The sequence below is a fragment of the Zingiber officinale genome, chromosome 9A, assembly GCF_018446385.1.
Source record: "Zingiber officinale cultivar Zhangliang chromosome 9A, Zo_v1.1, whole genome shotgun sequence".
Taxonomy (NCBI): domain Eukaryota; kingdom Viridiplantae; phylum Streptophyta; class Magnoliopsida; order Zingiberales; family Zingiberaceae; genus Zingiber; species Zingiber officinale.
Window position 1 is genome coordinate 100,726,613 of NC_056002.1, and position 144,179 is coordinate 100,870,791.

The following is a 144,179-nucleotide window of genomic DNA, read 5'->3' on the forward strand; positions in this document are numbered from 1 at the left end:
ATAATATTGATTAAGTCCTACTTGCGTGGTCAGACACGCTTTCGGAACCCAAGCTAGATTGGTTGATTTGTATTGGGTTATTAATGATTTGAAGGTTTTATTTGAATTCGACTTATATCCTAGTCCGGTTTTATTATAACATGCTTTTTGATTATTCAGGATTAAGTCTAAATTTTTTGATCTTGTTGTGAATTTTTCTAACATTTCTTTTAAATTGTTAATCTCATTTTTTAATGATAAGTTCTCCTCCTCAAGTATTAGATCTTGAGTTGGATTTGAATTTTTGATTTGTTCCTTGAGGTTTTGATTTTCCTCAAGAAGTGATTTGTTTTCATTTTCTGTTTTAATTAATTTATTGTTTAAACAGGAAATAATTCTAAAAAATTTTTTGTTTAAATTAAAGTATACCTCATTCGGGCCTTCGGAAACGAGTACGGACTCGTGGCTTGTTTCGGGTTCAGACCCGTCTTCATCTTCCGACTCGTCTTCTGTTTCAGCTTCGTGGGCCATCAGTGCGAGGTGGCTCTGATGTTTCTGTTCTTCTTCCTCCGATTCGTCCGAGGAGTCGTCCCACGTTGCTTTGAGTGCCTTCTTTTTGGTTGGCTTCGGTTTGTCGAACTTCAGTTTTGGGCATTCGTTCTTGTAGTGTCCCTTTTTATTGCAGCCGAAGCAAGTAACGTTCCTTTGTTCTGTGGGAGAGCTGATCTTTTGAAGGTCCTTTTTACTGAAGCTCCTCTTTCTCCTGGTGAACATTTTTCTTACCAAGTTCACCAGGTGTTCTTCGTCTTCGGAGTCTTGGTCGGAATCTTCTTCAAATTCAGGCTTGCTTTTCTTTTCTTTGGTGGAACCTGCAAATAAAGCTATACCTTTCTCGACTCCAGCATTAGTTTGTTCATGTAGTTCTAATTCACAGAAAAGCTCATCTAATTTTAACTTAGAAAGATTTTTTGAAATATTGTAGGCATCCACTATTGATGCCCACAAACTATTACGTGGAAAGACGTTTAATGCGTACCTTATTAAGTCTCTATTTTCCATCTGGTGACCTATCGCATGAAGCCCGTTGAGGATGTCCTTGATCCTCGCGTGGAGCTGATTCGCCGTTTCACCTTCCTGCATTTTTATATTAAAAATTTTATTTAAAAGCAGGTCTCGTTTTGTTACCTTGGCGTCGCTCGTTCCCTCGTGCAACTCGATCAATTTGTCCCACAATTCTTTAGCGTTTTTGTGTGGACCGACTCTGTTTAGTTCTTCTCTTGTTAATCCGCACTGTAGAGTGTTGATCGCTTTATTTTCTGTTGATGCCTTTTTCTTTAAGTCTACTGTCCAGTCTTCAGGATCCAGTAAATTCCCGGAGTTGTCTACTGGAATTTTGTAGGGTCTCGTAATGCTCATCCACTGGTCGAAGTCTATCTTGAGGTAAACCTCCATCCGCTTTTTCCAGTACGGAAAATCGTCCCCGTTGAAGAGTGGAGGGCGTACTGTGCTGAATCCTTCTGTCTGAGACATTTTAGTCCTGCGCACAGACGAAAGAAAAGAGACAAAAAAAAATCCCAAGACTTGGTCTTGGATTAGTAGTCGAAGACGAAAAATAGTAGACAAATCTAGATTGGTGTTGCACCAATTTAGATTTAATTGCAACGAAAAAAAATACCGTAGAATTGAAAATTGGAAAAAAAACAAAGAAAGGTTTCACCCCCTGTTTGATTGGTGGTTGCACCAAATCAGAGCGGTACCTGCTCTGATACCACTTGTAGGACCGTGATCGTTCGATAGAGGGGGGGGGGTGAATATCGATTCGAAAAGTCGAGTGTAAAATACGCAGCGGAAAAGTAAATGAACACAGTTGTTCGTTCGGAGCCTGTGACGACTCCTACTCGAAGGCCCGTGGTCCTTGACCACTTTCGTTGGGCAATCACTATCAATTCGAATATAGTTACAAAATAAGTACAGGAAATGCTAGTGAAAAAATACCGACAAGGAAATTAACTAAAACCCGAAGGAGCACTTTGTCACAGCTTGTTCGCGTCGCAAGAACGTAGAGCAGCAGGACCAGCAGTAGAGGAGTTCTCAGATTGATGATTGATTCTCTGAAGCTCCTGCCTGGGGCTTCTTTTATATGTTGCTCCGGGCGCCTGGATTCCTTCCGGGCGCTTAGAATGTGACGTAGCTGCTCAAACCGAGATGCTCCACGTGGCGACGACTTGGCTGGATATAATTTGCCTTCCGAGCGCCCGGATCCTTTCCGGGCGCCCGGACCACCTTGTTCCAGAAAACTCCCTTTTCCTGCAAAACAAAGTTAGTCCGAGGCAATATGTATCCTGCAAAATAGATTGTTAGCACATTTTATAATAGTATGAATTAGCACAAATAGTATGACTTAGATTCCGTCTTTCCGAAACCGGAATCTAGTCACGATCTCGACTTAGACATCCGAAATGGATCTAAGCCGGATCGACGCCTAATGTTCCCTTCCCGGGAACGCGTCCTCGCAGTCACTCCCCTCCAGTGACTTACCTCACTTACCTGCCAGACGTCCGGTCAGCCCTTCGACCCGTCTGGACTTCTCGCCAGCTATCTAGTCAGCCCGTCGACCTAGCTGGACTCCTTGCCAAGCGTCCGGTTAGCCCATCGACCCGCTTGGACTTCTCGCCAGCTATCCCGGTCAGCCCGTCGACCTAGCTGGGCTTCATGCCAGACATCCGGTCAGCCCGTCGACCTGTCTGGACTTCTCTTGCACACTTGATCAAAGTGTCAGACAACAACAAAACTAACTTAACCTATTTGTCATTCATCAAAACCCAGGTTAGACCGTTAGTGCTACCTGCACCAACAAACATGTCCTAGTCTACCATGCCACAAACACAAAGACTCAAGCATATAAGTGGAAGAGCTTTCGTTTTATTTATCTTAGGCCTAATGGCCATTACATTGAGCTTAAATAGCCCATCAGATACATAGCCTCTTCCTACAAACATTCCATTTTTGGACAATACAACTCTGTCCGACTCAAAAACAATGCGAAAGTCATGCTTGCTTAACATTGATCCTGACACTAGATTCTTCCGAATCTTCGGAACATACAGCACATTGTTCAGAGTGAGGTCCTTGCCCAAGGTCATCTTCAGCACCACCTTTCCTTGGCCCATGATGTCCGAGGTTGCTGAGTTTCCCATGAACAGTTTGTCTCCAGTGACTTCCTCGAAGTTATGGAGCAGCTCCTTGTTGCAGCACACATGTCTGGTGGCTCCAGTATCGATCCACCATTGTCGCGTGTTTGAACCGATCAGGTTCAACTCAGAGACCACAACGCAGAGGTTGTCCATTTCTAGTCCCTCGTTCAGGTTGGCCTCTTGCTTCTTCTTCGGCTTTCTACACTCCGAAAATTTGTGACCCACTTTGTCACAGTTGAAGCACTTCCCAGAGAACTTCTTCTTGCTGATGCCTCCTCTGGGTCCCATCTTGGAAGACTTGGGGTTCTTCCGCTTCGAGCTTTGACCGAGCTCGACCACGTTGGCTTTCACAGTAGCCTGAGAGAACAGTTCCCTCTCTGAACTCTTGTTGTCTTCTTCGATGCGAAGTCGAACAATGAGTTCCTCCACATTCATCTCCTTCCGCTTGTGCTTCAGGTAGTTCTTGAAGTCCTTCCAGCCGGGAAGTAGTTTCTCAATGATAGCAGCCACCTGGAAGGTTTCACTCAGAACCATCTCTTCTGAGTAGATCTCGTGCAAGATCACCTAAAGCTCTTGGACTTGGCTGATCACCATCTTGGAGTCAACCATCTTGTAGTCCAGGAATCGGCCCACGATGAACTTCTTTGCCCCTGCATCCTCTATCTTGTATTTCTTGTCCAGGGACTCCCACAGCTCCTTAGCCGTTCTCTTCATGCTATACACAGTGTACAGCGAGTCGGCAAGGTAGTTGAGGATGTAGTTTCGGCAAAGGAACTCAGAATGAGTCCATGCCTCCACTGTACTGATGGTTTGCGCATCAACATCCTCAGTGAGCTTGGGAGGGTCCTCGGTCAAGAACCGAGCAAGATTGAGCATGGTCAGGTAGAAGAGCATCTTCTGCTGCCACCTCTTGAAGTTCAGTCCACTGAACTTCTCTGGCTTTTCCCCATGATTGATTGACATAGTTCCAATCGGGGCGAAGGGGGCCTGCACGTGTTGAGTCTGTTGTACCTCAACATTTCGTTCCATGGTCATCTCAACAGAATCGAATCTGTTTCAAGATTTTTGGAAACGAAACAATCTATAGCCGGAGATTTACAGGAAATTAGCTGAATCTAAATACTCGAATTAAATTCAACTCACAGTTAAGATGACCTGAGCAGATAATCTCAGGCTGCCAGCAAGGGCTGGTTTTCTGACCTCAGAGTCTGAGCAATCAAAGCGTCCGAGCAGACTGAAGAATAGACAGGCAGAGCGGGAGATTGGTTGGGCAGATCAGAAGGGCGAGTGGCCGACCCAGCAGATGAAGAGTCCAACCGAGCGAACAAACAGAGCAGCGGATCGAGGCCTGCGATCGATGCAGTTTCCTTGAAAAAGATTCATCCCACCTTCGGCTGTGCTTCGAGGTTTTCTCGGATTGTATGTTTCCCAGGATACAACGACAAAACCACGAACGCAACCAAGCACTGGTTGTTCATGCCGAACTGAGAATGCACCTGAGTGCTATTACAAGTAGTTTAGCCGAGCGGATGCACGACTGAGAGAAAAGAATCGGGGAACGAAGGTGGAGGAATTCTCTTGCTTTTGCTTCGCTTTCGCTTTACTCAAGATCTAGCCTCCTTATATAGAATCTCTCATCTTGCCTGCAATAAATGATCAAATTATGATCATTTAATGCTGAGTTTAATTTCGTCATTAATGGGTTTAATGTCTTCATTAATGTCGAGATATTATAGAATCATTATTAATGAGATTAATGTCGCCATTAATACTGAGACACTATGAAATCACCATTAATGAGTTTAATGCCGCCATTAATGTCGAGACGTTACAGAATCAATATTAATTTCACATTAATGTTTCCATTACACCCTTGAGCAAGATTCAAGTGGCAATATGTTGGTTCATTCTTTTGGGTAAATTTTACCTCAACCGGTCCGACATTCGACATGCGCAAGTCGTGCTCGCACACGAGTCAACCTTGGTTCAGTACAATTCGGGGCCTGGATTTGCACCCACCCCTGCGCACACACGCGTGAGAGAGTCTCTCCCCATGCATATGTTTACAATGCATGTGTCATAATTTAAACCAACAATAAAGCCAAGAGACTTCTAATGTGGGACTAAACTCATGCACAATAGAGTCTCTTCGTCTCCACCTTTTTATTCCATTCACATTTTCAACAGAAACTACATCCTGTCCTAGCCGCGAAGTAAAAGATCCCAAGTTTTGCCTGCCTGAGGTAAAAAAAAGGTAGTGGAAGATGATAAAGTCTAGTGAAATTTGATATAGTCGAAAGATGATGTCTGCACTGCAAATCAAATGGTAAGAGTTGAGTACTAATTGGGACAAAGAAAGTTTGAAATAGTTGGCTAAGTCTTGAAGAAAGGGATGGAGGGGAAACCTAAGTCCACCTACTAATTAACCGAAAAAGCATGTAATATATCCTAAAAGTAGTTCGAGTGGTCGTTGCTCTGACATCATAATCATAATCTTATGATCAGAAGGAATACCCAAGGTCTGCCAAAGCTATTGATATGCACCCTTGGTATATATGGTTCGATGGGACTCGTACTACTTATCTGAGGGGTCATTACTAGCCATGGGCTTGGGAAATAAGAAGAAAGGAAGGTGAAAAGGTTCAGAAAGTAGAAGAAAAAGAACAACGAACTTATTGTATTGCTAGACATAGAGAAGGAGACGAAGACAAAGACATTAAAGACAAAAGGAAGCGAATGAACATAGCATCACTTTTGTCAAACCTAATATACCTTGGCGGCAACATAGTAGAGTTATTGCGTTGATTCATCAAACCGTTAAATGGAAAGATTTCTTCCTCACCGTTAGATCACTTGGTTGGATGATCATGATCACAACCCAATCATCACCATTAAAGCAAAAATAATGTGATAAGTTATGAGGCAATGTATTGATCTCTGAGATAGTTTAAATGTTATCATCAGATGGAAAGATTAAATAAGTGCTAGTGCACCCCCGCCGTCGAATCTAGGTTTTTATCAACAATAATGTTGTTGCACACCATTCCATTTAATGGGGTAAGGGGCTCCTGTCACCTGAGGAGGATACCATACTCTACCCTTTAATATAGTAGTATAGAGCATCATTCAACAGCATGATATACAATCTCATGTATCATGTCCATTGAATGCAAAGTTTTCTCTTCCTAATGACCGACATTCAGCCAACTATCCCTGTAAGATGTAGTCGCCTTAGCTCAACATTCTGAGAAGATAATCTTAGAGAGTGAATGACATCTCAATACAGTTTAGTTAGTCCAGTATGCCTCCTTCAATTAGACTTGAAGGAGAAACTTGTGATACGGTAGAACTTTGCAATCCTACATGTTCCATAGGAGAGAAAATCATGTTAAGCTATCAATCAAAGTTAAAATGAGGTGGATGCTGGGGGGGGGGGGTCACTGGTTACTCTGACTCCCTCTTAGTCTCAACGACAGACTCCCGCTCAATGTCAACGATAGAATCTCTCTCTCTCTATCTCAGTCTCAGCAATAGACTCTCTCTAAGTCTCAATGACATACTTGCTCTCAGTGTCGGCGACATGCTCCTTCTCAATCTTAGTAACAAACTTCCTCTCTCAGCATGGGATCCCAACATCGTGTTGGCCCTCGGTCGACAGGCAAGAGGGGGTGAATTGCCCTAAAAAAGCAAACAGACCTTTCTCAAAATTTATAGCTTGATTAAAACAATCACTTTATTAGAGTATACTAAAATGCATAAATTAAAAGGCACTATCGATTTTTTACTTGGTTATAACTGAGGAGACTGTTAATTCAAGATGTTAAAAGCACTAATCAAATTCTCCTTTTGTCGTAAGCAGAGAAGCCTCTTATAAGTGTTGGAAGTACAGAACTTGGAAATAAAGATGTAGTTCAAAGTACAGAAAGTATTGTCTGGAACTACTGCGACCAGGGCTCTATTTATTAGTTGCTGGTTGAATCTGACTGTTTACTAACGTGGCAGCTTCGGGTGCTTGGAAGGGCTCTGGGCACCTGGATGTGAATAAAACTTTATCCACATCGCAACAGCTTGCAACGACTGGCGTTGATAAAACTTATTTGGTCTGGGCGCCTGGAACAGCTTCGGGCGCCGGGCTGCCTTTGACAAGGGCGTGTTGAGGAGCTGCCCGGGTTACCTTGGGCGGTCTGGGCGTTCGGACGCTCTGGGTGCTCAGACCAATCTAGGTGCCAGGATGGTCCAAGCGCCCGGACAGTCAACTTCTTGTTGACTGTCGAGTTTTTCCTCCGTTTGCTTGGGTGATTTTGGTCATCCAAAATATGGCTTACCTGATCTCATTTTCTGGCCTTCTCCTTGAGCAAGCTTCCACTTCAGCTTCTCGTCCCTAAAAAATGTTACGCGTCTCCTTCTCGTCTGCCAACATACTCTTCCACAGCACCTCGTCCCTCGAACGCACCGAGCTCATCGACTCTCTCCTGTGCTATCCTTTTCACTAGCTGCGTCTTTCGCTTGACTTCCTCTGCTCCTAAGTTCCTGTACACTTAGACACAAGACATCAAACACACATAAGACCGAACTCTAACTCGGTTGACCACATTAAAACTATCTCGGGGTACCTACAATATCCCCCTTTTGATATGCATCAATCCGAGTTAGAAATAGGATAAACATAGTTTTATTAAAATGACAATCAAATCTGAAATTTTGTAAACTATAAAATTACAAATATAACCTCTCCCTAGACTTAAGTTCTCATCTCACATTCTCCCCCCTTTGATCACATCAAAAATAAAGTCTGCTAAAAATAAAGTTAAAAAATTTAAACTTTTTTTAAGCATTAAGACAACATAATTCAAAGTAAATAAAAATAAAAATTATTTTTTTTCTACATATCTGAATTCCCGTGATTTAATAATGATAATTGTAAATTTAATTTAAAAATGATTTTAAAATTTCAAAAAACTTAAAAATTTTTTCTTATAGTTCAACAGTAGTGTATGAATATGTAGAAATATTTTCACAAAAAATTTATAAGTATTTTAGAACAAAGAAATTATTTTGCACAAAAATATAGTTTTTGTAAATTAAATTTTAAAAATTTATTTTTATTAAAATAAATCTCCAAATTTTTCTATGTATTGAGAACAGAATATACAACTAATGAAAAATTAAAATTTTCAAGAATAAGTTTTCAAGACTTTTTAGTTTTAAAAATAAAGTTTTCTGTAAATAATTCATAAAAAATTTATTATTTATCAAAAAAATATTTACAAACAGGAATTCAATTATTCTATTGCTATAAAAAAATTTGGATGAAAATTTTGAAAAAAAAGATTGTACAACAAATGCTTTAAATAGACATGATTCTTTACCAACAACAAATTTTTAAAATAATTTTATTAACCTAAAAATTAGGTTAATTTTTTTTTTATTCAAAATATAACGGTAATTCTTCAAAAATTAAGTTTTTCAAAATGCTTATCCAAAGAACTTTAAAATTTAAATTGTGATTTTTTAATTAAAAATAAAAAAAATTAATCAAAATTTTTTAAAAAAATTTAATACTGAGAGAATTTTCATTCAAGCAATAGAAGAAAAAATTTCAACAATAAATATTAAAAATAATCATGCAAACTTAATTTTTCAAGTAAAATTAATATTTCTAAACATAAAATAAAACATGCATAATCATTTATTTATACTAAGCAAGATTTTGGTACCCAAAATAAATTTTTATCTATAGGATTGATAAAAATTTCTTTGGTACATATTTTTATGATATTTTTCTAATTTGTCCCTTATGATATTTAAGATACTAATTCAGACTTCTATAATTTTTTCAGGTATTTTGATTAATATATACAGAATTTCTAGATTTTTCAATTTGGTCTTCAATTTTTTATTTTCATCTTTTAATTTATCATACATTTCTAAAGAACATGTATTTGCTAAAATTATTTTCAATTCTAAAATTTTCTTTTTCAAATTATTGTTTTTAGATTTAAGTTTATATAAGGATCTACTCATAGATTTAATACCTGAATATAATTGGTCAGGAGATAGTAAACATACATCACTTACCAAATATGCTCTGAAGTTTGTTTCTTCCTCCTTGCTGCAACTTTCTTCTAAGGAGACTCCCCCTTCATCTATGCTCTCCTACTGGTGACTTGTCATCAATGCAAGTCCAGCGTACTCCTCCAGATCTGATTCTGATGACAACTCGTCCCAAATTGCCTTCAGGATTTTGTACTTTGTTGTGCTTGGACCTTTCTTATTATCCTTCTTCTTCAGCTTTGGGTAGCCCTCCTTGATGTGCCCCTCTACATTGCAGTTATAACATCCAATCTTCCTTGCTCTTCTTTTCTTTGCCTGCACTTGATTAAATTTATTAGATCGAAAGAATTTCTTAAATTTCCTTACCATATGTGTGTTGGTGCAAGTTGCACTAATAATCTGGTTTTGATGTATGACAAACAGGTTAAAGTTAGATGTGATGTTTGTCTAACCTTTTCTATCAAGTGTGCAGGAGTTGACTGGTCTGAGGGACTTGACACCAGACAGAAATTCAGCTAGGTCTGCGGGCCTGATAGCTGGTGGGAAGTCCAAATATGTCCGCGAGGCTTGATATCTGGCGAAAAGTCCGGTTGGGTCCGCGGGACCTGACAACCAGCCAAAGTCCAATTAGGTCAGTGGATCTAACAACTGGTGGAAAGACTTGGTGGGTCAGAGGTAAGTCAAGTGACTACAGTTGGTAAGTGAAGGTAAGCAACTAGATAAGAGATCCAATGATGACGCATTCTCCGTTGAGAGAACTGTAGGAATAGATCCAACTTAGGTCCATTTGGAAACCCTAAGTTGAGATCTTAACTAGATCCTGGTCTCGAGGAGATAGGATCTAATTACTACTCTATCTGCTATGTTGTACTAACTCTGTTTTGTAGGATAAATATAACCTTTGATTGCCCAAACTAACCTTTTCTTGCAGGGAGAAGGCTACTGAAGAAAAGGACTCCGAGTGCCCGGAGCTGGTCTAGGCGCTCAGAGCAGGCTGGCCCAGGCAGGCCACAGGCGCCTAGGCGATCCAGGTGCCGGGACTCAGTCCAGGTGCCCGGATCCAAAAAATCATCCATAAGCTGACGTGGGGCGCGTCGATTGGCCGAGCCACGTGGTCCATCGCCCAGAGGGGTTCCAAGCGCCCGGAACAGATCTATTTAAAGGTCTTCGATCCAGAGCTTCGAAACAACAATTGTGACAAGTTTCCTTCTTGCTCTGTGCTTCGAAAAAGCTCCTGTGACATTGTGAAGCTTCTCCGACAACCCGTGACTCGGATTTTTCATATTTTTCTTGTTGTTTGTAACCTTGTTTTTTGTTTCTGTACTTATCTTATAACATATTTTGTAAACTATTAGTGGATTGCCCAACGAAAGCACTCGATGAGCGCGGGACTTGGGTGATTTTGCCACCAGGATACTCTTCCATAGCACCTCATCCCTCGGACATACCGAGCCCGTTAACTCTCTCCCGTGTCGTCTTTCTCATTAGCTGTGCCTTTCTCTTAACTTCTTGCGCTCCTAAGTTTCTGTACACTTAGACATAAGAAATCAAACATACACATGACTTAACTCTAACTCGGTTGACTACATCTAAACTACCTCGAGGTACCTACACATCGTATCAATCTCAATCTCAGATCTTAATCCTAACTTTATCTATTCTCAAGGCCACCCTACATCGACCTCACCTTTTTATCCACAAGACAGGCCTATGCCCTATATGGGTTTGCTAATAGTGACTATAAATATTCCAATATGCATGACATCCTGAGAATAGGAGAACGATTATGATGTTATCAGATACATCCTTCTAGATGCTCTCCTACGAACAAGTGGTGCTTGATGAATGAAGAGACAACTAATGACTATAGGATCTAGTCCCCTCATCAGCTCCCACAATGATGATATTTTGACTAACATGGAGATACTCTTCAGATAACCGTATAAACACTCATGAAAGTAATGATAGGGGGATCTGAATTCTCTTCAATTCCACCAGGTTTTCTCCTTCGGATAACCATATAAACGCAGATTGGGTCAGATCTCCTGAAGATAGATGTTTGACTAGTGGATATGTAATATTTCTTAGACTAAATCTTATTTGTTGGCTCTTAAAGAAACAACCTACAGTCTCTTGCTCTAGTACTGAAGCTGAATACAAAGCTATCGCCAATGCGACATCCAAAATTATTTGGCTACAATCTCTTCTTTGATAATTACATTTTTCTCCACCCGCTACACCCAAAATTTGGTGTGATATTATAGGAGTGACTTATCTTGTAGCAAATCCAGTCTTTCATGCTCGTACTAAGCACGTGGAGATTGATTTTCATTTTGTTTGTAAACATGTGGCGACTCGACAACTTTTGGTTTTTACATCTCTACTGAAGATCAAACTACTGATATATTCACCAAGCCCTTATCTAAACAACGTTTTACCAAATTAGCAATCAAACTCAACGTTCATGCACTCCTGTTGAGTTTGTCAGAGGGTAATAACAACAAAGAAAGCAGTTATGAAAAATAATCTCATATTGATTTCAATCAATCGAGATTTATCATATTTGGCATTGTAACCAAAGATTGACAGTAAAAGATAATAATAATATTTCTAAATTTACTATATTCACTATTATTATTATTATTATTATTATTATATGTCATATTTAATATTTCCATTATTAGTTAGACAATTTGTATAAATAAGTCTTTAATTTCATCAATAAGACCATCTAGAAATAATTATTTTCTTTTCTAATAGTTCTTTTCTCTATCGATTTTATCAGTCACCTCTGAGAAGGGAGGTGGTAGGCGCGGGATCCAGTCATGATGTTGGTTCTCGTGGCGGCGCTGACAGTGATGTAGAGGTTTCCCCTTGCCCCTGGGTCATCGTCGATGTCACGCTGAAGGAGACGACGTCTCTAGCGTCGAGGCACTTCTCCTTCACGGAGCGACTCCGGCCCTTGGTTATCACGAAGCTCTGTTTGATGTTCTTGTAAGAGTAGCGGAAGTGCCATCACTTTCCCGTGCGGTCCTCAAAGCTCAGCAACATCCCGTTCTTATTGCTCATCGTGTTAACGGGAAGTACTTCTCCGCGTGCTGCTTCGAGATCACCGGACGGTTCAACTTCACCATGTCGCTCGGCATCACCATCTTGTCAAACAGTTGCTTCTTATTATTCTCCAAGAAGAAGCTATTAGAGCTCCCTGCCTCGTCGGCTGACTGACTGACTGACTGACGTGCCACTGCAGTGGCATAGAGTGATGATGATGATGATGATGATGGAAATTAGGAGCCATTAAGGAAGGATTATGCTTGGGTTCCTGATCATCGCTGACCATGTAAAACTCTTCTGATCTTGCTCTAGAATTGAACTCCATCAACAATTGAGGCCAATTGAACTCCATCAACAATTGAGACCAGTGAGGTGCTGTTCTTGTTATTGAGTACTAGTTGCTAGAACTCACCTGCCATGTGAATAATTTTTTTTGTGAATTTGTCAGCTGCCAATTCCTTCAAATACTTCCAATGGAATAACATTGGTATCATAATACTGATAATACATTTATACTATAAGTACAATCGGTGTAATTTTTTTAAAACGTTAATAAGATAGTACTTTTCAATTAGGGGATACTTGTAAATGAATAAATTATTAAGCACACGTTATATAGTTAGTTAAAAACTTATAGTTAAGGGTGTAAATGAATGAGCTATTCATGTCTTAATTTGAAAAAAAAAATCTATTTTATTAAATGAACGAGTCGAGCTCTAACTTAATTTCAAGATCGAAAATATTATCGAACTCAAATTTAATCATATTTGATCCATGAATTCATGAATATATTTATTTAGAGGTTTATAAATATGTTTGTTAAGAGATTTATGAACATATTAATATTAGTTAAGAGGTTCACAAACATAAAGTGAATTGAATTTGAGTTTTCAAAGTGAATCTAATAATTATCCATCAGTCTAATATGCAAAGCACTATTCATTTTCGGCTAGCACTTAGCGTCTTGCCGTTGTGTCCTACCTTGACCTTGACACTTCTGATCACCGGGTTGACCCAGGACGCGCTGATGGATTTGGAAGTGAGTGGATTACATAAATCAAGTATTCGATTCATGATTAACTTTGACATTTTGCTATGGGGACATTGGCCGTTGATTCGACTTGCCCTAAATGCTATTTATTCATCTACGTTTATTTGACACACAAAATATAAAATAAATTAATTTTAAAAAATAATGAACTCGGATTTGAATAATTTGATGACCAAATTCATTTACTTCCTTGCTTATTGCATAATTGTAAACTTAACATACCGATATATATAATTCATTTCGATCTTAATCGAGATCCAATCCATGAAGAAATCTAATATGATCTTTTTAAATTTTAAAAAAGTATAGTTTTTTATTTAGGACTTAGAATCAAGATCGGTCAGTTGTCATGCGTATAGAATTTAAAAACCTATATTTGTTATTAGTGAAATCGTAACTGTCAAATTTTGACTCCAAATTCCACCGTTTAATCCCTTTTCAAAAACTTTTTGTTATTTTTATTAATTTTCATTTTTAGAGTATTTAGAATAATTTTGGTACTCTTGATATTTATTTGAGATGATTTGTAATTCCATCCTATTTTGAGATAAGATTGTTCAATTATGTATTTTTCTTTTCGGATAAAAAATCTATTTCCTTTCTTTATAAGATCAAAATTAAGATCTATTAATCGTAATTTCTTTTCTTTATTTGGATCTTAGATTATGGTCTATATAAGAGTTTATTTAGATGTTGAGAAATTATCCTTTATTTATAATAAATTTCTTATTGTTTTAGAAGGATTCTCTTCTTATTTTCTCCTTAATCTTTCTTTCATCCCTTATGTGAAGAGGGGTACTCACCCAAGAAGGTACATACTTTGTGGTAAAAAAAAGGGTAATGGAAGATGGTATAGTCAAGTGTTTGATATAGTCGAAAGATGATGTTTGCACTGCAAACCAAATGGTAAGAGTTGAGGACTAATTGGGATAAAGAAAGTTTGAAATACTTGGCTAAGTCTTGAAGAAAGGAATGGAGGGGAAACCTAAGGCCACCGACCAACTAACTGAAAAAGCACTTCATATATCCTAGAGGTAGTTTGTGTGGTCGTTGCTCTGACATCAGAATCATAATCTTATGATTAGAAGGGATACTGAAGGTTTGCTAGAGCTATTGATCTGTACCCTTGGTATATATGGTCTGATGTGACTCGTACTACTTATCTAAGGGGTCATCGGTAGCCATGGGCTCGAGAAAGAAGAAGAAAGGAAGGTGAAAATGATCAAAAAGTAAAAGAAAAAGAACGACAAACTTACTGTATTGCCGGACGTAGAGAAGGAGATGAAGACAAAGACATTAAAGACAAAAGGAAGCAAATGAACATGGTATCACTTTTGGCAAACATAATATACCTTGGCGGCAACACAGTAGAGTTGTCGCGTTGATTCTGTTGGTGCAGCGGGGCCGGCAAGAGGGGGTGAATTGCCTGCAAAATGAGATTATACACTCCTCAATGCTTTCAACTTAAAATAATAGCAACTATAAAAATAATGAAATAACAGAAAAGAGAGGGAGACCAAAAATTGACTTGGTTACAACCAAGACGGTTGTTAATCTAAGGCGGTTGAACAGTTCCACTAGCAGAGTCTCCTTCACTGTAGGCGGAGAAGCCTTTTTACACTTAAAATGCTCACTAATTACTAGGAATTGATTACAAAGTTGATTGCTTGAATGAATGAATATTTCCTAGCTCCAGGGGCTTTTAAATAGCTCTTGAAAATCCTATCTCGAAGGTCCAAGGCACCTCCAACAAGGTCCAAGGCGCCTCTAACCAAGTCAAGCGGATAAAACTCTATCCGCTCTCAAACGGTCGAGTTGACCAGCTTGGAGGCACCTCAAGCTGTGTTGAAGGCGCCTCAAACTGCTTGAGGCGCCTCCAACCAGTATGAGGTGCCTCAGTCCAGTGTGAGGCACCTCAGGACTATTTTCCAGCTCCTTTCCACTTCGCTTTAGCTTCTGATGCTCTGATCTTTTGGGTGATTGCGGCCAACCGAAATAGGGCTCACCCGAACCCAATTCCCGGCCTTCTCCTCAAGCAAGCTTCCATCCTGGCTTTATGTCCCTCGAACGTCGCGCATGTTCTTCTCGCCCACCGGTGTACTCTTCCGCAACTCTCTCGTCCTTCGGACGCACCAAGCCGGTCAGCTCTCTTCCCGTGTCGTCCTTCTCTTTAGCTGCGTCTTCCGCTCGACTTCCTGTGCTCCTAAGTTCCTGCACACTTAGACATAGGGATCAGAAAACAAACAGGACCTAACCTAAACTTGGTTGATCACATCAAAACAACCACAGGGTCCAACAATCTCTCCCTTTTTGATGTGCATCAACTCAAATTTAAGTTAGGGTAAAAACAGACAAGTAGTAATTTAAAGAAATTACAAAACTAACATTTAAACTAAATTGCAACATGCATAAAATTTAGTTTTAATACTAATTGTTGAAAAGCATAGTAATTTTTTTTAATTCCCCCTAACTTAATTTGTACCTATTTCTGCCCCTTTGATCACAACAAAAACAAGATACCAAATATTTCAAAATAAAGATTTTCTAAAAAGTTCTAAGTCTGTTGAAAAAATTCTAAGTCTTTTGAAAAACAATTTCTAAGATTTTCCTTAAGTTTTTGCAAAAAAAAAATTTAAGTTAAACCAAAAAAATTTTAACTTTAGAAGACTTTTTAACTTAGGCAAAAATAGTTCTGAAGATTTTCACAGTAAAAATTCTAAGCAAGAATATTTTCCTAAGTATGGAAAATTTTTTTTAAAGCATTATCTAATTTTAATTTTAATGCTTTAATAAGAAGTTAATTCAACATTTCATTTCAATATCTTGGCTTCCAGGTCGTGATGAGGCACTAGACCTTCTTGGTTATTGGAGCAACAACCACTTCCTTAGACAAAACATTAAAAGAAATTGTCTGTTTCATTTTTTTTCTGAAGGCCTTAATTTAAAGAGAAAAAAAATCAGTCTAAAATGGATTTTGGAACCCAATAAAGATTCCTTCTGTAGGATCGAAAGCGCTAGAGGGGGGAGGGGGTGAATAGCGCTCGTGGCTTTCACAATTTTCGTATTCGGAAATTGTTCAAAAAGTAACGCAGCGGAAATAAGTAAGGAACAACAAAGAGAAGAGGCAAACACAGAAGACACAGTCGTTTACTTGGTTCGGAGCCTTGAGCGGCTCCTACTCCAAGGTTCGCGATCGTAGATCGCTTTTAGTGGGCAACAACTATAATATCGCAAAGTTTACAATTGATTATTACAATAAGTGCACTAATGAAAATATACCAACAATACAAGAGATGTAGACGTAGTCGCTGAATGTCGGAGTAGCAGAGCGTCGCAGAAGCGTTTAGAGTAGCACAAGGAAGAGCGCAGGTTCTTCTGTTCGAATTCTGTGTAAAAGCTGCACCTCGAGGCCTTCTTTTATAGTTTTGCAAAGTCTGATCCAGATCCCCAAGCTTCGGGATCAAGTTTGACCCGAGGCGGATCGGTCGACCGATCCCAAGGTTCGGTCGACCGATCAAGCGATCCCTCCTATATGATCCGTCCAATCTTCTCGCTCCGCTTCGATCCAGTCAAACTCTATTCGAGGTTCGGTCGACCGATAAAAAGGTTTGGTTGACCGATAAGCTGTTCTGACTTAGCCCAGTCAACCTGATCCAGTCGACACCCAACCCAGGTTCGGTCAACCGATCCCAAGGTTCGGTCGACCGATCCCAAGGTTTGGTCGACCGATCCCCTGGTCGAGCCTGGTCCAACCTCTGAAGATTTGATCTGCTGGCTTGGGGGTTCAGTCGACCGATCCCGGTCAGTCCTAACCCTGCATGGAAATATTAGTTTCCTGCAAAACAGAGTTAGAACACAAACGATAATATTTAGAAATAAATTTGACAGTCTCCAAACTGTCCGGTTCTGACTTTGGATTTCCAACCGGAAACCCTAGGTTGAACTGACTCCTACTGTTCCCTCTTCTGGGGAACGCGTCCTCACCTACTCCACTCAGGAGAGTTTACCTTTGCTCAGCGTCTGGTCAGATGCTTTCGGTCTTCATGCTGGACGTCTGGTCCTTGACCCGTCCAGTCTTCCACCCGGTTCGCGACACCAGAATTTCAACCTAGGGTTACCGCCCCCTAGGACTTTTGCCCGAAGCTCTGACCCGCCAAGACTTTCCGCATAGGGTTACCACCCCCTATGACCTAGGGTTACCACCCCCTAGGATTTTCCCTTTGCCTAACCGTAGCTAGGACTTTCCTGAAACACTCAATCATCCACATTAGATAACAATTAAACTTAACTTTGAATCCCTTTACCATTATCAAAACTTGAGTTTGATCGTCGAATGCTTCCCACGCCAACAATCTCTCCCTTTTTGATTATGGCAACCGAAATTCAAAGTTAAGAAAAAAATACAATAAAGATCAACATAAATAGCACAAGCATAAATAAAACATAAGCATATGAAAGCTCCCCCTTAATAGAAGCTCCCCCTTAAAATAATTTCTTTTTATTTTAAGTTTTCTTTAATTTCTTTTGAATTTCCTTTGAATTTTCTTATACTCTCCCCCTTTGCCATATATCAAAATAAATAAGAGAGTAAAATTAGTATAGACATAAACACTTAGCTCTTTTAAAATTAGTTTTCTTGTAAGTGTTTAGCTAAGTTAGAAAATTTGCCATAAGTTTGGAACCACAATTTTTTCAAGGATTTTAAAATTTAAGTTTGAGAAGTAATTTTAAAATTTTCAAATAATTTCCAAGAATGCTTTTAAAAGATTTTTCAAATGATCTTTCAAGGCATTTAAAAAGATTTAAATGTAATTTTTAAATAAGTTTTTGAAATAAATTTTCAAAGGATTTTTAAACAATTTTCAAAGGATTTTGAAAATTATAAGTAATTTTCAAAGGATTTTTAAATAATTTTCAAAGTATTTTTAAATAATTTTCAAAGGATTTTTAAATAATTTTCAAAGTATTTTTAAAATAATTTTCAAAAGATTTTTAAATAATTTTCATAGGATTTTAAAATAATTTTCAAAAGATTTTTAGATAATTTTCAAGGGATTTTTAAAATAATTTTCAAAAGATTTTTAAATAATTTTCAAAAGATTTTTAAATAATTTTCAAAGTATTTTAAAATAATTTTCAAAAGATTTTTAGATAATTTTCAAAGGATTTTTAAATAATTTTCAAAGCATTTTTAAAATAATTTTCAAAATATTTTTAGATAATTTTCAAGGGATTTTTAAAATAATTTTCAAAGGATTTTTAAATAATTTTCAAGGGATTTTTTTAAAATAATTTTCAAAGGATTTTTAAAATAATTTTCAAAGGATTTTTTTAAATAATTTTCAAAGGATTTTTAAATAATTTTCAAAATATTTTAAAATAATTTTCAAAGGATTTTTAAAATAATTTTCAAAAGATTTTTTAAATAATTTTCAAAAGGTTTTTTAAATAATTTTCAAAGGATTTTTAAATATTTTTCAAAGGATTTTTAAAATATTTTTCAAAGTATTTTTAAATAATTTTCAAAAGATTTTTAAATAATTTTCAAAGAATTTTTTAAATTATTTTCAAGGGATTTTTAAATAATTTTCAAAGAATTTTTAAAATAATTTTGAAAGTATTTTTAAATAATTTTCAAAAGATTTTTAAATAATTTTCAAAGAATTTTTTAAATACTTTTCAAGGGATTTTTAAATAATTTTCAAAGGATTTTTAAATAATTTTCAAAGAATTTTTTAAACAATTTTCAAAGTATTTTTAAATAATTTTCAAAATATTTTTAAATAATTTTTAAAGAATTTTTTAAATAATTTTCAAGGTATTTTTAAATAATTTTCAAAGGATTTTTTAAATAATTTTCAAAGATTTTTTTAAAACAATTTTGAAAGTATTTTTAAAATAATTTTCAAAGGATTTTTAAATAATTTTCAAAACTTTTTTTAAACAATTTTCAAAGTATTTTTAAAATAATTTTCAATGGATTTTTAAATAATTTTCAAATGATTTTAAAATAATTTTCAAAGGATTTTTAAAATATTTTTCAAAGAATTTTTTAAACAATTTTCAAAGTATTTTTAAAATAATTTTCAAAGGATTTTTAAATAATTTTCCAATGATTTTTAAATAATTTTCAAAGGATTTTTAAAATAATTTTGAAAAGATTTTTTAAATAAATTTCAAAAGATTATTTAAATAATTTTCAAGGGATTTTTAAAATAATTTTGGTTGATTTGGCTTAGTTGATTTTGATTAAATTTTGAACAATTTGAACTTATTTGAACCTAGATCCATCTCACCCGAGTCTAAATTATCAATCAGGTAATCTTAAGTAATTTTGTGAGATGATTATCTTTAATTTAGGTTATTTCTGAGGATTAATTTACATTTGAGTTAAACTTAAGTTTTCCAATTAGTCAATTAAATATGTCTTTCTATGATTGATTCCCAGGTCAGGGCGAGGCTCTAGGCTTTCTTGGGTTTGGGATCATCCACCCCTTCCTAGACAGAATCGCTCAAAGAAATATATATTTAATTTTTTTTTGAAACTCCTAGATTTAACTAGCAAGTGTAAATTATGCCTAGATCCTTAAGCTATCCTAGTCTAAGCATGTATATTGCAAGGAAAATAAATAAACAAGCATCAATCAGTTCTATCTATTGGTAAAGATGGTCTTTCTATTGGCTCCCCCTGGATCATAGCCTCGATATGGTCTATCAAGGTAATGGATCTGATCCTTGGGGACCCAATAATCTCCAAGTCTAACTTGATTAACCAAGTTTGACTTGGGGACCCATGCTTGAATTATGTTTCTATTATTTCTATTCACTAATGACAAATATGATTTGTTCTTTGTTTTGGTCTTAAATCCAAGTCCGGATTTGTTGTAAATGGCTCGCTGTTTTTCAAGAATCAGATCCAGATTCTTGGAACCTAAGGTGAACCGTTCCAACGTGTCCTTGAGTTCTTCAATTTGAGTTTTCAAATTGGAATTTTCTTCCTCAAGTTGTTGGACTTGAGTTGAACTTCCAATTTGAACTGGCTCAATTAAAGAGCTCGAGTCAGCCGCTTCCTTAAGGGCTATTACCTCCTTTTGGAGTGACTTGACCCGAACATTGGATTTAGCTAATTTCTTAAGCAAGTAAGGAATTAACTTTTACAAATCATCTAATTGAGTTTCGGCAAGTAAGGTACTTACAATAGGGTTTGGTCCTTCGGAAATGAATGCGGATTCGTGGCTTCGCTCGGGCTCGGTTTCTGACTCGCTCTCCATTTCTGATTTGAACTCGGACTCTGTGTCGACAACGTTTGCTTGCACTGGTAACGCAAGGAAGCTCATCGGTTCTTCTTCGTAAGTCTCGGATTCATCTGATGACTCGGACCAAGTTGCCTTCAATACCTTTCTTCTTTTCTTCTTGTTTGGACAATCTGGCTTGTAGTGCCCCTTCTGGTTACAGCCGTAGCAGGTGACTCCAGTCTTGTCCTCCTTGGTTATTTGAGTTGCCTTTTTCAATTTGCATATTTTCCGCACAAGCTTTACCAGTTCGGAAATAACCTCGTCGTCATCTTCTGCGTCTGATTCATCTTTGGACTTGAGTTTGGTTTTACGCCTGGAGGTCGGTTCGTGCGTTCTGTTGGTACCTGCAACCAACGCAACACCTTTCTCGGTCGGACGTGAGTTAACCTGTTCGTGTAACTCAAACTCTGCAAATAATTCATCTAACTTAATCGAAGATAAGTCCTTGGATATCTTGTACGCATCTACCATGGATGCCCATAAGGTATTCCTAGGGAAGGCGTTTAAAGAATACCTCACGATGTCCCGGTTCTCAACTTTTTGTCCGATTGCATGTAGACCGTTGAGTAGGTCTTGTATCTGGGCATGAAGCTGGCTGGCCAACTCACCTTCCTGCATTTTAATATTATATAATTTATTGAAAATTAAGTCCCTCTTACTTACCTTAGCGTCGGAGGTGCCCTCGTGTAGTTCGATCAGCTTCTCCCATAGCTCTTTGGCGCTTGAGAAGGGTCCTACTCTGTTGAGTTCCTCCTTTGTCAGCCCGCATTGTAGCATGCAGGTTGCTTTAGCATCGGCTTCAACCTTCTTCTTTATACTAGCGTCCCAGTTGATGCATGAGACTAGTTCTCCCGCGCCGTCACGTGGAAGTTCGATACCGGTCTGGATGATAATCCACATCTAGACTTGCGTCTTGAGGTGGTATTCCATCCGGTTCTTCCAATAAGCAAAATCCTTGACGGAGAAGAGTGGCGGGCGGACTGTGCTAAAGCCTTCTTGGAGGGCCATTTTAAACCTTGTACACAGAGAATACGAAAACAGACTATCCCAGGACTTGATCTTCGATTAGCAGTGCGGTATGGAATTAAAAAGGAAAGCGAGCTCGAGTGGTGTTGCACCGACTTCGAGCAAAAATCAATTCGAACAAAAAACTAGATCGGAATATAGTAATTATACTAATTCCGATCGACTCTGAAAAATTTGAAAACACCACAAAAACTTTGCTTGACTGGTGGTTGCACCAAATCGAAGCGACCCCGCTCTGATACCAATTGTAGGATCAAAAGCGCTAGAGGGGGGGGGTGAATAGCGCTCGTGGCTTTCACAATTTTCGTATTCGGAAATCGTTCAAAAAGTAACGAAGCGGAAATAAGTAAGGAACAACAAAGAGAAGAGGCAAACACAGAAGACACAGTCGTTTACTTGGTTCGGAGCTTTATGCGACTCCTACTCCAAGGCCCGCGATCGTAGATCACTTTCAGTGGGCAACAACTATAATATCGCAAAGTTTGCAATTGATTATTACAATAAGTGCACTAATGAAAATATACCGACAATACAAGAGATGTAGACGTAGTCGCTGAATGTCGGAATAGCAGAGCGTCGCAGAAGCGTTTGGAGCAGCTCAAGGAAGAGCGCAGGTTCTTCTGTTCGAATTCTATGTAAAAGCTGCACCTCGAGACCTCCTTTTATAGCTCTGCAAAGTCTGATCCAGATCCCCAAGCTTCGGGATCAAGTTTGACACGAGACGGATCGGTCGACCGATCCCAAGGTTTGGTCGACCGATCAGGCGATCCCTCCTATCTGATCCGCCCAATCTTCTCGCTCCACTTCGATCCAGTCAAACTCTATCTGAGATTCGGTCGACCGATAAAAAGGTTCAGTCGACCGATAAGCTGTTCTGACTCAGCCCAGTCAGCCTGATCCAGTCGACACCCAACCCAGGTTCGGTCGATCGATCCCAAGGTTCGGTCGACCGATCCCAAGGTTCGATCGACCGATCCCCTGTTCGAGCCTGGTCCAACCTCTGAAGATCTGATCTACTGGCTTGGGGGTTCGGTCGACAGATCCCGGTCAGTCCTAGCCCTGCATGAAAATATTAGTTTCCTGCAAAACAGAGTTAGAACACAAACGATAATATATAGAAATAAATTTGACAGTCTCCAAACTGTCCGGTTCTGACTTCGGATTTCCAACCGGAAACCCTAGGTCGAACCGACGCCTACTGTTCCCTCTTTCGGGGAACGCGTCCTCACCTACTCCACTCGTGAGAGTTTACCTTTGCTCAGTGTCCGGTCAGATGCTTCCGGTCTTCATGCTGGACGTCCAGTCCTTGACCTGTCCAGTCTTCCACCGGTTCGCGACACCAGGATTTCAACCTAGGGTTACCGTCCCCTAGGTCTTTTGCCCAAAGCTCCGACCCGCCAAGACTTTCCGCATAGGGTTACCACCCCCTATGACCTAGGGTTACCACCCCCTAGGATTTTTCCTTTGCCTAACCGCAGCTAGAACTTTCCTGAAACACTCAATCATCCACATTAGATAACAATTAAACTTAACTTTGAATCCCTTTGCCATTATCAAAACTTGAGTTCGATAGTCGGATGTTTCCCGCACCAACACCTTCCTACTGGGTTATTTAAAAACTTAGGAGGTATATAGTTTCTAGGAATTTTCCTAAGTTGTCCCTGATATTTTCTAATGTACCAATTTAATTTTTCATAAATCCTTAGTTTCGATTTTGTAAATTTATTTAAGCATGCATTATTTTTCAATTTCTCAATTTCAATTTTTAATTTTTCATTTTATAAATTTAAGTTGTCATACATTTCTAGTGGGCATACTTTTGCTAGGTTCAATTTTAATTCAACATTTTTTTTTCTAATTTTGCTAGATCTTTCATAAGCAATTTGATAAATTGAAAGGACTGATTAGGAGTGAGATCATGTACCTTACTTACCTTACACGGTGATGCTCCCCCTTCGTTGCAGCTTTCTTCTTCTTTTGAGGTTCTTCCCCCTTCATCTATGCTCATTTCTGAACTTGACTCTTCTTCTAGCTGGTGCTTCACCATCAGCGCTAGTCCCAAGAAGGCTTCGACTTCAGATTCGAAGGACGTTGACTCATCCCAAGTGGCCTTCAGGTGTTTGACTTGTACTTTACCTTCTCCTTGTCTTTTGTCTTTTCCTTTATTTTTGGCCAATCATCCTTGATGTGCCCTTCTTTGTTACAATTGTAGCACCGGACCGTCCTTCTGTTGCGCTAATGCTTTCTCGACTGTGACCAAAATTTATTAGTTTTAAGGAATTTATTGAAACGTCTTACCAGTAGCGCTGCTTCGGTTTCGTCGATCGAAGCTTCGGAGTCGGAATCGTCTAACTTGGCTTGTAAGGCGATGTCGAGGTTTGACTTCACTATTTCTATAGGCTTTGCAATTCGAGACTCGTGAAGTTTGAAGGCAGAGAATAAACTTTCTAAACTACTTACCTCAAAGTCCTTAGAGATGTAGTAAGCATCTACTAAGGAAGCCCATTCGGGAGTTCTGGGGAAGGCATTGAGCGCATACCGGATGGAATCTCAGTTCGTTACCGATTCTCCGAGATTTGTCAGTTGCGTTATTAGCTCCTTGATCCTCGCTTGGAGTTGCGCTACCTTCTCGCCGTTGTTCATCCGGAGGTTCGTTAACTGGGTTCAGAGGATGTCGCGTCTCGCTAGCTTAGCTTCCAAGGTACCTTCGTGAAGATCTAGGAATTTATCCCAGAGGACTTTAGCGGAATCGTAGCTCCCGATCCGACTTACCTCCTAGGGCGGTAGCACGCTGAGTAGGTGGAATTCCTCCTTTCCGTTGGCCACGAAATCGGCCTGCTCCTTCTTCGTCTAGTTAAATTCTTCTTTGTCTTTTAGCGCTGTATATCCATATTTCATTATCAAAAGAATATCGAATTCGGTCTTAAAAAATACCTCCATTTTGCGTTTCCACGTAGCGAAGTCTCCGTCGAACTTCGGGGGATGAATGTTCCCTCCGACCATCGTCTTGATCTTTGTGCTTTAGTTGGCGGTTAGTCCTTCAGAGGCTGTCGGGCTCTAATACCACTTGTTGGTGCAGCGAGGCCGGCAAGAGGGGGGTGAATTGCTTGCAAAATGAGATTATACCCTCCTCAAGGATTTCAACTTAAAATAATAGCAACTATAAAAATAATGAAATAATAGAAAAGAGAGGGAGACCAAAAATTGACTTGGTTACAAGCAAGATGATTGTTAATCCAAGGCAGTTGAACAACTCCACTAGCAGAGTCTCCTTCACTATAGGTGGAGAAGCCTTTGTACACTTAGAACGCTCACTAATTGCTAGGAATTGATTACAAAGTTGATTGCTTGAATGAATGAATATTTTCTAGCTCCAGGGGTCATTAAATAGCTCCTGAAAATCCTATCTCGAAGGTCCAAGGCGCCTCTAACCAAGTCCAAGGCGCCTCTAACCAAGTCAAGCGGATAAAACTCTATCCGTGCTCAAACGGTCGAGTTGACTAGCTTGGAGGCACCTCAAGCTATATTGAAGGTGCCTCAAACTGCTTGAGGTGAATCCAACCAGTATGAGGCACCTCAGTCCAGTGTGAGGCGCCTCAAACAAGTGTGAGGCGCCTCAGGACTATTTTCCAGCTCCTTTCCACTTCGCTTTAGCTTTCGATGCTCCGATCTTTTGGGTGATTGCAGCCAACTGGAATAGGGCTCACCCGAACCCAATTCCTGGCCTTCTCCTCGAGCAGGATACCGTCCCAGCTTTACGCCCCTCGAACGTCATGCACGTTCTTCTCACCCGCCAGTGTACTCTTCCGCAGCTTTCTCGTCCTTCGGACGCACCGAGCCCGTCGGCTCTCTTCCCGTGCCGTTCTTCTCGCTAGCTGCGTCTTCCGCTTGACTTCTGGTGCTCCTATGTTCCTGCACACTTAGACACAGGGATCAGAAAACAAACATGACTTAACCTAAACTTGGTTGATCACATCAAAACAACCATGGGGTCCAACAACAATCATCACCTTTAGATTCATCGAACTGTTAGATGGAAAGATCTCATCCTCACCTTTAGATCACTCGGTTGGATGATCATGATCACAACCCAATCATCACCATTAAAGAAAAAATAATGTGATAAGTTACGAGGCGATGTATTGATCTATGAGGCAGTTCAAATGTTGTCATCGGATGGAAAGATTAAAGAAGCACCAATGCACCCCCGCCGTCGAATCCAGGGTTGCGTCAACAACAATGTTGTCGCACGCCATTGCATTTAATGGGGGTAAGGGGCTCCTATCACCCAAGGAGGATACAATACTCAACCCTTTAATATACTAGTATAGAGCATCAATCAACAACATGATACACAATCTCACGTATCATGCCCATTGAATGCAAAGTTTTCTCTGCCTAATGACCGACATTCAGCTAGTTATCCCAATAAGATATAGTCACCTCAGCTCAACATTCCGAGAAGATAATCTTAGAGAGTGAATGACATCTTATCACAGTTTAGTCAGTCAGGTATGCCTCCTTCAATTAGACTTGAAGAAGAGACTTATGATACTGTGGAACTCTACCAATAGAGATATTGTCCACTTTGGACCTAAGCCATCATGATTTTGCTCTTGGGCTCTACCTAAAAGGTCTCATACCAATAGAGATATCTTTTTCTTATAAACCCATGATCTTTCTCATGTGTTTTCAATGTGGGACTATGTTTGCAACCTTACAACCCCAATAATTCCCGCCTCAAATAAAGGACCACAGGGTCCCCCCTCGATCAACGGGTCACTCTTGACCTGCTTAGGGCCTCCTCCACTTCGTTCAAGGTTTTATCCATATGGTTCGATCTTGGATCATGGCTCTGGCTCGTGCTTTTTCTGACGATTAGTTCGATGAAGAGAGACCTCACTATGAAACCAATTATAGGATAGAAAATGGATTTATATATCTCCATAATAGTATGATATTATCTACTTTAGACCTAAGCCCTCATGATTTTACTCTTGGGCTCTACTCAAAAGGCCTCTTACCAATATAGATATTTTTTTCTTATAAACCTATGATCTTTCCAATGTGTTTTCAATGTGGGAGCATGTTTGAAATCTTGTAACCCCAACATGTATCGGCCTCAATCTCATATATTGATCCTAACTTTATCTATTCTCAAGGTCACTGCATATCGACCTTACCTTTTTATCCTCAAAATAGGCCTATGCCCTATATGGGTTTGCTAACAGTAACTATAAATATTCCAATATGTATGATATCCTCAGAATGGGAGAACGATTATGATGTTTTCAGATCCAACCTTCTAGATGCTCTCCTATGAACAAGTGGCGCTCAATGAATAAAGAGACAACTAATGATGTCACGCCCCAGAGGAGTCCCTGTCCGAAGAAATTTTCGGCAGCATCTCCCCTGTACGACGGACAATCTGAAACTTTCTACATACATAAATACCTCAGCCACAAGCGGCTGGAATAATAACAGTAAATAAAACCAATCACCACGCAGTTTATATAAGTATTCAGCCTCTGGCTGTCACAACCACGCAGTTAATAAAATAGTAAACAAAACAGTAAAACTCTGACTCGAAATCCACCCTACTCCACTACATTCGAAAAGCTCAAAACCGACGAACCCACCTCTTCTGCCGTCCAGGCAGGCATATAGTAGAATAAAATCCAAATCATATCAAAGGTCCATCAAACGAAAGGATTCCATACAATATCCATATGAAAAATCCAAAACAAGACTAAAACAAAGTCTGATAGAGAAAAACTAAAATAAAATAACAACTCAACCCAAGAGAGGACTAGCACTACGTCTTGTGGGGACTAGCGATGGAACTCCAGCATCAAACTGAAAATAACAACAATGGGCGGGTGAGTCCAACACTCAGAGTACAATTGATATGCAAAGTAAAGAAATAACACCTAGCACTAATCATGCGGTCTGATAAAAATAAAGGTAACTACAAATCGAAGAAGGCAGGAGAAATGCAGACTAACCAGACCGGTAAAAGGACAAGCAGTCGAAAGGTATAGAAGACACAGATGCATGTCAATCAAGGTATCCAAGCAATGTGCGGCATATAAGTGCAACAAACACAAACACAACGAAATGCATCATGCATATGATGCCAATGTCATGGTCACCCCAGACGCCAGTACTCACATCAACGGTGGGACCGAGTGGGTAGGGTTGTGACAACCGTGCACGCAACACTCCTGATGAGTGTTCGAGTGGGCGGGATGCTGTCGGAGTACATACGTACTCTACCCCAAATCATAAATGGGGGCGCGCAATGCTCTCAGTACGCTATGACGGAGAGGAATCTCTAACGTGCTACACGCTGCGTCACACTACCCGAGCGGATCAACGGAGCACCGGAAGAGTCAAACTGACGTGCTACCACGCTGCGCTACCCATGAGCGTCCTGGCGGAGCACCGAACAGTGATGAAACTGGCAAAGTGCTCGACAATAAAGGAGCAATCAATCACTCAGCATGCAATCATGCGAATGGTGCATGTCACTAAACATGGTAATATACTAAACCAATCTCTGGACATATCATAATGTGCACCAAAGCGAATGAATCATATCAAGGTATCTGATCATATAAGGTATCAAACCTAGGTCCTGACATGGTAAAATATGGTTATATCACTACCCATGAGCATGTGGAATCAGGTACATATCCATACAAGATGTAAACAAACAATCAATCAACAGGTAGCATGTATTGGGCAGTGATTAACCGAAACAAGTAAGAAACACAATTAATGCATCTTGTTAATTTAATTACTAAGCATATCAAAGACAATAAGTCAAAAGTACCCGCCTCCGAAAATAGAAAAGTCCAATCTGGTCCACGACGTCGAGATACTCGTCTCGCGTCAAAGTCCTGTATCAAACAATATACAAATATTTTATTTAGCTACTTCATAAGAACAGCTAAATAAAATCCCTAGGACTAAATTTAGGGTAAAACCCTAATCACATATCCTCAATTTACCTTTTTAAATCTAATAGTTAATTAGGGTTAGCAACTAAATCCCCAATCAACCCATTAGATTAAATCCAAACCTAATTCCCTTACCACATAAACATCTAACTACAAAACGCATCAAATTCCTACCCTTACCTAAATTCACAGCCTTGATTGTTGATCCACACACGATTTGTTGTTGCCAGCAAAGGTATATTGCTGTTGTAAACAAATAAAACACCAATGTGATCAATTAACCCACTAACATAAGAATTTGCAAACACAGAACCCTACCTGCCTTACCCAAATCTTCTTCCTCTCTGTCAATAGGCTATAGAAATCTGTTGATGCTCGAAATCTTGTGGCCGACGACAATACAGAGGGAAGAAGGCTTGTTTACTGACACTAGGCAGAGGAACAAATTGGCTACCGAATCTGGGCAATTGGAGTAGGGGTATGCACTGCTCCGTCCGGCCTCAAGTGATGGCATCGCCTGGTGCGGCTCGGGAAGGAAGAGTCGGCCGGAGAACTAGGGCTCGACGGCGGCCCGGCGCTAGGGCAGAGAGGTGCGTCGTCGGCACCTAGGGCAAGAAATCGCTCGGCTCCTGCTCGGTGTCAGCAATGCTCGGGCACAAGGGAAACACCGGGGTCGCGATCGGGAACCGAGAACTGGCGGCTCGGTTGCTGGCGGCTAGGGCACAGAATCAGTGAGGAAGAAAAGGAAGTGGGTGGCGGCGAGGAAGAAAGGCTCGGCTTCACCGAGAAGAGGAGAAGATAAAGAGAGGAACCGCCGTGGCCGGCGGTTAGGGCACCGAAGGAGAAGGCACGCGGCGGCGTCGGGGAGAAGAAGGAAGGGTGCGGGAATGAGAAGAAACAAAAAAAAAAAAAAAGAAAATAAATAAGAAAAGGAAAAAGAGATAAATAAATAAATATTTTCCTCTCTTAAATGGGTAGCCCAAACAGGCTTTCTCGAGGCCCCGTTTTTATCCCCGTGAACTCGTCCATACGAGCTCCGAAAAAATTCCCGAAAAATGTCCAAAAATTCCGGAAAATTCCCTTATTAATAATTATCATTTTTCCGGTATTTTACATTCACCCCCACTAATAAAAATTTGGTCCCCAAATTTCAGTATCTACCATCAGCAAATACTAATAACAGATATAGAGTATAAATGCTGAACGGTAAATAAATCACATACCTCAAGTGAAAAGATGGGGATATCGAGCTCGGATAGTGTCCTCAAGCTCCCAAGTAGCCTCCTCGTCCGAATGATGCTGCCATCCGACTTTAACCAGCCGGATGGTCTTGTTCCGCAACTGACGCTCCTTCCGGTCGAGAATCCGAACCGGAACCTCCTCATAGGTAATGTCAGGCTGAACTGGAACTGGAATATCTGCCAGCACATGTGTCGGGTCAGGTATGTATCTCCTCAGCATCGATACGTGGAATACATCGTGAACGCCTGACAGGGACGGTGGTAGTGCCAGTCGGTAAGCTACTGCTCCGATCCTCTCCAATATCTCGAAAGGACCAATATATCGCGGAGCTAACTTACCCCTGAGGCCAAATCTCTTCACCCCTTTCGTGGGTGAAACTCATAGAAATACATGGTCGCCAACAGAGAACTCTAGTGGTCTGCATCTCCGATCTGCATAACTCTTCTGGCGGTCCTGTGCCTCTGACATCCTCCGTCTGATAGTACGGACTAACTCTGCGTCCTGCTGAGCTCTCTGAGGTCCCAACAGCTGGGCCTCTCCAACCTCATCCCAAAGGACGGGTGTCCGACAAGGTCTACCATACAACGCCTCAAACTGTGCCATCTGGATAGCCGAATGGAAGCTGTTGTTGTAGGCAAACTTCACTAACGGCAGATGGTCCTCCCAACTGCCTCCGAAATCCATAACACATGACCTCAGCAGGTCCTCTAAAGTCTGAATGGTCCGCTCTGACTGTCCATCTGTCTGCGGATGGAAAACTTTACTAAACAGAGCTGCGTGCCCAAGGCCTGCTGCAGACTCTGTCAAAAAAACACGAGACATGAACCGGGGTCTCTATCCGAAATAATAGTCAACAGAATACCACGTGATCTGATAATCTCCCGGCAAAACAGATCTACCAATCGATCCAGGAAATCAGTCTTCCGGATCGCTAACGAGTACGCGGATTTGGTTAATCGATCAACGATTACTCAAATCGCGTCATGGCCTCGTCATGTCCTCGGCAAACCTACCACAAAGACCATAGGAATGTGTTCTCATTTCCACTCAGAATTAGGAATCTACCGAAGTAATCCAGCAGGTCTCTGGTGCTCGGCCTTCACTTGCTGACAAACAAGACATCTAGCTACAAAATCCGCGATGTCTTCCTTCATGTCGTCATTCATGTCGTTCCACCAATAGAAACACCTCAAATCTTGGCACATATGGGTACCGTCTAGGTGAATCGCAAATCGAGAGCGATGAGCCTCCGAAGTAACTCCTGTAAGACCGGATGAAACTGAGGTACGCATAATCTGCCTCGGAAGTATATAATACCCTCCTCGTCTCGTGTGAACTCGGTCTGCTACCCGGAAGCTATCTGGCTGCAAATAAACTGCAAATACTGATCAGCAGCCTAAGGCTCTCGGATCCTCGTCCTGATTAACGCCTGAGCAACCATGATAACCAGAGTACCCTGCTCTGTCTATCCTTATCCCTCAAGGCACAACTCGGAGAAACCTTGAATCAAATCTGTGACCACAACTCGGTGGCAAGCTAAAGTCCCTCTGGACCTCTAGCTAAGTGCATCGGCAACCACATTAGCTTTTCCCCGGTGATAGCTAATGGTACAATCATAATCCTTCAGGAACTCCATCTATATCCTCGGTCAAAGATTAAGTTCTTTCTGAGTGAACAGATATTTGAGACTCCGATGGTCAGTGAGAATCTCAAATGTAATACCGAACAGATGCTGCTGCCAAATCTTCAAGGCAAAATAATGGCAGTCAGCCACAAGTCATGTACTGAGTAGTTCTCTTCATGCTCCTTCAACTACCGAGAAGTAGGAGACTACCCTGCCGTGCTGCATCAAAACAGCGCACAAACCCTGTAAAGATGCGTCGGTGTAGAGGACATATCCGTCCTCTCCAGAAGGTAACACCAAAATCGGAGCCGACACTAGTCTCCGCTTCAACTCCTAGAAGCTGGTCTTGTCATCCTTAGTCCAAGTGAACTTCATGCCTTTCCAGGTCAGACATGTCAGTGACATATCTATCCAAGAGAAACCCTCAACGTATCTCCGGAAATATCGAGCCAAACTAAGGAAGTTGCGAGCCTCTTCTATAGACCCCGTCTACTCCCAACGGTAACAACCTCGTCCTCCTGTGGAACCACGGTATACTCCTACTGGTGACCGTGTGTCTCAAACATCTCACAGAAGACAACCAAAATACACACTACTGAACTTCACATATAGACGTTTCCATCGAAACATCTCTAGAACTATGCAAAGATAGTGTGCGTGACTCACCGTGGATCTGAAATAGATCACAACACCGTCAACAAAGACAATGGAAACCGATCCAAACATCCTGGGAATACCAAAATCATCAAGTCTCTGAAAACATCTAAGGTTTCCCAAACCCTAGTGGTAAAATCATGACCCATAATGTCCATATCACAGACATTTCTAACCATAAGATCCCTGACAATAAGTCTGAAAATGATCACCAACGATATAAAACATCTAAGCATAGATCCTCCAGTGTGAGAGCAACGCTCCATCACAGAAAATACCACATATGTGGGAGCAACGCTCTACCACAGAAATCCTCAATATGTAAGAGTAACACTCCACTACAAATAATCTGAAATATGTATCGCAATAAATATAGGGGCAGTGCTTCGCTACAAGCAATCTGTAATATGTGGGAGCAACTCTCCACCACAAAATAATACATAAGTACCCCAAGGAACCTAACTATCCAGCTAGAGAATGTACAAGATCTCTCTACCACAAATCACTGTGGTTAGCCTAGGCTATAACAACCTAGTAAACTAATCAAATCCATCATCAACTCTATCAGCATCCTAGTGGGTCATCCACTGATAGGAGAATTAGTTGATGAGTTAATCCAACAAATGATATAATGTAGACACTCCACCTCCTACATTTAACATAGGTAGAATTATCATGATACTTCCAACAATACCTATCAAACCCGTGTGCATATATCAACATAGGTATAATCAACAATACACCTCAACAACACTCTCATGACATATATACACCTATGCCAAGAATATAATCAACATAATACTTCCAACAAATCATAATCGACACGAGTATCCTCAATTGTAGTTCTTAGGTAAACCTCATTGGGTTGGGTTACTAAGTAATATTCTGACCATATTCAACTGAACTATCACTGCTATTGCAGGCACTTTGTTGACCTTAGTGGGTCATGAAGAAGAGGATATGGAATTATCAATTATCATCATCACTTCTACCATGAGCAGATAAGGTTATGAGGCTTTACAATATTGATCCTGGGTTTAGGATTTCTATCCCTATGAGATTGTGATGTACAGGCAACGGGTTCTATTTGAAACTATATTTGATTGGGCCTTCAACCATTATGTCTAGAAAGGGATTTAAGTCAGGGTTGCACTATAGAATCCCGTAGGTATCTCGTCTATCTTGACTCACAAACATTTGGCATAAATGAGGTCAGTTGCATCAATGATGATAGTCATGGATCATTACAAAAATCATGTGATGCTGCTGCTATAAAGATGGTTTTGAGGTTAATTTCCTCTGGTTGTATTCATAATTCTTTCTAAAATCTGAAGGAGAAACAACTTTCATATCTATCTACTGACTTGTTACAGTAATTCAGACCTTGGATCTATCTGATTCTTCACATGCATATGCTTGTATAACATAGCTGGAGCCAATGGCTAAGGAAAGCATTAATCTTTCAGGCCTCTCTTAGCATATCTTTAGCTGAACTAAATGAATTGTCCTGGATGAACAAATTTTGGCTGGCATGTAGGCCATGACAGTGGAATGGCATACCACTAAATTGTCATGATTTATACTTTCTTCTGTTCGACTGGTGTAAGAATCAACATACAAGAATTATTAATAGGGCAGTGGAAGTGCATAACAAGACCAGGTGAACTTGAAGATATGTCCTTTGGAGTCTATAGCTAATTGTTTATAACTCAGAGTGCAACAGGCCATCATAATATTAGGAAATATCCTACTGAGCTATCATGTTTAGACAAAAAGTGTCCTTTTGAGAGGGGAAAAGAATCTTGATGCAGCATGCTACTGCTCAAGGTTAGAATAAGTGTAGTGTAGATGCTTATAAACACTCTAGGGAAGGTAGACAATTGATGCATCAGAAACATGAAGTTATCTCTACATACTAGGCACATACTATTCTAGTTTATAGCATCTAGAATCAAAACACATCTAGAATCAATCTATTCTCAAGTAACATATCCTTAAAAAAACAGATCTACTCACTCACCATCAATTCTATAAATCTAAACATGGATCTAGAATCACATATATGTATATATCGCTCCATATCTGTTAAATTAAATTACAGATATCAATACCAATATAACCAACATAAAATAACAACATACCTATTTGCCGTCTGGAGATGTTCCGTCGCTGTCCAGTCCCCAATTTGACCACAAAATTCCGAACGTACATATCGCCGAAAATCCAAATAAATCCGAAACGGAAATCCGAAACATAACTATATCAAAAATCCGATAATGCCCAGTTTGACTCGCAAACCTGGCCAACCCAAATATCCAGAATACCAACAACAGGTATCCGATAAATCTCCAAAAACCAAAAGCAGGTATCCATAACCTGCTCTGATACCAATAAATTGGTATCAGATAAATCCCGAAAATCCATAATACAAAAATCCAACAAGTATCGCCAAACTTGGCGCTCTGATACCAAGTAAATAAATTGGTATCAGGTTATCCCAAACATCCAAAATACGAAAACAAAAGATCGTATAACTTCCCTCTGATACCAAATAAATTGGTATCAGAATAAATCTCGAAAATCCAAAACACATAGCAAGTATCGTATACCTGCTCTGATACCACTAAATTGTCACGCCCCAGAGGAGTCCCTGTCCGAAGAAATTTTCGGCAGCATCTCCCCTGTACGACGGACAATCTGAAACTTTCTACATACATAAATACCTCAGCCACAGGCGGCTGGAATAATAACAGTAAATAAAACCAATCACCACGCAGTTTATATAAGTATTCAGCCTCACAAATCCAAATATAGTCAAGGTAAAATCAAAAACAATACAAACGAAAGCAACCGACGAACCCACCTCTTCTGCCGTCCAGGAAGGAATATAGTAGAATAAAATCCAAATCATATCAAAGGTCCATCAAACGAAAGGATTCCATACAATATCCATATGAAAAATCCAAAACAAGACTAAAACAAAGTCTGATAGAGAAAAACTAAAATAAAATAACAACTCAACCCAGAGAGGACTAGCTCTACGGACTAGCGACTGGAACTCCCTCCTGACACATCACACGAAAATAACAACAATGGAGGCGGGTGAGTCCAACACTCGGCAGTACAATTGATATGCAAAGTAAAGAAATAACACCTAGCACTAATCATGCGGTCACCTGATAAAAATAAAGGTAACTACAAATCGAAGAAGACAGGAGAGAATATGCACTAACCAGACCTGAAAGGACAACATCAGAAGGTATAGAAGAGACATATGCATGTCAATCAAGGTATCCAAGCAATGCGGCATATAAGTGCAACAAACACAAACACAACGAATGCATCATGCATATGATGCCAATGTCATAGTCACCCCGACGCCCGCCATCTCACATCACAATGGTGAACCGAGTGGGTAGGGCTGTGACAACCGTGCACCCTGCAACACTACTCGATGAGTGTTCGAGTGGACGGGATTTGTCGGAGTACATACGTACTCCTACCCCAAATCATAAATGGGGGCGCAATGCTCTCATCTCCCGATGCACTATGACGGAGAGGAATCTCTAACGGCTACACTGCGTCACACTACCCATGGCGGATCAACGGAGCACGGAAGAGTGACGTGCTACCACGCTGTGTCCCGCTACCCATGAGCGTCACAACGGAGCACCGAACAGTGATGAAACTGGCAAAGTGCTCGACAATAAAGGAGCAATCAATCACTCAGCATGCAATCATGCGAATGGTGCATGTCACTAAACATGGTAATATACTAAACCAATCTCTGGACATATCATAATGTGCACCAAAGCGAATGAATCATATCAAGGTATCTGATCATATAAGGTATCAAACCTAGGTCCTGACATGGTAAAATATGGTTATATCACTACCCATGAGCATGTGGAATCAGGTACATATCCATACAAGATGTAAACAAACAATCAATCAACATGTATTGGGCAGTGATTAACCGAAACAAGTAAGAAACACAATTAATGCATCTTGTTAATTTAATTACTAAGCATATCAAAGACAATAAGTCAAAAGTACCCGCCTCAAATAGAAAAGTCCAATCTGGTCCACGACGTCGAGATACTCGTCTCGCGTCAAAGTCCTGTATCAAACAATATACAAATATTTTATTTAGCTACTTCATAAGAACAGCTAAATAAAATCCCTAGGACTAAATTTAGGGTAAAACCCTAATCACATATCCTCAATTTACCTTTTTAAATCTAATAGTTAATTAGGGTTAGCAACTAAATCCCCAATCAACCCATTAGATTAAATCCAAACCTAATTCCCTTACCACATAAACATCTAACTACAAAACGCATCAAATTCCTACCCTTACCTAAATTCACAGCCTTGATTGTTGATCCACACACACGATTTGTTGTTGCCAGCAAAGGTATATTGCTGCTGTAAACAAATAAAACACCAATGTGATCAATTAACCCACTAACATAAGAATTTGCAAACACAGAACCCTACCTGCCTTACCCAAATCTTCTTCCTCTCTGTCAATAGGCTATAGAAATCTGTTGATGCTCGAAATCTTGTGGCCGACGACAATACAGAGGGAAGAAGGCTTGTTTACTGACACTAGGCAGAGGAACAAATTGGCTACCGAATCTGGGCAATTGGAGTAGGGGTATGCACTGCTCCGTCCGGCCTCAAGTGATGGCATCGCCTGGTGCGGCTCGGGAAGGAAGAGTCGGCCGGAGAACTAGGGCTCGACGGCGGCCCGGCGCTAGGGCAGAGAGGTGCGTCGTCGGCACCTAGGGCAAGAAATCGCTCGGCTCCTGCTCGGTGTCAGCAATGCTCGGGCACAAGGGAAACATCGGGGTCGCGATCGAGAACCGAGAACTGGCGGCTCGGTTGCTGGCGGCTAGGGCACAGAATCAGTGAGGAAGAAAAGGAAGTGGGTGGCGGCGAGGAAGAAAGGCTCGGCTTCACCGAGAAGAGGAGAAGAAAAAGAGAGGAACCGCCGAGGCCGGCGGAAAGGGCACCGAAGGAATGAGAAGAAACAAAAAAAAAAAAAAAGAAAATAAATAAGAAAAGGAAAAAGAGATAAATAAATAAATATTTTCCTCTCTTAAATGGGTAGCCCAAACAGGCTTTCTCGAGGCCCCGTTTTTATCCCCGTGAACTCGTCCATACGAGCTCCGAAAAAATTCCCGAAAAATGTCCAAAAATTCCGGAAAATTCCCTTATTAATAATTATCATTTTTCCGGTATTTTACATTCTCCCCCACTAATAAAAATTTGGTCCCCAAATTTCAGTATCTACCATCAGCAAATACTAATAACAGATATAGAGTATAAATGCTGAACGGTAAATAAATCACATACCTCAAGTGAAAAGATGGGGATATCGAGCTCGGATAGTGTCCTCAAGCTCCCAAGTAGCCTCCTCGTCCGAATGATGCTGCCATCCGACTTTAACCAGCCGGATGGTCTTGTTCCGCAACTGACGCTCCTTCCGGTCGAGAATTTGAACCGGAACCTCCTCATAGGTAATGTCAGGCTGAACTGGAACTGGAATATCTGCCAGCACATGTGTCGGGTCAGGTATGTATCTCCTCAGCATCGATACGTGGAATACATCGTGAACGCCTGACAGGGACGGTGGTAGTGCCAGTCGGTAAGCTACTGCTCCGATCCTCTCCAATATCTCGAAAGGACCAATATATCGCGGAGCTAACTTACCCCTGAGGCCAAATCTCTTCACCCCTTTCGTGGGTGAAACTCGTAGAAATACATGGTCGCCAACAGAGAACTCTAGTGGTCTGCATCTCCGATCTGCATAACTCTTCTGGCGGTCCTGTGCCTCTGACATCCTCCGTCTGATAGTACGGACTAACTCTGCGTCCTGCTGAGCTCTCTGAGGTCCCAACAGCTGGGCCTCTCCAACCTCATCCCAAAGGACGGGTGTCCGACAAGGTCTACCATACAACGCCTCAAACTGTGCCATCTGGATAGCCGAATGGAAGCTGTTGTTGTAGGCAAACTTCACTAACGGCAGATGGTCCTCCCAACTGCCTCCGAAATCCATAACACATGACCTCAGCAGGTCCTCTAAAGTCTGAATGGTCCGCTCTGACTGTCCATCTGTCTGCGGATGGAAAACTTTACTAAACAGAGCTGCGTGCCCAAGGCCTGCTGCAGACTCTGTCAAAAAAACACGAGACATGAACCGGGGTCTCTATCCGAAATAATAGTCAAAGTAATACCACGTGATCGATAATCTCCCGGCAAAACAGATCTACCAATCGATCCAGAAATCGGTCTTCCGGATCGCTAACGAGTACGCGGATTTGGTTAATCGATCAACGATTACTCAAATCGCGTCATGGCCTCGTCATGTCCTCGGCAAACCTACCACAAAGACCATAGGAATGTGTTCTCATTTCCACTCAGAATTAGGAATCTACCGAAGTAATCCAGCAGGTCTCTGGTGCTCGGCCTACACTTGCTGACAAACAAGACATCTAGCTACAAAATCCGCGATGTCTTCCTTCATGTCGTCATTCATGTCGTTCCACCAATAGAAACACCTCAAATCTTGGCACATATGGGTACCGTCTAGGTGAATCGCAAATCGAGAGCGATGAGCCTCCGAAGTAACTCCTGTAAGACCGGATGAAACTGAGGTACGCATAATCTGCCTCGGAAGTATATAATACCCTCCTCGTCTCGTGTGAACTCGGTCTGCTACCCGGAAGCTATCTGGCTGCAAATAAACTGCAAATACTGATCAGCAGCCTAAGGCTCTCGGATCCTCGTCCTGATTAACAACTGAGCAACCATGGTAACCAGAGTACCCTGCTCTGTCTATCCTTATCCCTCAAGGCACAACTCGGAGAAACCTTGAATCAAATCTGTGACCACAACTCGGTGGCAAGCTAAAGTCCCTCTGGACCTCTAGCTAAGTGCATCGGCAACCACATTAGCTTTTCCCCAGTGATAGCTAATGGTACAATCATAATCCTTCAGGAACTCCATCTATATCCTCGGTCGAAGATTAAGTTCCTTCTGAGTGAACAGATATTTGAGACTCCGATGGTCAGTGAGAATCTCAAATGTAATACCGAACAGATGCTGCTGCCAAATCTTCAAGGCAAAATAATGGCAGCCAGCCACAAGTCATGTACTGAGTAGTTCTCTTCATGCTCCTTCAACTACCGAGAAGTAGGAGACTACCCTGCCGTGCTGCATCAAAACAGCGCACAAACCCTGTAAAGATGCGTCGGTGTAGAGGACATATCCGTCCTCTCCAGAAGGTAACACCAAAATCGGAGCCGACACTAGTCTCCGCTTCAACTCCTAGAAGCTGGTCTTGTCATCCTTAGTCCAAGTGAACTTCATGCCTTTCCAGGTCAGACATGTCAGTGACATATCTATCCAAGAGAAACCCTCAACGTATCTCCGGAAATATCGAGCCAAACTAAGGAAGTTGCGAGCCTCTTCTATAGACCCCGTCTACTCCCAATGGTAACAACCTCGTCCTCCTGTGGAACCACGGTATACTCCTACTGGTGACCGTGTGTCTCAAACATCTCACAGAAGACAACCAAAATACACACTACTGAACTTCACATATAGACGTTTCCATCGAAACATCTCTAGAACTATGCAAAGATAGTGTGCGTGACTCACCGTGGATCTGAAATAGATCACAACACCGTCAACAAAGACAATGGAAACCGATCCAAACATCCTGGGAATACCAAAATCATCAAGTCTCTGAAAACATCTAAGGTTTCCCAAACCCTAGTGGTAAAATCATGACCCATAATGTCCATATCACAGACATTTCTAACCATAAGATCCCTGACAATAAGTCTGAAAATGATCACCAACGATATAAAACATCTAAGCATAGATCCTCCAGTGTGAGAGCAACGCTCCATCACAGAAAATACCACATATGTGGGAGCAACGCTCTACCACAGAAATCCTCAATATGTAAGAGTAACACTCCACTACAAATAATCTGAAATATGTATCGCAATAAATATAGGGGCAGTGCTTCGCTACAAGCAATCTGTAATATGTGGGAGCAACTCTCCACCACAAAATAATACATAAGTATCCCAAGGAACCTAACTATCCAGCTAGAGAATGTACAAGATCTCTCTACCACAAATCACTGTGGTTAGCCTAGGCTATAACAACCTAGTAAACTAATCAAATCCATCATCAACTCTATCAGCATCCTAGTGGGTCATCCACTGATAGGAGAATTAGTTGATGAGTTAATCCAACAAATGATATAATGTAGACACTCCACCTCCTACATTTAACATAGGTAGAATCATCATGATACTTCCAACAATACCTATCAAACCCGTGTGCATATATCAACATAGGTATAATCAACAATACACCTCAACAACACTCTCATGACATATATACACCTATGCCAAGAATATAATCAACATAATACTTCCAACAAATCATAATCGACACGAGTATCCTCAATTGTAGTTCTTAGGTAAACCTCATTGGGTTGGGTTACTAAGTAATATTCTGACCATATTCAACTGAACTATCACTGCTATTGCAGGCACTTTGTTGACCTTAGTGGGTCATGAAGAAGAGGATATGGAATTATCAATTATCATCATCACTTCTACCATGAGCAGATAAGGTTATGAGGCTTTACAATATTGATCCTGGGTTTAGGATTTCTATCCCTATGAGATTGTGATGTACAGGCAACGGGTTCTATTTGAAACTATATTTGATTGGGCCTTCAACCATTATGTCTAGAAAGGGATTTAAGTCAGGGTTGCACTATAGAATCCCGTAGGTATCTCGTCTATCTTGACTCACAAACATTTGGCATAAATGAGGTCAGTTGCATCAATGATGATAGTCATGGATCATTACAAAAATCATGTGATGCTGCTGCTATAAAGATGGTTTTGAGGTTAATTTCCTCTGGTTGTATTCATAATTCTTTCTAAAATCTGAAGGAGAAACAACTTTCATATCTATCTACTGACTTGTTACAGTAATTCAGACCTTGGATCTATCTGATTCTTCACATGCATATGCTTGTATAACATAGCTGGAGCCAATGGCTAAGGAAAGCATTAATCTTTCAGGCCTCTCTTAGCATATCTTTAGCTGAACTAAATGAATTGTCCTGGATGAACAAATTTTGGCTGGCATGTAGGCCATGACAGTGGAATGGCATACCACTAAATTGTCATGATTTATACTTTCTTCTGTTCGACTGGTGTAAGAATCAACATACAAGAATTATTAATAGGGCAGTGGAAGTGCATAACAAGACCAGGTGAACTTGAAGATATGTCCTTTGGAGTCTATAGCTAATTGTTTATAACTCAGAGTGCAACAGGCCATCATAATATTAGGAAATATCCTACTGAGCTATCATGTTTAGACAAAAAGTGTCCTTTTGAGAGGGGAAAAGAATCTTGATGCAGCATGCTACTGCTCAAGGTTAGAATAAGTGTAGTGTAGATGCTTATAAACACTCTAGGGAAGGTAGACAATTGATGCATCAGAAACATGAAGTTATCTCTACATACTAGGCACATACTATTCTAGTTTATAGCATCTAGAATCAAAACACATCTAGAATCAATCTATTCTCAAGTAACATATCCTTAAAAAACAGATCTACTCACTCACCATCAATTCTATAAATCTAAACATGGATCTAGAATCACATATATGTATATATCGCTCCATATCTGTTAAATTAAATTACAGATATCAATACCAATATAACCAACATAAAATAACAACATACCTATTTGCCGTCTGGAGATGTTCCGTCGCTGTCCAGTCCCCAATTTGACCACAAAATTCCGAACGTACATATCGCCGAAAATCCAAATAAATCCGAAACGGAAATCCGAAACATAACTATATCAAAAATCCGATAATGCCCAGTTTGACTCGCAAACCTGGCCAACCCAAATATCCAGAATACCAACAACAGGTATCCGATAAATCTCCAAAAACCAAAAGCAGGTATCCATAACCTGCTCTGATACCAATAAATTGGTATCAGATAAATCCCGAAAATCCATAATACAAAAATCCAACAAGTATCGCCAAACTTGGCGCTCTGATACCAAGTAAATAAATTGGTATCAGGTTATCCCAAACATCCAAAATACGAAAACAAAAGATCGTATAACTTCCCTCTGATACCAAATAAATTGGTATCAGAATAAATCTCGAAAATCCAAAACACATAGCAAGTATCGTATACCTGCTCTGATACCACTAAATTGTCACGCCCCAGAGGAGTCCCTGTCCGAAGAAATTTCGGCAGCATCTCCCCTGTACGACGGACAATCTGAAACTTTCTACATACATAAATACCTCAGCCACAGGCGGCTGGAATAATAACAGTAAATAAAACCAATCACCACGCAGTTTATATAAGTATTCAGCCTCTGGCTGTCACAACCACGCAGTTAATAAAATAGTAAACAAAACAATAAAACTCTGACTCGAAATCCACCCTACTCCACTACACTCGTAAAGCTCAAAACCGACGAACCCACCTCTTCTGCCGTCCAGGCAGGCATATAGTAGAATAAAATCCAAATCATATCAAAGGTCCATCAAACGAAAGGATTCCATACAATATCCATATGAAAAATCCAAAACAAGACTAAAACAAAGTCTGATAGAGAAAAAGTAAATAAAATAACAACTCAACCCAGCAGAGGACTAGCACTACGTGCTGTGGGGACTAGCGACTGGAACTCCCTCCTGACAGCATCAACCTGAAAATAACAACAATGGAGGCGGGGTGAGTCCAACACTCAGCAGGTACAATTGATATGCAAAGTAAAGAAATAACACCTAGCACTAATCATGCGTACAGTCTCCTGATAAAAATAAAGGTAACTACAAATCGAAGAAGACAGGAGGAAATCTGTACTAACCAGGACCCGGTAAAAGGACAAACAGTCCGAAAGGTATAGAAGACCTGTATGCATGTCAATCAAGGTATCCAAGCAATGTGCAACATATAAGTGCAACAAACACAAACACAAACAGTAAATGCATCATGCATATGATGCCAATGTCATGGTCACCCCTGACGCCACATCAACGGTGGGACCGAGTGGGTAGGGTCAGTGACAACCGTGCACCCGCAACACTACTCCCGATGAGTGTTCGGTGGACGGATCTTTTCGAGTACATCGTACTCCTACCCCAAATCATAAATGGGGGCGCAATGCTCTCATCTCGACGCTATGACGGAGAGGAATCTCTAACGGGTCACACTACCCATGAGCGGATCAACGGAGCACAGGAAGAGTCAAACTGACGTGCTACCACGCTGTGTCCCGCTACCCATGAGCGTCACAACGGAGCACCGAACAGTGATGAAACTGGCAAAGTGCTCGACAATAAAGGAGCAATCAATCACTCAGCATGCAATCATGCGAATGGTGCATGTCACTAAACATGGTAATATACTAAACCAATCTCTGGACATATCATAATGTGCACCAAAGCGAATGAATCATATCAAGGTATCGGATCATATAAGGTATCAAACCTAGGTCATGACATGGTAAAATATGGTTATATCACTACCCATGAGCATGTGGAATCAGGTACATATCCATACAAGATGTAAACAAACAATCAATCAACAGGTAGCATGTATTGGGCAGTGATTAACCGAAACAAGTAAGAAACACAATTAATGCATCTTGTTAATTTAATTACTAAGCATATCAAAGACAATAAGTCAAAAGTACCCGCCTCCAAAATAGAAAAGTCCAATCCACTAGTCGAGATACTCGTCTCGCGTCAAAGTCCTGTATCAAACAATATATAAATATTTTATTTAGCTACTTCATAAGAACAGCTAAATAAAATCCCTAGGACTAAATTTAGGGTAAAACCCTAATCACATATCCTCAATTTACCTTTTTAAATCTAATAGTTAATTAGGGTTAGCAACTAAATCCCCAATCAACCCATTAGATTAAATCCAAACCTAATTCCCTTACCACATAAACATCTAACTACAAAACGCATCAAATTCCTACCCTTACCTAAATTCACAGCCTTGATTGTTGATCCACACACACGATTTGTTGTTGCCAGCAAAGGTATATTGCTGCTGTAAACAAATAAAACACCAATGTGATCAATTAACCCACTAACATAAGAATTTGCAAACACAGAACCCTACCTGCCTTACCCAAATCTTCTTCCTCTCTGTCAATAGGCTATAGAAATCTGTTGATGCTCGAAATCTTGTGGCCGACGACAATACAGAGGGAAGAAGGCTTGTTTACTGACACTAGGCAGAGGAACAAATTGGCTACCGAATCTGGGCAATTGGAGTAGGGGTATGCACTGCTCCGTCCGGCCTCAAGTGATGGCATCGCCTGGTGCGGCTCGGGAAGGAAGAGTCGGCCGGAGAACTAGGGCTCGACGGCGGCCCGGCGCTAGGGCAGAGAGGTGCGTCGTCGGCACCTAGGGCAAGAAATCGCTCGGCTCCTGCTCGGTGTCAGCAATGCTCGGGCACAAGGGAAACACCGGGGTCGCGATCGGGAACCGAGAACTGGCGGCTCGGTTGCTGGCGGCTAGGGCACAGAATCAGTGAGGAAGAAAAGGAAGTGGGTGGCGGCGAGGAAGAAAGGCTCGGCTTCACCGAGAAGAGGAGAAGATAAAGAGAGGAACCGCCGTGGCCGGCGGTTAGGGCACCGAAGGAGAAGGCACGCGGCGGCGTCGGGGAGAAGAAGGAAGGGTGCGGGAATGAGAAGAAACAAAAAAAAAAAATAAGAAAATAAATAAGAAAAGGAAAAAGAGATAAATAAATAAATCTTTTCCTCTCTTAAATGGGTAGCCCAAACAGGCTTTCTCGAGGCCCCGTTTTTATCCCCGTGAACTCGTCCATACGAGCTCCGAAAAAATTCCCGAAAAATGTCCAAAAATTCCGGAAAATTCCCTTATTAATAATTATCATTTTTCCGGTATTTTACAAATGATTGTCGGATCTGGTCCCCTCACCGGCTCCCACAATGATGATATTTCAGCTGACGTGGAGATAGTCTTCGTACAACCATATAAACACTCATGGAAGTAATGATAAGGAGATCTGAATTCTCTTCAATTCCACCAGGTTTTCTCCTTCTACTCTATCTTCTTCCTTTGGCATAACACCTCAAGGAAACCTTAACTTAAGCATCAGAGTGGCCTCGAATCCATCCCATAGTCAAGCTAACTCTCTCTTTGAGTTCGTCTCAGGTCCTCTCATCCCCTTCACCGACAACCTCCAAGGAGAAGCAGACATCATCTTATTCATTGACTGATGATTTGACCATCCATGATATTTAACCAGAACAATGATCATAATCTTTCTAAGTAACTACCTATCTCATATATATAAGTACCAAGGTATATTAGTATGGGAGACTCTCTGCTTCATTTTCATGCTTTTTATTATTCACTACACTGTTGGTGCAGATTGTACTAATAATCTGATTTTGATGTATGACAAATAGGTTAAAGTTAGATATGGTGTTTGTCTAACCTTTCTACCAAGTGTGTAGGAGTTGACTAGTCTGAAGGACCTGCCACCAAGCTGAAATCCAACTAGGTCTGTGGGACCCAATAGCTGGTGTGAAGTCAAGATAGGTCCATGGGACCTAATATTTGGCGGAAAGTTAGGTTGGGTCATCAGGACCTGACAATCAGCCAAACACTATGGGTCTGTGGATCTGACAACTGGCGAGAAGACCTAGTGGGTCAAAGGTAAGTCAAGCGACTGCAGTTGGTAAGTGGAGGTAAGTAACTGGAGGAGAGATCCAGTGAAGACACGTTCCCCGTTGAGGGAATTGTAAGCGTCGGTCAAGCTTAGGTCCATTTGAGAAACCTAAGTTGAGACCTTGACTAGATTCTGGTCTCGAGGAGACATAATCTAATTACTACTACTATTTTATTATGTTGTGCTTGTTGGTGCAATCGACCTCCAAGTTTTTAATATCCAACAAATATGTTTAAGTATGTTTAATTGAGCTTGATCATGGGAAGTCTTAGTCGTGGCTAGGCAAGGGTGAGAAGTTAACCAAGTGACTAGTCCTAACTGCGGTTAGGCAAGGGAAGTCCTAGTTGCAGTCTAGGCAAGAGAAATCTCGATAGATCATGGAAGCCAGGTGGATTTGATAGGTCTGGAGGACCTGATCCCTGGGTAGCTGAATACTGAGTCTTAGTGGGGAAATCTAGGTAGATCATGGAAGCCAGGTGGATTCAATAGGTTTGGAGGACCAGATCCCTGGGTAGCCGAATACTAAGTGTTTGTGAGTGAAGCTAGGTGGAGAAAACCTTAGGGGGGTGATAACCTTAGGTTATGGTGAGTGAAGCCAGATGGAGAAACTCCTAGGGGGAGATAAACTTAGGTAACGAGAAGACTTGGAGGAGTGAACTCCAAGCAAAGTTGATCGGATAGTTTTCGATCGATCGCGGATCTCAGTAAATCTAAGTTTAGGTTTACCATAGTATTCTGTATTACTATTATTGCTATTAGCTAATGTAGTATTACAGGAAAAGTCTTAGTGGATCAGGCGATCAGACACTGAGCAAACAAAGTCTAAATAGGTTTGGAGGACCAATGTTTGGAAGGTAGGTTAAGGTAAGCAACTGGAGGAGCAACAGTGAGGTCGTCTTCCTGAAGGGAACAACTTAAGGTCATTGATCCAACTAAAGAAACTGGGAAGGTTTTCAAGTTGAGATCAAGACAGTTCTACTATCTAATACTATTCATGCATCATATATATTATTACTGTGCTAATCTCTATTTTGCAGGAGTATATTGTCTAACACTGTTTTGCAAGTTTGGCCTGATCAGTCGACATAACAAAATGATCGGTCGACCGAACAAGGATAACTCAGAGCAGATATAAGTTCAGACCAAAGCAGAGCAAAGTTCGATCAAGCCATGATCGGTCGACCGAACAAAAGGATCAGTCAATCGAACACTGATGATGTGGCAAAGATCAGTTCGATCAGAAGCAAACATGGGAAGCCAACCTGATCGGTCGACCAAACACAGGGATCGGTCGACCAAACAATCATCACTTAATGGAACATTAATTCCAGATCTCGGCAAACAGGGAAGGATCTCTATTTGGTCAACCCAACAAGGGGATCAGTAGACCGAACACTTAATTGTCATTAAATGCCAAAGATTGAATGAACATCTGATCTCAGGGAAGATGGAAGGGAGCTGGTTCGGTCGACCGAACCCAAGGATTGGTCGACCGAATGTCGACGACTCTTATAAAAGTGAGCTCGAGGTCCAAGGTTGTGTAACGAAATCTGAATGGTTCGAAGTTCATTTCTGCACAAGCTACTGTCCGTGCTACAACTACTCTTCACAAGCAAGCTACTACTCCAAGAAGTGTCGACAAGCTGCATACTCATTCTCAAGTCGGTATAATTTTACTAGCTTGTAATTGTTCTTATTTATTAGTAAGATAGTAGGTTGTTACTATCTTACTCATTTGTATGCACTGTTTTATTCTGAGATTTTTGGAAAGAAGAGTTTTAGTGGATTGTTCATCAGTGTGATCAAGGATCGCGGGCCTTGGAGTAGGAGTCAACCTAGGCTTCGAACCAAGTAATCGAATTGTATTTTCTATTTTCCGCTGCATGACTTTGATTTTAACAAGTAAAAGAATTATTTTTAAAAGTGTGATATTCACCCCTCCCCCCTCTATCGCACTCTTTCGATCCTACAGTGCTAACTCTGTTTTGCAGGGTAATATATTTTTTATTATCTGGCTAACCTTTTTTATAGGGAAGAAGCTACTGAAGAAAAGGAGAGTCTGAGCACCCTGAAGGGATTCGAGCGCCTGGACCAGGCTCGCCCGAGCAAGTGCCGGGGGCACCCGGTCGGTCCGGGCGCCTATAGTTGGTCCAGGCACCCAGGCCCAAAAATTCATCCAAAAGCTTATGTGGAGCACGTCGACTGGCCGAGCCATATGGTCCAGGTGCCAAGAGGGGTTCCAGTCCCCCGGAATGGGCATATATAAAGGCATTTAACCAGGAGCTTCAGAACAACAACTGCTATGACTTTCACTCTTGTTCAGTGCTCTGAAAAAGCTCCTGCAATGCTGTGACGCTCCTCCGACAACCGACAATCAAGATTTTCTTACTTTCTCTATTGTCGGTAACATTATTTATTAATTATTGTACTTAACTTTTGTAATCATTCGACCTATTAATGGATTGCTCAACGAAAGCACTCGATGAGTGTGGGCCTTGGAGTAGGAGTCGTCTAAGGCTCCGAACCAAGTAAAACTTGCCTTTGTTAGCATTGTCTTTTATTCTTTCGCTGCATACCTATTTTTAGTCGTGATTTTTTCGACGAACGCTATTCACCCCCCTCCCACTCTAGCGTCTTTCCGGTCTTACATATACCTCTAGCGAGTTAATCATTAGATGACTCATTGAAAACTCTAATGCCCTATAACATTTGATCTAGTGTTCACAGGTGAGGTTACACCATCCAAGTCAAATCAAGCTATGTAAGTTGGTCTATACCTCCACTTCAGCATCTACCTTTGTAACGACCTGACCTATTTGGTGACCCATTTGACGACCCTCGGGTCGTCGACCGTCATGTAGATGATCTCACTTGGTTACCAGGATTCATAAACTCTAATACTTAAGCCTGGAGGTTTAGAGTTCAAATCATGGGGGAGGCAAAAATCCACTGCCAGGGGTGGAAAGTCCTAGAGAGTAACGGCACGACCGACGGTCGACGACCCGAGGGTCGCCAAATGGGCCGCCAAATGGGTCGGGTCGTTACAATAAAAAGGCGCCTTTTTATTGTAACGACCCGACCCTCTTGGGCCATTTAGCGACCTCTCATGTCATCGACCGTCAGCTCTTATGTCGTCGGCCCATTTGGTGACTTCTAATGTCGTCGACCGACGACCCTTGGCCGTACTGTTACTCACTAGGACTTTCCACCCCTGGCCAATGGATTTTTACCTCCCCCAGGATTCAAACTCTAGACCTCCAGGCTTAAAGTACTAGAGTTTATGAATCCTCGTAACCAAGTGAGATGATCTCACTTGGTTACCAGGATTCATAAATTCTAATACTTAAGCCTGGAGGTTTAGAGTTCGAATCCTTGGGGAGGCAAAAATCCACTGACCAGGGGTGGAAAGTCTTAGTGAGTAACGGCACGGCCAAAGGGTCGTCGGTCGACGACATGAGAGGTCGCCAAATGGGCCGACGACATAAGAGCCGTCAGTTGGGCCGCCACAAGGGCTGCCCAAGAGGCCAAAAGGGTCGGGTCGTTACAACCTTATAATTAGAAAACCTTTGCATCATCACTACCTCCTTAATATCTACTTGAGAAGTATATTTTCATATTATCTAGTACGTGTTGGTACAATTTTCTTGTATAGTTAGCACTAATAATTAAATTTTGATTTTGATGAATGATAAATAGTTAAAGTTAGATTCTATGTTATCTGATTCTTTTACCGAGTGTGCAAGAATTGACGAATCTAGAGAACCTAACACCAGACTGAAGTCCAGTTAGATCTGAGAACTTGATAACTAGCATGAAGTCTAGATAGATCGAGGTGTAACTTGATATATGGTTGGAAATCCAACTCGATTTGTGGTACATGACAACTGACTAAAGTCTAGTTGGGTATGTGGACCTGACAACTAGAAGAAAGACCTCGTGGGTCAAGAGGCAAGTCAAGTGACTACAAATGGTAAGTAAGATAAGTCACTGGAGGAGAGTGATTCAGTGAGAATGAGTCCCAGTGGAACTATAGGCACTGGTCTAGTTTAGAGTCATTTTGTAAATCAAAACTGAGACCATGACTAGATTCGAGTCTTAATAAGACAAGATCGTATTAATACTATTATTTAATATTATAATAACTCTATTTTGCAGGTTATACTTGGTTGTGCTAATTTTGTTAATGCAAGAAATCAGTTGGCTAGAAAAAAGGTTCTCTAGATGCCCGAGTAGGGTTTAAGCGCTCAGATAGGGTTCAGGCAACCATAGGTCCAGGCGCCTGGACTGAGTCCAAGTACCTAGATTGGATCAAACTTAGTTGCCTGTGTAGATAAGGTGGCACACTCTGATTAAGAACTATCAATGGGGCCATGAGCTACGGTTGTAGGGCAAGCAATGGACCGCCTGCAGACATCGGGGACCCAAAAAAGAGAAAGTGACCCAACGAGGTCAGGTGCCCATACCGATAGATCTGGTGGTGGTCATGCTTAGATGCCTCCAGAGGAATGAAGAGTCGTGCGACACTACCCCCACGGTGCCAGCAGTGGTCGTGGGTGCCAATGAGGTCACCTCCAGGAAGGGAGGTTTCCCTTTCCCCCGAGAGCGATGTAGAGATTTTTGTGGCAGCTCCTTCATCACAAACTATGAATAGCTATTGGGTAAACTGTGCAGAATTATGTCAATACTTAATTCATGATCTAATGTAAATTATAGTGATCTCAAACACTCAATGTAGTTATTTATCTTCAGCATAAATTATACCGTAGATGAACCCTCTTGCATCTTGGAGTAAAAGAGTAGATTCGTGACCTCGAACCATCCGGATCTAGATTGCTCATCAAATAGCTCACATAGATGAAAAACAATTGTATAAGCATCTATATGCTCCTGTTGTTTTTGTAGTTCAGGAGACATCGAGTCATCTATTTGCTTTTCAAGACCAATATCTGGCCTGGTGTTACATTATCTACTATATTCGTGGGAAGTACCTTTTCAAGGACATATACTAGTTTCTCTGCCTTGAGAACAATTCTCATATTTTGAAACCAGTACAAGAAGTTCGACCCAGTCATTTTATTCAAGTACATTAATGAGAGTAAATTCAAAGATGTCATAATTAAATGGTTAACTTAGAAATAGAAAATGAGAATATATGAGAGAGATGATTTTATTATGTAAAAAATTTACATAGAATAAATTCCTGCTTATTTATTAAATTCAAGAGTCCTTACTTTAAATACATGAGATTGTAGGTTTTCTCCAAGTAGGTTGATATCAACTTCAGATAAGAACAATCATGGCTTTGACATAATAAGTCATTTTTAATTGTAGTTGTAGGTATCAAATATACTGATTACATATCATACATATGCAACTATCACATTATGCCATCAACTAATGATATTTGCATAAGCATCGAGTTGCTAACACATTAACAAATATACACCAAATGCATATCACCCAACTTTACCTCTATCCATGTTGACCTTGGCTTTGACACAACAAATCAACACTTAAGTTAAAACCAACCCATTAATCATGAGATCTTATCTCAATGGTTCAAACATATTTAATTTCAAATTGAGCTTTGCATTGGCACAACAACTCAAACAAGTAATCAAATTCTGGTTCTTACCATATTGACGGAAGGTATAGATTTTAATATTTTATAAGGGATTTATATCTCATCGTCATCATGCATATGATCTACCTATATAACATTACACACATGGTATAAACAATGATATGTCACATTGCATGCGTGTTATATAAAATGATATAGCACATCACACACATGACATAAATGATATGACAAATCACACGCATGACAAAATGATAATGCATATACATGACATACAAGTATAGCGTGAATAATTTCATAATTGTCATAATATTATATGGAAATAAAATATATTTTAAAATCTGATTCAACAAATCAAGATTTCTTTAATTAAATTAAGAAATAAATTTTCAAAATTTAATTACATATTTAATTTATGAAGTAATTCTCTATTAAGAAAATCTAATTAACTAAGAAACAATTTTCTAAATTTAAATTTCCTAACAAATTAGGAAATATATAATTAGAATCACTCAATTAATTCAAAAACTTTAAAATTTAAAATTTTCAAAAATTCAAAATTTACTAACAATCAGAAAACTTTCCAAAATCTGATTTATTCTTAATAAATTTATTTTTTTTTTCAAAATTTAAATTTTCAAAATTTATTTTTATAGAATATTTCTAAAAATGAAAATTTCTAATTTTCTAAGAAATTTTTCAAAAATGAAATTTTTTAACAAATTAGGAAACTTTCCAAAAATAAAAATTCATAATAAAAATTGAAAAATTTTTAGAAAATAAATTATGTCTAAATTTTTTTTACAGAATATTTTCAAAAACAAAATTTTTCAAAATTTTTAGAAACTTTCTAAAAAAAAATTTCTGAATAAATTAGAAAACTTTCTAAAAATAGAAATTTGTAAGAAAAAATAGAAAATAAATTATGATTAAATTTAGTTTTACAATATATTTCTAAAAATGAAGTTTCTAAATTATTTTGAAACTTTCTAAAAATGGAATTTCCTATCAAATTAGGAAACTTTATAAAAATAAAAATTCGTAATAAAAATTAGAAAAAATCTAGAAAATAAATTATGACCAACTATGACTCGTAAAATATTTTTTACGATTATGGCGAAGCACAGTCAAGTTTTGATACCACTGTTGGGGTTATGAGTCCAATGTAGATGCATGCTTTAGATGTTTTCACAAAAAGTACCTAGTGGAAAAATAAAAATATAATAAATTCTTAATTTATTACAACACACACACCCACACATGTAAGATACAACATGCACAACATAAGCGCAAAATAAAATTTTATGAAATAAAAGAATAACAATTATTCTATGAGTACCTTATGGATGATGCGAAGGGAAAGGATATTAACTTTAACGACATTTACAAACCTTTCCTCTATTCATATCCACTCTGAGATTTTTAAGACAACTTCATTGAGCAACAAGATTCACCTCCGATTGGTACTATCCAAGTGAGGAGACAATGAGATCCAAGAGGAGAAGAAGAAGCGGCGAAGCTTTGGAAGAAAAATATCCCTTCGCTTCTTGGTGGCCAGTGGCAAGGAGAGGGAGAGAAGAAAGAGAGGTTTTCTAAAAGCCAAAACCAATGAACCTACATTTTTTATATTTCTCCTCATAGATGAGTATTTATAAACCTCTACATGACTTGGGGAGTAAGTCATCTCTCAACCTAATAAGCAAAACCAAACCGATCTAGTACCATTAAGAATAAGTTTGATTCAAAATCAAACCATCTTGGTTCATAATTAAACTAAACCTATTTAGTTTATTAAATCAAGTTGTTTCATAACTAAACCAAACCCCTTTTGGTTTATTATCAACCTATTTTGAAACTATATCTTCTACAATAGTCATGATCTATCCGCACTTCCATTTCAACAAATATCTTTCCATATTTGTCTTTCGTTTGGCCCAACTAAATATCTTATCTCTTGATCTGAGAATCAAACTCTCAAACTTATTTTACACCTTTCAGATACTCGCAGTACGTGTAGGTTCTTGATTTATCTTAGTCATCCATAATTAACTATTTAATTATGGATCAACCATAAGTGGCACCTAGTAGTACATGTTGGGGTTGCAAGGTTGTAAACATAGTCCCACATTGAAAACACATAGAAAAGATTATGAGTTTATAAGAAAAAGATATCTCTATTGGCAAGAAGCCTTATGGGTAGCACCCAAGAGTAAAACATTGAAGGCTTAAGACCAAAGTGGATAATAGCATACTATTATGGAGATATCTAAAATCTTTTGGTCCTAACAATTGATATCAAAGTGAAGCCACTCTTCACCGGACTAACAGTCAAAAGAAGCATGAGCCAGAGATATGATCTAAGATCTAACCATGTAGGTAAAACCTTGAACGAAGTAGGGGAGACCTTGAGCAAGTTAAGAATGACCCGATGTTCGAGGGGAGGCCCTGAGCAGGTCAACAGTGACCCAATACTTAAGGGAGACCCTGTGGTCCTTTGTTTGAGGGGAGGATTATTGGGGTTACAAGGTTACAAACATAGTCCCACATTGAAAATACATAGGAAAGATCATGGGTTTATAAGAAAAAGATATCTCCATTAGCATGAGGCTTTTTGGGTAGATCCCAAGAATAAAACTATGAGGGCTTAGGCCCAAAGTGGACAATATTATATTATTATAGAGATATCTAAATTTATTTTGGTCCTAGTAGTACATCATGGTTCTCAATTAATTAAAAAATCATAGTTGATTCCAGAACAAGTTCTGAACCCTTCAGCAGTTACAGTGAGTCATGTCTTGTTCCTTTTTGTCTTAAACCTACTTGGTTCAGGACATGATCTATGTGTTTGTCCTCACTAGACTGACTACATCACACCTAACTCAAGTAATACTTCCTCATTATGCGGATTCAAATTACTCCTACATATGTTTAAGAGTCTCATACTCATAACATGTGATACTTTGCAAAGACTTTGAATCATAATCCTGGCAAGTGGTCATAGGGTATACATCTCCTCGCAAGGAGTGTTGAATCCTCTATGGGCTATCTAAACACCTTCGGACACTTTGACTTACACTCAATCATCTCTGGTTCACATCTCTAAGGAGATACTTTTCTTAAGATGTCAAAGTATAAGTCTCCATGACCAAGGTGACTCGAATACCTCAATTTGAAGGAAATTTGCACTTGAGCTATAGTAAGTACTTCACAAACATATCCATATATGTAGAGAACTATATGAAACCTTACAATAAGTCACTTCAATGAACTTATAAGATATGACAATTAAATAATAAATGTTATTGGAGAAATGACCTTACAAAATTTATCAAAAATTTTTAGAAATTTTTCTAAATCTAAATGAAGTCTGTATGACATGTTTAAGGGGATAAATAAGTTAGGCTCAAAGAAAGCCTGTTTGGAATAACACATAAATAGGAGTTAATGTATTAAATTAACCTAAAGTTGTTGTTATTAACCTAAGTATATAAACCTAGGTTTTCCCCATTTCCTCTGGTCGAACCTTTCTTCCTCGACTCTTCATCACGTCACTTACCTTCCTCGCTCGTGCGCTGCCCCCCATTGCCGACCACCGGCATCACCGTCCATGCCCTTCGCCTGAGGCCAGGATGATGATGCTACTAGTCCTATGTGAGCCTCCGACGTCCTTCCCTTTTGTCAACACATTGCTACTTTTTCAGGAAGCCTCGTCGAGAGATCTCTTCTCCAATGATACCCTATGCTATTTCACCTTGTGTCTTGCCACCAGCTAGTCCCGTGCCCTAGATCCAGCTGTCAGGCCTCTCCCACTCATATCTCTGCTCAACATTGTCATCATCGTCGTTGTGAGATGCTGCCGACATCGATACAACTAATCGCCATCCCAAAGACTACTGTTGCCTTTTGTCGATGCCGAGCCCAACCAACTGTCATCACTGCCATGGTTGATTATTGCTCCTATCAATGGCCAACAGTAAGCAGACCATGTCCAAGCTACCTCATCTATTGCCAATTTATTTATTGCTATCATTTCGGCCATCACAACTGTGTGACCAGACTCCGACAACAGCTTCTTGGCCAACACAGTTGATTGTAGTTACCATTTGTGGCATGATTTATTGCAAACTAATTCTAGCCATTGAGAACAACTATTGCATCCATCGTAGGAAGCTGAAGGGATTCGAGCTGGATATGATCTCTCGGACTTAAAGACGGTTGGAACGATCTACAGATAAAGGTGTGTACTTCTTGACTTAGTTTTTTTGGTAATTTGACCTTAGTGCATGAACTATGTTTAGACAGGTTGTCGTATTTACCTTGACTCTATTCGTATTATTTCATAAGCTTGATACTTGGTTGCTTGATCTTTGAGATGATCGACTCTATATCTATACAATCTCTCATTTATCATCTATGATATTTAGTAGATAGTGGATATCTTATTTATTTTTAATTACTTTATATACATGTACTCTGTTAAGCATGTCGGTTTTACTGTGCATAGTTAGTTGCTATATATCTGTGGTGATGATTATTTTCATCTTGCACATCATAGCATTGCATGCATGCTGGCGACCTATGTCTCCCTTATGGTTGAGTGAGTTATTGGCCATTGTTGGTCACTCGGCTACTTGGGGTAGTGTGCCTAGAGTGAGTGCAACTTGTCATGTCGTGCCCCACTCACTTCACTTAGGGGTAGTGGTAGTTGGAGTGGCAAGCAGTAGGGATCCCATTGCTATGTAGCTAATTAGCTACTATGCGAACTGTCCACCTGCACCACTTAGGGGTAATGGTTGTTGGTAGTGTGTAAAATTATCATTGTCCCAACCTCTCGACCATACATGGGTCGTGGTAGTTGAGGGGTGGGCGGGAGTGACCATACTATGCTTATGTATATGATATGTGATTGCATATGCTTGTGATTGATTATATCTATATGTCTGTGATATTAGTTATATATTTACATATGGTTAAGATATGTTTGTTGCATGTACTTGACATTGGCCTACTTATTGTTGGAACCCCAAGGTTATTTTAGTGTGATCAACAAGTTAAGTTAGGTCCTGTGTTGTTCTAACCTTGTGTCTAATTGTGCTATAAAATACCGGAAAAATGGCGAATAATAAAGGGGAATTTTTCGAAATTTTTGGAAGTTTTTTCGGAAATTTTTCGGAGCTCGTACGGACGAGCTAACGGGGATAAAAATGGGACCCAGGAAAAGTCTGTTTAGGCTACCCATTTAAGTGAGGAAAAAATTTATTTATTTATTTCTTTTCTCTTTTTCTTATTTATTTTCTTTTCCTCCCCATTACTGTGCGTGCCCGATTCTTCTTCTCCGCGCGCCCTCTTCCCTTCCTGCGACGCCTCTGCCCTAGCCATCCGGCGCCGCCCGATCGCCGACTACCCCAGTCTCCGCCGATGCCGAGCAGTGTCGGCCATCTCTCCTCTTCCTCCATTCCGAATTTTCCCAACCGGTTCTTCTCGGACGCTCTTTGCGTTGGCACCCGAGCCCTAGCGCCGACGCCGCCACCCGATTTTTCTCCCCTCTTCTTGTATTCTTCCTCACCGAGCCCTTCTTCCCTTGGTCGCACCACTTCTCCTCCGCCCAGCCGTGCCCTAGATCGACCGCCGGCTATAACTCACAGAGCCGACCAATTCTTCTCCTCTGCCTTCGCCGACCACCTTTTGCTGCCCTAGCGCCGGTTCACTAGCATCCAGTGGCGAGTCTTTCTTCCATCTCGCTACTGCCTCCACATCTTCTTCCTCACTGTGGTCACGCCTCCTGTGCCCTACCTCCGAACCTTGCCTCCTCCTCAGAGCAGAAGTGGTTCGGCAGTGTGATAGCAAGGTAAGATGAATAGGTTGTTGTTGCATTGTGATCTCCATTTTGATCTCATGTTTGATGTCCGACCAGTAGGGGAAAAACCTGCAAGGTGTTGTTTTAAGGCCTTTTCTTGGGTCCAGTGGCCACCATCCAGCGACTACCTTTCTCCGGCAGCAACATCCCTGCTGAAAAGTAAGGTAAGGTGCTTAGGTTATTCTGGGAATTGGGGTATCATTTGGAAATTAATTTCTTGAACCCATTATATGATCTGGACAATGAATTGCAGGGCTTTACTTGGATTTCTAGCAGTTTCTGGTGATTGACCTGTCTGGCTGTGATTTAACCGGAGAGGTTTAGTGTTGAGGTGAGGAATAGAGGACTTGTTTCAATTTTATTAGCGTACACAGGAATTTGATATGTTTTTTAGTTGGACGATCATGTGAATGTCGATTAGGTTTATGTGTTTTTGGAATTAGGGTTTTCCTAATTGAATTAGGAGTTTGATTTAGTTATTTGATACATGTTGAGTAACTAAATTATATGTGTTTAATTAGGTAGGTTAATGATTATGACTTAGGGTTTTGTCCTAAATTATGTTGGGAATTTTATTTAGCAATTCATTTGAATTTTTAGCTAAATAAAATATCTGTGTATTGGTATTATAGGACTATGATGCGAGACGAGTATCTTGACGTCGTATTCGTACCAGATTGGACTTTTCGATTAGAGGCGGGTACTTTTGACTTATGTCATTTGATATACATAGTAGTGAATTTAACAAATTGCATTAATTATGTTTCGCATTCTGTTTCGGTTAATCACTACCCAAAACTTGATACATGCTTGATTGATTGATTGGTTTGCATCTCATGTATACTTTACCTGTTTATACATGCTTGTAGGGGTAGTGATATACCATGCTTCACCATGTTTAGGACCTAGGTTTTATACCTTCTGTGTACCTTTGATTTGATTTGACTCGTTGACCTATGATGCACTTTTATATATATATGGATTAGGTCAGGATATTTTGTGGTTAGTGCCATGCACCATTTGCATGATTGCATGTTGTGCGATAGTTCGCTCCATTATTGTTGAGCACATCGCCAGTTACATGGATCTGCACACACCACCACTCATGGGTTAGTGGTCGATTCAGGCAGAGTGTGTTGCAGCAGGGACTCTGTTAGGCATCGTTGGTCCTCTCATGGGTAGTGTGACACAACGTGTTATCCGGCAGGGATTCCTCCTCGTCATTGTGTACCGGGAGATGAGAGCATTGTGCTCCCCCATTTATGATTTGGGGTAGGAGGATAGGTGTACTCCGACAGCATCCCGTCCACTCGGTCACTCATCAGGGGTAGTGACGACAGAGTGCACGGTTGTCACAGCCCTACCCACTCATCCTCTCTATTGTGTGAGATGATCGACTGGCGTCAGGGGTGACCAGAACGCATCATTGGCATCATATGCATGATGCATTTATTGCTTGTGTTTGTGTTTGCTGCATTTATATGCTGCATATTGTTTGGATACTTATGTTTGACATGCATACAGGATTTCTATATCACTCGGACTGTTTGTCCTTATACCCAGGTCCTGGTTAGTACAGTTTCTCTCCTGTTACTTCAGTTGCATTTTATCTTTCTTATATCAAGAGTCTGTACGCATGATTAATGCTAAGTGTTATTTCCCTACTTTGTATATCAGTTGTACCTGCTGAGTGTTGGACTCACCCCGCCTCCATTGTTGTTATTTTTCAGGTTGATGCTGTCAGGAGAGAGTTCCAGTTACTAGTCCCCTGCTGAACACGAGGGCTTAGTAATCTTTTGGTTTTCTTCTTTCTTAGTCTTTGTTCAGACTTATTCTATTTTTGATATTATGGATTTTTGATACTATGGATCTGGTGGGAATTTTATGTGTCGATGGATTTTATTTCGATATGTTTTACTACATGCCTGCCTGGACGACAGAAGAGGTGAGTAAATCGGATTTGAGCTTTACAAGTGCAGTGGAGTAGGGTTGATTTCGAGTCAGAGTATTATTTTTCCATTTACTTGTTATATAAACTACGTGGAATGTTTGTGTTGTATTTTATTTACTGTTATTATTCCAGCCGCATGTGACTGAGGTATGTGGATATGTAGAAAGTTTCAGATTGTCTGCCGTACAGGGGAGATGCTGCCGAAATTTCTTCGGACAGGGACTCCTCCGGGGCGTGACAATTTATTTGGTATCAGAGCTTAAGTTTTACGATCGTTGTTTTCGTATTTTGGATATTTGGGATAACCTGATACCAATTGAAATGGTATCAGAGTGCCAAGTTTAGGCTATACTTGTTGGGTTTCCGTGTGTTGGATTTTCGAGATTTTTCTGATACCAATTTATTGGTATCAGAGCAGGGTGTGATACCTGCTTTTAGTATTCTTGATATATTGTGCTAGCCCAAGTTTGCGAGTCAAACTGCGTAGTTATTTTGGTTGCGCGGATTTTCCATTATGTATATGTTTTGGACTTTCGTTTCGGATTTATATGGATTTTCGGCGATTTTCTTGTTCAGAATTTTGAGGTCAAATTGGAGACTGGACAGCGATGGAACATCTCCAAACAGCAAATAGGTATGATGTTTTAACTTTATAGTTTTGGGTATCTGTATTAATACTTGGGTAACATAGATATCCTTATTTGGGCATAAGGAGATATGTAGTTTATATTGGAATTAGCTTTATTGTTAGTAAGATATAGTATGATGTCTTTCTCATAATGTGGCATACTTACTAGACAATTGCTATATGACCACTCTGTAGCTTATTATCACAGTGAAGCCCTTAACTAGGCAATAAATTGCTGGAAGATGAAAATGAAATGATCTTATACATCCTTCTACAAGAGTACTATATTGTAGCCTGGGGACACTACTGTGACTTTCTATCACTTTACGATTCCTTTAAAAGATGATCCCACTTTAACGTTTCATGTCTGCTTAAAGTGAAATCAACCAGGTATAGTATTTGTTACTTGGGTCTCATTATCAATGTTAATTGGTTTTGAGTATGTGTATCCAACCCTTGCATGAACCTATTCCAGACATGTTATCAAGTGGGAATATGGGGTTGAAGGGATCTATATGTCTGGCACGACATAGCCTTATCAGGTCCAGCTTTCTATCTAAGTAACAGGAATAAAGAAAAAAAAAATGCTAAGAAGATACTGAACAGACTAAAGGGAGCAGTGCAACTAAATGCTAAGCAACAGAAACGTGAGAAGGAAAGGTAATAAAAGATAGGGAAATATGAAAGTGAACAAATTTAGACTATTTAAAAGATATGTGTATATAAGACAACATGTAAGAGTTGTACAAGAAGAGATGAACATAACCAATTTATAGAGTTGTAAAGAATGTTAGTCAGATCACTCCAAATGGATGATGAACTGATAGGAATACTTGAGGCATTTAGTAGGAATTGGAATGCATTCTATGAATCTGATATCAGGGAATCAGACAACTCATATGGCATAAACTGGGAGGTCTAGGGCATGTCACAAGTGGATGTGCAGAAGGTTTATTGTATTCATTATGTAGCCCTTGCTATATATTTGTTGCTGGAGAGCAACTTAAGATTGGGTGTCGATAGTTACTAAAGATAGATTACCCACTTTCAGGCTGCAGCGATTGACCATCTCCCTACCGTCCGGTGATACCTTAGATGTCACCCAGGAGGTCAGAGGTTGCCCATTAGATTTTGGCAACATAATACTTACGGTGGAACTTTTAGTATTGGAGATGGTTGAGTTGATATCATTCTTAGCATGGACTGTTTGTCAGTATATCATGCTACCGCTGATTGCCAGACGAGGATGGTCACTTTCCGGCCTCCGAACCAACCCTCGTGGAGTTTCACTGGCATCAGAGATGACGACATCTCAATTATTTCGGCGATTCAGGCGTAGAAGTTGCTGTCTCACGGCTGTCATGGTTTCCTATTATCTCTGATTAGTACTGAAGACAGCAGTAGTTCGCAGCTCTCCGACGTTCCTGTAGTCCGGGAGTACCCAGATGTATTTCCAGAGGAGCTGCCAGGTTTGCCTCCCAGAAGGCAAGTGGAGTTCGCTATTGAGCTGATTCCGGGGACCGCACCGGCATCGAAAGGTCCTTATCGTATAGCACCAAAAGAGTTGAACGAGCTGAAGGTTCAACTCCAGGACCTTTTAGACAGGGGATTCATTCGCCCTAGTGTTTCTCCATGGGGTTCACCGGTATTATTTATCAAGAAAAAGGACGGCACTATGAGGTTATGTATTGACTACAGATAGCTGAATGCAGTGACCGTCAGAAATAAATATCTTTTACCACGGATCGAGGATTTGTTTGATCAGCTCATAGGTACATCAATGTATTCTAAGATTGATCTGCGATCTGGATATCATCAGTTGAGGGTCAGAGACTCAGATATCCAGAAGACAGCTTTCCGTATGAGATACGGTCATTATGAGTTTTTGGTAATGCCATTTGGGCTTACCAATGCTCCAGCGGTGTTTATGGACTTGATGAACCGTATTTTTCTGTAGTATCTGGATCAGTTTGTTATCGTTTTCATTGATGACATATTGGTCTACTCGCATTCCGAGGAGGAGCATGCACAGCATCTTCGTATAGTCTTGGAGACTCTTAGACGACATCAGCTGTACGCGAAGTTCAGCAAGTGTGCATTTTGGTTATCCTCAGTCAGTTTTTTGGGACACGTGGTTTCTAGCAGAGGTATTTCAGTTGATCCTCAGAAGATCGAGTCTGTCACGAGTTGGGAGCAGCCGAAGTCAGTTCAGGAGATCCGCAGTTTTCTGGGACTAGCAGGATATTACAGACGGTTCGTCGAGGGTTTCTCGCGTATTGCTATGCCGCTGACACTCCTTACCAGGAAAGGCGTGAAGTTCATGTGGTCCGAGGATTGCGAGACCAGCTTTCAGGAGCTGAAGCGGAGAGTAGTGTCGGCTCCAGTTTTGGTTTTACCTTCTGGAGAGGATGAGTTTGTACTCTACACCGATGCGTCTCTTCAGGGTTTGGGCGCTGTTATGATGCAGCACGGCAGAGTAGTCTCTTATGTTTCTCGTCAGCTGAAGGAGCATGAGAAGTGTAGGACCGATGCGGCCGGGTAGAAGGGGGGGTTGAATAGCCCTGAAAAATCAAACACAACCCTTTCTCGTACGATTAAGCTAACACATAAAAAATAGATTAAACAGAAAATAAAGCATAAAAACGAGGCACCGAATTTGACTTGGTTACAACCGGGGAGGTTGTTAATCCAAGGATGAAGATCGCACTAAGAGCTCCTTCAGGCGGAGAAGCCTCGTTTACAGCAGTGTAAGCACAGAAAGACAGAAGCTAATCTAAACAATGGAAGCACACAAGTGTTGTTTACAATTTCTGAACTGATCGTGATTGTTGAAAAGCTTCTGGACCAAGGCTATATTTATAGCCTTGGTCGGGGCGCCTGGATGGGTTCCGGGCGCCCTGGGGGGGACAAAATTTATCCCCCAACGGTTGGATTGAGTCAAAGCTCGATCCTGTGAAAAAGTCCCTTCCGGGCGCCCCGGATGGTTCCGGGCGCCCCGGACAGCTCCGGGCGCCCCGGATAGTTCCGGGCGCCCCGGAGCCAAAAGTCAACCCAGTTGACTTTTGGTCCGTGCTCTCTTCTCTGGTTCAGCTCGCCTCTGGTCCGGGTCTTTCTGCTCCGGCTCCGCTTGCTTGGGTGATCTCTGACATCCGGAATAGGGCTCACCCGAACCCATCTTCCGGTCTTCTCGAGTGTGCTTCCCTCCGGCTTCTCGTCCCTTGGAATTACCGCGTGTCCCTTCTCGTCCACCAGCGTACTCATCCGCAGACTTCGTCCCTCGGTCGCACCCCGTGCTGACCTTCGCGCTAGCTGCGTCTCTTGCTCCCCGAGCAATCTTCCGCTCCGGCTTTCGTACCTCGGAACTACCGCACGCACTTCCTTCTCGTCCGCCGGTGTACTCTTCCGCAGCACCTCGTCCCTCGGACGCACAGCGTGCCGTCCTTCTCGCTAGCTGTGTCTTCCGCTCGAGTACCTGTGCTCCTAAGCTCCTGCACACTTAGACACAAGGTTAGAAACAACAGAACCTAACTTAACTTGTTGATCACACCAAAACCAACCTTGGGGTTCCAACAATCTCCCCCTTTTTGGTGTGATCAACCCAAGTTAAGCTAGGGTTAACTAGACAAAAAATAAACTAACTAAATTTACAATTTAGTGCACAAAGATAGAGAAAAAAATAGTTTTAGGCTACCTCCCCCTAGACTTATACTTATCCTTCTCCCCCTTTGATCACAAAAAAAATGGGGTTCCAAAAAAAATCTAAGGGTTAAAGACTTAGAAAATTTTGAAAAGCTACCTTAAAAAAAAAAAAAATTCTAAGTCAAAAGATTCTAAGTTAGAAAAAGAATTTTACAATCAATAAAACTTAATTAAATATTTAAAAAAATATTTTTGAATCAATAAAAGCAGAAAAAAACTCTAAGTAAAATTTTAACTTAGGAAAAAATAATTTTTGAAGAATTTTTCTAAACACTCTAAGTAAAAATTATTTTTGAAAATAGAATTTAAAAAAAAAATTAATTATATTCAAAAAAATTTATGTCAAAATTTTGAAACATGTTTGAATAACTTTTTAAAGCATTAAATAATTCTAGTATTAATGCTTTATTAATTAAACATTTATTTCAATATTTGGCTTCCAGGCAGTGGCGAGGCACTAGGCCTTCTTGGTTATTGGAGCAACAACCACTTTCTAGTCAAAGCCCATAAAGAAATTTTTGTTTAATTTTCTCACTTAAAGCGCTAACTTTGATTTTAAAATTTACACTAAGCAAGATTTAGGAACCCAATAAAGGTTCCAACCTACTGGATTAACTAAAAATTTCTTAGGGACATACTTTCTAGAGATATTTTTAATTTGTCCCTGGTGATATCTATAATACCAATTCAAATTATTGAACCTTCTAAAATTGGTTTTAGATGAGCAAGCAGAGTTTTTCAAGTTTTCTACTTGAATTTTTAAATTTTGAATTTCTAATTTTAATTTTTCATTTTCTAAATTTGATTTATCTAGCATTTCTAACGGACAAGATGTAGCTAATATTGCTTTTAAATCTTTATTTTAATTTTCTAATTTGCAGCAATCTTTTGTTAAAATTTTAATGAATTTAAACATTTTATCAGGAGGAAGAGATCGTACCTCACTTACCTTGTCGATCTCGTTGTCGGTTTCTCCCCCTGAACTGCTGCTCTCTTCGGACGTGGCTCCCCCTTCATCGATGCTTTCGATGCTCATTTCGGAAGAGCTTGACTTGCAGTCGTCGTCTTGATGACTCGCCATTAACGCGAGCCCGGAGAACTCCTCGACTTCCGATTCCGACGACATATCGTCCCACGTCGCTTTTAGGGCCTTGCGCTTTTGGATAGGCTTCTTACCCTTGTCCTTCCCTTTGTTCTTCAGTTTAGGGCAATTGTCCTTGACGTGCCCTTCTTCATCGCAATGGTAGCAGCGGATGGTTCTTTTCTTTCTTCCCTGCGGATGGTTAGATTTCCTAGATTTACAAATATTTTTAAATCGTCTTACCATCATTACCATTTCCTCGTCGTCGAGAGAAGATTCTGACTCAGGTTCGTCTCTCGAAGCTTTAAGGGCGACATTATTCTTGGGCTCCTTCGGACCTGCACATCTTGACTCATGCACTTCAAAAGTTGAAAAGAATTCGTCTAATGAAATTTTTCTAGATCTTTTGAAATGTAAAAGGCATCTACTAGTGATGCCCATTTTGAGTTTCTAGGAAAGGAATTTAGGGCATACCTTAGCGAATCTCAGTTACTTACCTCTTCTCCGAGATTCGTAAGTCTGGTGATGAGATCCTGAATCCTCGAGTGTAGATGTGCAATTGTTTCACCTTCTTCAAATCGGAGGTTTGTAAGCTGGTTACGAAGTAAATCCCGTCTTGCAAGTTTGGCTTCGGATGTTCCTTCGTGTAACTCCAGGAATTTCTCCCAAAGCTCCTTTGCCGAGTTGTAGGTACCGACTCGATTGACTTCTTGTGTTGGAAGTACACTTAGCAGATGGAATTCTGCTTTCTTGTTTGCCACGTGGTCAGCCTGCTCCTTCTTTGACCATTGATTTCTTGCTTTGCCCTCTGGTGCTTCATAGCCAAATTCCATTGTTAGTAATAAATCATAATCTGTTTCAAGAAATACCTCCATTCGATTTTTCCAGCTAGCGAAGTCCCCTTCGAATTTTGGTGCGTGGATGTTGGATCCGGCCATCTTGTTGCTTCGTTCGGCGGTTAGTCCTCCTGAAGCACCGATGCGGCCGGCTAGAAGGGGGGGTTGAATAGCCCTGAAAAATCAAACGCAACCCTTTCTCGTACGATTAAGCTAACACATAAAAAGTAGATTAAATAGAAAATAAAGCATAAAACCGAGGCACCGAATTTGACTTGGTTACAACCGGGGAGGTTGTTAATCCAAGGATGAAGATCGCACTAAGAGCTCCTTCAGGCGGAGAAGCCTCGTTTACAGCAGTGTAAGCATAGAAAGACAGAAGCTAATCTAAACAGTGAAAGCACACAAGTGTTGTTTACAATTTCCGAACTGATCGTGATTATTGAAAAGCTTCTGGACCAAGGCTATATTTATAGCCTTGGTCGGGGCGCCTGGAAGGGTTCCGGGCGCCCTGGGGGGATAAAACTTTATCCCCCAGCGGTTGGATTGAGTCAGCTCGATCCTGTGAAAAAGTCCTTCCGGGCGCCCCGGGCTGCTCCAGGCGCCCCGAAGCCAAAAGTCAACCCAGTTGACTTTTGGTCCGTGCTCTCTTCTCCGGTTCAGCTCGCCTCTGGTCCGAGTCTTTCTGCTTCGGCTCCGCTTGCTTGGGTGATCTCTGACATCCGGAATAGGGCTCACCCGAACCCGTCTTCCAATCTTCTCGAGCGTGCTTCCCTTCGGCTTCTCGTCCCTCGGAATTGCCGCGTGTCCCTTCTCGTCCACCAGCGTACTCATCCGCAGACTTCGTCCCTCGGTCGCACCCCGTGCCGACCTTCGCGCTAGCTGCGTCTCTTGCTCCCCGAGCAATCTTCCGCTCCGGCTTTCGTACCTCGGAACTACCGCACGCACTTCCTTCTCGTCCGCCGGTGTACTCTTCCGCAGCACCTCGTCCCTCGGACGCACAGCGTGCCGTCCTTCTCGCTAGCTGCGTCTTCCGCTCGAGTACCTGTGCTCCTAAGCTCCTGCACACTTAGACACAAGGTTAGAAACAACAGAACCTAACTTAACTTGTTGATCACACCAAAACCAACCTTGGGGTTCCAACAAGAAGAACTACCCAGTTCATGACCTGGAGTTAGCCGCCATCATATATGCTTTGAAAATTTGGCGTCATCATCTGTACGACATTACATTTGAGATTCTCACTGATCATAAGAGTCTCAAATACATTTTTACCCAGAAGGAGCTTAATCTCCGACAGAGGAGATGGATGGAGTTCTTGAAGGACTACGATTGTACCATTAGCTATCACCCGGGGAAAGCTAATGTGGTTGCAGATGCACTCAGCAGGAAGTCCAGAGGGACTTTGGCTTGCCACTGGACTTCAGTCACGGATTTGATTCAGGGTTTCTCTGAGTTAGACCTTGAGGAGCAGGGACCGACAGAGCAGGGTATTTTGGTTACCATAGTTGCTCAGTCGTCGATCAGGACTAGGATCCGAGAGGCCCAGGCTGGTGATCAGCATTTGCAGTTCATTAGTACTCAGATAACTTCCGGGCAGTAGCCCGAGTTTACATGAGACGAGGAGGGTGTTATATACTTCCGAGGCAGATTATGCGTACCTCAGTCTCATCCGGTCTTACAAGAGCTACTTCAGGAGGCACACCATTCTCGATTTGCGATCCATCTAGGCGGGACCATATGTATCGAGACTTGAGGCGTTCCTATTGGTGGAACGACATGAAGAAAGACATCGCGGATTTCGTAGCTAGATGTCTTGTTTGTCAGCAGGTGAAGGCTGAGCACCAAAGACCTGTAGGATTACTTCAGCTGATTCCTATTCCTGAGTGGAAGTGGGATCACATTACCATGGACTTTGTGGTAGGGTTGCCGAGGACACGACGAGGTCACGACGCGATTTGGGTAATCGTTGATCGATTAACCAAATCCGCGCACTTCTTAGCGATCCGGAGGATCGATTGGCGATATGTATTCTGAGAGATCATCGACTACATGGCATTCCATTGAGTATCATTTCAGATAGAGATCCACGGTTCACGTCTCGTTTCTGACAGAGTCTGCAGACAGTCAGAGCGGACTATTCAGACTTTATAGGACCTGCTGAGGTGTTATGGATTTCGGAGGCGGTTGGGAGGACCACTTGCCATTGGTAGAGTTCGCCTACAACAACGACTTTCATTCGGCTATCCAGATGGCACCGTTTGAGGCGTTGTATGGTAGACCTTGTCGGACACCCGTTGGAGAGGCCCAGTTATTGGGACCTCATAGAGTTCAGCAGGATGCAGAGTTGGTCCGCACTATCAGACGGAGGATGTCAGAGGCGCAGGACCGCCAGAAGAGTTATGCTGATCGGAGACGCAGACCACTGGAGTTCTCTGTTGGCGACCATGTATTTCTGCGAGTTTCACCCACGAAAGGGGTGAAGAGGTTTGGCCTCAGAGGTAAGCTAGCTCCGCGGTACATTGGCCCTTTCGAGATCTTGGAGAGGATCGGAGCGGTAGCTTACCGACTGGCACTACCACCGTCCCTGTCAGGCGTTCACGATGTATTCCATGTATCGATGCTGAGGAGATACATACATGACCCGACACATGTGCTGACAGATATTCCAGATCCAGTTCAGCCTGACATTACTTATGAGGAGGTTCCGGTACGGATTCTCGATCGGAAAGAGCGTCAGTTGCGGAACAAGACTATCCGGCTGGTTAAAGTCGGATGACAGCATCATTCCGACGAGGAGGCTACTTGGGAGCTTGAGGATACGATCTGAGCTCGTTATCCCCATCTTTTCACTTGAGGTATGTGATTCAATTTACCGTTCAACATTCGTACTTTCTATTTGTTGTTAGTACTTGCTGATGGTAGATAACGAAATTTGGGGACCAAATTTTAATTAGTGGGGGAGAATGTAAAATACCCGAAAAATGGCGAATAATAAAGGGGAATTTTTCGAAATTTTTGGAAGATTTTTTGGGAAATTTTCGGAGCTCGTACGGACGAGCTAACGGGGATAAATACGGGACCCGGGAAAAGCCTGTTTAGGCTACCCATTTAAGTGAGGAAAAGATTTATTTATTTATTTTCTTTCTCTTTTTCTTATTTATTTTCTTTTCCTCCCCATTACTGTGCGTGCCCGATTCTACTTCTCCGCGCGCCCTCTTCCCTTCCTACGACGCCTCTGCCCTAGCCATCCGGCGCCGCCCGATCGCCGACTACCCCAGTCTCCGCCGACGCCGAGCAGTGTCGGCCATCTCTCCTCTTCCTTCATTCCGAATTTTCCCAACCGGTTCTTCTCGGACGCTCTTTGCGCCGTCACCCGAGCCCTAGCACCGACGCCGCCACCCGATTTTTCTACCCTCTTCTCGTATTCTTCCTCACCGAGCCCTTTTTCCCTCGGTCGCACCACTTCTCCTCCGCCCAGCCGTGCCCTAGATCGACCGCTGGCTGCAACTCACAGAGCCGACCAATTCTTCTCCTCTGCCAACGCCGACCACCTTTTGCTGCCCTAGCGCCGGTTCACTAGCATCCAGTGGCGAGTCTTTCTTCCATCTCGCTACTGCCTCCACATCTTCTTCCTCACTGTGGTCACGCCTCCTGTGCCCTACCTCCGAACCTTGCCTCCTCTTCAGAGCAGAAGTGGTTCGGTAGTGTGACAGCAAGGTAAGATGAATAGGTTGTTGTTGCATTGTGATCTCCATTTTGATCTCATGTTTGATGTCCGACCAGTAGGGGAAAAACCTGCAAGGTGTTGTTCTAAGGCCTTTTCTTGGGTCCGGTGGCTACCATCCAACGACTACCTTTCTCCGTCAGCAACATCCCTGCTGAAAAGTAAGGTAAGGTGCTTAGGTTATTCTGGGAATTGGGGTATCATTTGGAAATTAATTTCTTGAACACCATTATATGATCTGGACAATGAATTGCAGGGCTTTACTTGGGTTTCTAGCAGTTTCTGGTGATTGACCTATCTGACTCTGATTTAACCGGAGAGGTTTAGTGTTGAGGTGAGGAATAGAGGACTTGTTTCAATTTTATTAGCGTACACAGGAATTTGATATGTTTTGTAGTTGGACGATCATGTGAATGTCGATTAGGTTTATGTGTTTTTGGAATTAGGGTTTTCCTAATTGAATTAGGAGTTTGATTTAGTTATTTGATACATGTTGAGTAACTAAATTATATGTGTTTAATTAGGTAGGTTAATGATTATGACTTAGGGTTTTGTCCTAAATTGTGTTGGGAATTTTATTTAGCAATTCATTTGAATTTTTAGCTAAATAAAATATCTGTGTATTGGTATTACAGGACTTTGACGCGAGACGAGTATCTCGACGTCATATTCGTACCAGATTGGACTTTTCGATTAGAGGTGGGTACTTTTGACTTATGTCATTTGATATACATAGTAGTGAATTTAACAAATTGCATTAATTATGTTTCTCATTTTGTTTCGGTTAATCACTACCCAAAACTTGATACATGCTTGATTGATTGATTGGTTTGCATCTCATGTATACTTTACCTGTTTATACATGCTTGTAGGGGTAGTGATATACCATGCTTCACCATGTTCAGGACCTAGGTTTTATACCTTCTGTGTACCTTTAATTTGATTTAACTCATTGACCTATGATGCACTTTTATATATATGGATTAGGTCAGGATATTTTGTGGTTAGTGCCATGCACAATTTGCATGATTGCATGCTGTGCGATAGTTCGCTCCATTATTGTTGAGCACATCGCCAGTTACATGGATTTGCACACACCACTACTCATGGGTTAGTGGTCGATTCATGTAGAGTGTGTTGCAGCAGGGACTCTGTTAGGCACCGTTGGTCCGCTTATGGGTAGTGTGAGACAACGTGTTATCCGGCAGGGATTTCTCCTCGTCATTGTGTATCGGGAGATGAGAGCATTGTGCTCCCCCATTTATGATTTGGGGTAGGAGGATAGGTGTACTCCGACAGCATCCCGTCCACTCGGTCACTCATTAGGAGTAGTGACGACAGAGTGCACGGTTGTCACAGCCCTACCCACTCGGCCTCTCTATTGTGTGAGATGATCGATTGGCGTCAGGGGTGATCAGGACGCATCATTGGCATCATATGCATGATGCATTTATTGCTTGTGTTTATGTTTGCTGCATTTATATGCTGCATATTGTTTGGATACCTATGTTTTACATGCATACAGGATTTCTATATCACTCGGACTGTTTGTCCTTATACCCAGGTCCTGGTTAGTACAGTTTCTCTCCTGTTACTTCAGTTGCATTTTATCTTTCTTATATCAGGAGACTGTACGCATGATTAGTGCTAAGTGTTATTTTCCTACTTTGTATATCAATTGTACCTGCTGAGTGTTGGACTCACCCCGCCTCCATTGTTGTTATTTTTCAGGTTGATGCTGTCAGGAGAGAGTTCCAGTTGCTAGTCCCCTGTTGACCACGAGGGCTTAGTAATCTTTTGGTTTTCTTCTTTCTTAGTCTATGTTCAGACTTATTCTTTTTTTGATATTATGGATTTTTGATACTATGGATCTGGTGGGAATTTTATGTGTCGATGGATTTTATTTCGATATGTTTTACTACATGCCTGCCTAGACGGCAGAAGAGGTGAGTAAATCGGATTTGATCTTTACGAGTGTAGTGGAGTAGGGTTGATTTCGAGTCAGAGTATTATTTTTCCATTTACTTGTTATATAAACTGCGTGGAATGTTTGTGTTGTATTTTATTTACTGTTATTATTCCAGCCGCATGTGGCTGAGGTATGTGGATATGTAGAAAGTTTCAGATTGTCCACCGTACAGGGGAGATGCTGTCAAAATTTCTTTGGACAGGGACTCCTCCGGGGCGTGACATGTGCAGGAGCTTAGGAACACAGGTAGTCGAGCGAAAGACGCAGTTAGCGAGAAGGACGACAGTCCGAGGGACGAGGTGCTGTGGAAGAGTACACCGGCGGACGAGAAGGAAGCGTGCGATAGTTCCGAGGGACGAAAGCCGGAGCAGAAGATTGCTCGGGGAGCAAGAGACGCAGCTAGCGAGAAGGACGGCACGCGATGAGTACGCCGGCGGACGAGAAGGAAACACGCAGCGATTCCGAGGGACGAAAAGTCGGAGGGAAGCCCGCTCGAGAAGACCGGAAGTTGGGTTCGGGTGAGCCCTTTTCCGGATGGCAGAGATCACCCAACCGAGGAGAAAAAAGTCAACCGGAGTTGACTTAGGGTCCGGGGAGCCCGGAACTGTCCGGGGCGCCTGGACCAGCCCAGGGCGCCCGGAACCCTTCCAGGCGCCCGGAGATTAAACTTTGACCAGATCGAGTTAAATCTCGATCTGAACGTTGAGGGATAAAATTTATCCCCCCCAGGGTGCCCGAAACCCTTCCAGGCGCCCCGACCAAGGCTATAAATATAGCCTTGGTCCAGAAGCTTTTGAACGAACTCCAAGTAATCATTTCTAACACTTGTATGCTTTATAATTGTAGTTAAGCTTCTGTTTCCGTTCTTCAACGTTGTAAGAGGCTTCTCCGCCTGAAGGAGTTTTTAGTGCTTAATCTTCCTTGGATTAACAACCACATCGGTTGTAACCACGTAAATACTCGTGCCTCTTCCTTTATGTTTTTGATTTACTGTTTTGCTTTTATTATGCAAGTGTTAGCTTAAAGAGTTCGAGAAGGGTTGTTTACTTTTGTGTTTACAGGACTATCCAACAACCCCCTCCTAGCCGGTGCAACGATCCTACACTTATTACTAGATGGATAGACCATATATCATGCTTTATTAGATACGAGAAATTTTGTTGTAGGTCCTCTCATGCACTTACAAATATTAGGTGTTCGACACATCATTCATGTATGGACACTAGTTATGACATTACTGTTATGCTTGTTGTTTATTCCCTATAAGACTGTATACCTTTAAATCTCTTTATATATATTATGTTCATGCACTATCTATAACTATTACCCACTGAGTAACTCGCATCACCACCCCTTTTACTGGTTTTCTTTCGCCAGGGAGCAGGTAGAGGATTTATAGAGTCATCTAGAGATCCTGTTTGCCTGTCTCATGTCGCATTGAGCATCTTCTTCAATTACATTTTTTCACTTGTTTTATTGATTTTGGACTTGTACATGTAATATGTATCTTCTATGTGGATTTTTAAGACTTATGGTGTCTTTTTATTTGATTTTGTACTTGATGTGGTAAGTCATACAGATACACAATCTTGTCAGTTTATCTTGTATGGTTATATTTGTCACAATCGTGTAGGCTCTGAATTATTATTATCTTCTACTGCATTCCTGTTCTAGCCATGTGAACTGCATATACAACTGTGTGGTTACTGATCCAATCATGTGGACTACATATAATCCTGCGTGATTATGTTGTATTCCAATCGTGTGGGTTGTAGATTATTATACTTATATAGTCATATGGCTATATATCCAGATTCCATATGTTGTCATAAGGGGGAGATGTTGTCCATTTATCGGGCAAGGACTCCTTCTAGGCGTGACAAAACTAGTTATCATAACTAGCATCTACGTTTAACTCTCGACATCTCAATGTCTACAGCTAGTGAGTAATAGTTGCTTGGTTAGACCAATAGTATAATCCGTGCTAGTATCATAGAATTGATGATGTCTGAATACATTAATTCATTGACTAGGGAATGTTTCAATACTTTCATAATTACATATGTAGAGACTCTTACTAGTTGTGATCCAATCACAAGTTCTCTCATGGTATAAATTGTATTGCGGACATTTAGTAAATGAGTTTATGACTATTCAAATATATAAATAAAGTACACTCAAATAGTGAATCTATATTTATCAAAATAAAGAATACAAACCATAAGTGATTACCTTAGGACACCTCTCAAACATAACTGGGGAAACCTAAGGCCACTGACCAACTAGCTAAAAAAGCACGTAATATATCCTAAAGGTAGCTTGTGTAGTCGCTACTCCAACATCAGAATCATAATCTTATGATCAGAAGGGATACCGAAGGTCTGCTAGAGCTGTTAATCTGCACCCTTGGTATATATGGTCCAATGGGACTTATACTACTTCTCTGAGGAGTAATCGGCGGCCATGGGCTCGAGAAAGAAGAAGAAAGGAAGGTGAAAAGGGTCAGAAAGTAGAAGAAAAGGAATGATGAATTACTGCATTATTGGATGTAGAGAAGGAGATAGAGACAAAGACATTAAAGGCAAAAGGAAGTGAATGAACATAGCATCACTTTTGGTAAACCTAATACACCTTGGCGGTTACACAATAGAGTTGTCGCTTCAATTCATTGAACTGTTAGATGGAGAGATCTCTTCCTCATCATTAGATCACTCGGTTGGATGATATCGATCACAACCCAATCATCATCATTAAAGCACAACAATGTGATAAGTTATGAGGCGATGTATTGATCTCTAAGACAGTTCAAATGTTGTCATCGAATGGAAAGATTAAATAGGTGCCAATGTGCCACCGTCGTTGAATCCAGGGTTGCATTAACAACAACATTATCGCATGTCATTACATTTAATGCGGTAAGGGGATCTCATTTCCTAGGGAGGATACCATCCTCTACCTTTTAATACAGTAGCATGATACACAATCTCGTGTATTATGTCCATTGAATGTGAAGTTTTCTCTTCCCAATGATCGACATTCAACTATCTATCCCGGTAAGATGTAGTCACCTCAGCTCAACATTATGAGAAGATAATCTTGGAGAGTGAATGATAGCTCATCACTGTTTAGTTAGTCTGGTATACCTCCTTCAATTAGACTTGAAGAGGAGGGTTATGATGTCGTGGAACTCTACAGTCCTATGTGTCTCATAGGATATAAAATCATGCTAAGTTGTCAATCAAAGTCAAAATGAGGTGGATACTACTTGTTGGGGGGGGGGGGGGGGGGTTGAGGGGGAGTCATCAGTCAATAAATTCACTCCGACTCCCTCTTAGTCTCAGCGATAAACTCCCTCTCAATCTCGACGACAAACTCCCTCTCAATCTCGGCGACAGACTCCCCCTCTCTCTCTCTCTCTGTCTTAGCAGTAGACTACCTCTAAGTCTTAACGATAGACTCTCTCTCAGTCTCGGTGATATGCTCTCTCTCAGTCTTAGCAACAAACTCCCTCTCTCAGCATGGGATCCCAACATTGTATCAATCTTGATCTTAACTTTGTCTATTCTCAAGGTCACTCCACATCATCCTCACCTTTTAATCCTCAAGGTAGGCCTATGCCCTATATGGGTTTGTTGACAGTGACTATAAATATTCCAATACACATGACATCTTGAGAATGGGGGAAGGATTATGATGTTATCAGATTCGGCCTTATAGATCCTTTCCTATGAGCAAGTGGCATTCGATGAATGAAGACACAACTAACAACTGTCAGATCTGATCCCCTCACCAGCTTCCACAATGATAATATTTTAGGTGACATGGACATATTCTTCAAACAACCATATAGACACTCATGAAAGTAATAATAGAGGGATCTGAATTCTCTTCAATTCCACCAAGTTTTATCCTTCTGCTCTATCTTCTTCCTTTGGCATAACACCTCAAGAAAACCCTAACTTAAGCGTCAGAGTGGTCCTGAATCCATTCCGTGGTTAGTATAACTCTCTCATTGAGTTCCTCTTAGGTCCTCTCATCCCCTTCACTGACGACCTCCAAGGAGAAGCAGACGTCAGCTTGTTCATTGACTGATAATTTAACCATCCACGGTATTTAATCGGAACAATGATTATAATCTTTCTAAGTAACTACCTATCTCATATTTAAATACCAAGGTATATTAGTATTGGAGACTCTCTCCTTCATTTTCATGCTTTTTATTATTCACTATACCTCTTATGAGTTAATCATTAGAGGACTTGTTGAAAACTCTAATGACATCCAAGTCAAATCAAGCTATGTAAATTGGTTTATGCCTCCACTTCAACATCTACCTCATAATTAGAAAACCTTCGCATCCTTTCTACTACCTTAATATCTACTTGAGAAGTATATTTTCATATTATCAAGTACATGTTGGTACAATTTGTTAGTGCAGTTGAAACTAATAATTAAACTTTACTTTTGATAAACGATAAATGATTAAAGTTAGATTCTATGTTATTTGATACTTTTATCCGGTGTATAGGAATTGATAGGTCTAGAGGACCTAACACCAGTCTGAAGCCCAGTTAGGTCTGAGGACTTGATAACTGACATAAGTCTAGATAAGTCGAGGTGTAACCTAATATCTGGTAGAAAGTCCAGTTAGGCTGCGGGACCTAACAGCTAATTGAAGTCTAGTTGGGTATGCAGATATGACAACTGGCAGAAAGACTTGGTGGGTCAAGAGCAACTTAAGTGGCTACAAATGGTAAATGAAGGAATGCCACTGGAGGAGAGTGATCCAATGAGGATGAGTCCTAGTGAAACTATAGGCGTTGGTCTAGCTTAGAGCCATTTTGTAAGTCTAAGCTGAGACCATAACTAGATCCTGATCTTAGTAAGACATAACATGATCTAATTGTAGGATCGAGGCACGTGAGAGGGGGATGAATCACGTTTATTAAAAACTTATCTTTTACTTCTTTTAAAAATAAAGTGCGCGGTAAAAAAATAAAAATAATCAAGTAAAGAAAAACAGAATGTGAACACAATGAGTTATTTGGTTCAGAGCCTTCAGTGACTCTTACTCCAAGACCTACGATCTCTAGGACTGTATCGACGGGCAATCCACTATAAACCTCTTTCAGAATCTCCGGAAGAGGGAATCAAATACAAGTACAAAAAAGGGAAAAGTGTAATAGCCTACACTTTCCTTTTACAAGTATGAAAGATGTACAAGAATATTAAATCATTACCAACACTTTAGAAATATAGAATCTGAATGGGCTTGTGTGTCAGTGTTGGTGTTGGTATGCTGGTAGCGGTTGGATGTCTTGGAGTATTAGCATAGCAGAGTGTAGTCTAAGTAGTAGAAGAGTCATTGAAGCTCATAATTTAGTTGATCTATTTCTTCTGGTCGAATACTCCTTTTAAAGAGTGTGGAAGGCACCTCCAAGCTCATCTAAGGCACCTCCTAGCACAAAATTGATCCCCAAAGCTTTGGACTCGATAACTTCCATCAACTTTGGTTTCTATCTATGTGAGGGCGCCTCCAAGCTCTCTAAGTCACCTCTAGGGCACATCTATGCCATGAAACGTTATCCGCAAACCTTATATGTTTGTGGGAGCCTCCGCCCTATCCAGGGCACCTTCCACATGGATCTGAGGTGCCATTAAGCACCTCTGAGGCACCTCCGAGCACCTTTGAGGCACCTTCGAGCACCTCTGAGGCCCCTCTAACACTGTTCATCTGAAGCTGATTTTTTCTTTTTAATCCTACAAAAAAGAGTTAATTCGTAAAACAAAATATACCCGATAAAACAAAGTTACCATAATAATAAAATAGTATTATTAATTATTGTAACACCCCAAATTTCATTATTTGGAGTTCTAAAAGTTCTTATAAATATCTAGAAATGCTTTAGGAATGTTCTAGAGATTTTTCGGAATTTTTAGAGTATTTTTATGCAATTTTCGGAGTTCGTTTGGTACTTTTACCAAAAGAAAGAAGTTGCAAAAAAAATAAAGAGGTTCGGCCGAGGTTCGAACCCGCGACCTCCGACCCGATCCAAGACTTAAACGAAGCGCGATAGCCAAGCGCCCAAGCAGGTATTTCGTGATCAAAGAGATGGCAAAATAAATTTAAGTAATAACTGGAACCGAAATACCCTAAGTATAAAAGGATAGGTTAAGAGAGGGATTGGGTTATTTTCCTTTCTCTCGATCAAAATCCTCTCCTCTCGCTCGCGAACGGCGTCGACTCCCTCTCGGGCGAAAACGAAGCCGAAGCTAGGGCTTCGTTTGCGACGACCGACCAAGGGGTATTTTTGTGAGATCTTCACATGTTCGTGATCGTCTCGTTGAGGGGAGCACGCAAACGCGAAGAGATCACTGAACAATGAGCCTCCCCACAAACCCTAGAAGCCTTCTTCTTCGGTGGTGAGTCCAAGAACACAAAGGTAAGTGCTCTCACCTGCAGTAAGAGTAGTTCTGAGATGTTCTTTCCTTCCTGCTGCAAAGATTGTGGTAGCCGTGGAACCCTAGCATGCATGTTGATTGATTGCTTCAAGTGTTATAATCCGAACCCTAGTTTTCAGTTTGTGCTTATGGCTTTAGTATTTCAGTTTAGATCTTGTTGTTTGACTCAAGCATGACATTTTAGGCCTTTCTATGGTGTTCAGCATTTCAGTACAAATTTCTTGTTATTTTAACAAGCCTGGACAACCTTTATTCTAGCATGTGGTTTAGATTTGCTTCCTTGCTACCATTTATTCCAAGCATACAGATTTAAGATTCCTTGCTACCTCAATATGCATGAACAGTGTTACTTATAAGCATGCAGTTTTTGATATCTCAGTTGTAAGCTTCAGTTTTAGATTTATTGTATCTAGAGTCAATTGTTATAAGAATAGCTCCTTATCTTGCTCCGGATTTTGTACATGTACATTTATGAGTAATTATAGGTAATGGAAGACCAAGGGCTTAATTTTGATACCAAATTCCAGCATTTGAGGATCAGCAACACGCCTAGTGCTTGAAGAAATGCCGAGACATTATATATTAGAAGTAATAAAAGATAATAGGTATTTTATTTGAAAAGGGCTAGTACCCGACTTCCTAGGTTGTCGTTAAATAAATCCAGGTGACCAATTCCGAGGTCTTGACCTTGGTAAGACCAAGGTCTTTACCCTCATAGGACTGGTGGCTCGCTACCTCAGTTTCTATTAGGGAGTGCGTATTGGTACTAAGTATGGGCCCAAGAGATTATTATTATTATTTTGAAATATTAAACTATACATATTTGAATTAACGAAGCAAGTGTTTTAGAAGTTCAATTCAGCAAGTTTAGCTTCTTTCATTGCAAATTCAACAAGTAGCAATGCAGATTTAGTTTAATTGCCATTTTCATTGAGCATGCATGGATTTCCTTAAACTTTCAGTTTAGTCTTTCTTGAGTATCCAGTTTTAGTTTTGTTATATGTATATGCATATTGTGTTTTTGTGAGTTAGACAGCGCTTACTAAGCATCCGCTTATAGTTGCATTTCCTCTTACTGCAGATACCAGAAAAGGAAAGCTATAGTGAAGGAAGGCGACAAGGAGGTGTGGGATGGATGTGTGATGTCTGAACTATGGAAGCCTTGGGACCCTGCTAAAGGATTTATTAAGATTTTGTATTTAGACTGTTAGTGAGATTTAGGTGGATTAAGTCCTTCTTGCATTGTTGGAATTATTCTTTCGTGTTGCTGGTTTTGTTCATAGAATGTTTTAATGCTTTTAGAAGTCTTCCATTTAAATTGCTATGCACATTAGTCCCATTCTTTGAGTTGTATCACCGTCGCATGCATGTACAGATTTATACATTTTAGTTGTGGACAAATGCTTGAGTAGAATGTTGAGATGAGTCATTTAGTTTTCAGTTGCTACTTAATTGAATCCTTTGAGTTTTCCGAGAGTTATAAGTATTACTATCAACATGTGGACGACATTAGTTAAGTAAAGTTAATAGTCTAGTAACGTCCCACCCTCACAGACTAGTAGAGAGGAGGGTGGGGTCGTTACAATTAGATTCTATCTTTCCTAGACAAGGATATAGTCATAGTCTCAATTTAGGCTTCCAAAATAGACCTAAACTGGACCAGTGCCTACAGTCCCAACTGGGACTCGTCCTCACTAGATCACTCTCCTCTAGTGCTTATCTTCACTTAGCTTCTAAACATTTGGTCCTCCAGACCCGTTTAGACTTTCTCTGGTTCTGCTTAGTGTCTGATCAATCTGATATACTAAGACTTACCTATAACACTAAGTTAGCACAATAGATATAAAGCAATAAGGTAAAATAGTGTTAGTAGCTTTCAAGATTCGCTGGTCCTGTCGACCGTGCGCGGTCGATCAGAAACCATCTAGTCACACATGCTTGGAGTTTACTCCTCCAAGACTTTTCATTACCTATGGTTATCTCCCCTAGGGTTGCTTAGCTTCACTCACTAGGATTTCCATTGTCTGACTTCACTCACTAGGACTTTCACCACCTAGCTTCACTCACTAGGGCCTAGCTTTACTCACTAGGGTCTAACTTCACTCACTAGGGCTTCTATTGTCTAGCTTCACTCACTAGGACTTTCACCACCTAGCTTCACTTACTAGGGTCTGACTTCACTCATTAGAGCTCGACTTCACTCACCAAGACTTCCACTACCTGGCTTCACTCACTAGGGTTTGACTTCACTCACTAGGACTTTCATTGTCTAGCTTCACTCACTAGGATTTCTCCTTACCTAACGTCTAGTTAGGATTACTCACTCAATATACTTTTCACCTACCTAACATCCAGTTAGTACTTACCTTTGCCTAACCTCCGGTTAGGACTTTTCCTTGCTAGTCATCTAGTCCTAACTAAACTTCTCTTTTCCAATTGGATCATCCCTTAGACAACTACATTGGTATATTGTCAAACATCGAAATCTTAGAGGTTGATTACACCAACAATCTCTCCCCTGTTGATGTTTGATAATTCTCTTAAGTTAGGTTTGGGTTTTAAGAGTTTTATACCAAAGTTTGGGAGAATCAAAAAGTTTGGGAGATTCAAAATAATTATAACTTAAGATTACTCTCCCCTTTAACACACATCAAAAGAATACAAACTTAAGGTCACTCTCCATTAGATTGGATACCAACAATAATTTGGGAAAGACATAATTAAGACACATATTAATTTTTGAAAATATTTAGAGTGTTTGAGATAAAGCATTCTTTTCAAAAATCTTTAAAGTACTTTAAGGATTAAAAAACATTAAGTACTTGAATTTCTTAAAAAAATTGCTAAGTATTTTAGATGAAGCAAAAAAAAATCTTTTAAGTACTTAAAAATAATTGTTAAGTACATGAATAGTTTGCATAATGAATTTCCAAAAAAAAATTCATAAAATTTCAAGGAATTTTCAAAGATTTAGCAAAACATATGCATTTTTGAACAATTTTCTACCAACATTTATGAAAGGATTTTGAAAAATTATTTCAAAGTTTTGGCAAGATGATTTTCAAATATTTTCAGAACATTTTGCAAGATTTTTAAAAAGCTTTCAAAAATAGTTTCAAATATTTGCAAAACTAATTTTTGAAAGAATTTTAAAAATTCTATTTAATCATTCAATCAGGACTCCCCTCAACACATACCTTTAGGAATCTTGTCAACTACAAGGAAAACTTCTTATATATTTTAGGGGTTGATCCAAATCAAAATAATACCTAAACTATTTTTCAAAATATTTAAAAAAAATATTTCAAAATAATTTCAAAAGTAATTTTATATTTTTGTTAAAGAATTTTTAAAATATTTTTATTAAAGAAAACATGTATTTCCATAGTAATTTTCAAAAAGATTTTTTCACAAGGATTTTAAAAAATTATGTTGAAACTATTTTACTAAAAGTTTTAAGATAAATTTTCAAAATATTTTATGTGATTAAATTTATTTTTCAAATAGTCTCCCTTTGAACTTGACACTTCCTTAAGAAACCCTTATTAACCACCTATGTGATTAAATTTGATCTAGACAATAAGTATTAGTCAATAATCATTTTCAAAAGTGTATACTTTTGAAAACTATACAAGTAATTGCAATTATGAACTAATTTTCTTCTGTAAGCATCTCAACCATTCTAAATTTTCAAACATGCTAATCTTATGTGTCTAGAGAGATGTTTAACATGTATTGTCTAAGGTAGTCATAATTTAATTTTTAATTAATTAAAAATTCAAACTTGATTAATTCAAAATTTACCATGAATTTTTAATTAAGTTTGATTAATAAAATTGTTTAAATCATTAATTAATTATGGATTAATTAATTATTCCAAAATTAAAAAATAAAATTTTAAATTAATCTAGATATATAGTTAAGTTTAAGATTATTTTCAAATTAACTAATTTAGTTAAATTAATTTTAGATTAAATGAATTGATTTGTTGTTAATGTATTAAGATAAGATTGAATTAATTAAGTTTGAATTGCTGATTTCAAATTAAGTGAACTTAATTAAAATTAGATTAATAGTTAACTTAAAATTAAATTATATTTTTATTTTGAGAAAATAATTATTGGATTAATTATTACTAACTTTATTCAATTGATTAATTTAATTTAGTAATGATTTGATTAATTAATTATTAATTTCATAATAATTAATTCCATTTTATTAAATAAATTATTAAATTAAGATTAATTAATTAGTTATTAATTAAATTAAAATTTAAGTTAATTGATTATTAACTTTGAATTTTTACTGGAATTAATTAATTTAAATTTAATTAAGTTAATTGGGTATCAAATAAATTTTGAAATAATTAATTAATTTATATTAAGATTAACAATTATCAAATTTCAGATTTAATTTATGGTTTAATTTAAGTTTTTAATTAAGTTATAGTTATGTTTAATGTTTATTTAATCTTTTAATTAATTTTAATTAAATTTCTAACTTACATGTTTAATTAAATTCAGTGTAATTATATTTAATATTGATTTAACTTTAATTTTAATTTTAATTTAATTTAATTTTAATTTTCATGTTTCCTTAATCATTTAATCCAGTTTAATTATTCAACCAACGTATTTTCTATAGTTTTATGAGATGAGTTAGCTAAATTTTGAAGATAGTTTGGTCTTGTGTTAGATTCAGATTTAATTGTGAGTTAATTAAATACACATTTTAAAAATTGGCTTCCAAGCTGTGGTGAGGCACAGGAGCCTTCTTGGTTATCATAACAATGACCACTTTTTGACAAAGTCATTTTAAGAAATTGGACATTTAATCTTTCTATTGATAAATCTTAGTCTAACTAGTCGAGAATATAGTGAGGTAGCTTCAATTAGTTCCACTTGGCTAAGTAGACCAAGAAGGGTATGCCTTACCCCCATTTGACTCCCTAGACTAAGTTTCCCTAATGTATTATTATCTCATCTCATCCTAGTACTATGTTAGACAAGAATCAAATTATCTTTCTCCATCTAATCCTAATTATCTAAATGGGTAGGTTATGTTTTTAAAATGCCAACAAATTTGGTGACTCCCCTAATCATAGAATCTCTGTTTTGAGTTTTAAGCTTTTGATTTAGTTTGTATTTGTTATTATTTTTATTGATTAGTTTCAAAAATACTTAATTATAACTTGGTTTATGGAATTTAAGTTTTAACTTAGACTTGTAACCCAAGTCTAGATTTTGTATGTTGATAAAATAATTAATAATTTTTTCTAGTGTATCAATTTTATCTTTCAAAAACTTATTTTATTTTTCTCATTTTCTAAAACGTGAAAATAAATTTTTAAACTTTTAAAAATTATTAAATAATTTTGAATTATTCTTATTTGGATTTGAATTAACTTGATTAATTAAATTATTTGAATTAATTGATTTTTTTGAGTGAATATGCATATCTAATTTTTTAGGAAAATCTAAACTTGAGCCGTAGTGATTATCTAAGTTACCAACATATATAGAAAAAAATAGTATTTTTATGTATTGTAAACTTACTAACCTTAATTGATCTCCTGGATCCTTGGGTCTTCTTTCTGGACATTGATGTTTGTAGTGACCCATTTGTTTGCACTTGAAACATTTGATCTACTCCTTCCCTTTTCTGACTTCTGGTATCGGTTTCTCCTTTACCTCCGGTTATGTGGATCGACTTTTATAAGCGGGGTACTTGCTTTTGTAATTCCCTCTTTGACTGCATTTAAAACATATTATATGATCTTTAAATTTTGAATATACAAGTTTACCATTCGAATCGTCATTAGGATTATCCCTCTTGTCCACTGTCATCTCAAATTTGGACTCTGACTCAGATTCAGATCCAATTACCATCTCCATGGCTATAAGTGCCATGAATCTAGTCTAGTTCGGTTCTTCAGAGTCTGATACTGATGATGATTTTTGGGATTCAAACTCAAATTTGATCTTGAGTTCAACTTGATCTTCTAGTTATGATAAATCCCCGTGAAGTTTGTTTAGCCAGGTCCAAAAGTCGTAGCCACATTTTAACTCTCCAATTCTACATATAATTTTATTAGGTAATAATTTTAAAATAAAATTAATTACCTTTTGATTTACTTCCTAATTTTGGGTTAATCTCTTCAATGCTATGTTGCAGTCGAAGTCTCCCATCATAATGAAGCACTCTATTTGACGCTTCCATATTCTGAAGTAGTCCATTTTGTATGGTAGTGGTTCATGGATACTTCATCTTTCTTGATAAGATATTGGTACACTTGCAAGAGTTACATATAAGAAACAATTTCTAAGACTTTGTCTTGGAATTAGTAGTGCGGGAGAAAATAAAGTGAAAAGAATGACTCTAGTGGTGTTGCACCAATTTAAAGTATTTTACAAAAGGAAACAAAAACTTGTCCAAAGAGGTGATTGCACCAATTTAAACTAAATCAAAAAGCTAAAATCCAAAAAGCACAAAGCGTAAAATAATAAAAAGAACCCCCCTTGCTCGAATGGTGGTTGTACCAATTCAGAGTGAACTGGCTCTGATCCTGCTTATAGGATCGAGGTACGTGAGCAGCAGCACAGGAGGGGGGGGGGGGTAAATCACGTGTATTAAAAATTTATCTTTTACTTCTTTTAAAAACAAAGAGTGAAGCGAAAAAATAAAATTTTATTAGGTCCCCGTGAAGTTCAACTTGATCTCGAGTTCAACTTGATCTTCCAGTTATGATAGATCCCCGTGAAGTTCGTTTAGCCAGGTCCAAAAGTCGTAGCCACATTTGAACTCTCCAATTCTACATATAATTTTATTAGGTAATTATTCTAAAATAAAATTAATTAACTTTTGGTTTACTTCCTAGTTTTGGGTTAATCTCTTCAATGCTATGTCGCAGTTGAAGTCTCCCATCATAATGAAGCACTTTATTTGACACTTCCATATTCTGAAGTAGTCCATTTTGTATGGTAGTGGTTCATAGATACTTCATCCTTCTTGATAAGATATTGGTACACTTGCAAGAGTTACATATAAGAAACAATTTCCAAGACTTTGTCTTGGGATTAGTAGTGCGGGAGAAAATAAAGTGAAAAGAATGACTCTAGTGGTGTTGCACTAATTTAAAGTATTTTACAAAAGGAAACAAAAACTTGTCCAAAGAGGTAATTGCACCAATTTAAACTAAATCAAAAAGCTAAAAACCAAAAAGCACAAAGCGTAAAATAATAAAAAGAACCCCCCCTTGCTCGAATGGTGGTTGTACCAATTCAGAGTGAACTGACTCTGATCCCACTTATAAGATCGAGGTACGTGAGCAACAACACGAAGGAGGGGGGGGGGGGGTAAATCACGTGTATTAAAAATTTATCTTTTACTTCTTTTAAAAACAAAGTGTGAAGCGGAAAAATAAAAATAATTAAGTAAAGAAAAATAGAATGCTAACATAAGGAGTTACTTAGTTCGAAGCCTTTGGTGACTCCTACTCCAAGACCCATGATCTCTCGAACTATATCGATGGGCAATCCACTATAAACCTCTTTCAGAACCACTGGAAGAGAATTAATACAAGTACGAAAAATAGAAAAGTGTAACAGCCTATATTTTCCTTTTGCAAGTATGAAAGATGTACAAAAATATTAAATCGTTACCAACACTTTAGAAATATAGAATCTGAACAGGCACATGTGTCGGTGTCAGTCTATCGGAAGCAGTCGGATGTCTCAGAGCAATAGCGCATGAGCAAAGCATAGTTGAAGCAGCAGAAGAGTCGTTGAAGCTCGTAATTCAGTTGATCCCTTTCTGTTGGTCGAATACTCATTTTAAAGAGTGTGGAAAGCGGCTCTAAGTTCATTCGAGGCACCTCCAAGCTAAAAAATTATCCCCAAAGCTTCGGACTCGATCACTTTCATCAATTTTGGTTTCTATCTGTGTAAGGATGCCTCCAAGCTCTCTGAGGCACCTCCAATGCGCCTCCGAGGCGCCTCCAATGTCTCCAGGGTGCCTCCGCGCCATGAAACCTTATCTCTTTGAGGGCGCCTTCCACATTGATCTGAGGCACCTTCGAGCACTTTTGAGGCACCTCCAACACTATTCATCTGAATCTGATTTTTTCTTTTTAACCCTACAAAAAAGAGTTAATTCGTAAAACAAAATATACCTTGGAAAACAAAGCTCGCATAATAATAAAATAGTATTATTAATTAGATCCTATATTTCCCAGATAAGGATCTAGTCATGGTCTCAGTTTAGACTTCCAAAATGAACCTAAATTGAACCAGTGTCTATAATCCCAATTGGGACTCATCCTCACTAGACCACTCTCCTCTAGTACTTACCTTCACTCACCTATCAAATATCTAGTCCTCCAGACCTGTTTAGACTTTCTCTGGTTCTGCCTAGTGTATGATCAATCTGATCTACTAAAACTTACCTACAACACTGAGTTAGTACAATAGATATAAAGCAATAAGGTAAAATAGTGTTAGCAACTTTTAAGATTTGCTAGTCAGGTCGACCATGCGCAGTTGGTCGGAAACCAATCGGTCACACATGCTTGGAATTTACTCCTCTAAGACTTTTCATTACCTAGGGTTACCTCCCCTAGGGTTGCCTAGCTTCACTCACTAGGACTTCCTTTGTCTGGCTTCACTCACCAAGACTTTCACCACCTAGCTTCACTCACTAGGGCTTCTATTGTCTAGCTTGACTTAATAGGACTTTCACCACCTAGCTTCACTCACTAGGGCTAGCTTTACTCATTAGGACTTCTATTGTCTGACTTCACTCACCAGGACTTTCACCACCTATCTTCACTCACTAGGGTCAAGCTTCACTCATCAGGACTTCTACTACCTAGTTTCACTCACTAGGGTCTGTCTTCGCTCATCAGATGTAGCAGCCCGCCCTCTCCTTCTAGTGGAGGCGGTGTTACTTTCTACATACATAATGTACGTACATGAATTTCTAAACAGCGGAAGTAATGGTTCATTTTTTTTTTATCACAACTAATCATACTAGCATGCTCAGCATAGTTACAAACTTAAAGAGTCAAAATATCCATATCTTAACATAAGCATAAGTAAAGTGATCATGCAAGTCATCAACATAAAATAAGCATAGTTCATATCAATCCTAAATCAACATAAGCAGGTCTTTCTTTCTTAGCCAAGCCACCACCACACATATCTCCTGCCCCTCCTGCTGCTCCTTTAGTTTATCCATCCTTTACCTTTATCAGTGGTACAAGGAAAGTAACTATAAGCACACAAGGCTTAGTGAGATCCTTTCCTACTCACAAAAATCATATGTCATAACATAATCATTCAACATAATACAGATAGCATGGACATACAGAACATCTAAACCACATATTTTGTAAGAGTAATCATATCACATATCATAGCATACATGAACATCATATCATAGCACGAATGTAAATGGAACTCATACCATAGCATAAATGGAAATCATATCATGGCATAAATGAAAATCATATCATAGCATAAAGGAAACATCATAGCATAAAGGAACATCATAGCATGACATATGAAAGCATCAGGTCATATTATATCATATCATAAAAAAGGAAATAAGCATCATGACATATCCTATCATAGCATAAAGAACATCATATCATAGCATAAATGTAAGCATCATATCATATCATTTCATAACCATACATGCAAGATGTCCTTTAAAACATGGGTAATGTCATGTGCAAGATGCTTTTCAAAAAAACATGCTTCATGTCATGGTGCAAGATGTCGTAAAAACAATATAATATAGTACTTGAAAATAATCTCAACATGAGGGGGCCCGGCTTAGTACCACATACATACATAAATGCGCGTATCCTAAGTAGACCCAAGGTAGCTAGTCTTGAACCTACTAGGAAACTAGGCCCGTAGCTCGACCTAGGGGCACATAAGGAGCCCACCCTTTACTAGGTCCGTACTTCGACCTAGGGGCGCATAAGGAGCCCACCATTTTGGTACAAGCCATACAAAGTAAAATAACATGTCATATAATCATAGCATATCATGTTCATGTCATTCATAGCATATCATGTACATGTCATCCATAGCATATCATGTTCAAGTTATTCATAATTCATCATGTTCATGTCATTCATAACTTAACTTAGCATGAAGAGTGCTCTTAATCCCACTTGATAGGGAAGCAACTCTTAGGCCTTTCACTTAACATATCATAAAGAGTGCTCTTAGTCCCACTTGATAGGGAAGCAACTCTTAGGCCTTTACATTGTCATTTCATAAGCATACATACTTGAGCATATAGCACATCATAGGAGATCTTTTAAATGCATGATTCATAAGCATACATAAATGAGCATATATCATATCATGGGAACATAATCATGCATGACACATAAGTTAACATCTCCTAAATCATATCATGACATGTGAAGCACATAAAGAGTCATAATTGGGTCTCAATCATCAATCCCTCATTGGTGGCCGAAACATGCAAGGGTCACCTAAGTTGCAATCAATCATATAAACATATGAACCCTAAACCAATTTCATAACATTTATCATAAGGAACATCATAAGCATATTTAGTTTAGGTTCTAAGCTTCCTAGGTCCACAATTTATGATGTGGCCGAAACATGCAAAGGTCTAAACCTAGGTTACAAGCAATCATATAAACATATGAACCCTAAACCAATTTCATAACATTTATCATAAGGAACATCATAAGCATATTTAATTTAGGTACTAAGTTTCCTAAGTCTAAACTCATGATGTGGCCGAAAGTCATGAAGAGTGGAATTAAATTCTAAACCAACCACAAGAATAAGAAGATCATGGTAACTTCATATCATATCATAGGGAAGAACATGAGCATGTTAGAGTTGAGTTTAAGCTTTCCTAGGCCTTCCAACCTATCTTGGCCGAAAGTTCAAACATGAAAACCTAGTTCTAAACAACATGAAATCATAAGTACATGAAGTTATCTTCTTATCATATCATAAGGAAGAACATGAGCATGTTAGAGTTGAGTTTAAGCTTGCCTAGGCCTTCAAACCTATCTTGGCCGAAAGTTCAAACATGAAAACCTAGTTCTAAACAACATGAGATCATAAGTACATCAAGTTATCTTCTTATCATATCATAAGGAAGAACATGAGCATGTTAGAGTTGAGTTTAAGTTTGCCAAGGCCTTCAAACCTATCTTGGCCGAAACCCTAAGATGGGGTTTATCTAATTCCAAGCAACATACAAGCATGAACTCTAAGGAAATATTCATATCATATCGTAAGAAAAATCATAAGCATGTTAGTTTTGTGTTTAAACTTTCCTATACCTTTAAACTTGTGATGGACGAAACCCTAAGGTGGGGTTTATCTAATTCCAAGCAACATACAAGTATGAAACACCAAGGAAATATGCATATCGTATCATAAGAAAATTCATAAGCAAGTTAGTTTTGAGTTTAAGCTTTCCTATGCTCTAAACTTCTCATAGCTGAATCCTACCAGGACATCCCTAAGGTTTTTTTTTCTAACCATTCAAGTTTATAGAAAAACCATAAACCACTTGTACCGCAGGTGAGGGGATACTCACCTCCTTTTGCTTGGTCTTTTCTTAAGAGAAGGTACCCTTGTGGAGAAGAAGAAGAGAGCTCCTCCTTCTAGTATTCCTTTTTGCCCTTCTTGCTTGTAAGAAGTAGATCTTGGGAACTTCTTCTTGTGGTTTAGTTTTCTTAGGGAGAAAACTTAGTTGGATTTTGGAATTTGGGAGAGGGGAGGCTCTAGGTTTCGGCAATGGTGAGGAAGGAGGAAGAAGAAAGGAATAAAAATGGTACTCTCCTTTCTTATTTATCCTTAATGATAAAATAAAAGGGAAAATGTCTCTATACATCCCCTTTGATTCCTCAAATCCCTCTCCTCATTGACTCCCACGAAAATAGAAGAAAGAAAGAAAAGAAAAGAAAAGAACACAAGGAGAAGGCAACTTGTCTTTTGCTTATTCTTTTCTTAATCAAGAGAAGAGGAGGTAAGCTACTTGGTTTTCTCTTGTTCCTTTACTTAACTATCTTCTCGCTCTTAACTAACATTTCCATTCTTTTCTATTCACATATTATTCATTACTCTAGTGGTTACCATACACCAACTTAATTCTATCATTTGTGGAAGGTTCAAGGTTCAATCCTTGACCTTAGCCTTTTTTTTCATTTTTGGTTTCTATTTCCATTTCTTTTTTTTCTTTTATTCTAAAAGAAAAAAAATACTCATAGGTATAGCTTATCATTTCGTGAGTGTTACATCAGACTTCCACTACCTAGCTTCACTCATAGGGCCTAGCTTCACTCACTAGGGCTTTTATTGCTTAACTTCACTCACCAGGACTTTCCCTTACCTAACCTCTAATTAAGACTAGTCACTCAATAGACTTCTCACCTACCTATCTCTAGTTAGGAATCTTGCCTAACCTCCAGTTAAGACTTTTCCTTGTTAGTCATCTAGTTCTGACTATACTTCTCTCTTCCAATTAGATCAATCCTCAGTCAACTACATTGGCATATTGTCAAACATCGAATCCTAGAGGTCGATTGCACCAACACTAATTAATAATATTATTTAATATTATGATAACTCTGTTTTATAGGTTAAACTTAGTTGTGCTAATCTTGTGTTGTAGGAAATTAGTTAGTTGGAAAAAAGGATCTCCAGGTGCCCCGGTGGGGGTCCAAGCCCCCGGAGTCTGGATGCCCAGACCGGGTCCAAGCGCCTAGATTGGCTAGAACTCAGTCGCCCGTGTAGATAAGGTGGTGCACTCTGATTAGCCGGCTTCCGTCAACGTCAGGTGCCCGGGGGTGGTCCAGACACTCAGGAGTAGATGGAGGCTATCAAATAGAACCTTGTCGAGGTGCAGCCACGTCAGCGATTCAGGCACTCGGACCGGGTCCAACCACCTAGACATTGATAATTCAGTGATGAAGCAGGATCAGATAGGTTTCGATCCAGGTGCCTGGGGGTGGTTCAAGCACCCAAAAATACCTATAAAAGTAGTTTTGACAAGCAGCCTTAGAAAAAGACTTCCACACGAGCTCTAACAATCGTTCTGTAACTTTATCTTCATGTTGCTGCTATACTACTGCTCTACTATGCCCGACCACTGTTGAAAGACTAACATCAACACACAAGCGCATTCAGATATACATCTTTCATGTTGGAAATGAATTTACTATTGTGATTATTTATTATACTCGCAAAAGGAAAGTGTACTTTATCCATCTTTCAATTTTTAGAGTTAGTGGATTGTCTATCGATAGGTCCAAGAGGTGAACCAAGTAACTGAACATGTGTTGCTTTCATACATTGTTTATTTTATTTTACTACATACTTATTTTTGAAAAGCCAAAAAGAACTCATTTTAAATACACGTGATTCATCCCCCCCCCCCCCCCCGCGTCACATGCTCATTAATCCTACACAATTGACCTTTGGTTAAGGCTGATCGAGTTGATAAAGCTCGAGTTGGCTTGAGTTGAGTTTTAAAGTTTGAGTAATATGTAAGTTGTAAAGTGAGATATCGAGTAGGATCAAGGTAGATTGGATATTTGACAAGATATGGAAAGTCTGAGCGGATCATGGGTGATCGGATGCTTGCTGATCGAAATTCCAACATGGAGTTGACACAAAACAAAAAGTCCAAGTGATTTATAAAGGATCAGACACTTAGTGATGATGGAAGTAATGATAGATCAAGGTTAACCGAATGCTAGGCAATAAGGATGTCCTGACATGTCAATGTTCACCGGATGGCAGTCAATGAGGAAGTCCTAACAGCTCAATGTTGATCAGATGCCAATCAACAAGAAAGTCTCGAAAGGTCAAGGTTGATTAGATGTTAGGAAACGGTAAGTCTCGACAAGTCAAGGTTGATTGGATATTTAGCAAAAAAATTCCTGATAGGTTGAGGTCAATCGGATACCAGGCAAGATGAGAATTCAACTAATTAAGGTTAAAATAGGGGCATTAGTCAATTGATAGGGCTCAATCAATTGATGAACTCTAAACCCCTAAATTGAGATTTTAAGATATTTTTAGGGTTTGCTATAGTAACTAGGGTTTCTACTACCATAACTAAAATTGTTATAGTTTTAGGGTTTATTTCATACTCTAACCCCCAAAAATTAGGTTTTCTACAATAATTTTGGATTTTCTACAACAACACAAGTTTAGGGGTTTGCTACTATAATGTTTTTTCTCTAACACCAATCGATTTGTGAGTTCCAACAATTAATTGGTGGCACTGTAGCAGCGAACAGAATGCTTTGGAATCGATTAACTAGTTCGACTGGAGGTAAGAAATTAATTGATGAGTCTCATCAATCGATTGTTAAGGTAAAAAAAAGTCATTCTATAAGCTTAAATAGTCTAATTCAATGATAATTAATTTGTGGTTACCAATCGACTGAAAGGAACCACCAATTGACTGAAAGGCACCACCAATCGACATGAACAGCAGCTTATAAAAAGGGTTTCAAGGCAAATAAGAAGCATTGGTTCTTAGAGATTCTTAGCCAAAGTGCTTGTGCATTCTCATATCAACAAGAGGCATTCTCAAGCAATTAGCAGCGATCAAAAGCGAGATTCATGTAAAATTATTTACATTCTTGTATTTGTTTTTATATAATTGTATTGTTGTTGAATTGTTATGTTCTTGTAAGAACAATGTTGTAAGAGTCTTCTTTTCCTCTGAAAGGTATCCGAAAAGGGCAAGTTCATAGTGAAGGAATATCACTAGGAGTAGGCCTTAGATTAATCACCTAAGAGACAGATACCAAGTAAAATCTCAGAGTTGAACAAGTGGCATCAATTTTGGATTCAAATTTTCATTGCGCATTCAAATAATGAGAATAAGATCGAGACGAAGCGATTAAAACTATTCATCCCTCTAACTTGGATGAGTTCTAATAGTATAAAGACAAACACAAGAAGAACATATCATTTTTTTCACGAACCATAACATATATATAGCACCATTAGTAATTAGTATGGAGAAAAATCCAAGAAGAACATACTCATTTTTTGTAAACTACAAGTGCAATAAGTTGGTAGATTTCCTCAATAATAATTTTAAAATACAATTAATAATATCACATATAACAACAACAACAATAATCAAGCCTTATCCCACTAGGTGGGGTTGGCTATATAGATCCTTTTATGCCATATAGATCCTTTTATGCCATTGAGCTCTATCTCCAACTATATCATCATCTATACTTAAATAAATTTTATCTTATTTTATTATTGTTAACTAAGTCTTTTTTAGTCTTCCTCTTCCTCGTTTGATATGCATGTCTGTCATAGTTTCACATCACCTAATTAGAGTATTTATTGGTCATCTAAGTATATGACCGTACCATCTTAAATGTATCTCTCAAAGTTTTCTCTCAATAGATGCAACTCTAACTTTCTCTCTAATACTCTCATTTCTTATTCTATCCATTCTCGTATATCCACATATCCACCTTAACATTCTCATCTCTACAACTCTCATCTATAGGATTGATGCGTGCTAAAAGGGGGGTGAATAGCGCTTGTCGCTTTTTCACTCATTTTGGAAAACAAGCAGAATAATGCAGTGAAATAAAGAAAGAAAACAAGAGCAACACTAACACAATTTCTTTTACTTAGTTTGAAACCTGTGACGACTCCTACTCCAAGGCCTGTGATGGTTGATCTCTTTCATTGGGCAATCACTAAGTTCAAGAAATCTCTTTTACAGATATGCAAATGCAGGTACTAAAATTAAAGACAACGTTTACCGGCAATAATGAATAGTAGCAGTTCGTTGATTGTCGGAACAACATTTGGACATTGGTTGATTGTCATGGAGTAGTGCAGAAGAGAGTCAAAGTTGTTCGTTAATGATCTTGGAATTTTGTGTTGAAGCAACTAGTCAAGCCCTCCTTAAATAGACAAGCTAGACCTGATCCAGATCCACTAATCTCGGGATCAATCTTTGACTCGACGCTGATCGGTTGACCGATCCCATTGTTCAATCGATCGATCTTGCCTGAATTGGCCCAGCTTCCAGTCCAAGTTCTGCTGCTCAGATAAGTCCTTGTTCGGTCGATCGATCCCATTAACCTCGCTGGCTTATTTGATCTTGTTGTGCAAAGAGAGGGCAGCACCTCTCAACCTCTAACGTGTAGAAGAAGAGGATGAGAGAAAAGAGATCACATGGAGCAACAAGACAAAGATGCACAAAAGGAGAGCAAACACGAGAAAAGAGAAGAAGAAGAGAAAGAAGAAGACTTACCATGGTTCGGCGATGTGCCTACTCCACAAAAATGGTCGAAACTTTATTAGAATTCTCTCTATACAAGAGAATCACATCTAATGATTCTTGTGATTGTTGTTGTACAATAGGTATACAATGATCCCTATAAATAATGTATAAAGTCCAGACCCGGTAAAATCATAACAGAATTTTGTTATGAAAAATTACAACAGAATTCTATTATGAAAAATTATAACAGAATTCTGTTATATAAAATCGTAACAGAATTTTATTACGAAAAATCTTAACAGATTTTTTCTTCCATAACATCCATCACATTGACCTCATCCAAATATGAGCCACCCGTCAATAATCTCCACCTTGGCGAATATTCACCCCTTTGAAGAACACGAGTATCTGAATAAAGCTCCACCTGGATCTTTGGGTCTGGGCTTCTTCCTCTAGCATTTAGAGATATGGATTAAGTTCAAGCAATGCTTGAACTTCTCTGTGGTCACTGGCTTTGTCATCATGTCTACAACATTATCTGTAGTGTGAACCTTCTCAAGTTGAATTTCCCCGGAAGCAATCAACTCTATGATCTTGTGAAATCTCACATCAATGTGCTTGGTTCTTGTATGATACACCTGATTCTTCACCAAATAGATATCACTCTGACTATCGTATAATAACTTGACTCTACCTTGCTGAACACCTAGTTCTCTGACTAACCTTGTAAGCCATAAAGCTTCCTTCGCTGCTTTAACTGCTGCCATGTACTCTGACTCCATAATAGACAATGCAACAATAGATTGAATCATATATTTCCAACAAATAGGTCCTCCTGCCACAGTGAACACGTATCCTATAGTAGATCTCCTATTATCTAAATCTCCTGTATAGTTTGCATCTACGTACCCAACAATTGAAGGATCTTCCAGTTGTCTACTGAACATGATGTTATAATCAGTTGTATTTCTCAAGTATCTGAAAATCCACTTCATTGCATTCCAATGTAGTCGACCAGGATTTGAGAGAAACTTATTTACCATACTAACTGCTTACGCCAAATCTAGTCTCATACAAACCATGGCATACATCAGACAACCAACTGCACTGGCACAAGGAACCTTTAACATTTCTTGGATCTCGTCATCCATCTTTGGACACTGTGTACTGTATAACTTGAAGTGATGCACCACGGGTGTGCTCACCGACTTTGCATTCTTCATGTTAAACCTATCCAGCACCTTCTCCACATGGCTGCGTTGAGACAACTATAATATCCCTGTAGCTCTATCCCTGTGAATCTCCATTCCAAGAATCTTCTTGGCCTCTCCCAAATCTTTCATGTCAAATTCCTTACTCAATAGCCTCTTCAATTTATCAACCTCTTTCATTTTCTTTGTAATAATGAGTATGCCATCTACATATAGTAGTAAGAAAATCAGTGATTCATCTTCAAGGCTCTTCATATATATGCAGCAGTCATACTGACATCTCCTATATCCGTTTTGAATCATGTATGAATCAAAACATTTATACCATTGCCTAGGAGATTATTTCAATCCATAGAGTGATTTCTTCAACTTGCAAACCAACCGCTCTTGTCTGGGCTAACTAAATCCCTCAGGTTGTAACATAAAAATCTTCTTCTCCAAATTTCCATGAAGAAATATCGTCTTCACATCCATTTGTTCCAGTTGTAAATTAAGATGTGCCACCAAAGCCAACACTGCTCTAATTGACATATGTCTTACCACTGGAGAGAAAATTTCTTCAAAGTCAATCCCCTTTCTCTTTGAATACCCCTTTTCTACCAACCGAGCCTTGAACTTCACTTCTTCTCCCTCTGACATTTCTTCTTTCTTCTTAAATATCCACTTGCACCCTATGACTTTCTCTACTTCAGGAAGTTCCACTAGATCCCACGTTTGGTTCTAATGCAACGACTCCATCTCCACTACCATAGCACCCGTCCACCTGTCCTCTCAGAGCTATGTATCATCTCCTGAAAAGATGTAGGGGTATCCTCTACTAGTGATAAGCACATAAGATACCAAGTCCTCGAATCCGTATTTGGTGGGTGGTTTTACGACTCATCTTGTTCTACCACCAGCTATAGTGCGATGTTCCGTGTGCTCTAAGCTAGAATCATCAGAGTCATGAGTCTCTAGCTCCACCTGCATAACATCTTTCTCCATATTGCTTTGTGGTGTTTCCTTTCCTTCTTCCTGAGTACGCTGTAGCATAGTTTTCTTGTCAAACACCACATCTTTGCTGATCACCACCTTGTTTGCCTTAGGATCCCAAAGCTTGAAGCCTTTAACTTCTTCCTGATACCCCAGAAAAATGTACTTGTTTGACTTTACATACAACTTTGATCTTTCCTCACTAGATATGTGCATATAGGCTGGACATTCAAAAACTCAAAGATGAGAGTAATTTACTTGATTCTCTATCCATACTTCCTCTAATACTTTTTCTTCTAGTGCTGCCCTTGGTGATCTATTAATGAGATAACATGTCATGTTAACCGCTTTTGCCCAAAAATTCTTTGCAAGCCCTGCATTCAGCATGAGACATCTTGCCTTCTCAATAATTATCCTGTTCAACCTTTCCACCACCCCGTTCTACTGAGGTGTCCTATGAACCGAGAAATGTCTCATTATCCCATTCTGCTCACAAAATTCCTAAAACTTTGAATCTGTGTACTCAATCCCATTGTTTGACCTAAGGCATTTGATCTTTCTTCCGATCTAGTTCTCCACTTCAATTTTCCACAATTTAAACTTTGCAAAAGTTTTCGATTTGTGACGCATAAAGTATACACAGACCATTCATGAGAAATCATCAGTAAAACTTACAAAATACAAGTGCCCTCCACGTGATGTTACACTGGCTGGTCCCCAGAGATCCGTATGTACATAGTCCAGAATCCCCTTCGTCTTATTTGTTGTCGTCTTGAATTACACTTTACTCTGTTTCCCAAGAACACAGAATTTGTAGAATTCAAGCTTGCATGACTTGACACCCTTCAACAAATCTCTCTTGTGAAGTTCTAGCATCCCACATTCACCCATATGCCCTAGTCGCATAAGCCACAAGACTATACTATCTAATTCAGACTCCACCGAGGTGACTCCATCTACAACTATAGTCCCTATCAACTTGTATGTTTCCTGGTACCTTTTGTCCTTTTATTACCATCAGAGCTCCCTTGCTGACCTTCATCACCCCACTCACTGATTTGTAATTACAACCAATACCATCCAGTGTGCCTAGTGAGACCAAGTTCTTCCTTAGCTCTGGTATATATATCTGACATCACATAAAGTTCTGATCACACCATCAAGTATCTTGATTCTTTCTAAAATTGGGTACATAAAGATAATTCCTTAAAACCAATTTCCTATTCCTATCAAATGATAAGTAGACGTCTCCCACTGCAACAACCTCTACCTTAGTAGCATTGCCCATGTAGACAGTTATTTCTCTATCAAATAGTCGCCGGGTTTTTGGAACCCCTGCAAAGAATTGCAGACATGATCAGTGGCTCCCGTATCTACACACCAGGTGCTGGTAGATAACACCGCTAAACATGTTTCAACTACTAGAGTATGAGATATACCTTTATTGTTCTATTTCCAATGAGGACAGTTTGCCTTCCAATGTCCAGTCTGCTTGCAAATAAAGCACTTGCCCTTCGGCTTCTTTATTCCAGCTTTTTGTCCTGCACCTTGAGGTTTATTCACCTTCTTTGCTGAGCCATTTTGATTCTTCTTCTTCTTGCCTTTCGGCTTAGAAGTAGAACCATTTTCAGCATAGTAAATTTGAGAATGTTGACGAAACAACCCTTCGGCTGCCTGAAGTTCTGTCAAAAGTTTCGCCAATGAATACATCCTTTTATTCATATTATAGTTCAGGCGAAAATGCTCAAAACTTCTGGGCAGCGTTTGGAGGATGATATCGACCTGGGTTTCCCCATCAATTTCCCCTCTAGGAACTTGTATTTCGTTTAAGTAAGTCATCATCTTGAGAATATAATCCCTCACGGGAGTCCCCTCAGTCATGGTGGCTGTCATCAGTTTTCTCATTGCCTCTTGCCTAGCAGCCCAATTCTGATGTCCGAAGAGTCCCTTGAGATTGTTCATTATATCATAGGCTGTTGGTAAGTCCTGAAGCTGATGTTGCAATACATTTGACATCGAAGCCAACATGTAACACCGCGCCATCTCATCAGCTTTTACCCATTTACTATGATGCTGAATCTCCTCTGGGGTAGAATCATTGCTAGGTGTTTCTGGGCATTCCACTGACAGTACAAACTTATGGCCCTCAGCAGTTAAAACAATGTCCAGGTTTCTTTTCCAATCTATATAGTTGGGACCAGTAAATCTGTTTTCTTTTAGAATAATGGCCAGTGGGTTGAAAGTCATCCTAAGAATCACAAAATAAATTTTGGTCATAACTCTAAATTCAGAATAATATTGACTCCTCAAACAATACTATTTTAAATTAACCAACACCTTAAAACACCGTAAATTTTATATGTCACGATAGTGTGGACGTATACAAATTCAACATTTGTAAAAGGAGGGTATATCCCATTAATTTTATTATCTTGTCAACCTAATTTTTTGTTAAATAAAATTAATAGTTGGTTTCCTTCGGTGACACAAATAATAGCAGTGACTCCGATGCGGAGGATACTATTAGACGTGCCTAAGTGTATCCCATTACTTGACACTAAGTCCATTAATAAGATTTTTCCCCTTCCGATGGGGAAGATCACACGCTCTTAATTAATTTCCTATAGTCATCCGAAATGGAAGTTTGATCTAGTGATCCGCAAACAAACTCATCTGATATGAAGACACTCAGAGCCAACGCGCAAGTTTGTTTTCATCACTTACAAACCAGTAATGGAGACCGAGGAATTCACTAAAATAAATTCCTCTCCCACTTAGTTATTTAAAGTGAGGAATTTTGATGATGCTAGCCTACTAAACATGTACACTAACATTCACACACAGCACAATACAAAAGCAATAAATAGAAAAATTAATTTTTAACTATTATGGCTTTTATCTATTGTTGTCCTCCGTGTGTCGTCATCCCTAGCTTCTACCATCTTTGGCCACCGCCACCGGGTCTAGTTGTCGTATCCATCTTGCTCCTTGTTCTGCTGCACCACTCTGATCCTCAAAAGGTTGCACGCCTTGCAAGATTCGATCCGTGACATAAATAGAATTTTAAATTTTTCGATCCTATATTCCTCGAAGGAATGTACATGTAAACTAGATCAAACATAAAATAAAATTTACATCCATCGATCCTATATTCCATAAAAGGAATGTACATGTATCTAGATCAAAAAAATAAAATCCTAATAAAACTAAATAAGGCTCCTGCTGTACTTTATAATACAATCATGCACACATAATAAATGCCCTTGACATGTCCAAGGGTCCAATCACACACATAATAACTCTAAGCCATAATAGTTGGATCCTACATCCACAAAGTTAGCAGATCCTACTATTAAACTGCCTAAATTATGTATGACATGTGCATAATTAAACTAATACCAAATACACAGAAGCAAAACCCTAGCTCTGATACCAATTGTTGGTTGCTACTCAGAAAACCCAATGGCTCCACTGTACAAAAATTTTGTACGTGATCTGAACCTTTCCTAGCTACCATGTGTTCTTTTAAGTTAAACTTGTATCTCCTGCGGAACTTAACACGTTTGATTCCAAGTTTAACTTATATGTTCTTTTAGGTTTAGATTTGGATCTCCTGCGGAACTTAACACGTTTGATCCAAATCACCTAGGTTATAAATTCAATTAAATATTAGTTTCCAAAATTGGTTTCCAGTGCTACATGACGAGGCACTTGGCCTTCTTGGATATGGGAGCAACCACCACCGACTAGACAAAGCCTTTTAAGGAAAGTTAATATTTAATTTCCTTATATAACTCTAGGTTAACCAAAAGGAACAATCAAATCACAAGGAAAAAAAAGAAAAAGAACATAACATCGAAATTAAATTCGAAAAATAAGAATCGAATGTCTCTTGTATTTGGTATTTATACAAAGAAAAATTAACTAGTATGATGTGGAAATTAAATACTAGTTATACCTCTTCCTTGCATGCTAAAAACCTCGAGATTTTCTGCCGTATCCCTCGCCTCCTCTTAGACGTCGTGTGGGCAACGATCCTCCAAGATGAACACCACCCGGAAAAGCTTCTCCTCCTTCTCTAGAATTCGGCCATCACCACCACAAAGGAGCAAAAGAGAGCAAAGGGAAGAGAGGGAGAGGGGCCGACCACTTGATGATCTCCAACAACACAATATCAATTGTTATATTTTTCAAGGCCTCCCCTTCCCCCCTTTTTATATTAGTTTCCCAACGAAAAATTAAGGAAAGAGTTTTATAAAAAATTAGACTCATTCCTATTTCATTTTAATTTTTTTCTTTTTCTTTCCTTTTAATTAATAAATCATAGATTGATTTATTAATTAAACAACTATTTGTTGATGTTTAATTATTTGACCGGCCCCTTGCTTGGGCACCAAGTAAGGTGGCCGGCCACTTATTAAAAGGGAAAGAAAGAAATTTTTTTTTTATAAAATTTAAAAGAAGAAAACTTCTAATAAAATTTTACAAACTCTTTTTTTTTTTCTAATGTGGATATTAAAAGGAAAGTTTTAAAATTTAAAACCAAGTTTTAAAATTTAAAACATCTCTAATAATATTTCTTTATAAAAGAAAGTTTTATAAATTTTACAACTCTCTTTTAAAACCTTGTGGCCTAATTTAAATTGGGAAAATTTTATAAAATTTTAAAATCTCTCTTTTTACAAATTGTAAATATCTGAGGAAATTTAAAAAATTCAAAAACAACCTTCCTAATTTAAATATTGCGGCCGGCCCCCTTGCCCAAGGCAAGGGCCGGCCACTTCTAGAGAATATGTGGCCGGCCATTGCTTGGTCACCAAGCAATGAACCGACCCCTTCTTGGACACCAAGATAGGCTTTTCTTTGGATGGACTTGAGGCTTTATTGAGGCTACAACAAGGACCTAGAGGAGAAATTGGTTTTGGCCTTTCGATGAGCTTGAGTATCCCGTGCTCGCCCCAAACACACAACTCAAGTTCATCGATAATAACTCATTCAACTAGAGAGTTATTACCACACTACCGCACCAATCCTAAATTGCATTATGGGCTCCTTCTTATCATGAGTGTGTTAGTCTCCCTGTATTTAAGATTACGAATGTCCACTAATTAAGTGAGTTACTGACAACTCATTTAATTAATATCTAGCTCCAAGAGTAGTACCACCCAACTTTATTGTCTTGTTGGACTATGTCCACCTGCAGGGTTTAACATGGCAATCCTTATGAGCTCCTCTTGGGGACATTCTCAACCTAGATAACTAGGACTCAGATTCCTTCTATAATCAACAACACATACTATAAGTAATATCATTTCCCAACTTATCAGGCATATTGATTTATCGAGCTAAACCTCACCCTTTGATAAGTCAAAGAAATAAATATTAAATATACATGCTTGTTATTATATTAGGATTAAGAGCACACACTTCCATAATAACTAAGGTCTAGTTCTTTTACTATGTCAATACAAAAAGAACTTACCTATTGTTGGAGTGTATACTGAAAGCCTATGTTTTTGTAAACATTTATTTTGAATAAAGAATCACATTTGGTCATATTATCTACATTTATTTGTAGTTGTTCAATTAATTTATATTGTAGATAACATAGTATGTGGTGTCACATGCAGAAGATAATGTTATCAGTACCTTATAAATTATAAATAGTAACTCACGACCAAAATGGAAAGGAACAAACCATTAGAAGGTCGTAGTGTAATTAGGTATTAGTTTATCTTTACTATATAATTACACTAGTACACTCAGAGTGTATTGAGTAGGACCATTTGAGGTCGTTTCTTTTATACTGACTTTATAAAGAAACAAAGACCTCAATTATTATGGAAGTGTGTGCTCTTAATCCTAATATAATAACAAACACATATATTTGATGTTTAGTTCTTTAATTTATCAATGGGTGAGATTTAGTTCGATGAATCAATTAACCCGATAAGTTGAGAAATGATATCACTTATAGTGTGTGTTGTTGATTATAGAAGGAAACTGTGTCCTAAACTGTGTCCTAGAGATACTAGGTTGATAATGTCCCCAAGAGGAGCTCATAAGGATTGTCATGTTAAACCCTGCAGGTGGACTTAGTCCGACATGACGATAAGGTTGAGTGATATTACTCTTGGACTAAGATATTAATTAAATGAGTTGTCAGTAACTCACTTAATTAGTGGACATTCGATATCTTAAACACAGGGAGACTAACACACTCACAATAAGAAGGAGCCCAAAAATATAATTTGGGATTGGTGCGGTAGTTCAATAATAGTTCTCTAGTGGAATGAATTATTATTGATAAAATTAAGTTGTGTGTTCGGGGTGAACACGGGATGCTTAATTTTATCGGGAGACCAAAACCAATTCCTCCTCTCGGTCCCTATTGTAGCCTCGTATTTATAGAGTACTATACCCACCTATACCCACCTTATATACCCACCTAAAGGGGGCCGACCAAGCTAGCTTGGAATCAAGCTAGGGTCGGCCTAAGCATGGTTTAGGGTGGCTGGCCCTAGCTTGAACCCAAGCTAGAGGGGGCCGGCCATAATTAAATTAAAAAAGAATTTTAATTTTAATTTTTATTATGTGGAAGATATAATTTATTAAAGAGAATTAAAATTAAAATATCTCTCTTAAAATGATCTACAAAAGATTAAAGAAAGAGATTAGATCTCTTTCCTTATTTGTAGATTGGAAAGATATTTTATTTTCTCTTTAAAAATTATTCACATGTTGAAAAATTAAAATTATAGAAATTTGTTTTTATCAACCATGAAGGGATTTTTGAAGAGAAATTTTATTTTTAAAATTTCCGGAAACAAATTAGGAAGTTTTAATTTGTTGATTGAAACTTGTCTAATTTGCCTCTCTAGGATGTGGCCGGCCATTAAGAGTTTAATTGGGAAATTTTATTTTATTTTTCTCAATTAAATCTTGTCAAGGAAATTAAGGAAATTTTATTGTAATTAAATTTCCTAATTTACCAAGGCTAAGGAAAGAAGGGTGGGGGTGCCTTCATTGTGTACAACCTCTATTATTTTTCCTTCCTCTCTTATTCCTTGGTGTGGCCAGCCAACATCCTCTCCCTCTCTTCCTCTTTGTGGTGGCCGAAACATCCCTCTTGCTTGGAGCTCTTGTGGTGGCCGGATACTACTTGGAGAAGAAGAAGAAGAAAGAGAGAAAGCTTGCATCCCTTGGAGCTTGGTTGGTGTTTTTCTTCTTCCTTGGTGAAGCTCTCTTGTGTTGGCCGAACCTAGCTAGGAGGAGAAGAAGGTTCATTGGTGGTTTCTCATCTCGGAAGATCGTTGCCCACACAACGTCCGAGGTTAGAAGAGGAATACGGTAGAAGATCAAGAGGTCTTTCTAAAAGGTATAACTAGTAATTTTTCTTTCCGCATCATACTAGTTAATTTTGGAAATAATATCAAATACAAGAGGCATACGATTCTAGTATTTCAAATACGTTTTTCGATGTTGTGTTCTTTTGTTTTATTTTTCCTTGTGATTTGATTGTTCCTTTCGGTTAACCTAAAGTTATTTTAGGAAATTAAATATTAGCTTTCCATAAAGGTTTTGTCTAGTCGGTGGTGGTTGCTCCCATATCCAAGAAGGTCATGTGCCTCGCCACGTCAGTACTGGGAACCAATTATGGAAATTAATATTTAATGGAATTAATAACTTAAGGTGATTTGGATCGAACGTGTTAAGTTCCGCAGGAGATCCAAGTCTAAACCTAAAAGAACAAATAGATTAAGTTTTGGATCAAACGTGTTAAGTTCCGCAGGCGATCCAAAATTTAATTTAAAAGAACACATGGTAGCTAGGAAAAGGTTCAGACCTTTGTACAAAATTTTTGTACAGTGGAACCTCTAGGTTTTCCGAGTAGCAACCAACACCTAAATGATCCTACTCAATACACTTAAAGTGTATTAGTGTAATTTATTAGTCAAGATAAACTAATACTTAATTACACTACGTCTATTTTGATGGTTTGTTCCTTTCCATCTAAGTCGTGAGCAACTGTTTATAATTTATAGAAAACCGACAACATGATCTTCTAAGTGTGACTCCACACTCCATGTTATCTACTATATAAATTAATTGAACAATTACATTTAACACATAAATGTAAACATTTGACCAATATGATTCTTTATTTCAAAATAAATGTGTACAAAAGCTAAACTTTTAGGTATACACTCCAACAATCTCCCACTTATACTAAAAGTCTAAGCTGCCATATCTGTTGCCATACATATAATTCCCATCCCCTCCACATGCCGATCAAAAGCTTTCGCCGGAAGGGCCTAAGTGAAAGGATCTGCCAGGTTATCTGCTGATACTATCTTGGCGACGACAACTTCTCCTCGCTTGACGATGTCTCGTATCAGGTGGTACTTGCGCTATATATGTTTACTTGCCTTATGGGCTCGTGGTTCCTTCGAGTTTGCAACTGCTCCACTATTATCACAATAAATTCTGACGATCTTGGGCAAACCAGGAATCACAACTAAGTCCATTAGAAAGTTCCTGAGCCATACAACTTCTTTGGCTGCCTCAGAGGCTGCCACATACTCAGCTTCCATGGTTGAGTCTGAGACGCATTTCTTCTTAACACTCCTCCATGCAATGTCTCCACCTCCTAAAGTAAACACATAGCCTGATGTAGAATTACTGTTGTCCCTATCTGATTGGAAGTCCGAATCCGTGTAACCCACAGGGAGTAAATCGTCTGCTTGGTAAACTAGCATATAATCTCTAGACCTTCTCAGGACTTTAATATATGCTTTACTGTAGTCCAATGTCCTTGTCCAAGGTTACTTTGATATCTACTAACCTTGCCCACGACAAAACAGATATCAGGTCTCGTACACAACATTGCATACATAAGGCTTCCTACAGCTGAAGCATAAGGAATTGCCTTCATGTCCTCAATCTCCTTTGATGTTTTTGAAGACATCTCTTTAGATAAGGCTACTCCATGCCAAAAAGGTAAGAAACCTTTCTTGGAGTTTTGCATGCTAAAACGAGCAAGGATTGTATCTATATATAAAGCTTGGGATAGGCACAACATTCTTTTCTTGCGATCCCTTATAACTTTGATCCCAAGGATGTGTGCACATTTTCCTAAGTCCTTCATATCAAATTGTTTGGACAACCATACCCTTACGTCTGATAATACCTTGACATTGTTGCCAATTAACAAAATATCATCTACGTATAGTACAAGAAATACTACCATATTTCCGTTACACTTCTTGTATACACAAGACTCATCCGGACATTGAATAAATCCATATGACTGGATTACTTCATTAAACTGGATGTTCCAAGATCTTGAAGCTTGCTTCAGTCCATAAATGGACCGATTAAACTTGCACACTAGATGCTCTTTGCCCTTTTCAATGAACCCTTCTGGTTGCTTCATATGGATGTTTTCTTCAAGACTTCCATTAAGGAAAGCTGTCTTGACATCTATTTTCCAAATCTCATAATCCATATGAGCGACAATGGATAAGAGTATCCGGATAGACTTAGGCATAGTTACCGGCGAAAAGGTCTTCTCATAATTGATTCCCTCTTTCTGAGTGTACCCCTTCGCAACAAGCCTTGCTTTGAAGGTTTCTACCTTCCCATCTATCCCTCTTTTCCTTTTATAGATCCACTTGCATCTAATGGCTTTTACACTATCTGGTGGTTCTACAAGCTCCCAGACCTTATTAGAATACATAGATTCTATTTCGGAATTCATTGTCTTTTGCCAAGATACTGCATCTATATTTTGAAGTGCTTCATCATATGTCTGGGGATCTGGTTCATGTTTGCCTGGGATAAAGTCCTAAGACTCACCCAAAAACATTAATCTCTCGGGCCGCCTTACAACCCTCTCACTACGACAAGGCACCGTCTGTGGTTGTGTATCATGTGTGACACATGTTGCAATCTCTTGTGGTACTTCATCTTGTACTGTTGGTACTGAAGTAGACGTGTCCTCTCTAAGTTCTTCTAGAACAATTTTACTACTGGGCTTGTGATCCATTATATAGTCTTCTTCTAAAAATTGGGCATTGGTGCTAACAATGACCTTATGGTCTTTAGGATTATAAAATAAATCGCCTTTCGTTCCTCTAGGATACCCCAGAAACATACAAACTTTTGTAAGAGATTCTAACTTATCAGCATCGTGTTTCAGCACTTGTGCTGGACTACCCCAAATCCGAATATGTCTTAGACTAGGCTTCCGCCGATTTCATAATTTTGTGGGAGTAGAAGATACTGATTTAGAAGGTACTAAGTTCCGAATGTGCGCTGCTATTTCCAGAGCGTATCCCCAAAACGAATTTGGTAATTTTGAATAACTCATCATCGATCTAACCACTCCATATGAGTCCTATTCCTTCATTCTGCCACACCATTCTGTTGGGGTGTACCAGGTGCGGATAATTGGGATTGAATCCCGGTCTCTGATAAGTAATTCCTAAACTCTCCTAAGAGGTATTCGCCACCACGATCAGACCATAGTGTCTTGATACTTTTACCTAGATGTTTCTCCACATCAGCCTTGTACTCTTTGAACTTATCAAAGCACTCAGACTTGCGGTCCATTAGGTAAATGTATCCATATCTTGAATAATCGTCTATAAAAGAGACAAAATATTCAAAGCCACCTCTAGCCTGGATAGACATAGGACCACACAAATCAGAATGAACCAATTCTAACGCTTCTTTGGCTCTATACCCCTTGGCCTTAAAAGGTCTCTCGGTCATCTTACCTTCCAAGCAGGATTCACACGTTGGAAAGTTTTCCAACTCTAATGGACCCAAGAGTCCATCGGCTACAAGCCTTTGAATCCTACTTAAGTTACTATGACCAATCCTTAGATGCCAAAGATGTGTTTGGTTCATTTCCGAAGGTTCTTTTCTCTTATTAGAGTTAGAAGATGTGTTATTAATTTCCATATTTTACTTTATGGGAGAAATTGGATTTAAAGTATATAAATTGTCAACCAATGCACCAGAATAGATAATCACTTTATTTCTCTTTATAACCACATTGTTACTAAAGGAAACTGAATATCCATCCAAATACAGTTTAGAAACTGAAATTAAATTCTTTCTAAAACTGGGTACATAAAGACAATTCCTTAAAACCAATTTCCTATTCCTATCAAATGATAAGTAGACGTCTCCCACTGCAACAGCCGCCACCTTAGTAGCATTGCCCATGTAGACAGTTATCTCTCTATCAAATAGTCGCCGGGTTTCCTGGAACCCCTCCAAAGAATTACAGACATGATCAGTGGCTCCCGTATCTACACACCAGGTGCTGGTAGATAACACTGCTAAACATGTTTCATCTACTAGAGTACGAGATATACCTTTATTATTCTGTTTCCTACAAGGACAGTCCGCCTTCCAATGTCCAGTCTGCTTGCAAATAAAGCACTTGCCCTTCGGCTTCTTTATTCTAGCTTTTTGTCCTGCACCTCGAGGTTTATTCACCTTCTTTACTGAGCCATTTTGTTTCTTCTTCTTCTTGCCTTTCGGCTTAGAAGTAGAATCATTTTCAGCATAGTAAATTTGAGAATGTTGACAAAACAACCCTTCGGCTGCCAGAAGTTCTGTCAGAAGTTCCACCAATGAATACATCCTTTTATTCATATTATAGTTCAGGCGAAAATGCTCAAAACTTCTGGGCAGCGTTTGGAGGATAATATCGACCTGGGTTTCCTAACCAATTTCCCCTCCAAGAACTTGTATTTCGTTTAAGTAAGCCATCATCTTGAGAATATGATCCCTCACGGGAGTCCCCTCAGTCATGGTGGTTGTCATCAGTTTTCTCATTGCCTCCTGCCTAGCAGCCCGATTCTGATGTCCGAAGAGTTTCTTGAGATTGCTCATTATATCATAGGCTGTTGGTAAGTCCTGATGCTGATGTTGCAATACATTTGACATCGAAGCCAAAATGTAACACCGCGCCATCTCATCAGCTTTTACCCATTTACTATAATGCTGAATCTCCTCTGGGGTGGAATCATTGCTAGGTGTTTCTGGGCATTCCTCTGACAGTACAAACTTATAGCCCTCAGCAGTTAAAACAATGTCCAGGTTTCTTTTCCAATCTATATAGTTGGGACCAGTAAGTCTATTTTCTTTTAGAATAATGGCCAGTGGGTTGAAAGTCATCCTAAGAATCACAAAATAAATTTTGGTCAGAACTCTAAATTTAGAATAATATTGATTCCTCAAACAATACTATTTTAAATTAACCAACACCTTAAAACACCGTGAATTTTGTATGTCACGATAGTGTGGACGTATACAAATTCAACATTTGTAAAAGGAGGGTATATCCCATTAATTTTATTATCTTGTCAACCTAACTTTTTGACAAATAAAATTAATAGTTGGTTTCCTTCGGTCACACAAATAATAGCAGTGACTCTGATAGGGAGGATACTATTAGATGTGCCTAAGTGTATACTATTACTTGACACTAAGTCCATTAATAAGATTGTGCCCCTTCCGATGGGGAAGATCAAACGCTCTTAATTAATTTCCTATATTATCCAAAATGGAAGTTTGGTCTAGTGATCCGCAAACAAACTCATCCGATATGGAGGAAGGCACTCAGAGCCAATGCGCAAGTTTGTTTGCATCACTTACAAACCAGTAATGGAGACCGTGGAATTCACTAAAATAAATTCCTCTCCCACTTAGTTATTTAAAGTGAGGAATTTTGATGATGCTAACCTACTAAACATGTATACTAACATTCACACACAGCACAATACAAAAGCAATAAATAGAAAAACTAATTTTTCAAATGTTATAGCTTTTATCTATTGCTGTCCTCCGTGTGTCGCCAAACCTAGCTGCTGCCATCTTTGGCCACCGCCACCGGGTCTAGATGTCACATCCATCTTGCTCCTTGTTCTGCTGCGTCTCTGGTCCTCAAAAGGTTCCACGCCTTGCAAGATTTGATCCGCAACATCAATATAATTTTATATTTTTCGATCCTATATTCGTCCAAGGAATGTACATGTGAACCAGATCGAACATAAAATAAAAATTTACATCCATTGATCCTATATTCCATAAAAGGAATGTACATGTAACTAGATCAAAAAATAAAATCCTAAGAAAACTAAATACAGCTCCTGCTGTATTTTATAATACAATCATGCACACATAATAAATGCCCTTGACATGTCCAAGGGTCCAATCACTCACATAATAACTATAAGCCATAATAGTTGGATCCTACATCCACAAAGTTAGCACATCCTACTATTAACCTGCCTAAATTATGTATGACATGTGCATAATTAAACTAATACCAAATACACAGAGGCAAAACCCTAGCTCTGATACCAATTGTTAGTTGCTACTAGGAAACCCCAATGGCTCCACTGTACAAAAATTTTGTACGTGATCTGAACCTTTCCTAGCTACCATGTGTTCTTTTAAGTTAAACTTGTATCTCCTGCGGAACTTAACATGTTTGATTCCAAGTTTAACTTATATGTTCTTTTAGGTTTATATTTGGATCTCCTACGGAACTTAACACGTTTGATCCAAATCACCTAGATTATAAATTCAATTAAATATTATTTTCCAAAATTAGCTTCCAGTGCTGCATGGTGAGGCACTTGGCCTTCTTGGATATGGGAGCAACCACCACCGACTAGACAAAGCCTTTTAAGGAAAGTTAATATTTAATTTCCTTATATAACTCTAGGTTAACCAAAAGGAACAATCAAATCACAAGGAAAAAAGAAAAAGAAAACAACATCGAAATTAAATTCAAAAAACAAGAATCGAATGCCTCTTGTATTTGGTATTTATACAAAGAAAAATTAACTAGTATGATGTGGAAATTAAATATTAGTTATACCTCTTCCTTGTATGCTAAAAACCTCGAGATCTTCTGCCGTATCCCTCGCCTCCTCTTAGACGTCGTGTGGGCGACGATCCTCCAAGACAAACACCACCCGAAAAGCTTCTCCTCCTTCTCTAGAATTCGCCCACCACCATCACAAAGGAGCAAAAGAGAGCAAAGGGAAGAGAGGGAGAGGGGCCGACTACTTGATGATCTCCAACAACACAATATCAATTGTTATGTTTTTCAAGGTCTCCCCTTCCCCCCTTTTTATATAAGTTTCCCAACGGAAAATTATGGAAAGAGTTTTATAAAAATTAGACTCATTCTATTTCCTTTTAATTTTTTCTTTTTCTTTACTTTTAATTAATCAATCTAGATTGATTTATTAATTAAACAACTATTTGTTGATGTTTAATTATTTGACCGGCCCCTTGCTTGGGCACCAAGCAAGGTGGTCGGCCACTTATTAAAAGGGAAAGAAAGAAAATTTTTTTATAAAATTTAAAAGAAGAAAACTTCTAATAAAAGTTTACAAACTCTATTTTTTTTAATGTGGATATTAAAAGGAAAGTTTTATAATTTAAAACCAAGTTTTAAAATTTAAAACATCTCTAATAATATTTCTTTTTAAAAGAAAGTTTTATAAATTTTACAACTCTCTTTTAAAACCTTGTGGCCTAATTTAAATTAGGAAATTTTTATAAATTTCTAAAATCTCTCTTTTTACAAATTGTAAATATCTGAGGAAATTTAAAAATTCAAAAACAACCTTCCTAATTTAAATATTGCGGTCGGCCCCCTTGCCCAAGGCAAGGGCCGACCACTTCTAGAAAATATGTGGCCGGCCATTGCTTTATCACCAAGCAATGAACCGGCCCCTTCTTGGACACCAAGATAGGCTTTTCTTTGGATGGACTTGAGGATTTATTGAGGCTACAAAAGGGACCTAGAGGAGAAATTTATTTTGGCCTTTCGATGAGCTTGAGTATCCCGTACTCGCCCCGAACACACAACTCAAGTTCATCGTTAATAACTCATTCCACTAGAGAGTTATTACCGCACTACCGCACCAATCCCAAATTACATTATGGGCTCCTTCTTATCATGAGTGTGTTAGTCTCCCTATGTTTAAGATTACGAATGTCCACTAATTAAGTGAGTTACTGATAACTCATTTAATTAATATCTAGCTCCAAGAGTAGTACCACCCAACTTTATTGTTATGTTGGACTAGGTCCACCTGCAGGGTTTAACATGACAATCCTTATGAGCTCCACTTGGGGACATTCTCAACCTAGATAACTAGGACACAAATTCCTTCTATAATCAACAACACATACTATAAGTAATATCATTTCCCAACTTATCGGGCATATTGATTTATCGAGCTAAACCTCACCCTTTGATAAGTCAAAGAAATAAATATTAAATATACATGCTTGTTATTATATTAGGATTAAGAACACAAACTTCCATAATAACTAAGGTCTAGTTTTTTACTATGTCAATACAAAAAAACTTACCTAAATGATCCTACTCAATACACTTAAAGTGTATCTGTGTAATTTATTAGTCAAGATAAAATAATATTTAATTACACTACGTCTATTCTGATGGTTTGTTCCTTTCCATCTTAGTCGTGAGCAACTGTTTATAATTTATAGAGAACCGACAACATGATCTTCTAAGTGTGACTCCGCACTCCATGTTATCTACTATATAAATTAATTGAACAATTATATTTAACAAATAAATGTAAACATTTGACAAATGTGATTCTTTATTTCAAAATAAATGTGTACAAAAGCTAAACTTTTAAGTATACACTCCAACCATCTCCCACTTATACTAAAAGTCTAAGCTGCCATATCTGTTGCCATACATCTGATTCCCATCCCCTCCACATGCCGATCAAAAGCTTTCGCCGGAAGGGCCTAAGTGAAAGGATCTGCCAGGTTATCTACAACAACTTCTCCTCGCTTGACGATGTCTCGTATCAGGTGGTACTTGCGCTCTATATGTTTACTTGCCTTATGGGCTCGTGGTTCCTTCGAGTTTGCAACTGCTCCACTATTATCACAATAAATTCTGACGATCTTGGGCAAAACAGGAATCACAACTAAGTCCATTAGAAAGTTCCTGAGCCATACAACTTCTTTGGCTGCCTCAGAGGCTGCCACATACTCAGCTTCCATGGTTGAGTCTGAGACGCATTTCTTCTTAACACTCCTCCATGCAATGGCTCCACCTCCTAAAGTAAACACATAGCCTGATGTTGACTTACTGTTGTCCCTATCTGATTGGAGGTCCGAATCCGTGTAACCTACAGGGAGTAAATCGTCTACTTGGTAAACTAGCATATAATCTCTAGTCCTTCTCAGGTACTTTAATATATGCTTTACTGTAGTCCAATGTCCTTGTCCAGGGTTACTTTGATATCTGGTAACCATGCCCACGGCAAAACAGATATCAGGTCTCGTACACAATATTGCATACATAAGGCTTCCTACAGCCGAAGCATAAGGAACTGCCTTCATGTCCTCAATCTGCTTTGATGTTTTTGGAGACATCACTTTAGATAAGGCTATTCCATGCCTAAAAGGTAAGAAACCTTTCTTGGAGTTTTGCATGCTAAAACGAGCAAAGATTGTATCTATATATAAAGCTTGGGATATGCACAACATTCTTTTCTTGTGATCCCTTATAACTTTGATCCCTAGGATGTGTGCACATTCTCCTAAGTCCTTCATATCAAATTGTTTGGACAACCATACCCTTACGTCTGATAATACCTTGACATTGTTGCCAATTAACAAAATATCATTTACGTATAGTACAAGAAATACCACCATGTTTCCGTTACACTTCTTTTATACACAAGACTCATCCGGACACTGAATAAATCCATATGACTGGATTACTTCATTAAACCGGATGTTCCAAGATCTTGAAGCTTGCTTCAGTCCATAAATGGACCGATTAAGCTTGCACACTAGATGCTCTTTGCCCTTTTCAATGAACCCTTCTGGTTGCTTCATATGGATGTTTTCTTCAAGACTTCCATTAAGGAAAGCTGTCTTGACATCCATTTGCCAAATCTCATAATCCATATGAGCGGCAATGGATAAGAGTATCCGGATAGACTTAAGAATAGCTACCGGCAAAAAGGTCTCCTCATAATCGATTCCCTCTTTCTGAGTGTACCCCTTCACAACAAGCCTTGCTTTGAAGGTTTCTACCTTCCCATCTGTCCCTCTTTTCCTTTTATAAATCCACTTGCATCCAATGGCTTTTACACCATCAGGTGGTTCTACAAGCTCCCAGACCTTATTAGAATATATAGATTCTATTTCAGAATTCATTGCCTTTTGCCAAGATACTGCATCTATATTTTGAAGTGCTTCATCATATGTCTGGGGATCTGGTTCATGTTTGCCTGGGATAAAGTCCTAAGACTCACCCAAAAACATTAATCTCTCGGGCCGCCTTACAACCCTCTCACTACGACAAGGCACCGTCTGTGGTTGTGTATCATGTGTGACACATGTTGCAATCTCTTGTGGTACTTCATCTTGTACTGTTGGTACTGAAGTAGACGTGTCCTCTCTAAGTTCTTCTAGAACAATTTTACTACTGGGCTTGTGATCCATTATATAGTCTTCTTCTAAAAATTGGGCATTGGTGCTAACAATGACCTTATGGTCTTTAGGATTATAAAATAAATCGCCTTTCGTTCCTCTGGGATACCCCACAAACATACGAACTTCTGTATGAGATTCTAACTTATGAGCATCTTGTTTCAACACATGTGCTTGACTACCCCAAATCTGAATATCTCTTAGACTGGGCTTCCGCCCATTCCATAATTCTGTGGGAGTAGAAGATACTGATTTAGAAGGTACTATGTTCAGAATGTGCGCTGCTGTTTCCAGAGCGTATCCCCAAAACGAATTTAGTAATTCTGAATAACTCATCATCGATCTAACCATCTCTATAAGAGTCCTATTCCTTCGTTCTATCACACCATTCTGTTGGGGTGTACCAGGTGTGGATAATTGGGATTGAATCCTGGCCTCTGATAAGTAATTCCTAAACTCTCCTAAGAGGTATTTGCCACCACGATCAGACCGTAGTGTCTTGATACTTTTAACTAGACGTTTCTCCATATCAGCCTTGTACTCTTTGAACTTATCAAAGCACTCAGACTTGCGGCGCATTAGGTAAATGTATCCATATCTTGAATAATCGTCTATAAAAGAGACAAAATATTGAAAGCCACCTCTAGCCTCGATAGACATAGGACCACACAAATCAGAATGAACTAATTCTAACGCTTCTTTGGCTCTATACCCCTTGGCCTTAAAAGGTCTCTTGGTCATCTAACCTTCCAAGCAGGATTCACACGTTGGAAAGTTTTCCAACTCTAATGGAGCCAAGAGTCCATCGGTTATAAGTCTTTGAATCCTACTTAAGTTAATATGACCAAGCCTTAGATGCCAAAGATGTGTTTGGTTCATTTCCGAAGGTTCTTTTCTCTTATTAGAGTTAGAAGATGTGTTATTAATTTCCATATTTTGCTTTGTGGGAGAAATTGGATTTAAAGTATATAAATTGCCAACCAATGCACCAGAACAGATAATCACTTTATTTCTCTTTATAACCACATTGTTACTAAAGGAAACTGAATATCCATCAAAATACAGTTTAGAAACTGAAATTAAATTATTTCTAAAACTGGGTACATAAAGACAATTCCTTAAAACCAATTTCCTATTCCTATCAAATGATAAGTAGACGTCTCCCACTGCAACAGCCGCCACCTTAATAGCATTGCCCATGTAGACAGTTATCTCACTATCAAATAGTAGCCGGGTTTCCTGGAACCCCTGCAAAGAATTGCAGACATGATCAGTGGCTCCCGTATCTACACACCAGGTGCTGGTAGATAACACCGCTAAACATGTTTCAACTACTAGAGTATGAGATATACCTTTATTGTTCTGTTTCCTACGAGGATAGTCCGCCTTCCAATGTCCAATCTGCTTGCAAATAAAGCTCTTGCCCTTCGGCTTCTTTATTCCAGCTTTTTGTCTTGCACCTTGAGGTTTATTCACCTTCTTTGCTGAGCCATTTTGTTTCTTCTTCTTCTTGTCTTTCGGCTTAGAAGTAGAACCATTTTCAGCATAGTGAATTTAAGAATGTTGACGAAACAACCCTTCGGCTGCCTGAAGTTCTGTCAGAAGTTCCGCCAATGAATACATCCTTTTATTCATATTATAGTTCAGGCAAAAATGCACAAAACTTCTGGGCAGCGTTTGGAGGATGATATCGACCTGGGTTTCCCCATCAATTTCCCCTCCAAGAACTTGTATTTCGTTTAAGTAAGTCATCATCTTGAGAATATGATCCCTCACGGGAGTCCCCTCAGTCATGGTGGTTGTCATCAGTTTTCTCATTGCCTTTTGCCTAACAGCCCGATTCTGATGTTCGAGGAGTTCCTTGAGATTGGTCATTATATCATAGGCTGTTGGTAAGTCCTGATGCTGATGTTACAATACATTTGACATCGAAGTCAAGATGTAACACCGTGCCATCTCATCAGCTTTTACCCATTTACTATGATGCTGAATCTCCTCTGGGATAGAATCATTGCTAGGTGTTTCTGGGCATTCCTCTAACAGTACAAACTTATAGCCCTCAGCAGTTAAAATAATGTCCAGGTTTCTTTTCCAATCTATATAGATTGGACCAGTAAGTCTGTTTTCTTTTAGAATAATGGCCAGTGGGTTGAAAGTCATCCTAAGAATCACAAAATAAATTTTGGTCAGAACTCTAAATTTAGAATAATATTGATTCCTCAAACAATACTATTTTAAATTAATCAACACCTTAAAACACTGTAAATTTTGTATGCCACGATAGTGTGGACGTATACAAATTCAACATTTGTAAAAGGAGAGTTTATCCCATTAATTTTATTATCTTGTCATCCTAACTTTTTGACAAATAAAATTAATAGTTGGTTTCCTTCGGTCACACAAATAATAGCAGTGACTCCGATGGGGAGGATACTATTAGACGTGCCTAAGTGTATACCATTACTTGACACTAAGTCCATTAATAAGATTGTGCCCCTTCCGATGGGGAAGATCACACGCTCTTAATTAATTTCCTATAGTCATCCGAAATGGAAGTTTGGTCTAGTGATCCGCAAATAAACTCATCTGATATGGAGGAAGGCACTCAGAGCCAACGCGCAAGTTTGTTTGCATCACTTGTAAACCAGTAATGGAGACCGTGGAATTCACTAAAATAAATTCCTCTCCCACTTAGTTATTTAAAGTGAGGAATTTTGATGATGCTAGCCTACTAAACATATACACTAACATTCACACACAACACAATACAAAAGCAATAAATAGAAAAACTAATTTTCAACTATTATTGTTTTTATCTATTGTTGTCCTCCATGTGTCGTCATCCCTAGCTGCTGCCATCTTTGGCCACTGCCACCGGGTCTAGTTGTCGCATCCATCTTGCTCCTTATTCCGCTGCGCCACTCTGATCCTCAAAAGGTTCCACGCCTTGCAAGATTCGATCTGCGACATAAATAGAATTTTACATTTTTTAATCCTATATTCCTCGAAGGAATGTACATGTAAACTAGATCGAACATAAAATAAAATTTACATCCATCGATCCTATATTTCATAAAAGGAATGTACATGTATCTAGATCAAAAAATAAAATCCAAATAAAACTAAATACAGCTCCTGCTGTATTTTATAATACAATCATGCACACATAATAAATGCCCTTGACATGTCCAGGGGTCCAATCACACACATAATAAATATAAGCCATAATAGTTGGATCCTGCATTATCAAAGTTAGCACATCCTACTATTAACCTGCCTAAATTATGTATGACATGTGCATAATTAAACTAATACCAAATACACAGAGGTAAAACCTGGCTCTAATACCAATTGTTGATTGCTACTCAAAAAACCCAATGGCTCCACTGTACAAAAATTTTGGAGTGTATACTTAAAAGTTTAGCTTTTGTACACATTTATTTTGATATAAAAGAATCACATTGGTCAAATGTTTACATTTATTTGTTAAATGTAATTGTTCAATTAATTTATATAGTAGATAACATGGAGTGTGGAGTCACACTTAGAAGATCATGTTGTCGGTTCTCTATAAATTATAAACAGTTGCTCATGACTAAGATGGAAAGGAACAAACCATCAGAATAGACATAGTGTAATTAAGTATTAGTTTATCTTGACTTATAAATTACACTGATGCACTTTAAGTGTATTGAGTAGGATCATTTAGGTAAGTTCTTTTTGTACTGACTTAGTAAAAGAACTAGACCTTAGTTATTATGGAAGTGTGTGCTCTTAATCCTAATATAATAACAAGCATGTATATTTAATATTTATTTCATTGACTTATCAAAGGGTGAGGTTTAGCTCGATAAATCAATATGCCCGATAAGTTGGGAAATGATATTACTTATAGTATGTGTTGTTGATTATAAAAGGAATCTGTGTCCTAGTTATCTAGGTTGAGAATGTCCCCAAGAGGAGCTCATAAGGATTGTCATGTTAAACCCTGCAGGTGGACCTAGTCCAACATGACAATAAAGTTGAGTGGTACTACTTTTGGAGCTAGATATTAATTAAATGAGTTGTCAGTAACTCACTTGATTAGTGGAGATTCATAATCTTAAACACAGGGAGACTAACACACTCATGATAAGAAGGAGCCCATAATGTAATTTGGGATTGGTGCGGTAATGCGGTAATAACTTTCTAGTGGAATGAGTTATTATCGATGAACTTGAGTCGTGTGTTCAGGGCGAGCATAGGATACTCGAGCTCATCGGAAGGCCAAAACCAATTTCTCCTCTAGGTCCCTGTTGTAGCCTCAATAAAGCCTCAAGTCCATCCAAAGAAAAGCATATCTTGGTGTCCAAGAAGGGGCCGGTTCATTGCTTGGTTTCCAAGCAATGGCCGGCCACATATTCTCTAGAAGTGGTCGGCCCTTGCCTTGGGCAAGGGGGCCGACCGCAATATTTAAATTAGGAAGGTTGTTTTTGAATTTTTAAATTTTCTCAGATATTTACAATTTGTAAAAAGAGAGATTTTAAAAATTTATAAAATTTTCCTAATTTAAATTAGGCCACACGGTTTTAAAAGAGAGTTGTCAAATTTATAAAACTTTCTTTTTAAAAAAAGAGAAATATTATTAGAGATGTTTTAAATTTTAAAACTTTCCTTTTAATATCCACATTAGAAAAAAAAAAGAGTTTGTAAAATTTTATTAGAAGTTTTCTTCTTTTAAATTTTATAAAAAAATTTTCTTTCTTTCCCTTTTAATAAGTGGTCGGCCACCTTGCTTGGTGCCCAAGCAAGGGGCCGGTCAAATAATTAAACATCAACAAATAGTTGTTTAATTAATAAATCAATCTAGGATTGATTAATTAAAAGGAAAGAAAAATCAAAAAAATAAAAGGAAATAGGAATGAGTCTAATTTTTATAAAACTCTTTCCATAATTTTCCGTTGGGAAACTAATATAAAAAGGGGGGAAGGGGAGGCCTTGAAAAATTTAACAATTGATATTGTGTTGTTGGAGATCATCAAGTGGCCGACCCCTCTCCCTCTCTTCCCTTTGCTCTCTTTTGCTCCTTTATGGTGGTGGTGGCCGAATTCTAGAGGAGGAGGAGAAGCTTTCCGGGTGGTGTTCGTCTTGGAGGATCGTCGCCCACACGACGTCTAAGAGGAGGCGAGGGATACGGCAGAAGATCTCGAGGTTTTTAGCATACAAGGAAGAGGTATAACTAGTATTTAATTTCCGCATCATACTAGTTAATTTTTCTTTGTATAAATACCAAATACAAGAGGCATTCGATTCTTGTTTTTCGAATTTAATTTCGATGTTGTGTTCTTTTTCTTTTTTCCTTGTGATTTGATTGTTCCTTTTGGTTAACCTAGAGTTATATAAGGAAATTAAATATTAACTTTCCTTAAAAGGCTTTGTCTAGTCGGTGGTGGTTGCTCCCATATCCAAGAAGGCCAAGTGCCTCGCCATGCAGTACTGGAAGCTAATTTTGGAAACTAATATTTAATTGAATTTATAACCTAGGTGATTTGGATCAAACGTGTTAAGTTCCGCAGGAGATCCAAATCTAAACCTAAAAGAACATATAAGTTAAACTTGGAATCAAACGTGTTAAGTTCCGCAGGAGATACAAGTTTAACTTAACAGAACACATGGTAGCTAGGAAAGGTTCAGATCACCTACAAAATTTTTGTACAGTGGAGCCATTGGGTTTTCCGAGTAGCAACCAACAATTGGTATCAGAGCTAGGGTTTTGCCTCTGTGTATTTGGTATTAGTTTAATTATGCACATGTCATACATAATTTAGGCAGGTTAATAGTAGGATGTGCTAACTTTGTGGATGCAGGATCCAACTATTATGGCTTATAGTTTTTATGTGTGTGATTGGACCCTTGGACATGTCAAGGGCATTTATTGTGTGTGCATGATTGTAATATAAAATACAGCAGGAGCTGTATTTAGTTTTATTAGGATTTTAATTTTTGATCTAGTTACATGTACATTCCTTTTATGGAATATAGGATCAATGGATGTAAATTTTTATTTTATGTTCGATTTAGTTCACATGTACATTCCTTCGAGGAATATAGGATCGAAAAATATAAAATTCTATTTATGTCGCGGATCGAATCTTGCAAGGCGTGGAACCTTTTGAGGACCAGAGATGTAGCGGAACAAGGAGCAAGATGGATGCGACATCTAGACCCGGTGGCGGTGGCTAAAGATGGCAGCAGCTAGGGTTGGCGACACACGGAGGACAGCAATAGATAAAAGTCATAATAGTTGTAAATTAGTTTTTCTATTTATTGCTTTTATGCTGTGACTGTGTGTGCTTATTAGTATGCATGTTAAGTAGGCTAGCATAGTCAAAATTCCTCATTTTAAATAACTAAGTGGGAGAGGGATTTTAAATAAATTCCACGGTCTCCATTACTAGTTTGTAAGTGATGCAAACAAGCTTGCGCGTTGGCTCTAAGTGCCTTCCTCCATATCGGATGAGCTTGTTTGTGGGTCACTAGAACAAACTTCCATTTTGGATGACTATAGGAAGTTAATTAAGAGCGTGTGATCTTCCCAATCGGAAGGGGCACAATCTTATTAATGGACTTAGTGTCAAGTAATGGTATACACTTAGGCACGTCTAATAGTATCCTCCCCATCGGAGTCACTGCTATTATTCGTGTGACCAAAGGAAACCAACTATTAATTTTATTTGTCAAAGAGTTAGGTTGACAAGATAATAAAATTAATGGGTTAAACCCTCCTTTTACAAATGTTGAATTTGTATACGTCCACACTATCGTGGCATACAAAATTCTCGGTGTTTTGAGGTGTTGGTTAATTTAAAATAGTATTGTTTGAGGAATCAATATTATTCTAAATTTAGAGTTCTGACCAAAAGTTATTTGTGATTCTTAGGATGACTTTCAACCCACTGGCCATCATACTAAAAGAAAACAGACTTACTCGTCCTAATTACATAGATTGGAAAAAGAACCTGGACATTGTTCTTACTGCTGAAAGCTATAAGTTTGTACTGACTGAACCTTGCCCTGATACACCCAAATGTGAATCTACCCAAGAGGAGATTGAGTATCATAGGAAATGGGTAAAAGTAGATGAGATGACGCGGTGTTACATTTTGGCTTCAATGTCAAATGTATTGCAACATCAGCATCGAGATTTACCAACAACCTATGATATTATGAACAATCTCAAAGAACTCTTTGGTCACCAGGATCGGGCCTCTAGGCAAGAAGCCATGAGAAAGATAATAACGGCCACCATGCAAGAGGGTACTCCCGTGAGGGATCATATCCTAAAGATGATGGCTTATCTAAATGAAATACAAATCCTTAGAGGAGAAATTGATGAGGAAACCCAGATCGATATGATACTCCAAACACTACCTAGAAGTTTTGAATAATTCCGCCTGAATTACAATATGAACAAAAGGGTATATTCATTGGCGGAACTACTGACAGAACTTCAGGCAACAGAAGGTTTGTTTCGTTATAATTCTCATATTCACTATGCTGAAAATGATTCTACTTCTAAACCGAAAGGAAAGAAGAAGAAGAAACAAGTTGGTTCAGCAAAGAAAGTGAATAAATCTCAGAGTACAGGATCTAAAGCTGGAATGAAAAAGCTGAAGGGCAAGTGCTTCATCTGCAAGCAGTCAGGGCATTGGAAGGCGGACTGTCCTCATAGGAATCAGAACAACAAAGGTATATCTCATGCTCTAGTTGTTGAAACATGTTTAGCGGTGTTATCTACCAGCACCTGGTGTGTAGATACGGGGAGCCACTGATCATGTCTGCAATTCTTTGCAGGGATTCCAGGAAACCCGGCGACTATTTGATAAAGAGATAACTGTCTACATGGGCAATGCTACTAAGGTGGCAGCTGTTGTAGTGGGAGACGTCTACTTATCATTTGATAGGAATAGGAAATTGGTTTTAAGGAATTGTCTTTATGTACCCAGTTTTAGAAAGAATTTAATTTCAGTTTCTAAACTGTATTTGGATGGATATTCAGTTTCCTTTAGTAACAATGTGGTTATAAAGAGAAATAAAGTGATTATCTGTTCTGGTGCATTGGTTGGCAATTTATATACTTTAAATCCAATTTCTCCCACAAAGTAAAATATGGAAATCAATAACACATCTTCTAACTCAAATAAGAGAAAAGAACCTTCGGAAATGAACCAAGCATATCTTTGGCATCTTCGGCTTGGTCATATTAACTTAAGTAGGATTCAAAGGCTTATAGCCGATGGACTTTTGGGTTCATTAGAGTTGGAAAATTTTCCAACTTGTGAATCTTGCTTGGAAGGTAAAATGACCAAGAGGCCTTTTAAGGCCAAGGGGTATAGAGCCAAAGAAGTGTTAGAATTGGTTCATTCTGATTTGTGTGGTCCTATGACTGTCCAGACAAGAGGTGGTTTTGAATATTTTGTCTCTTTTATAGACGATTATTCAAGATACGGATACATTTACCTAATGCGCTGCAAGTTTTTGATAAATTCAAAGAGTACAAGGCTGATATGGAGAAACGTCTAGGTAAAAGTATCAAGACACTACGGTCTGATCGTGGTGGAGAATACCTCTTAGGAGAGTTTAGGAATTACTTATCAGAGGCCGGGATTCAATCCCAATTATCCGCACCTGGTACACCCCAACAGAATGGTGTGGCAAAACGAAGGAATAGGACTCTTATGGAGATGGTTTGATCGATGATGAGTTATTCAGAATTACCAAATTCGTTTTGGGGATACGCTCTGGAAATAGCAGCGCACATTCTAAACTTAGTACCTTCTAAATCTGTATCTTCTACTCCCACAGAATTATGGAAAGGGCGGAAGCCCAGTCTAAGACATATTCAGATTTAGGGTAGTCCTGCACATGTGCTGAAACAAGATGCTGATAAGTTAGAATCTCGTGCAGAAGTTCGTATGTTTGTGGGGTATCCCAGAGGAACGAAAGGCGGTTTATTTTATAGTCCTAAAGACCAGAAGGTCATTGTTAGCACCAATGCCCAGTTTTTAGAAGAAGACTATATAATGGATCACAAGCCCAGTAGTAAAATTGTTATAGAAGAACTTAGAGAGGTCACGTCTACTTCAGTACTAACAGTACAAGATGAAGTACCACAAGAGACTGCAACACGTGTCACACATGATACACAACCAGAGACGGTGCCTCGTCGTAGTGGGAGGGTTGTAAGGCAGCCCGAGAGATTCATGTTTTTGGGTGAGTCTTCGAACTTGATCCCAGGCAAACATGAACCAGATCCCTGGACATAAGATGAAGCACTCCAAGATATAGATGCAGTATCTTGGCAAAAGGCAATGAATTCCAAAATAGAATCTATGTATTCTAATAAGGTCTGGGAGCTTGTAGAACCACCTGATGGTGTAAAAGCCATTGGATGCAAGTGGATCTATAAAAGGAAAAGAGGGACAGATGGGAAGGTACAAACCTTCAGGCTTGTTGCGAAGGGGTACACTCAGAAAGAGGGAATCGATTATAAGGAGACCTTTTCGCTGGTAGCTATGCTTAAGTCTATCCGGATACTCTTATCCATTGCCGCTCATATGGATTATGAGATTTGTCAAATGGATGTCAAGACAGCTTTCCTTAATGGAAGTCTTGAAGAAAACATCCATATGAAGCAACCAGAAGGGTTCATTGAAAAGGGCAAAGAGCATCTAGTGTGCAAGCTTAATCGGTCCATATATGGACTGAAGCAAGCTTCAAGATCTTGGAACATCCGGTTTAATGAAGTAATCCAGTCATATGGATTTATTCAGTGTCCGAATGAATCTTGTGTATACAAGAAGTGTAACGGAAACATGGTGGTATTTCTTGTACTATATGTAGATGATATTTTGTTAATTGGCAACAATGTCAAGGTATTATCAGACGTAAGGGTATGGTTGTCCAAACAATTTGATATGAAGGACTTAGGAGAATGTGCACACATCCTTGGGATCAAAGTTATAAGGGATCGCAAGAAAAGAATGTTGTGCCTATCCCAATCTTAATATATAGATACAATCCTTGCTCGTTTTAGCATGCAAAACTCCAAGAAAGGTTTCTTACCTTTTAGGCACGGAGTAGCCTTATCTAAAGAGATGTCTCCAAAAACATCAAAGGAGATTGAGGGCATGAAGGTAGTTCCTTATGCTTCGGCTGTAGGAAGCTTTATGTATGCAATGTTGTGTACGAGACCTGATATCTGTTTTGCCGTGGGCATGGTTAGCAGATAACAAAGTAACCCTGGACAAGGACATTGGACTGTAGTAAAGCATATATTAATGTACCTGAGAAGGATTAGAGATTATATGCTAGTTTACCAAGCAGACGATTTACTCCCTGTGAGTTACACGGATTCGGACTTCCAATCAGATAGGGACAACAGTAAGTCTACATCAGGCTATGTGTTTACTTTAGGAGGTGGAGCCAATGCATGGAGGAGTGTTAAGCAGAAATGCGTCTCAGACTCAACCATGAAAGCTGAGTATGTGGCAGCCTCTGAGGCAGCCAAAGAAGCTGTATGGCTCAGGAACTTTCTAATGGACTTAGATGTGATTCCTGTTTTGCCCAAGATCGTCACAATTTATTGTGATAATAGTGGAGCAGTTGCAAACTCGAATGAACCACGAGCCCATAAGGCAAGTAAACATATAGAGCGCAAGTACCACCTGATACGAGACATCGTCAAGCGAGGAGAAGTTGTTATCGCCAAGATAGCATCAGCAGATAACCTGGCAGATCCTTTCACTAAGGCTCTTCCGGTGAAAGCTTTTGATCGGCATGTGGAGGGGATGAGAATCAGATGTATGGCAACAGATATGGCAGCTTAGACTTTTAGTATAAGTGGGAGATTGTTGGAGTGTATACTTAAAAGTTTAGCTTTTGTACACATTTATTTTGATATAAAAGAATCAAATTGGTCAAATGTTTACATTTATTTGTTAAATGTAATTGTTCAATTAATTTATATAGTAGATAACATGGAGTGCGGAGTCACACTTAGAAGATCATGTTGTCGGTTCTCTATAAATTTTAAACAGTTGCTCACGACTAAGATGGAAAGGAACAAATCATCAGAATAGACGTAGTGTAATTAAGTATTAGTTTATCTTGACTAATAAATTACACTGATGCACTTTAAGTGTATTGAGTAGGATCATTTAGGTAAGTTCTTTTTGTACTGACTTAGTAAAAGAACTAGACCTTAGTTATTATGGAAATGTGTGCTCTTAATCCTAATATAATAACAATCATGTATATTTAATATTTATTTCATTGACTTATCAAAGGGTGAGGTTTAGCTCGATAAATCAATATGCCCGATAAGTTGGGAAATGATATTACTTATAGTATGTGTTGTTGATTATAGAAGGAATCTGTGTCCTAGTTATCTAGGTTGAGAATGTCCCCAAGATGAGCTCATAAGGATTGTCATGTTAAACCCTACAGGTGGACCTAGTTCAACATGACAATAAAGTTGAGTGGTACTACTCTTGGAGCTAGATATTAATTAAATGAGTTGTCAGTAACTCACTTGATTAGTGGGCATTTGTAATTTTAAACACAGGAAGACTAACACACTCATGATAAAAAGGAGCCCATAATGTAATTTAGGATTGGTGCGGTAGTGCGGTAATAACTTTCTAGTGGAATGAGTTATTATTGATGAACTTGAGTTGTGTGTTCGGGGCGAGCACAGGATACTCGAGCTCATCGGAAGGCCAAAACCAATTTCTCCTCTAGGTCCCTGTTGTAGCTGTTGGTTGCTACTCGGAAAACCTATAGGTTCCACTGTACAAAAATTTTGTACAAAGGTCTGAACCTTTTCCTAGCTACCATGTGTTCTTTTAAATTAAATTTTGGATCGCCTGCGGAACTTAACACGTTTGATCCAAAACTTAACCTATTTGTTCTTTTAGGTTTTGACTTGGATCTCCTGCGGAACTTAACACGTTCGACCCAAGTCTCCTTAAGTTACTAATTCCATTAAATATTAATTTCCATAAAAGGTTCCCAGTACTGACGTGGCGAGGCACATGACCTTCTTGGATATGGGAGCAACCACCACCGACTAGACAAAACCTTTAATAGAAAGCTAATATTTAATTTCCTAAAATAACTTTAGGTTAACCAAAGAGAACAATCAAATCACAAGGAAAAGAAAGAAACAAAAGAACACAACTTCGAAAAAAAACATATTCGAAATACTAGAACGTAAGCCTCTTGTATTTGGTATTATTTCCATAAATAACTAGCATGATGCGGAAATAAAATTTACTAGTTATACCTTGTAGAAAAACCTCTTGATCTTCTACCGTATTCCTCTTCTAACCTCGGACGTTGTGTGGGCAACGATCTTCCGAGATGAGAAACCACCAATCACCTTCTTCTCCTCCTAGCTAGGTTCGGCCAACAAAGAGGAAGCTTCACCAAGGAAGAAAAACAAAATACTAACCAAGCTCCAAGAGATGCTAGCTTTCTCTCCTTCTTCTTCTTCTTCTCCGAGTAGTATCCGGCCACCACAAGAGCTCCAATAGAAGGGTAGGGTTCGGCCACCACAAGAGGAAGAGAGGGAGAGGTTGGCCGCCACACCAAGGAACAAAGAGGAGAGGAATAATAGATGTTGTGTCTTGTGAAGGCACCTCACCCCTTCTTTTATATTCCTTGGCCTAGGCAAATTAGGAAATTTAATTACAATAAATTTTCCTTAATTTCCTTGACATGATTTAATTGAGAGAAATAAAATAAAATTTCCTCAATTAATTTCAAGTGGCCGGCCATCATTGGATAACAAAAGAGGACAAGTTTTAATCAACAATTAAAACTTCCTAATTTGTTTCCGGAAATTTTAAAAAATAAAATTTCTCTTTAAAATCTCTTCATGGTTGATAAAAGGAAATTTCTATAATTTTAATTTTATCAACATGTGAATAATTTTTAAAGAAAAAATAAAACATCTCTCCAATCTACAAATAAGGAAAGAGATCTAATCTCTTTCTTTAATCTTTTGTAGATCTTTTACAAGAGTGATATTTTAATTTTAATTCTCTTTAAAATATATCTTCCACATAATAAAAATTAAAATTAAATTTCTTTTTAAATTTATTTGGCCGGCCCTACTTAGCTTGGGTTCACCTAGGCCGGCCCTAGCTTGGATCTCAAGCTAGCTTGGCGGCCCCCTATGGGTGGGTATAGAAGGTGGGTATAGGTGGGTATAGAACTCTATAAATAAGAGGCTACGATAGGGACCGAGAGGAGGAATTGGTTTTGGTCTCCGATAAAATTAAGCATCCCGTGTTCCCCGAACACACAACTTAATTTTATCAATGATAATTCATTCCACTAGAGAACTATCATTGAACTACCGCACCAATCCCAAATTACATTTTGGGCTCCTTCTTATTATGAGTGTGTTAGTCTCCTGTTTAAGATATCGAATGTCCACTAATTAAGTGAGTTATTGACAACTCATTTAATTAATGTCTAAGTCCAAGAGTAGTACCACTCAACCTTATCGTCATGTCGGACTAAGTCCACCGGGTTTAACATGACAATCCTTATGAGCTCCTCTTGGGGACATTATCAACCTAGTATCTCTAGGACACAGTTTCCTTCTATAATCAACAACACACACTATAAGTGATATCATTTCCCAATTTATCGGGCTTATTGATTCATCGAACTAAATCTCACCCATTGATAAATTAAAGAAATAAATATCAAATATATGTGCTTGTTATTATATTAGGATTAAGAGCACACACTTCCATAATAACCGAGGTCTTTGTTCCTCTATAAAGTCAGTATAAAAGAAACGACCTCAAATGGTCCTACTCAATACACTCTGAGTGTACTAGTGTAATTATATAGTCAAGATAAACTAATACCTAATTACACTACGACCTTCTAATGGTTTGTTCCTTTCCATTCTGGTCGTGAGTTACTGTTTATAATTTATAAGGTACTGATAACATCATCTTCTGTATGTGACACCACATACTATGTTATCTACAATATAAATTAAATGAACAACTACAAACAAATGTAGATAATTAGACCAAATGTGATTCTTTATTCATAATGAATGTTTACAAAGCTTAGGCTTTCAGTATACACTCCAACAGTAGCCTCAATAAAGCCTCAAGTCCATCCAAAGAAAAGCCTATCTTGGTGTCCAAGAAGGGGCCGGTTCATTGCTTGGTGACCAAGCAATGGTCGGCCACATATTCTCTAGAAGTGGTCGGCCCTTGCCTTGGGCAAGGGGGCCGACCGCAATATTTAAATTAGGAAGGTTGTTTTTGAATTTTTAAATTTTCTCAGATATTTACAATTTGTAAAAAGAGAGATTTTAAAAATTTATAAAATTTTCCTAATTTAAATTAGGCCACAAGGTTTTAAAAGAGAGTTGTAAAATTTATAAAACTTTCTTTTAAAAAAAAGGAAATATTATTAGAGATGTTTTAAATTTTAAAACTTGATTTTAAATTTTAAAACATTTATTTTAATATCCACATTAGAAAAAAAAAAGAGTTTGTAAAATTTTATTAGAAGTTTTCTTCTTTTAAATTTTATAAAAAAAATTTCTTTCTTTCCCTTTTAATAAGTGGTCGGCCATCTTGCTTGGTGCCCAAGCAAGGGGCCGGTCAAATAATTAAACATAAACAAATAGTTGTTTAATTAATAAATCAATTTAGGATTGATTAATTAAAAGGAAAGAAAAATAAAAAAATAAAAGGAAATAGGAATGAGTCTAATTTTTATAAAACTCTTTCCATAATTTTTTGTTGGGAAACGAATATAAAAAGGAGGGAAGGGGTGGCCTTGAAAAATATAACAATTGATATTGTGTTGTTGGAGATCATCAAGTGGCCGACCCCACTCCCTCTCTTCCCTTTGCTCTCTTTTGCTCCTTTGTGGTGGTGGTGGCCAAATTCTAGAGGAGGAGGAGAAGCTTTCCAGGTGGTGTTCGTCTTGGAGGATCGTCGCCCACACGACGTCTAAGAGGAGGCGAGGGATACGACAGAAGATCTCGAGGTTTTTAGCATACAAGGAAGAGGTATAACTAGTATTTAATTTCCGTATCATACTAGTTAATTTTTCTTTATATGAATACCAAATACAAGAGGCATTCAATTCTTGTTTTTCGAATTTAATTTCGATGTTGTGTTCTTTTTCTTTTTTCCTTGTGATTTGATTGTTCCTTTTGGTTAACCTAGAGTTATATAAGGAAATTAAATATTAACTTTCCTTAAAAGGCTTTGTCTAGTCGATGGTGGTTGCTCCCATATCCAAGAAGGCCAAGTGCCTCGCCATGCAGTACTGGAAGCCAATTTTGGAAACTAATATTTAATTGAATTTATAACCTAGGTGATTTGGATCAAACGTGTTAAGTTCCACAGGAGATCCAAATCTAAACCTAAAAGAACATATAAGTTAAACTTGGAATCAAACGTGTTAAGTTCTGCAGGAGATACAAGTTTAACTTAAAAGAACACATGGTAGCTAGGAAAGGTTCAAATCATGTACAAAATTTTTGTACAGTGGAGCCATTGGGTTTTCCGAGTAGCAACCAACAAACTCCACCTACAACTATAGTCCCTATCAACTTGTATGTTTCCTGCTACCTTTTGTCCTTTTATTACCATCAGAGCTCCCTTGCTGACCTTCATCACCCCACTCACTGATTTGTAATTACAACCAATACCATCCAGTGTGCCTAGTGAGATCAAGTTCTTCCTTAGCTCTGATATATATCTGACATCACATAAAGTTCTGATCTCACCATCAAGTATCTTGATTCTGACATTCCCTATACCGATAACTTTGCATGATGCAGTGTTTCCCATCAACATTGAACCAGAATCCACTACCCTATAGGTGTTAAACCAATCCTTGTTTAAAGTCATATGATATGAACATGCAGATCTAAAATCCATGTATATGTCAGCTGCTCCAAATTCGACATAACTGATAGCATATCTTCATCATCGCTCTCTGAATTTTCTTCTTCAACTATGTTTGCAGACTTTGCTGAACTACCTTTGTTCTCTGTAACATATTTCTTTTTTTCTGGACAATCTCTCTTAATATTACCTTTGCCTCCACATTTGTAGCACATGATCACGTTCTTCCTTCTCAATTTAGAATGAGCCTTGTTGTTGTTACCCGATCCATATCGAGATTTGCTCCTACCACGCTCTTGGTTGCTATTTACCACAAGTCCTTCTCCCTGAGAAACTTCATCACTTATTTTCTTCCTTTAGTGAAAACCTAGTAATGCACCTGTAATCTCCTCCAATTTGAGAGTTTCCTTATCCCACATCAAAGTAGTAATCAAATTCTCGTATGTAGGAGATAAAGGTAGAGAACTCAAGAACATCAGTGTCTTATCCTCATCTTCGATCTTCACATCAACCCACTTCAGATTGCTCACAATCTGGTTAAATATGTTGATGTGTTGGCTCAAATCGGTTCCTTCTGTCATCTTCGACTTGATTAATTTCTACTTGAGATACAACTTATTTGTTAATAACTTTGACATGTATCAGCTTTCTAACTTTTGTCAAACTGCCACCGGTGACTCGTCATCCATGACATGGTACATCACATCATCTGTAAGACAAAGCCTGATTGTTGCTACTATCTTCGCCTGAAGTCCTTCCCAATCTGATCTCTTCATGCTTTCCGGTTTCCTTTCTCCTAGCGCCTTCACCATGTCTTGTTGCACCAACAAGTCCTTGACTCTTCTCTACCATAATCTAAAGTTTCCAGTTCCATCAAACTTTACCATATTAAACTTCGCAGAAGTCATCCCCGATATGTTGAAGAAATCTGCCAAAACATGTAGCTCTGATACCAATTATTGCACAAAGAGAGGGCAACACCTCTCAACCTCTAACACGTAGAAGAAGAGGAAGAGAGAAAAGAGATCGCACGGAGCAACAAGAAAAAGATGCACAAAAGGAGAGCAAACATGAGAAAGGAGAAGAAGAAAAGAAAGAAGAAGAGTTACCGTGATTCGGCGACGTGCCTACTCCACAAAAATAGCCGAAGCTTTATTAGAATTCTCTCTAGACAAGAGAATCACATCTAATGATTCTTATGATTGTTATTATATAATAGGTTTACAATAATCCCTATAAATAATTCATAAACCCCAGACCTGGTAAAATCATAATAGAATTTTGTTATGAAAAAACACAATAGAATTCTGTTATGAAAAACCGTAACAGAATTCTATTATATAAAATCGTAACAGAATTTTATTATAAAAAATCTTAACAAATTTTTTCTTCCATAACATCCATCACATTGACCTCATCCAAATATGAGCCACCTGTCAATAGATTTGATAAACTCGGTCTGATCACGCCGATCCCTATCCTCGGTTGGGTCGACTGAACTCGAGGTTCGGTCGATCGATCCCTTGGTTGAACCAGATCTACTGGTTGAAAATCTAATCTATTTTCTTAGAGGTTCGGTGGACCAATCCAGAGGTTCAGTTAATCGATCAAGATCGAAACTTCAACCTACAAAATGTTAGTTTCTTTCAAAACAGAGTTTAGAAAATAGGTAAATAACATGTGAAGTAAAATTAATTTTGACAGTCTTCGGACTGTCTGGTTCTGACTTTCAGATTTCCCTGGAAACCCTAGGTTGAACCGATGCCTACTGTTCCCTCAACGGGGAACACGTCCTCACCTACTCCTCTCAGGAAAAGTTACCTTTTGCCATACTAGTCCTCCAGACCATCTGGAATTTTTCTCAACGTCTGAGACTTCAGATCTTCATGCTGAATGTCTGCTCCACAACCCATCCAAACTTTCACCTGGTCTGTGACCACCAAGATTTTCAATTAGAGTCCCTGACTCTAGGATTTTACTCAAAGTACTCGACCTGCCAAGATTTCGCCCAATCCCCTAGATCAGGACTTTGTGCCTAACCACTACTAGGACTTTCCTAGGGTTACCTCCTCCTAGGGGTTTCACCTGCCTAAAATCCACTAGGACTTTTGCCTAAGAATACTTAGGATTTTCCTGCAAGCTCAATCACACTTGTTAGACAACAAGTAACCTTAACTTTGGACTCTTTCCATATTCAAAACTTAACTTTGATCGCCTGGTGCTCCCTACACCAATATCATCTTCTGGTTATGTTCTCGAGTTATAGCCCAACATTCAGTTCCATATAATATAGTAGGTCTAACTGTGGTTTGGTAAAAAATTTCTTTAAGTTTTAGAGGTACTTTACGATCACATAAAACACCTGACGTTATCCTCCATTTCAACTATATTGTTTGTATTCTATATAAGATATCTCTCTCAATCCCTCTATCATTTGCAAAAATAATACCAAATATACTAATTCGTCATCTCCTATCTTAACAATTATCTTATTATATCTAATATTGCTAAACTTAAATTTAATATATATTCTGCCTTTGTTCTACTAAGCCTGAAACCTTTCCCTTCTAGTGTTTCCTGCTAAGATTCTAGTTTAGAATTTACTTCTTCACGTGTTTCATCTACCAAAATAATATCATCTTCAAACAACATATATCACGGTACTATGTCTTGAATATGTGTAGTGAGTTTGTCCATAATTAGTGTAAAAGATAGAGGCATAAAGTTGATCCTTAATGTAACCTATCTTTTTTGGAAATGCTTCAGTTACTCTACCTGAAGTCTTTACTCTAGCCGTTACATCCTCATATATATTCTTAATTAGTTCAATATATTTTACGCTAAAATCTCTCTTTTCTAATATTCTTCATGTAATTTCTCTTAGAACCCTATCATAAACTTTTTCTAAATCAATGAATTATCTAAGAAGATGTATAGCTTCTATTATCAACCTTCCAGACATGAACCTAAATTGATTTTTGGTTACCGTGGTCTCCTTTCTTAATCTTTTTTTCTATTACTTTTTTCCCAATGTTTCATGGTATGACTTATTAGTTTAATACCCCTATAGTTTGCACAATTTTATATGTCTCCCTTATTCTTATATAAGGGAACTAGAGTATCCTCCATTGATCAGGTATTTTTTTCATTTTCAAGATCATGTTAAATAATTTTATAAGTCATTTAATACCTTATTTGCCTAGACACTTCCATATCTCTATCAAAATATCATCTGGTTCAACAGTTTTTCCATTATGTATCTCATTTAAAGCTTATTCTATTTCTAAAGTTTGAATTCTACAATAAAAAATTAAATTTCTCATTTGACCTATTTAAATTACCTAAGTTAAGTTGGCCACCTAAATCTTCATTAAATAGTTGATAAAAAATCTCTTCCACTGATCTTTTATTTCTCCATCATTTACTAGTACACTGTTACATTCATCTTTAATACATTTTATTTGGATAAAATATCTTATCTCCCTTTCTCTCACTTTAGCTATTCTATAAATATCTCTTTCCCCTTTTATATAATCATTCAAAGTTTTATTTTTTGCTCCATTCACTACTCTCTTAGCTTCTTTCTTAGCTATTGTATATTTTTTTAGGTTTTCCTCCTTACAAATATATAATTCCTTATAAGCTATTCATTTTTCCTTCACTTTCTCTTGTACTTTCTCATTCCACCATCAAGATTCCTTACTTAGTGGTGCATATTTCTTTGACTCACCAAATACACTCTTAGCCACTATTTTCAACTTTGATACCATATTATCCCATGTCGTAATAGAATCACCGTATATTTCACCTAATGCTTGTACTCTTATTTTCTCCTTAAATATATTTTGCTTCCCATCCTTTAACTTCCACCACTTAATTCTAAGAGTCGTATATATTTTCTTTCTATTGATTTTATGCTTAAGGTGTATATCCAACACTACTAACCTATGTTGGGTAGTTAAGCTTTCTCCATGGATGACCTTGCAATCTTTACAAATCTTTCCATCCTTCTACCTAACTATAAGAAAGTCAATTTAGAATTTATTATTCCTACTTTTGAATGTGACTAAGTATTCTTCTCTTTTCTTAGAAAACATATTAGCTAATATAATGTTATATGCTATCGTAAAATCTAATATAGTTTTCCCTTTCTCATTTCTCATTCCAAACACATAACCCCCATGTACCCTCTCATATTCCTCATTTTTCACACTGGCATGCCCATTTAGATCACCTCCTATTAAAATCATTTCATTTAGTAGAATATTTTTAAATATTTCATCTAAGTCATTCTAAAACCTTGATTTGGTAACACCATCTAATCTTACTTACGGTGCATATACGCTAATTATGTTCATAGTTTATTTCATCACTATTATCTTAACTGTTGGGACTGAAAATGTAGCTAGAGGGGGGGGGGGATGAATAGCTCGGCGCGATCTCGTGCTTGGCATTGCTTGTTTCTTCAATGATGTGCAGCAGAAAATACAAGAAAACAAATACAACAACACTAACTCGAGGATTTACTTGGTATCCACCTCAAGAAGAGGTGACTAGTCCAAGGATCCACACACTCACGCACTCTCCACTATGTAAACACTCCTTTTTGGTAACTACCGAAGGCGGAGAAGCCCTACAATACTCTCAACACAACAAGAAACAAAGAGAAGCAAATACAAGGGAAAGCTTACACTGTTTACACAAGAAACCCTAACCCTAGCTTCTTCTTTTTGTTGTATTCTTGCCTCTTGACTTGGACGTGCCTCCAAGATCCTTCAAGAACTGGCATGAGAGTGGAGAAGGAAGCTATGGAGAAAAATCGCCTGTAGTCATGTGGAGTAGCCGAGAAAAGCCGTGAAGAGAAGAACGCTCGCCAACGTCTTTATCTGCGGCAACGGTCGGATCCCAATCAATTAGATTGCTCCCAATCGATTGGGGAGGCTTTGGATCGATCGGCTGATCGATCCAGAGCACCTCTGTGCTCTCAGGAATTGCCTGGATCGATCAGCCGATCGATCAAGGGCTTATCGCACAGAATCACGACTCCCAATCAATCGGCCGATCGATTGGGGGCTCTGAATCGATCGACCGAACGATCTAGAGCCATTCTGTGCGATCGCGAGCTTCTCCCAATCGATCCACTGATCGATTAAGAGGAGACTTGTCGCGGGGGCTCACCCAATCGATCAGTCGATCGATTGAGCATGAGCCAATCGATCGGCTGATCGATCCAGCTCAAAGTTTTTGCCCAAAACCAAGTCCAAAGTCCCCTAAATCAACATCCAGTCAACCATGACATGTTGGTACATCATGTCTGGCATCCAATCACTCTTGACCTTCCAGGACTCCCTCACAAAGTGTCTGGTCAATCCCTTTGACCCACTTAGACTTTTCTCCTCGTGCCATGTGTCCGGTCCTCCATGACCCACTTGGACCTTCACCAGATGTCTGGTCAAACCTTGACCCATCTGGATTTCCTCGTGCCAAGTATCCGATCAATCCCTTTGACCTACTTGGACTTCCCAACTGCCTGGCTTCACTCACCAGATCTTTCACCTGGCTTCACTCACCAGGATTTCCCAACTGCCTAGCTTCACTTACTAGGTCTTTCACCTGGCTTCACTCACCAGGATTTCCCAACTGCCTAGCTTAAGTCATTAGGTCTTTTCACCTAGCTTCACTCACTAGGACTTTCTTTTGCCTTGCTTCACTCATTAGGACTTTCCACACCTGCCTGGCCTCACTCACCAGGACTTTCACCTGGCTTCACTCACCAGGATTTTTTAGTCACATATCCAGTCAACCTTGACCTTCTTGACTCTCCTTCACAATCTCCCCACATGAACAATCGCACCTGCAATCTCCATGTGTTGTCTACATGTATTGTCAAACATCGAAACCCAAACATCAAGACTCGAGCTTGAACCAATTCAAGCTCAGTCAACCAGGTCAACCTTGACCTAGGGAATATTGCACCAATAATCTCCCCCTTTTTGATGTTTGATAATACCTTTAAGTTAGGCTAATCTCATAGCCTCAACTCTCCTTCATGCCAATGTAAGAGTGATGGTTTCCTTCATTCTCCTCATTTTCTAGAGGGCAAACTCCCTCTTAGGTAATGAAGGCCTAACTTAACCACACATTCTCCCCCTATTGGCACACATCAAAAACTCTTCCCCTGAAGAGTTACCCAACATTGTTTACAACTTCACTTGTTGTTCACAACACAATAACGAAGGTCACATACCCTTCATTATTCTTAACGCTCATCTTTGAGCATATACCACTTGGTATATTCACATACGATTCAAATGAAGGTCACATACCCTTCATTGTCATCAAATGCTCATCCATGAGCATACACCACTTGAATCATGAAGATATCCACTCTCCATTATATTCAAATGCCCAACCTTGAGCATACTTGCTAAAGAAGGTTAACCACCTTCCAAGGTGTATGAAAAAAATAGATTTTCATGTCCTTAAAGAGTAACTCTCCCTAAAGACATGCACGTAACTTCTGTCATTGCACTAACAATGACTTGGAATCCCTAAACATATAGGAGACCCAAATTTTGAAGTTTTGAGGTTCATAAATTCAATATTGAAGCCAAACCTCTACCTAAACCTCTACTTAGTCTTCCTTAACCAATCCATCCTTGTTTTCATCATGAAAACTCCCCCTAAAGATATACAAATGTTTTTGAGGGGTTAGGAATGGTTTTATAGACTAAAAATGGTTTAAAATGCTGAAAATAAGCTTTCCCAGCTAAAATCAGCATCCCCAATCGATTGGAGTTGGGTCTCAATCGATTGAACCCTGTTGAATCGATCCACTGATCTATTCAGACTGCGTTGATCGATCGGCTGATCGATCCAGCGAGCTTCTGCTCGTGGGAAAACTCCTCTCAATCGATCGGTCGATCGATTGAGGCACTCTAATCGATCGGGTGATCGATTGAAGCTCTGAAAAACTGAAAATTTATCTCAATGAATTTCATAAATTCCCCTAAAATTCTACAAAAATCAAAAAATCATGAAAATTCATGTAGACATTCCTTAGGGCATATACTATCAAGGAAAAATAGTTTTCTATGAAAGTACTTTCTATTTTTAAAGATTGACATAAACTTGGAAACTTGTAAAATGTTTAGTGTTTTCTTCCAAGTTTGTGCTCAACTATTCAATGATGATTACTATCAAAAGATAGCCTTCATCAAGGTTTTCAAAAGTATATTTAAAATCATTTTTAAAACCAATATCCAACCATATTCTTTGGGCTCAATGCACATGACTTGTACATTAGCTTTCCCAATGATTGGAAAACACATAACTATGTGTTTTGATGAATTTAAAACTCAAAAGAATGCACTAAATCAACATCTTGAGTTTTGTTCATCATCCTAACATCTCACTTGTATTCAATTTGTACGAAACCACATACAAGTCACCTTATAGTTCTTAGTGAGATGTAAACTTTGGTTTTGCCCTAATCTAAGGGTCATGCATATCTATCTAGGCATTTTGAGGTTAGGAACATCCACCAAGGATGTTACTTGTTAATGAATGCCATTTGTCCTTAGTTTGCAAGGAATTTAAAAACAATGCATGATGTGTTATGGCATATATCAAAGATAAATAATTTTCAAAAGAAAATTTCCTATGACTACATGATGTATGTATGACATGACATGACATGATATTTTTGTATTTTTCATAATAAAACATGAATGTAAAATATGATGTCATGGCATATGATGGGCAAACAACGCATGGTAAATTAGCATAAACGAAATACCTAGATTATCTATCTAAGTATCCTTAATCCTTAGCTAAATTAAAATTTAAAACCTAGATTGCCCACTATTTCCCAAGAAAATGCCAAAATTCAATTTTGACATTTCTTTTGACTTTCCTAATTTTGTGCTAATTTAAATTAAGCAAATTCCTCAAATTTTTGGCACAAATTACTCTTTTAAAGAGTAACAAATTAAGTTAAGGCTTAAGTTTCCTTTAATTCCTAAGAACATACCACAATCCCAACTTGGTAGTTCTTATGATTTTCCTAAATGTGTCAATTTAATTTTAAAATCAAATTTCTCACATTATGGCACATCTTACCCTTTCCAAGAGTAACTTAGTTATCCATTTCATTTTCAAAGGTTAATAATAACCTTGAAAATGCTCTTTGAGTGTCAACTTCATTAAAGTTGGGTTAACTACCCTTCTAATCGGAGTTGACACTCTCTATCCCATCTAAGGAGTAGAGAAAATGCTCCTAGGAACCCAAAACCTATTGGTGCTCCTTGGATGCTCTAGGTATTCACTAGGGATAACTTCCCTAGATACCTTCCTAGTGACCTTATTAGACTTCTTGAAAGCCTTAGTCACATTTCCTAGATCAACTCTAGGGATTGCCTCCCTTGTGATCTTCTTAGTGACTTTCTTGGACTTCTTAGAAGTCTTAGTCACGTTCATTGCAAAAATACTCTTAGGAATAACCTCCTTAGTATTTTTGACTTAACCATTTGACCTAGGGTTGGTTCCATAATTATATGGAACCATATGGTAATAAGGCACATCCTTTTTAATTTTAGGTTTGTATCCCAAACCCCTATGTCCCGTGGATGACCCTTGTAGTGCTAAACCTAGGTTTTGCTCATTTTTCCCTTTTAGGATACTTTCCATCCTTTTTAGGGTCATTTCCATTTTATCAAGCCTTGACCTCAGGACTTGATTTTCTTCCCATAAATCCCTAGATTTTGATTTTTCTTTAAATCCTTGAGCATTTTTATTTCTAGGCTTATAACTATGGTCCTTAGTGTTATTGTCTAACCTTTTACCTACCTTCCTAGCCCTAGGTGTGGTAGTCTTAGCATGGAGAGCCATATGTTTTTCTTTAATGCTATCATGCTCCCTTATTTTATGATAAATAGCATTAAAATGATAAAAATTGGAATTAGCATGCTTTTTACCATTATTTAAAGGGGTAGGCTCTATAAATGATACTTTTCGTTTTACCTTGGAGGCTATCCCTTTACTCATGCTACCTCCCTTAGGCTTGACCGCTTTCTTTCCCTTAGGACATTGACTCTGATAATGCCCCCTTTGATTGCAAGAGAAACACACATGCTCCTTGCTCTTCTTTATTCCGGGAGCGATTTTCTTGGGCTTCTCCTTGCCCTTTGGTGCCAGTTGGTCTTTCTTCTTAGCCAATTTAGGACACTTGCTCTTGTAGTGCCCACGTTCCCTACATTCAAAACATATGATGTGATTTTTATTTATAATTGAAATATTTTTACCTTCACATGTAAGGGTGGCATCTTCTCCTTTAGATCAGCAGGTAGAGGCTTCCTCTTGATTCGACATTGATACTCCTCCAATATATTTGACTTGACTTGTGGAGGTGGAAGCTTCTTCATCCTCTTATTCTCTTGATCCGGATGTGAAGACTTCTCCTTCTTATTGATCCGGTGTCACCAAAAGTCACTCCCCCTCAATCCTAGAGGTGGAGGCTTCTTTTTCTTTATCTTGTATATGGAACAAAGAGTATGCTCCCTCTTTGCCCTTTTCATTGTATTCCTTTGAAGATGAAGCTTCTTGGACCTCTTCTTTGGAAGTTGAGCATCTCTCAACTTCGGAATCCTCTTCCTCTTGATCTTGACCCACGAAGTCGCCCTCTTTGGATTCTTCTTGACTTGGTACAGTGGAGGGGATCTCATGAATCGTTGCCAATTTGCTCCAAAGCTCCTTGGCATCTTTGAATTCTCCGACTTGAGCCAAAATATTGCTTGGCAATAAATTGACCAATAGCTTGGTCACTTTGTCATTTGCCTCGCTCCTTTGAATTTGCTCTTGGCTCCACTTGCTCCTTTTGAGAGTTTTTCCCTTTGAATTTGTTGGAGTCTCAAAACCTTCCATGAGAGCAAACCATTTCTCTATCTCCACCATCAAGAAATTCTCGATCCTTGATCTCCAAAGATCGAAGCTCATCATTGTGAATGGTGGAGGCACCCTTGTATCAAATCCAAGTCCATCTTGGAATTCCATTTGAAGTTGAGCTTCTTGGATGAAGTCTTCGACTTGTAGAATTGCTCCAACTTCTTCACCCTCTAGCTTTTTGCCCCTTCCGGCGATGATTCCAGTGAAGAGCAACCTTGCTCTGATACCACTTGTTGGGACCGAAAATGTAACTAGAGGGGGGGGGTGAATAGCTCGGCATGATATCGTGCTTGTCGTTGCTTGTTTCTTCAATGATATGCAGTGGAAAATACAAGAAAACAAATACAACAACACTAACTCGAGGATTTACTTGGTATCCACCTCAAGAAGAGGTGACTAGTCCAAGGATCCACACACTCACGCACCCTCCACTATGCACTCCTTTTCGATAACTACCAAAGGCAGAGAAGACCTACAATACTCTCAACACAACAAGAAACAAAGAGAAGTAAATACAAGGGAAAGCTTACACGGTTTACACAAGAAACCCTAACCCTAGCTTCTTCTTCTTGTTGTATTCTTGCCTCTTGACTTGGACGTGCCTCCAAGATCCTTCAAGAACTGGCGTGAGAGTGGAGAAGGAAGCTGTGGAGAAAAATCGCCTGTAGTCGCGTGGAGTAGCCGAGAAAATCCGTGAATAGAAGAACGCTCACCAACGTCTTTATCTGCGCCAACGGCCAGATCTAAATCGATTGGATTGCTCCCAATCGATTGGGGAGGCTTTGGATCGATCGGCTGATCGATCCAGAGCACCTCTGTGCTCTCGGGAATTACCTGGATCGATCAGCCGATCGATCCAGGGCTTATCGCACAGAATCGCGACTCCCAATCGATCGACCGATCAATTGGGGGCTCTAAATCGATCAGTCGATCGATCCAAAGCCATTCTGTGCGATCGCGAGCTTCTCCCAATTGATCCACTGATCGATTGGGAGGAGGCTTGTCGCGGGGACTCACCCAATCGATCAGCCGATTGATTAGGCATGAGCCAATCGATCGGCTGATCGATCTAGCTCAAAGTTTTTGCCCAAAACCAAGTCCAAAGTCCCCTAAACCAACATCTGGTCAACCATGACCTGCTGGTACATCATGTTTGGCATCTGGTCACTCTTGACCTGCAAGGACTCCCTCACCAAGTGTCTGGTCAATCCCTTTGACCCACTTAGACTTTTCTCCTCGTACCAAGTGTCCGGTCCTCCATGACCCACTTGGACCACCAGATGTCTGGCCAAACCTTGACCCATCTGGATTTCCTTGTGCCAAGTATTCGATCAATCCCTTTAACCTACTTGGACTTCCCAACTGCCTGGCTTCACTCACCAAGTCTTTCACCTGGTTTCACTCACCAGGATTTCCCAACTGCCTAGCTTCATTCACTAGGTCTTTCACCTGGCTTCACTCACCAGGATTTCCCAACTACCTAGCTTAACTCACTAGGTCTTTTCACCTGGCTTCACTCACTAGGACTTTCTTCTGCCTAGCTTCACTCACTAGGACTTTCCACACCTGCCTGGCTTCACTCACCAGGACTTTCACCTAGCTTCACTCACCAGGATTTTCCAGTCACGTATCCAGTCAACCTTGACCTTCTTGACTCTCCTTCACAATCTCCCCCCATGAACAATCGCACCTGCAATCTCCATGTGTTGTCTACATGTATTGTCAAACATCGAAACCCAAACATCAAGACTCGAGCTTGAACCAATTCAAGCTCAGTCAACCAGGTCAACCTTGACCTAGGGAATATTGCACCAACATTAACGACTATAATTATATCATCTTTTTGTAACTACTCCAATAACTTCATTCTTTAACAAACTATCTACAATAATACCCACTCCATTTCTTACTTTACTCTTTCCTGTGTACCATAACTTAAAACTTGAATTCTCTATTAGTTTTATCTTCTCGCCTGCCTATTTTGTCTCATGTACACACAAAATACTAATTCTTCTCCTAATCATTGTATCTACTACCTCCATTAATTTACCAGTGAGGGTTCCTATATTCCATGTTCCAAATATTAGATTATTAGTTTTCCTATCATATTTGTCCTTATCCAACCTATGGTGTGAGAACTCTTACATATGTAACACTACACCCAAGTTCTTATAGAGATGTAGTAGTCCTTATCGATATGTTACAGTCAGACCCTACAATGCGAACTCTTGCATATTTAGCACTACACCCGAGTTCTGGAGATATAGCAGTCCTTACTAATACGTTACAGTCGGACCCTACAACACGTTCCTTCCTGGGAACAATCTACCATTAGCACAATAGTTTAATGGATACATTTATTGGGGCACTCTAGAGCTAGGGGGTGAATAAGTCATCTTTCTCGCTCACTTGCTTCGTCGATGTTGATTTTGTAGTGGATAAACTCAAAGAAAGCTCCCAATACTAACAAGTAGGATTTACTTAGTATCCACCTTAAGGATTTACTTAGTATCCACCTCAAGATGAGATGACTAATCCAAGGATCCATGCCTAACACACTCTCCACTATAAAATAAACTCCTTCTCAGAACAATCCGGAGGTGAAGAAACCTCTACAACTCAAGAATATAAAAATACAACTCAAAATAACGAAACAAACGTAAATACAAATTGAAAACAACTTGACACTTTGAACCTTGAATCCTTTGAGCCTTTCTTGCTTTGAATGCCTCTTGAAGATGGGAAATGCAGCAACACTTTGTCTCCCCAAAATTCCAAGAACTGGCTGGAGAGAAGCATGTGAGAGATGTTGCATTTGAACTTTTCATCGCCTTTATATCTGCATTTTTAGGGCCCTCAATAGATTGGGTCTTCTCTCAATCGATTGCCATGTCAAATCCAAGCGATCCCAGTCATCCAATCCCCATATCATGCATAACAGGCATCTCCTAATCGATCGGATGATCGATTGGGGGCAGATGGATCGATCGGCTGATCAATCCAGAATCCTTTTGTGTTATCACAGAAGTCTCCAAAATTAATTGGTCAATCAATTCTGAATGCCTCGTGTCTTCATGAGACAACTTGTTGGGTTCGTCGGGCCGCGAAAACCGCTTTTTCGCGTCGCGGAAACCCCGAGTCACCCAAAGCCATGGATCTCGTGTAAAGATTCGTAAACAAAATTTTTCAAAAAACCTTTTTCTTGTACGAGTTTGTAAAAACTTTAGATCTACACTAAAGTTAAGATCATTACCCTTGTAGGGAAGCCCTTCGCGTTCCCGCTTGTCCAAGATGTCGCCGGATCTCTAGTTGTCAAAGTAGACAACCTCTATATGTATCCACACGGACACAAGTAGAAGGAGATGACTAAAACACAAGGTGTGCTAGCACCAATGGAGTGTTCGGCCAAGGAATGGGAGAAGGAGAAGAGAGAGCACCCAAGGGAGAAGAAGAGTGAATGAATCAATGAGAGGAAATTCAAACAACCCCTTAGCCATCAAGTGGCCGGCCACTCTAGGAGGTGTAACCCCCACATTAATTCCAATTAATGTGGAGACCATTAAGAGTTGTAACCCCCATGAGGTGGCACTCTAGGATGATGTGGATCAACACTATTGGTCCACATCTTGCCACCTCACTAAATGACATGGCAACAAGTGTAACCTTCTCATTTAATGTGGGCCGGACACATTAAATGCTATGGAGGCTTGTAACCTCCATGAGGTGGCACACATTTATGATGTGGAGCAATCCTATTGGTCCACATCTTGCCAACTCACTAGTGATGTGGCAAAAAGTCAAGTCAAACATGACTTTTTCTCTTCCTCTCAAATCAAGTCAAACTTGATCAAATCTCTCTCATGGTTGATCTAATCCAACCATATGATTCAAGCCAACTTAATATAATGAATCTAATTCATTAAATTAAGTTGATTTAATGAGTCATAATCTAAATTAGACTCATTGAATACATGAATCAACTTGAGTCTAACTCAATTAACCCAATTTGGATTACTCTTAATCCAATATGATTCATCAAATGAATCTAATCCTCTTGGTTCATCATATGAACCAAATCTCCATCTAATTGTCCTTAGTGTGTGACCCTATAGGTTCTTGTAATGTTGGCAATGCCCTAAACCCATTTAGGAGCATAAGTAATGAGCGGTATCTAGCAATACATCATTACTACCCAAGTTACAAGAATGTCGAGATCCGACATCACCTTGTGACTACCAATTGTGACTCCTCACAAAATATGTGACATTGTCCTTCTATCATAGATATCTAGATTGATCAATGTGAGGCATAGACCGTGTCATCCTCTAATCAATCTAAATCTTGAACTCCAAGTAGACTCACTCGATCAAATGAGCTCAACATCTAATGTTGACTCATTTGGGCATGGCCATGCACTTCGTGGTCTAACTCTATCAAGAATACCGATGTCGCTCCCGTCATATGGGAGGGATAGATTCCATCTACATCACTCACATCCCTCTACATAATTCGTTATATACCCAGTAATCGCCTTTATAGTCCACCCAGTTACGGGTGACGTTTGACGAAACCA

At 39.0% G+C, this 144,179-nt stretch overlaps 1 long non-coding RNA gene across 1 annotated transcript; it reads right to left on the minus strand.

Moving 5' to 3' along the window:
- Positions 1-42,880: 42,880 nt before the first annotated feature.
- LOC122021247 lies at positions 42,881-44,787 on the minus strand. Its single transcript, XR_006122483.1, has 3 exons — positions 44,362-44,787; positions 44,213-44,280; positions 42,881-42,922 (listed from the first exon to the last, which is right to left on the minus strand). It is a non-coding gene; the product is annotated as an uncharacterized LOC122021247 (long non-coding RNA).
- Between the last annotated feature and the right edge of the window lie 99,392 nt (positions 44,788-144,179).